Raw genomic sequence first — 121,896 nt, 5'->3', positions numbered from 1 at the left:
ATCAATGCTTTCAATGTGATAAACTAGGGCAACTAAAAGCTCAGTGTTGGGATAGAGACAGAGGAAGAAAACAGGGTGGGAGAAAAAGACCCAATACCCCGTGTTTAAAATACAACAGAGGCTTCAATTGGATCTCAGAATGTAGACTGATTCAGGGAAACGGGATGGGGGGCCCAGCCAAAATGAAAAATACTTGGGGCATGATGGCAGCCAGTGGTACACTCAGAGAACCTTTAGAAATTCAGTACCCAGACATGACCAATCAGCAAGGAGGAAATCTGATTGGAGAAATCAATCAATCAGCCAGGAAGCAACCTCATGGGAGAAAGGGATTACAATTGGGGAGAATAGAGTTGTATGCAGCTGGGACAACTGAGATACCTCCTGGAGAGATGAAATCTGTTCCTCTCCAGCCTATGGATCCCTTGCCTCCAAGAATAGTAGGCTTGACCATTTCACCTCCTGAGTACTCTCAAAAGTACTTACAAAACAGTGTCCATCCATACATTGATGTGGAAAACTGGGAAATGTGTAGATAATATCCCAGTTACTAATACAAGTAGACAATGTGTGACTTATCAACAGGAGAAGTAGTAGCATCAGATTTACTGATACAGAGTCCTAATAAGCAATCTGGTGATAGTTGCCCAGATTCTGACTCGGAGCAACAAAATCCAAGAATATACAGTACAGCAGCTGTGACAGCTGACTGACCTATGCTCATTGTCTATATAAATGGCATATCATTAGAAGGATTGGGACATTGGTACAGATCATACAGTCATTAGAGGTGCCAACTGGCCCAGTCACTAGCCAAAGGTTAAGGCAGACATCTACATGTCTGGCATAGGAGGATTAATAGCAGCTGAGATGGATATTTGAAGATGAAACAGGAGTTTTTACTTCTTTTATAGTTGAAAAATCCCCATCAATCTGTGGGGAAGAGACATTTTACAACAATTAGGATTACAAATGAGTACTTTGGTTTTTTAGGCAGGGCTGCTTTTGAAGGCCTACCAACACTTTCACCTGTTCTTATCCAATGGAAAACTGATTCACCAGTGTGGATAGAACAGTGGCCTTTTCAAAAATAAAATTCAGGCCTTATCAGGTATAGTACAGGAGCAACTTGACCAAGGACACTTACAACCTTCTCTATGTCCTTGGAATTCCCCAGTGTTTGTTGTAAGAAAGAAATCTGGAAAATGGAGGATGCTGACTGATTTAAGAAAGGTAAATGAACAGATGGAAACTATGGCAACTCTTCAACCTGGACTTCCATCTCCTACTCAGTTGTCTAGAAAATGGCCTCTTTGGGTTGTAGACATTAAGGATGGTTTCTATTTTATCCCTCTAGATAAGAAGGATATGAAAAGATTTGCCTGTTCAGTGGCCAGCATTAACTTAGCTGAGCCTTATAAAAGATATGAATGGACACGTTTGCCAGAGGGAGTGAAAAACAGCCCTACTATGTGTCAAATGTATGCTGCTGTTGCTCTTACTCCAGTAAGAAAAGCATTTCCAAAAGACCATGGAAACACTAAGGAACTACAAATTGCACATAACTCTAGAAAAAATTCAAAAACATGCTCCTTTTCAAATATTTAGGATATGAAGTATACCCTAAGGTGGGGTGTAATACAACAACTTTCCTTAAGAACAGAGAAGCTAAAAACCTTAAATGACTTTCAGAAATTGATAGGAGATATCCAATGGATGTGGCCAGTGTTAGGTTTGACTACCTATCAGTTACAACCATTATATGACATTTTAAGGGGAGACAGTGATTTAAACTCACCACGCCAGCTTACAAAAAACGTTCAAGAGGCTTTGAGAGAAGTTGAACTGGCTTTATTCAATGTGGTTGAAAGAGTCACTCATAAACCCTTGGAAATATCAGTTTTTGCTACACAAGAGGCATCCACAGCACTCCTTCATCAAGGAGACAGTGTGTTAGAGTGGGTGAACCTCCCAGCACAACCAGAACAAAGCCTTACTCCTTACCCAGTGCTTGTGGCTACAATTTTATTAAAGGCCATTAAGTGAGCAGTACAATTATCTGGGATAAGACCTGCCAAGATATATACCTTCTATACTAATGCACAAATTAATATATGCTGTGAAACCATCCCAGAGTGGCAAATTTTATTAGTCATGGCTCCAAATTTTACACATGGGTCTCCATTAAAAATAACCAGACTATTACATAATTGGCGATGGATTCTTGAAGAAAAAGTTTCTAAAGTTTCTCTTAAAGGACCAACTATCTTTACAGATGTATCCAAACATAATATTTGCATCATATACTCTCATGACTTAACTATAAAGAAAGTAGTCAGAACTATTCAGCAGAATGAATTATATGCAATCATTCTAGCCCTTACTTATTATCCAGGAGATATAAATATAATATCTGATTCAGCCTATTCGGTAGGTGTGGTACAAAGAATTGCCACAGCCCAAATAAAATTTGTAGCCTGTTATATACATTAGCTCTTTAAGGAACTTCAAGAGCAAATGAGAAAGCACCCAGTTAACATTTATATCTTGCATGACCACTCTCATAGTGGACTTCCAGGTCCTATTTTTGATGGTAATTCAAAGGCAGCCTTCTGACTCTGTAGGACAATACTCCTTTATTTCATGAAGCTCAAGAATCTCATTTCAAATATCATCAGGCTTCTCGAGGTTTACATTTACAATTTGGTATAACAAGAGAGGAAGCGAGGAACATAGTAAAAGCCTGTACAGCTTGCTTTCCTTTCCATGCTCCTACACTCCCTCCAGGGAAGAACCCTCGTGGATTGCGACCTAATGAAATTTGGCAAATGGATGTGACCCATTATAAATCTATTGGTTATCTGTCTTTTATCTATGTTGTGGTAGACACCTTTTCAGGATTCACTTTTTCAATACCAGAAGCAAAAGAGACACCCAAGTGGTCACTGAATTCCTTATATAAGCATTTGCAATTATGGGTGTGCCACAGGCAATAAAAACAGACAATGGACTTCCATATACTTCTAAACATTTTGCACACTTTTGTGCACAGTATAAGATTTTATACACCACTGGCATACCCTTTAATCCCCAAAGACAGGCAATAGTAGAGAGGAGAAACAGAGACATTAAGGCACTCCTCCAAAAACAAAAGAAAGGGGGAGCCACAGGTAACCATAGAGCACTTCTAAATCTAACTCTTTATACTATTAACTTCTTGATTTTTGACAAAGATGCACTGGCTCCAGCAGACAGGTTTTCTAACCTACTGGAAGGGCAGTGTCCAGTGCGAGCAGCTCCACTATCTTTAGGTAATCACCAGGGGATGTGGAGAGACCCAGAAAGTGGTGAATGGAAAGGACCAGATAGCTTAACTGCTTGGGGGAGAGGGTTTGCTTGTATCTCCACAGATGGAGAAGGAATCAGATGGGTGCCAACAAGCAGTATTCACCTTGTTCATCAGAGACAGAGCAGACCCTTGAAATGAAGGAGAAGACCCAAGAAGCATTGGGTACTTCCATTGCTGACTGTGCCCACCACTGAAAGAGCCTGGCAGTTATGGAGTTTGACTCATGGACATCAATAATTGTTGGACTTCAAAACCCTCAGGAATCATTGGCATCCCTGAGACATGAAAAGATTGTTTTAGGACTTGAAAACCTTCAGGAATCATTGGATTCTCTGAGATATGATAAAACTGTTGGAGGACTTCAAAATCTGTAGGAATCATTGGATTTCCTAACACATAAAAAAACTGTTGCAGGACTTCAAAAACTTGCGGGGATCATTGGATTTTCTTACATGTGAAGCAATGGACAATAGATTGGTTTTGGACTATCCCTTGGCTGCTGAAGAAGGTGTATGTGTGACTATTTTTTACATACCCTCCTTCTAGGACTTCTGGAAATCTTTTACAAGACCATGTTGATTTATATTGTTTGTTATATCACATGTACAATTCACGTTTGTTACACCACATTGAGCCTGCATGTACAATTCATGTTTGTTACACCACATTGAGTCATCACTAATATCCTGTGCGTTATTGCCATGTGCATGTGTAATTCCTCCCATGCTGATGGGTTTGTGCATACCTGTTTCTAATAAGATCCTTTAGCCCAGAAACACGCTAGGAATCCCCACTTCCCTTTGGTGCTTTTCATCTTCCTTCCTGAGGTGTCAGGGAGGGAGTGATAATCTCCCATAAAATAAACTCATATAAGTCATCAGCATTCTTATATATCACTAGCAAAATCCAACAGTTAGAGTTGCAAAGAGAAATTCCATTTAAAGTAACTACACATAGTATAAAATATTTGTGAATTCATCTACAAAACACTTTCCAGACAAATAAAGTCACATCTAACCAATTGGAAAAATATTAAGTGCTCTTGAATAGGTTGAGCAAATATAATAAAGATGACAATATTACTAAATGAATCTATTTATTTAGTGCTATACCAATCAGACTCCCAATAAACTATTTTAATGACCCAGAAAAAAATAACAACAAAATTCATCTGGGAGAACAAAAGTTCAAGGCTTTTACGGGAACTAATGAAAAAAAAAAAAAAATCAAATGAAGGTGGCCTAGGTGTACTAGATCTAAAACTATATTATAAAGTAGTGGTTACCAAAACCATTTGGTATTGGCTAAGAAATAGACTAGTTGATCAGTGGAATAGGTTAGTTTCACAAGACAAAATACTCAATAACTATAGCAATCTAGTGTTTGACAAACCCAAAGACCCCAGCTTTTGGGATAAGACTTCACTGTAAATTGCCAGGAAAATTGGAAATTAGTATGGCAGAAATTAGTCATTGACCCACACTTAAAACCATACACAAAGAATGAGATTATAAATAAATTAGAAGAACATAGTAGGATAGTTTACCTCTCAGACCTGTGGAGGAGGAAGGAAAACTAGAGATCATTATTGATCACAAAATAGAAAATTTTGATTATATCAAATTGGAAAGCTTTTGTACAAACAAAACTAATGCCAACAAGATTAGAAGGGAAACAAACTGGGAAAACATTTTTATAGTTATAGGCCTCATTATACATATATATTATACAGATAAAGGCCTCATTTCCAAAATCGAGAATTGACTCAAATTTATAAGAAATCAAGCCATTCTCCAATTGATAAATGGTCAAATGATATGAACAGACAATTTTCAGATGAAGAAATTGAAACTATATCTAGCCTTATTAAAAGATGATCCCAGACATTATTAATCAGAGAAATGCAAATTAAGACAATTCTAAGATACCATTACACACCTGTCAGATTGCCTAGGATGACAGGAAAAGATAATGCTTGAAGGGGATGTAGGAAAATTGGGACACTGATGGATTGTTGGCAGAATTGTAAATATATCCAGCCATTCTGGAGAGCAATTTGGAACTATGCTCAAAAAGTTATCAAACAGTGCATACCCTTTGATCCAGCAGTGTTACTAGTGGGCTTCTGTCCCAAAGAGATCTTATAGCAGGGGAAAGGGACCTGTATGTGCCAAAATGTTTGTGGCAGCCCTCTTTTTAGTGGCTAGAAACTAGAAACTGAGTGGATGCCCATCAATTGGAGAATAGCTAAATAAATTGTGGTATATGAATGTTATGGAATATTTTTTTTCTGTAAGAAATGACCAGCAGGACGATTTCAGAAAGGCTAGAAAGATTACTTGAACTGATGCTGAGTGAAATGAGCAGAACCAGGAGATGGTTGTATACTTCAACAACAATAATATATGATGATCAGTTCTGATGGATGTGGCTCTCTTCAACAATGAGATGAACCAAACCAGTTCCATTTGTTCAATAATGAATAGAACCAGCTACACCCAGTGAAAGAACTCTGGGAATTGAGTAGGAACCACTACATAGCATTTCTAATCCCTCTGTTTTTGTCCGCTTGCATTTTTTATTTCCTTCACGGGTTAGTTGTACATTATTTCAAAGTCCAATCCTTCTTGTGCAGTAAAGTAACTGTATGGATATGTTTACATATATTGGATTTAACATATACTTTAACATATTTAACATGTATTGGTCTAACTGCCATCTGGAGGAGGGGATGGGGGAAGGAAGGGAAAAATTGGAACAAAAGGTTTTTGCAATTGTCAATGCTGAAATATTACCCATGCATATATCTTGTAAATAAAAAGTTATAATTAAAAAAAAGAATCATCCTTCAACTTATTTTTTATGAAGATGTAAACAAACCTCCACCTTTACCTTCTGAGAAGTTCTGTGGCATTTTTTTCTGGAAGGTTTACTGACTTAATGGTCCATCATCCATAACCTGAATTCAAATAAAAAAAAATTAGTTATGATCCCAAGAAATTTTCTCTCCAATAGCTAAATCTCGTGAGAGACTTCATATTGTAAAAAAGATAACAAATCATTGTGTATAACTAAACTATCTTATAGCTGATATGGGGAAAGGAATTCTTGTGCTATGTTTTCTTTTCACATGCATGGCAGAAAGAAAATGAGTTTGCAGAGAGGGGACATTATGTCCCCAGTATTGTGCAGAGGGTGAAAGACCTGCAGGAAACAGCAAAATTAAATGCAGGAAAATTAGAGGCTTTTCTAGCAAAAGAACTAATACAATCAGGAAAAATTTTGTTTAAGGTATCTTAATTGATATACACTAAATAAATGTTAAATAATAACAAAATGATTAACTGATGACAGATGGAAACTACAGGTGAAGTAATAGGTTTTGAAATAACAATTTTCAGAGAACTTATAGTTGACTAAAAATAAAAATGTCTAACAAACTTCTCTTAGAAGTTCCTTACATTACTAAGCAGTAGAACACTTTGATACAGCATTATACAAATGATTTTGCTCAAGGATAAATAACCAGACTTGAGGTGTGAGGCTATCCCTTTAAACAATGGAAGCAATTTAAAAGTGAAGAAATTTCACTTAAACAGCATGGGGCTCAGTGAGGGACTGAGCATGAGTGAATGTTTTTTTTGGTTTTTTTTTTTTTTTTTCACTTCTCCCAAACATCTAAGTGAGGGAAGGACTCTCTTCCCACACCCATTGAAAGAAGGGTAAATTATGCCTTCATATTTCAAGATTTGAAATAAAACCATGATATTATACAAATAATTAGTATGCAGTTTTCTATCCCCAATTTCAGATAACTTCCAAAAATCCTAATAAATTTTTTTCAGAAGTTTTTCTTTCTTGTCCCTTTAAGTAAATCTCTTTGTTTAAGGTAGAAAATAAGACAACCTTAAAATTCAGATCATAGATAATAGCTAAGTAATGGTGGATGAAACTTCACAAAACTTACAGCATATGTCCAGCAGGGCTGACAATTTAAAAACATAGCTCATACCCTTTTATAAATTGCACAATATGTAATTCAGAAAGAAATATTATGCACCAGTTAAAAGTGCTTCTAGTCTCACAAATTAGAACCAGATTTCCAATGTAAACATTTGAAACCTGAGATGGTTCCTGGAAGCAGAGACACAGGCTCCTGGTTTTTCCAGGAGACACCTGGAAGGAAAATGTCAGCAACTCTGATCTCCCCCCCCAAATCATGTGGACAGCTTATATTCTAGAATTTTAGGGTTCTCTTTTCTCTATTTCACTTGTCCATTCACCCCTCTGGCAGTTAAGGATGGAGGGATGGGGTAAAGAAAAAGCGCTAGGTGAGCTGCCTGGATCTCTTCAAGCCCGAAGAACCAAGAGAACATTGTACACAGTAACAAGAAGATTATGTGATGACCTGTCAAACAGGTCAAATGACTTGTCACAAAACTAGTAAGTGTCTGAATCGAATATGAATCTTTTCCTTACTATCAAATTAGTTTTCTATCCCCTGTGCCACCGGGCAACTCTAAAGACTGTTGCTTACAGAAGAAATGAGAACTGCACCTCTCCCATTTCAGAGGAGGAGGACCATGGGTGTGGAACATTTCCTTTCTGTCAGATTCCTTTTCTGTGTCCACCTTTCATTTATGATTACAAAAGTCAAGCAGCATTTATTATCTGGTGTGTATTAGACTTCGTACTAAGCCTAGGTATAAAAATAACTGTCCCTGCTCTTAAATTGTCCTGCTTCCCTTAATTGTTCTGCCTCAATCCTCCTGGTTGCAACACCACTCTTCCCTTCTAGTCATTAGAATTGATATAATTTAGGGCTGGCTATCCTAAGATTATAAACTATAAATGTTGATCCAGACAAGGAAAAAGACCTTCTATCTTAGACATCGTGATCGCAGTCCTTCCCTACTTATCAGAATGTCCAGTGCCTCCCCCATTCTGTCATTTTTCTTCTTGATCCCAATTTATCAGAATGTCAAGAGTGCCTCCCCTTACCCTGTCAGATTGATAGTTCCTTCCTGCTCTCAGTGATCTGATTCCACCCCTGCCTCAGTCTACTTCAGTTGCTTGGAGCCATGTGTGTATATATATTTCATGGGAAACACATATTAGCTGCTGGATTCCTGTGACAAAAGGAGCCTAAAACTGAAGGGGGGGGGGACCCAAAACTTTTTCTTTGAAAACTCCTTCAAGGAGAAAGTCCCAGGGGAGGGAAACACTATAACAGCTTTACTTTGTTATCCTGAGAGAAGGGTAACACCCCCATTGATAATATTTACTACTGATAAAGCTTCCCATTGAGATGGAGATTAGTCCAGAGACACTCATTCAATTCCAAGATTCTCTCTTCTGATTCCAGCTCAAATTGCACCCAGCCTCCATCAAGAGCTGCTAGCCCAGGCTTCTATTATAAAATGAGCCAACTTGGGGCTCAGTCCTTGCAAAGGATCTAATATGTCATGCTATGCCAAGAAACCTCTCTCTCCTGGGCATAAACTGCATCTCTCTGCCCACTGAAATGATATTCTCTTTCAGCATTATCCTCTCTTTATCTTTCTCACCTATTTCCCTAACAAGACTTTAAAATCTCTCTGTTGGAATTTCTCTGCTAGAAATTTTACTTCTCTGTCAGGACCTTGCCACCAAGGAATTCAAGTCTTTCTATTCATGCATAGCTAAGGCTGACTTCCCAATGCCAATATTAAACTTCTTTTATCAGTCTAGCTTTTCGGGTTCGTAAATTCCTTTATGAAGGACTTCTGCGCCATCAGAAGGGGTTTCCACAACTCCCTGCCCTGGCCAAAGCATAGAGGGGAATCTAGGGAAGCCAGACTTCTTCATTTGGTTCCCTGAATCCCAAACCTGCCACTAACCTCATCTTTTGACTCAACCACTGGGAATCGAGCAGAGCTAAACCTTATCACTCGGAAATGATTGTCTCATTCAGCCCTAGGACCAAACCATGGATTCATTTCTTCCCAGCACAATCTCTCTAAAATAAAATATTAAAAATTTTCTAATCTCTATCATGCCTCAGTTTCTCCAGCATTACAGAATGACGAATATGGAAATATATTTAGAAGAATTATATACGTTTAACCTATATCAGATTGCTTGCTGTCATGGGGAGAAGAGAAGGAGGGAGAAAAATTTGGAACAGAGTTTTGCATGGGTGAATGTTGAAAATATGTATGCATATACATGTATTTGGAAAAATAAAATACAATTTTAAAAAAAAGAAAATCTACAAATCTAGTCTTAAAAAAACTAAACTAATTTAAAATTAGCCTTTTAAAAATTTTGATAGAGAAAAAATTTAGAACACAAAGTTTTGCAAGGATAAATGTTGAAAACTATCTTTGCATATATCTTGAAAATAAAAAGCAATTAAAAATAATGCTTATGTAATTTTACTTCAGCTTTCTGGTTTCCCTTGCTTCCTTCAAATTCATAAATTTCTTTCCTATTTTCTGCAAAAAGTCTTTACCAATCCTCTTTAACTTTTTTGCCCTTCCCCTGATATTATCTCCAATTTATTCTGTATTTATCCTGTTTACACATTAGTGTTTACATATTGTCTCTTCCATTTGACTATGAATTGTTTAAGAGCAGGGACAGTTATTTAAGGATTAGCACACATCAGATAATGAATGCTACTTGACTTTTGTAACCATAAATGAAAGGTGGACACAGAAAAGGAATCTGACAGAAAGGAAATGTTCCACACCCATGGTCCTCCTCCTCTGAAATGGGAGAGGTGCAGTTCTCATTTCTTCTGTAACCAGCAGTCTTTAGAGTTGCCCGGTGGCACAGGGGATAGAACACTAATTTGGTAGTAAGGAAAAGGTTCATATTCGATTCAGACACTTACTAGTTTTGTGACAAGTCATTTGACCTGTTTGACATAATTTTCTCTTCTGTAAAATGGGGCTAATAATAGTCACCCACCTCCTAGGGTTGTTGTGAAGGTCGAATGAAATAATAATTGTAAAGCACTCAGCATAGAATAAGTGCTAAATAAGTGCCTGCTATTATTATTATTATTAAACTTTAATTCAATTAAATAAACTCGTGTGCTAAGTGCCAGGCAATATGTTAATCACGGAGGATATAAAAGAAGTCAAAAGGCAGTTCCTGCCTTCAAGGAATTTACAATCTAATGGTGACTAGGCGATTTGGCCAAGACTACACCACTTGTATATGTCAAAGGCAGGCATTTCTTACTACAAGTAGAGTTCTTTATACATAGAATCTTTTACGCGTTTCTTCTCTGAGTGGATCCATCTCAAAACAAACTTTTCTCATCTACCTTTGGTGGAACTGGTAAGTATGTATCAGACTACAGTTTCCTACAGTAAAAGTTCCCGCTCTAATCTTTCCTAGCAAGAGCTGCTAAGCCACCCTTTGGAATTTGTAGTTCTGAGCTTTGGCGCACCAGCCACTACAAGCCCCCTTTCCCAGCCCCCTTTCTGTTGCCATGGAGACGAAGAGACGCTGCACTGAGACCAAGAGTTCTTAACCAATCTATGAAGAGGGGAGGTGGGGAGCGAAAGAACACTGTAATCAGAATCTCACCCTTGACCAGAAACCAGTCATGGGGAGCCCTAGCTGCCGCGGGTACTTGGAACTGGGCCCCACAGACGTCCTGGAGCGCAAAGGTTCCCTAACCATCCGCTCCCACCACATGAAGTACTCGAAGCCGGTCTTAATGCATCGTTGGTAAGGGCCCCCTCTCCTACGCAGGGGATGGGAGAAAAGATCTGTCTCCTCAAGTTCCAGAGGGAGCTGCTCCCCATTCCCACAGTCCCGATGGACACCCCATCTGTAGTTGCCTCGAATCCTCTTCAAGGCGTTTGTAGAATCGCAGAACCTCAAAATTAAAAAGGACCTTTAGGGTCAGTTCAATTCAGTTCCATTCCCTTCTTTTTTTTATTTTCTCCATTTTTTCTTCTTCCTTCCTTATTAAAAGCTTCCCTGTCCTTCAAAGGACAGGTAGAATACAAAAGAGGAAAGAGTTCTGGATTTGGAGTCAAAGAACTTAGTTTTGCTGCACAGGTTCTTCTAATCTCTGGATTTGGGGCAAGTCAATTTCCTTATCCCTTTAATTTGTAACATGAGGGGTAGTGAATTAAATCTACTCTTTATTTAGGTCTTGTCCTAATTGCTTTCAGAAACTTTCAGAGTTGAAGGGAACCTTCATGGATTTCTTCAATGGTTCCATTCAACGAAGTTTATTAAGTTCCGTCACAAATATAATCATAATAATAATAATGATACATTTTATAGCCCTATAAGGTTATAGAACCAATTCTCAGGAGTTCTTTCTTAATGTCCTTGTGTTCCAAGACATATTCCTTAACCTCTCAGTGCTCTAGACAGTTTCTAGTCTCAGACTAATTTTCAAGAAGATGAATTTAGCAGAAGGGGTTTCCTTACCCAAGAATTTTCCTGTATCAGTAAATAACATATTTAGTACCTACCCTCTATTCATTCCTCATAGCAATCTTGTCTAGGCAACTGACTTGAAGAAAAGGTGCTTACTTTTATTAATAAAGGTGTTTCCTCTTGGGAGGGTTTCCTTATCCAGTCCTATGCCCTATTTATTTCTCATGACATGAGTGAAGAAGGGGGTGGTGCTAGTTATGCCTTAGTTTCCCTGCATTAGTTTTCCTGAATTGTTCTGCTTCACTTTCCTTGAATTGTTCTGCTTCAGTTTCCCTAGTGGTAATTAGGACTGAGATAATTAGGGCTGGGAGCCCTAACCATTAGCATTCCAAAGAATCATAAACCTCCAGATGGCTTATCTCAATATTTGGCCTTATCTTCAGATATCCTGGCTACCTTTATCAGAATTTATGATCCTTCTTCATCCGCAACCTGTCAGAACTAAATTTATGGTCCTTTCCTGGAAATTCCTGCTCAACAGTGCTCTACCCCCCCTTTGCCTTTGTTTCCCTAATCGAGGGGGCCCTATAAGAGTCTCTGGAATCCCTTGCTTCTTTCTAAGAAAGACAAGAGTCTGATCCAGCTGTCTGGGGTCAATTAAATAATCCTATTTTTCCCCCAGTCCAAACTTTCGCTCTAATAAAATATTAAAAACTCTCTAATCTCTATCTTGCCTCAATTCCTCCAGCATTACAATGCTAATTTTAATATCTTTGTTTTACTAAAAGAGAAATATGAAATTCATGAAGACTAAGTAATTTGCTTAGGAATATACAGCTAGTAAGTGACATTTCTGAGATTTGAATCCAGGTTTCTTGATGTCCAGTATTATTTTTTTAAAATAAAGCTTTTTATTTTCCAAACACATGCATAGATAGTTTTCAACATTCACCCTTGTAAAACCTTGTGTTCCAATTTTTTTCTCCCTCCCTTCCCCCATCCCCTCCCTTAGAGTAATACAAAAATGTTAAACATGTGCAATTCTTCTGTACATATTTCCACAGTTATCATGCTGCACAAAAATATCAGATCACAAAGGGAAAAAATGAGAAAGAAAACAAAATGCAAATAACAATAACAACAAATGTCAAAATACTATGTTGTGATCCACACTCAGTCCCCATAGTCCACTCTAGGTTCTGATGATTCTCTCCATCACAAGACCATTGAAATTGGCCTGAATTATTTTGCTGTTGAAAAGAGCCACATCCATCAGAATTGATCATTGTATAATCTTGTTTTTTCTGTGAACCATGTTCTCTTGGTTCTATTCACTTCACTTATCCTCAGTTCATGTAAGTCTCTCCAAGACTTTCTGAAATCATCCTGCTGATCATTTCTTATAGAACAATAATATTTTCTAACATTTATATACTATAATACCATAACTTATTCAGCCATTCTCCAACTGATGGACATTCTCTCAGTTTCTAGTTTCTTGTCACTACAAAAAGGTCTGCTACAAATACTTTTGTACATATGGGTCCTTTTCTCTTTTTTATGATCTCTTTGGGATATAGGCCCAATAAAAACACTGCTGGATCAAAGGATATGCAGTTTGATAGCCCTTTGGACATAGTGCCATATTGCTCTCCAGAATGGTTGGATCAGTTCACAACTCCATCAACAATGTATTAGTGTTCCAGTTTTCCCACATCCCTTCCAACATTCATCATTATCTTTTCCTGTCATCTTAAATAATCTGAGAGTTGTGTAGTAGTACCTCAGTTATCTTAATTTGTACTGATCAATAGTGATTTAGAGCATTTTTTCATGACTAGAAATAGTTTCAATTTCTTCATCTGAAAATTGTCTATTCATATACTTTGACTATCAACTGGAGAAAATCTTGTATTCTTATAAATTTGAGTCAATTCTCTCTCTATTTTAGGAATGAGGCTTTTATCAGAACCTTTGGATGTAAAATTTTTCCCAGATTACTGATTGCCTTCTAATCTTTTCTTTTCTTTTTTTTCCCCTGAGGCTGGGGTTAAGTGACTTGCCCAGGGTCACACAGCTAGGAAGTGTTAAGTGTCTGAAACCAGATTTGAACTTGGGTCCTCCTGAATTCAGGGCTGGTGCTCTATCCACTGTGCCACCTAGCTGCCCAATTGCCTTCTAATCTTGTCTGCATTGCTTTTATTTGTACAAAACCTTTTCAAATTAATATAATAAAAATTATCCATTTCGTATTCAATATTGTACTCTAGTTCTTCTTTGGTAACAAATTCCTTCCTTCTCCATAGTTCTGAAAGTTAACTATCCTTTTTTCTCCTAATTTGTTTATAATATCATTCTTTACGTCTAAATCATGAACCCATTTTGACCTTATCTTAGTATAGGTTATTCGGTGTGGGGCAATGCCTACTTTGTCATATTAATTTCCAATTTTCCCAGCAGTTTTTGTCAAATAGTGAGTTCTTATCCCCAAAGCTGAGGTCTTTGGGTTTGTCAAACACTAGATTACTATAGTCATTGACTATTTTGTCCTGTGGACCTAATCTATTTTGCTGATCAACTACTCTCTTTTTTTATCTAGTACCAAATGATTTTGATGTCCAGAACTATTGACATAATTCCTGTTCTGAAGGAGTTTACAGCCTTGGGGTGAGAGTTGGGAGATAAAATATATACACAAAGAAGCATGATAAAAAAAATCAACAGATTGTGATGAGGGCAAAAGAAGTGACCTAAGAAAATCTAAGAAAATAGTGATTTTCAGATGGGGATGGGGAAGAAGCTAGTGTTTCCATAGTATTTTAGGATCTGCAAAAAGCTTTTCATATCTTTTTCATCCTCATGACAATCCCAACAAATAGCTATCATTATTTTCATTTTAAAGACAAGGAAACCAAACCAATATAAAGATTAAATGACTTGTCCAGATCTTACAGTTGGTGTCTGAAGTTGAATTTTAACTCAGGTCTTTCCGAGGTACAGCATTTTCCCTTAATCTTAGTGCCTTACCTGGCTTTCTTCAATATTGAGATAATTCAAACCACTTCCACTTGTGCAGTGATGAAGAGAGCCATCTACACCCAGAGAAAGAACCATGGGAATAGAGTGTGGAACACAACATAGCATTCTCACTCTCTCTGTTATTATTTGCTTGCATTTTGTTTTCTTTCTTGATCTGATTTTTCTTGCACAACGAGATAACTGTTTAAATATGTATACATATATTGGACCTAACATGTATTTCAACATATTTAGCATGTATTGGACTATACCAGCTATGGGAGGAGGTGGGAAGGAGGGGAAAATTTGCAACAAAAGGTTATGCAAGGGTCAGTGCTGGAAAAATTACCCATGCATATGCTTTGTAAATAAAAAGCTTCAATAAAAAATTCTTAGTGCCTTCTCTCTAAGATTATCTCAAATTTATTTTGTACATCTAGTTTGTACATAGTTAACTTGCATGTTTTTTTCTTATATTGTGAGCTGTCTGGCCCATAGTAGGTGATTAATAAATGTTGACTTGACTTGGATGAACTATTTAACAGCAAATGATTAAAAAACAAAGAAGTAGAAAAAAAGTAGTCCAGAAAAATGAACCATCCTCCCAATTGGGTCTGCCTGATGCCAGATTCATCTTTACTGCTGAACCAACTGGCTAGTGCCTGAAGTAATCTTTAGAGGAAGAGAGGATGTCAACAGGCAGAAATCCTGAAGGGATTCCTGTTATGGACATGCCAGAACTGATGTGGGATATTGCTGCATATGTAGTCTAGTTTGTTTGGAATTATGGCATAGATGAAGAATAGGACAGAATGATACTGGAAAGATAGATTAGAAACAGATTATAGTCTTTGTTTTCAGTTTAAGGTCTAAAAAGACATGCACATATAAATATAATGCAAGACAGAGCATTAATTGCAGGAATAAAGACCTTTAGAGTTGGTTGAAATAAGTGATCTCTAAAATCATTGAATTTAACACCTTATTTTGCAGATGAAGAAATTAAAGCCCCTACTGTTTAAATGACTCATGTGTGATTACTCTCAGAAGGAGGTGACTGTTTTCCTGAACCATATATTCTTTTCACAATCACGGGATTTTAATATAGAACAGGTGAGGATAAGATAAATGACAGATGGACACATCTTTGAATGGTTAGGAATCATTTGAAGGACCAGGCAGGTGCTTCAAACATTTTCCATAGAAAACTATGTGTGCTGATCTGCTCTGAGATCATCAGCCTCATTAGAGATCACAATCTAACCTTTTCATTTTTTCTGAAGAGAAAATCAAGAAGACTTGTCTAAGGTTCATCAAAATAGAACTCAAGATCTGAGACTTGAGATTCAATACTCTTTCAACTAAATAACATAATTAGTTATGACATAATCTTCCTACCATCCAGAGGACTTGTCACCCTTCTTCAGTTCTATTCTCCTTCATCCTACTCTTGCTTGCTAGAAGAAAATATAAACTTCTTAGACTAGAGCTACCGTCTGACACCATTCTACCTTTCTAGCTTTGTTACTCTACTCCAATAGAGTTTTATATTCCAGTCAAACTGGATTATTATTTCCAGATCTTGCCTTGCCTCTTCCTGCCTATAGGCGTTCCACTAATCATATCTAAGCACAAAGCCCATGCTAGTTGCTGGGAAGCTTTTGCTGATTCCCCCCCCCCAATTGTTAGGGCTTTCCCCTTCTTCAGGGTATCTTCTGTATTATTTTACCTATGATTTATCTATCTTCCAAGTGAATGTAAACTCTTTTTAAAAAATTATTATTATTATTATTATTATTATTATTATAGCTTTTTATTTACAAAACATATGCATGGCTAATTTTTCAACATTGACCTTTGCATAATCTTCTGTTTCTACTTTTTCCCTCCTTCTCTCCATCCCTTCCCCTAGGCGGCAGGTAGTCCAATACATGTTAAATATGTTAAAGTATATGTTAAATACAATATATGTATACATATTTATACAGTTATTTTGCTGCACAAGAGAAATAGGATCTAGAAAGAAGATAAAAAAACTGAGAAGGAAAATAAAAATGCAAACAAACAATAACAGAAAGAGTGGAAATGCTATGTTGTAGTCCACACTCATTTCATATTGTTCTCTCTCTGGGTGTAGCTGATTCTCTTCATTACTGAACAATTGAAACTGGTTTGAATCATGTTATTGTTGAAGAGAGCCATGTGCATCAGAATTGATCATATAGTATTATTGTTGAAGTACATAATGATCTCCTGGTCCTGCTCATTTCACTTAGCATCAGTTCATGTAACTCTCTCCAGGCCTTTTTGAAATCATTCTGCTGGTCATTTCTTACAGAACAATAATATTCCATAACAGTGAATCCATAAGTTGGGATTTCTAGCATCTTGAGCACTGTCATGCCTGTAGGTTCTATTAAACAAATCTTTATTTAACTAGATATTCCCTCTGCTTCTCCAATATGTGAAGTCCATCTTGTCCTTTAAAATTCAGGTCAGGTATTCACTCCTCCACAAAGCCTTCCCTGATGCTTCAAATGAAAGTGATTTCTCTCATCTACTATTTTCTTAATATATTTTCACTAGATCTTTTTTCTGTCTTTAGGATGATAGGATTTATCATTTAAAATCTTAGAAATTATCTTTGGTTTGTGACCGGGACTTTAGAGATCATTTGGTTTAATCCGTTCAATTTATAGATGAGAAACTGAACAGTGAATTCTGATCTAAAGTCCCCAGAAGTAGTATTTCAATTCAAATCCAGTCATTTTTATTTTGCCTTATGTCATTATTTATGTGTGTATGCACTCATACTTATACAATTCATATATATATAATTTATATACACATATTTATACACTACATATGTAAAATGTTTATATATATTTTATATATGTATACAAATGTAAAAATATTTATATTTATACTTATATTTATTTATAGATATGCTTTTTATTTACATTGTAAGCACCCTGAGTTCAAGGACTGTGCTTTTTTTCTTTGTATTTAGCATTTATCAAAACCCTTGGCAGGTAGTAGGTTTTTGGTATTCTTGAATTCTACCTCTTTTCTCAATACTATCAACCTTCTTTATCCTGTAGGAGATGTACTACTTTTTCTTTCTTATTCTTCTCCCTATGAAAACATAATTCTAAAGATAAGAAAAAAATAAAATATGATCACCATTTTTTGTTTTCCTCCTTGTACTAAAGCAAATTTTAAAGTTTGGGAATTCAAATATCATAAACAGAACTCAGAGACAGTTTATCCCCAACATCTTGGCTTTTTTTCTTTCCCCTGATTCACTTTATATTCATTTTCGAGATGGAGCTTCCTTTCTCCTATCCAAATCTGTACCAATAAAAAGAATGTTTAGATTGATTCACAAGGCTATATATGACAATTTTGTATTACATATGTGTTACATATTTGCATATGTCTAATGTGTCAATGGGGCATTTATGTTTTAATAGGGGACAAATGTAAAATTTAAGACATCAGGAGTTTTGTGGGGTAGGAAGTTTTATTTTTTTGGAGGTAATTTGTTGTTATTCAGTCATTTTCAGGCATATCTGATTCTTCATAACCCCATTTTGTGATTTTCTTTACAAAGATACTAGAGTGATTTGCCACTGGGTTAAGTGACTTGTTTAGGATTACACAGTGTCTGAGTGTCTGAGGCCAGATTTGAACTCAGTTAGATGAGTCTTCTTGAACCTGGGTAGATGTTTACTCACTGGGTAGTTTACTGGTATGTTTACTCACTTTACTGGGTAGCAGTTTACTCACTGTTCTCCTTAGCAATCCTAGTACCTTCAAATTATACTGGGTAAGGTATTGCCTCTGCATAAAATTGACCTTGGCAAGAGATTGGAAATTATTGTTTTTTATTTACAAAACATATACATGTGTAATTTTTCAACATTGACCCTTACAAATTCTTCTGTTCCAAATTTTCCTTTCCTTCCCCCGCTCCCCCATGGCAGTGTTCCAATACATGTTAAAACATATGTTAAATCCAATATAAGTATACATATCCATACAGTTATCTTGCTGCACAAGAAAAATCAGATCTAGAAAGAAAAAAAAAAAACCTGAGGAGGAAAACAAAAATGTAAGCAAACAACAACAGAAAGAGTGAAAATGATATGTTGTGGTCCACACTCAGTTCCCACAATCCTCTCACCTGGTGTAGATGGCTCTCTTTATTACTGAACAATTTAAACATTTAAAAATGTTCATGTTCTGTAATCCTTCTCTGGGAGGAGGTTTCTTTTCTTTAAATCCTTTTATCTGTGAGCAGGTTTCTTGGGAGGCTTCTGGAGCCTCCAGCCAGAGCAAAGATAGAATTTTGAATTTTCTTCTTCCTGAATCCTGACTCTGAATCTCCTCCAGCTTCCCTGAAGTTCTCCTGGGAAGTCTTGTCCTTATCCTTAACCAGACTGCTCTCCAGGCTCAATGTTGCCTCCTTTTATCCTCCCAGAGAATGGGCTTGTGGGTATTCCAGGGGCTCGTGGGAACTACTTACAACCAATGAACTTGCTCTTTTTAAAGGTGTGAGTGAACTAAAGGTGTGAACCCTGAGCTAGAGAATTGTTAAGTAAGAACCTAACAGGAACTGGTCATTTTTGAAGAGAACCACATCCATCAGAATTGATAATCATATGGTCTTGTTATTGCCATGTATAATGACCTCCTGGCTCTGCTTGTGAAACAATCTCTTTTTAAGATTGATTTGGCAATCAAGTCCTTCAGATGAGAGTACTATTTTTTAAGTCACCTCTTAAAGTGTTAGTACCATTAAAGGATGGAGGGTTAGTATTACTATCCAATCTGAGAAAGGTGTGAGTAAAAAGATAAATGAGAAAAACCAACATTGTAGAAAGCCATAGATAGTGGGGGAACTCTGAGTAAGGTATAAGACCAGCCCAGAGGGAAACTGCTGATAATGTCTGGTTTGCCTCTTTACTCCCCTTGGGGGCATCTCATCTTCCTAAGAAGTCAGGGGGTGTAATGACTTGTGTTCTACTTGAAGGAAGGAGGCATTTAAATAATAATAGTAAGATGCTTATGTGGGCCATACACAGCATCCTATAGTTGGTGCATGCCTAGTATAGTTAGCACATGCACAGTGTGCTGTAGTGATGTAATTGTACCAGCATATTTAAGGCTGAGAGAACTTGAAAAAATGGCCTCCATATTTGACCATTCATGTGTCCCGCCTCTTCACTCCTCTCCTAAGATCAAGGACTTGGGATGGTACCGAGATCCTATAGAGAATTAATCCGGACACTACATAACATGAAGCATTAGGTCCCTGGAAAAGAGAAAAAAGGAAAAATAGTGAAGAAAGGGGAGCTAAGAAGGCATAAAGGATCTATTTCATCTACTTTTAATTATTATGTAGTCCTAGGTCTGCTTACCTTTTAAAAATTGATTTAGTTAAAATTTTTCTGAATTTTCTAATTCTATTATTTGTCAAACCACCTCCAAATCCTCATTTCTAGTTTGATAATATAAAATAAGACATTTATGTTTTTATTGTAGGAACACTGCTACCACTTTTAATTGGATTAATCTGCATTACTTAGATTATATCAATAAATGAAAAGTGAAGTAATCTAGTTATCTAGATTATTTGAGCTTTGATCAGTTTTATCATCTGGAAAAAATTAATTGAAAAGCTATTGTTTTATCCAGATTTATCTGAATCACATCGAGAGTATAGAGCTCAGATAAAGACCTGTTTATTCTCTGCCAAATTGGCTCTCCATCAATCTTTATTTTTTTGTCAGCTTTTGGGACCCTTCTTTTTTTTTCTCCTAGAAAGGAGAACTCTCTCTTTTTGCAGGGGGTTTTATATATGGCACATTATTAGCACATAACAGAAACATAAATAGTATTTGTTAATTGAAGCATGACTTGTTTATTGCATCTTTCATATCACTCTGTTGACTTTCTCCAGGGCACTAAGGATCATAGATTTAGAACTGGATTTGTATTGTTGTATTGAAATATAATTTTTCTGTTTACTAAATATTTATATAGCTCTTTGAGATTTATAAAATTTCTTTTTCAGAATAACCTAATGAGTTAAGCATCATATATATTAATGTTCTTATTTAGGAAACTGAGGTACACATAGGTTAAGTAATTTGTACATAATTTCATAGTTGGCAAGTGGCAAAGTCAGGATTCAAATTGTGGACCATGATTCTTGTTCTCTTTTCACTAAATCAGGAACTGTGACATTTCATTTTTCTGTTCTCAATGCCCAATATAGTAAGTACATTGAGCATAGTAAGGATTCATAACTGTTGACTTTAAATATGTTATTTCTCTGCATTCATTAAGCATATTTAAAAAACCCACACGTGAACACACATAACTAATATATATAGAGTGGCTAAGGAGTTGTTATTCCAGGATGACTATTTAGATTGTATTTAAGCAAATGAAAAAACTTTTCTGGAGAGCTGACTGCTTATTAAGCTAGTAAAGAGGTTGCCACTCCATCAGATTTGGTCTATGGATTCTCACACAAATGTACTCTATCTTGTAAAGTTCTTGTGAGAATTAAATGAGATAATATTTGTAAAATGTATTTAATTCAGTGTCATGTATATAGTAAGTACAACATAAATACCTTGTTCTCCTTCCAATATCTGATGACTTTACTAATCATCTTTCTCACAAACTGTTTTTTATGGTAAATGTAATCATCAGCATGGTCTCTGTAGACTTAGTGAGAAAGAACATTTCCTAAAGGCTTTTCTCTTTATTCATTCTGATCATGGAATGATAACATCCAGGAATATTTGAGTTTTCTCTCTTGAAGGATCATATGTTCTTATTTTTCCTGTTCCTTCCCATAGTTAAACCTGTACTTGATTATGTGTGATGATAATTTTAAGTAGAAAGATCTCATTTGAATTTCCATGGAGAGAATTCATACACTAGCCTCCATATTGCCATTCACAAAGACTTATAAACCAAATTTAATTTTATGTATTTCAGATTTCGTATAATTTTGTTTTTCTACCCAAGCTCATGTTCAATATTTTGAGCATCATAATATTTTCTGTAATATATAGGAAATGGAAATATAAAGGGAAAGGAGGAAAAGCTTTGAAATGTTATGATAATTATATCATCTCTTTTACATTTCTTACTTTTTCACATGAAATTTTCCATAAAGTGGAAGTGGATTAGAATAAAAGGAGAAAGGTTACATTTTTTATGTTGCTTCTAGACTTCTGCCATACCTTATTGCAAGTCATACTTATTAGCATTACATTATATTTATAGTGAAATCAAAGATGTATGGAATATATGCAAAATATTGATTCAGATTATTAGGGAATTATTTATTGCTCTGCAGGACCTTGAATTTTTACACATGTAGCATCATGTAGTCTATATTAAGTCAAAGTTTTCTCTAGAGATTATGCTTTTTAGTATTAAATGGAACTATTTAAATTCTTTTAAGTAACAAGATAGATAAAATACTCATTAAGTGCTGATTTAAGTACTCAGATTTAACAATACAAATGCAAGTAAATAAAAAAGTCCTTATCATCAAGGAGGAAACATGGCTGGTGATCTTCCAGGAATTGCCTGAGTCATCAGTCAGGAGAATAGACCTTAAAGGCCATAAGATAGTAATGGAGGAAGAGAGATAGTATATAATATAGTAATATCTGACTTTAGAATTCAGATATCTGTATATAGAATAACCTCAAAAGGCCTTTAAATGATGAAATTTAGTATTATAAAATTTATATACTCATGTACTTTGTACATAGACAAGAACTTTAGAACCTGAGTCTTTTTATGTACACAAACATGGTTCTAAAAAGTTTGGTTATCTGATTTCCATGCCTATAACAGAATAGAAGCAACACAGTAAGGAGGAGTAATGATACACACACACACACACACACACACACACACACACACACACACACAAGAAACAAACAAAAACAGAAAACATAATTGACAGTTAATGAAGTTAATAGTCCCACTGTAAAAGAAGGGATAAAAATTCGTATAAAAAACAGATGCAAGAATCGAAAATCAGAGAAGCCTGGGATGGATCTATATATGACTTAGTATATTCTGAATATATAACATAGGAATGGATTCATTTCAGTTAAAAATTTTTTAAACACCTGCTGAATATAGAGCTCTATATGAGGTTGGGAGAAATACAAACTTCAGATAAGATATAATTCTTGTTTTAAAATAATATAGAGGGTGAGAAGCTAGGCACAATAAGTATGACTCTGAAATCATTAGGAAATGAAAGGAAGAGAGGAAGGAAAGGAAAAAGAAAAGAAGAAATGATAGACTAAAAGAAGGAAGAAAGGAAGGAAGGAAGAAGGAAGAAAAGAAGGAAAGAAGGCAGGAAGGAAGGAAGGAAGGAAAAAGGAAAAAAGGAAGAAATAAGTATTAAATGCCAACTATGTATCAAGTATTTAACACATCTTGTTTACTCTACAACCCTAGAAGGTAGGTGCTTTTTAATCCTTATTTTGTAATAGTGAAGAGAGGCAAAGAAAGCTTAAGATATATCTGATGTCACATATGAACTTAAGTTTTCTATATTCCAGACCTAGCTCTCACTGTGCTACCTGGTTGCTCTTAAAATAGAATCTGGGATTTTCTTCATGGCCATGTTCTCCAGTACAGCACAGCACACTAGTCTATGTTTTGTTTTGGTTTTTTATTCTAATTTTTTTATTCTTCATCATACATAATTTCACAAATGCTGTTAATTGCAGTCATTTTATTTTAAGGCCCTTTAATTTTTCATAAATAAATACAAGAGACTTTATGATCATTCTTCCATGACAATGTTTTCCTCTCCAGATGGTTTTCTTTTAAGATATACACATCAAAAGCTTTTCTGAAAACCAATGACAAAAAGATTCTTTGATCTTTATATGTGAGTTTACTTAATTTAAATGAAATTAGCTGAAGTAAAATTCTCAGATTTATATTTGAGAACTGAAATAATTAAATATGAGAATATATTATAAAAGTCAGTGATTTTCAATCAAATCATACATTCAAATAGATCTTTTTTTCTTCCATCTCTTATTTTTAGAACCTTTTTCCACTTCTGATGTAATTTTTTAATTATGACATAGACTACTACAGGATCCTCTACTGATCCTCTTCTTTAAACTTTCCACCTACCTTTCTGTCGTGAATAGTGTAAATCTTGCCCAAGCTACTTCCCCCATCTCTTTGGTGCCTCCATCAGAGCCACTACCACATTTCTATGTCCCAAGCTCAGTGCACCTTTTGGGTTAGAGACTTATTATAAATAAGCTTTTGTGGCCTTGCATGGGAAGTTAAGCATTCATTCATTCCATAAACTTTTATTAAGTCAGTGAAGTTTTACCAGTTTTCTCAACTTCTCAGGATTAAATGGCCGAGATTGGTGGGGAAACAAAGATATAATTTGTTACTTCTCCTCACAGGTCAGTGTTTTGTGTTCTCTGATCATTATTATTGTTGGAGGACTGAAGGAAAAGGGAAGTGGGAAGAGAACCTTATTCAACCTTATTGCAATTTTATTGGACCAGTTTTTAGAGAAATAAGGAGCAGTTTTCATGACTTTGGCTGGATTCTGTGAAACGATAATCTGTAAAGTCCCCAGAGTCCAGGCTTCTTCACTGTTGGTCATTAGCTTATCATAAACCTCATGGCAAAACAAAAAATAAAAGTGCCATCAAGTTTATTCATGATCTGAATTTCTCTGGAAAAAAATGCACCTCTATTTTCACAAATCTTTATTTGAAGTTTAGCATTTTTCCCATTATTTTAAAACATCATTCTAAAAAGTAGTTCACAAAAAAAGTTAAAATTATGGCTCTCAAGCATGCTGCAGGTGAATTCAATAGGTTAAAATTTATTCAGGACTTTTTGTTAAATCTTCTACATTGTAGGGCTTCTTAAATCTATATATGGGCCAGGAGGGAATTACTAGTGGTGGGGGAAAGAGCTAGAATTGGCCTTAACACAACTAGTAGGAAAAATAATCGAGTAAAATAAAAAATAAAAAATAAAAAACTTTGAAGAGAATAAAAATGAAGCAAAAAAAAATCAAACTAGATAAATGATGCTAAAACTATAAATTAAGAAAAAAGTCAAAATATGACCAATTTGGAGAGTATAGTTAGAGAATCTGAAAGAATAGTCAACTAATAACAGACTTAATATTATACAGAATAGAATTATTAACCAACACAGATTCATTAGAAGAAATATAGATTCAGAAAATGATTATCTCCCAAAATAGAATCCAATAGTGCTTTAGAGAACAGGTCACAACACAACAATTGTAGTGTTGTCCACATCTTCTAAACAGGAAAAAATTAAAATATGAATATAATAACATTCCAGAAAATAAGCCAAGAAAATTTCTCAGACATACATTTGTGATATACAAATAGAAAAAAATCTCCAGATAAGGAGAACAGTGAATACAAAATCAAACACTCTTAAACATATTACAGTTAAATTCCAACATTATAATGATATTAGAAAAGGACCATGACATACAAATACTGGCTGAATGAACTATGGGTGTTTAGCCTGAGGAAGAAAAGATATGGGGTGGTGGCATGATAGTAATATTCACATATTTAAAGAATTATAATAAAGAAGGACTATGAAAAAGGAGGGATTTATAGCTGAAAAGATCTAAGAAAAAGGATGAAAATTGTAGAAAGGTGTAACTGCCAGGAGGGCATGTTACAATCTATTTTGGTTTTACACTTTTAAATTATTTTGGTTTTACATTTTTAAATTCTTTGCATTTACCTTAGCAATGCACTTCGGGCATACACAGAAAGTGCAGCTAAGTGACAGACTGACTAACTTTTGTCTGACTTTTGTTAATCTTTTTGACAACAACTTTGTTTCCACTGTGATGTGGAAAGGCCTGGATGGCATTTGGAAAGGCCCAAATTGGGCCCCGGGGACATTCCTTCCTAGGTGTAGATCCAGCAGCAAAGTTCATCCCCACCAGAGACATTTGTAACCTGGGGATTCAAGAGAAGGACCAGACAACAGCCCAGAGGGACCAGCCAGATGTCAGCAGCCCTCCAAAAGCTGATGGCAGCAATGTCCCTCCTGACCGTGACACCAGAGACAGCAGACAGTTCCAGTGTTGCAGCTGAAATGGACTGTTTTGGGTGATATGCAATATAAAGACTGTAAATGGACAATGGGCCTGCTTACTTCTCCCATAGCTACTTGCCATATGGTGGCCTGGGGAGAGGCTTTGCCCTAGGCTTTCTATTGAAGGATTATGCTTTTAAATTAGTGGGTGAAAAAACCAACACACCCACCTGCCATTGTTATTGAGACAATGTTACTGGACATGACTTTGCTTATGTGCATCTGTGAAACTAGAATTGCTCTAGGATTGTAAAAAGTGCAATAGAGAATTGTGATAAGCTAGAATTAGTTTAGAATTGTGAAAAGTGCAATAGAGAATTGTGAGAAACTAGAATTGGTCTAGAATTGTGATAAATGTAACTAGAATTGAGACAACCTACCTCACTGATATTTAATTGTTAACTAGAATTGTGATGTTTTACCTTGTCGACTTCCCACCTCAATGTTGACATCCTACCTCACTGGCATCCAACCTCTTTGACTTATTATCTCCTTGAGTATGACTTTAATGAATGGGTTGAACACTTGGGCCACTGTTGAGCCTAGTTCTCATTGTCATATTTCTGTTTACTGATCTGCTGCTTTGTACCTCCTTGGGCATAACACTCTGTCATCTCATGGTGTCATAGCTGGTGCTAAAAGTTTAGCTTGATGAGATGTGTGGTTCCCGTAAAACAAGCGAAGGGAATTGTAAGGATGCGGTTCCCGCAAAACAAGAGAAGGGAATTGTAAGGGCCCTTTAAATAGGCAGCGCCACAGTGCAACGGGAGATTGAGGCCCAGAAATATTCTCTGTGGATATTAGGACTTCCCTGTGGGTGGGATCTTGGCCACATTGAGATAGCTTCATAATGGGTGACTCTCTCACTGATTGTCTGTGTGTGTGATCTAACAGCCCTATATAAGCCCACTGCAGACAGCAGTCGCTCTCTTTAACCTGGCACTCTTTAACCTAGCTCCCTGAGCCAAGCAGATGGATAGCCCAGAGAGGTAAGGAGTTTGGTAGTGAACACCTGGGTCTTCTGACCAGGTGTTCACTAGGGAACCAACAAATCAGGGCATCAAGTCAGGGCACTATGTGAGTAGGTATAATAAAGGCTTAAAAGCTGTTATTGAGCATGCTACTGGTTATTAAACTATAGATTCAAGAGATTGTGGCCAGAGACCTTTGAGAAAGGCATACATCAACAGAATATAAGGGAAAAAATCTGAACAATCAGAGGTGTCCGAAAGTGTACTGGTCAGTGGATTTCCTATTTTCAATGGAATTTGAATGGAAAACTGGCTTACTTTAGAGGAGATTCCATGGCTTGGACTAAAAATCTGAGGGTTTTTTTAACTTTGAGATTCTGTGATTTCATTATTCTGTTTGTGGTAAACACTGTATGCATTTATGTCTCAAGGAAAATTATCTTTTCATACGGAATTAATGCAGTGATTTAAGTGGGAATTAAGTGAAAAAGAAAAAAAAGGAAAGTCATATAAATAACCTTTAAAAAGGCAAAGAAATGAGTTAGCATGCTTTGGGAACAGAGATTAAAAGACTTTGGCTAAAATGTGAAATGTAGAGGAGGATAGGCAGGGGAGAAATTTGAGATAAGGCTGAAAAAATAAGGTAAGAGGTTGTTATGATATAGGAGCCACCTATCAGTGGCTCCTGGAGATCTAACTCAGACTTGTAGAATGGTTCTCTTCATGTGAGAGGATGATGATGATACAAGAAGACTGAGAGGCAGGTGCTGTTCTCTGACCTCTTGATTGAGTGGCTGTTGCATTGTCTGATCTCTCTCCTCTTCCCTCTGTCTCCAATTTATTTCATTCCTAGTCCACAAGCAACACCTGTATCAGTAAAGGCTGCTTTGTAACTCCTTCAGATGTTATGATCCACAGTTGTGGAGGTTCTCGGTTAATTGACCTGCCTCTTCACTTAGGTATAGTCCTTAACAAGAGGGTAATATCAGGTTTTGGAAGATCTTGCAAGGAGTTTGAATTTACTTATAGGAAAAAGGAAGCATGAACAACAGTATAACAGTATTTGCTTGGTAGTATAAAAGATGGATTATAGTGGGGAAAGAATATTGATGAGAAGACTAGGAAGCTTTGTCAAGAATACAAGTAAAAGGTAATGAGGCTCTCCTTTAGGGTAATGGCAGTTGGACCAGAGAGGAGGTGATAAAGATATGAGAGATATTGCAGAAATATGTGGTGGCAATGTGAGAGGAGAGAGAAGGACAGATCTGTAATTCTATTGGCTATAGGGGTGATTAGAGATTAAGAATGACACCTGGGTTGCAACCTAGGTGGTTGGGAGGACAGTATTGCCTTTGACAGCAACAGAGAAGTTAAAAAGTGAGGGGAATTCATTCAGTTTTGGATGTGTATGTTTAAAATACCTAAGGGACATCTAGTTCTATATGCCATGCAGGCGGTTGGAGATGCAAGACTAAAGGTCAGAGAGGTCAGGCTGGATAAATATATTTGTGTGAATCATCAACAAAGAGATGATAAAAGAAGTTCCAGGACAGAACCTTATGGAACATCCATATAATCTAGATAGATTCAGCAAAGGAGACTGAGAAAAAATGGTCAGATAAATAGAAGAACTGGAAAACAGTAGTGTCATGAAAACCTAAAAAGAAGAGTCAAGAAGGGGGTGATCCACAGGTTTTAAATGTGGGACACTGGATGAATAGTAGTGCCATAAAAATGCTAAAGTATGATTGAGGGACAGATAAAAAAAGATAATGAGCCTGATTTTATGACATGTTGATTTTGACCTTTGCAAATGCTTGGAAGCGAGAGAATACAGCTAGTAAGGGAAAACTACTAATACATTTTGCCTGGAACACAGAGATTGGGAGTAGCAGAGACAGTGACTAGACCACTATTTTCTGGGAGTTTGGCATTTAAGAAAAGGAGAGATGATACTATTTTGAGAAATGAACAAGAGAATAAGAAGAGTTGTGGTTGTGTTTTTCTTTTCTTTTCAGAGAGGATATATATATATACACACACAGAAATGCCAGAATAGTAATAATAGCAGAAGCATTGCCACCTGTAGCAATAATGATGACAATAACACTACAGTTTAATATTATATTACGCATATAATATATACAGACATATCTCATTTTATTGCAATTTGTTTGTTTTTTTTTATTTTATTTTTATAAATTGAGATAACCCTGCTTTAAATCTCTGTGTCATATTTTGGAAATTCTTTCAATATTCTAAACTTTTTCATAATTATTATATGTTATAGTGATCTATGATCAGTGAAATTTTATGTTGCTGTTGTAATTGTTTTGGGATGCCATGAACAGAACTCATGTAAGACAAGTAACTTAATCAATAAATGTTGTGTGGGTTGTGACTGTTCCACTGATTGGCCTTTCTCCTATCTCTCTCTCTCTTGGATGACCTCCCTATTCCCTGAGACACAACAGTATTGAAGGATATAACATAAACTTAGTTGATAAAGCAGTGGCAAAATTTGAGAGGATTGACTCCAATTTTGAAAGAAATTCTACAGTGAGTAAAATGCTATCAAACACATCACAGGCCATAGAGAAATCTTTCATGAAAGGAAGAGTCAATTGATAAGGCAAACTTTGCTGTTGTCTTATTTTGAGAAATTAATACAACCACTCTAGCTTTCAGCAACTATCACCATAATCAATTAGCAGCTATCAATATTGAGGCAAGACCCTCCACTGGCAAAAGTATTACAACTTATTGAAGGCTCTCATAATGGTTAGCATTTCAAGCAATAAAATATTTTTAATTTATATATGTACATTATCTTTTTAAAAGAATAATACTATTGCACACTTAATAGATTACACTGTAGTATAAGCATAACTTTTATATGTATTGGGAAAATAAAAAAAAATTCATGTGATTCACTTTATTGTGATATTCTCTTCATTGTGATAGTCTGTGAACCCATAATATCTCTGAGTTATGCCTATGCACACACAAATGTACATAAACATATTACTTTAACAGCTGAAAAATGCTTTACTCATTTGAGCCTTACAAAAATCTTTTGGGATAGGGATTACTGATAATGTGAACCCCCATTTTTGTTGTTCAGAACCATATGGGAAATTTTCAGTGTAGGTATTTTTCTATAGACATACATATACAATTTTTCTGCAGCCTATAAGCTTGGAAGACTGCCTGGGTACTGAGTGGTTAAATGACTTAGCTACAAACACAAATTGTATGAAAGAGGAAAGGCTTAAATTTACATCTCCCATACTCAAGTCTGAATTCTATCCACTTTCTCATGCTGCCTTCTCCCTTTCATTTTACTGAAGCTCAACGAATTTAACTGACTTTTCTAAAGTCTCACAAGTGGTATATTTTTGAGTTGGACTTTGAGCTCAAATATTTCTGACTCTAAACCAAAACTTTAATTAGCTATATAATGCTGTAGGAAAGGCATCAAAAGCCAATTACTTTTATATTAGAAAAATCTTGCATTTTGACTGCTGGTAATATAGTTTCTTACCAAAGGAATTTATTACAATACAAAAACTGTTCAAATCAAATATAGAAGAGCAATCATATAGAAAAGAATTGGTCTCAAAACCAGGCAGAACCTCATGAATTAAATTCTATAAAATTCAACCTTAAAGAGATTCAATATGCCAGTTTCAGGTCAAGGTATACATTTGAAAGATCCTTAAATCTTCAAATATTCAAAAACTTAATATTGCATGGTATTTTAGAGTATTATAATTCCCAGTTGATCTAAGGTGTTTGAAAGGCTTGCAATTTTCCCTCTTTCCCTATCAAACATTGCCACCTTTCTCCAAGTTAATTGAATACCTATCTAACATACAGATCTGACTCTTAAATAACAAATATGACTAAATATGTTACCAGCTTGGAGATACATTGTTGGTCTATTAGTGTTTCATATAAATAACAATTATTATTTCTCTACAACTGGTGCTTCTGCCATTAATGTCTTCAAGCTTTCTCTTGCTAAAGCAGTGAAATTTTTATTCTAAGCATTTAATTTATTAATCATCTAGATACTCCATTGCTTCATAGTCTTCATTAGGCTAATGTGATATTGTATTTTCTACCAGTCTTTGAAGTTCATTGCTTTCACAGTGATTTTAGCTTCTTGAGTCAAACTGGTCTTTCCTAATTCTTGAAGATGTGGTTTATAAATGTTTCTCATCTACAAAACTATATTTGTAAATGAAATATTAGTGGATTTAAGCTTCATTGTTTTCGCTATGTGATCAATTATAGAATGTTCTTGCACATTTGTTTTACTTCTTATTGCACTGATAAACTCAAAAAATAGAAGACATTCTTAACTCTGTGCTGAGAAATCTATGGCTATGCAATTTTCTAGTGAAATCTATATGTCTAACACATCAACTCCAACTACACTTGGATTCATAGGATTTGGATATTTATACATATCAGCCATTGTAACTATTTCCTATGGGTATTCAAAAATGTTCTCTGATATCCATAGTGCCAGCAAACAGCATAAAGTTCAAGTGATGCAAAGGGACATTAGGGGAAAAAAGGTACATCACCTGTTACATTGTCAGCAATAGAGTGTGTGGGTGCTGTATGGCTAGAAAAGAGATTAAAGATGAGGTTTGGAGTAAGGTCCTAGAAGACAGAGTGGGAGGGATCAGCAATGCAAGTACAAGGTTAACCTTGGCAAGGAGAAAGGTTGTTTATCCTCTGTTACTGGAAAAAAGAAAGAATGTGTGAAAAGACAGAGAAGTTTTGAGGTGACAAGGAGAAGTGATGAAAGCAGCAGTAATAGTCTCAACTGTTTTGTCTCTTATTTTTTCAAGTGGGTAATTTTCCATAATCATTTCAATTCAGCCCCTTTCTATCTTATGATTTTTCTTAATTTAAAATTTCAGATTTCTAATATATGATTTTTATGTATTTATAAAAGTGGAAAATTGTTTAACCTACCTTACAGGTAATTATGAAATCAATAAAGTTCTACATAAATTAGAGTTATTATAATGCTTTCACAGAATGTTTAAAACCAGTGTGTTAATTGGTTGAATTGAATTTCTCTCAAAATTTTCACTTAAGGTGTGAGAAGTTATTTAGTTATATGCAAAATTGATATGTAATTCAATTTATATGTTAACCTATCTTCATCCTTCATTAAAAGAGATTTTATTTTCAGTTTCTATTCATATAGAAATTTGTGTGTTTTGCTGAAAACAACTTATATGGATTCTGAAAATTACTGATTGCTTAGAAACTGAAGGCCATTTCTTATTTAATGAATACACAGAGGTCATAGAACCAGAAAAGCAAGATTAGAAGAGACCATTAAGCACAAAGTCTTACAAAAATGAAAGTTGAAAACTATCTTTACATGTATTTGGAAAATTAAAAACTATTGAGAAAAAAGCATATATAGATGAAATCATCTGATTTATATTTCACTATTTCTGAGGATCCATAATTGTGAAGAACGAGTTAGCACCCTGGATGCCCCAGAATCAGCCAGAGTCAGGATAAGCAAAAGTTCTTAGTCTTTATTCTTGGTCTTTACAGGTAGAAGGAAATTGGAATGGACACAGGGTCTCCACGAACTTCCTTGTAGTCCTCTATCGACAAAGTGATTCTGGCTTGTCTTACTCCAACCCCTAATCCTTGCCACAATTATCTGTATACAACAAAAGATTGAAACAGTAAAGAATAGTGGGAAGGATCATTTTCCAAGCATATGCTAATAGAGTATTGTCCAATTGGTAATTAGCCTTAAGTGCTTGGTTGTCTGACTTCAATGCATCAACTCAGAATTTTAGCCCTTTACATCTCCTGTTTTCTTTTGTTTTAGAACACAGGTGGTGACGCCATCCCTGACTTCTCAGGAAAGGAGGTGAAAACACTGAAAAAGAGGTGATCATACCCCCCCAACTATTCAGGAAGGGAGGTGAAAGCACTAAAAAGAAGATGATCACACCTTCTCTGACATCTCAGGAAGGGAGATGAAAAGCATCAAAGTGAAGTGGAGATTGCTAGCAGGTTTCAGGACTGGTGGGTCTCATTGGAAAAAGGTGTGCACAAACCCATCAGCATGGGAGGTATTACATAAGCACATAGCAATAACACACAGGCTATTAGTGATGACTCTCCCCACAGCCAGTGTAGGCTCAATGTGGTATAACAAGCATGAATTGTATATCTAGTAGTGTTATAACAAACAATTTAAATCAACATGGTGTTGTGAAAGATTTCCAGAAGTTCTAGAAGGAGGATATGTAAACAACAGTCACACATACACCTTCTTCAGCAGTCAAGAGATAGTCCAAAACCAATCTATTGTCCATTGCTTCATGTGTCAGGGAATCTAATGATCCCTGTAAGTTTTTGAAGTCCTGCAACAGTTTTTTTTATGTGTTAGGGAATCCAATGATTCCTGAGAGTTTTGAAGTCCTACAACAATCTTATCATATTTTAGAGAATCCAATGATCCTGAAGGCCTTGAAGTCCCACAACAATCTTTCATGTCCCAGGGACTCCAATGATTCCTGAGAATTTCCAAGTCCAACAATTTTTGATGTTCATGAGTCAAACACCATAACTGCCAGGCTCTTTCAGTGGTGGGCACAGTCAGCAATGGAACCACCCAATGTTTCCTGGGTCTTCTCCTTCATTTCAAGGGTCTGCTCCATCTCTCTCTGATGGACAAGGCAAATACGGCTCTTTGGCACCCATCTGATTCCTACTCCATCTGTGAAGATATAAGTAAACCCTCTCCCCCAAGCAGTTAACCTATCTGGTCCCTTCCATTCACCAGGGAATTTCTGTGTATGAAATTCCCTTTCTGGGAATTTCTGGGTCTCTCCACATCACCTGGCAATTATCTAAAGATAGTGAAGTTCCTCACACTGGACACTGCCCTTCCAGTGGGTTATAAAATCTGTCTGCCAGAGCCAGTGCATCTTTGTCAAAAATCAAGAAATTAATAATATAGAGAGCTAGATTTAGAGGTTCTCTAGGGTTACCTGTGGCTCCCCCTTTCTTTTGTTTTTGGAGGAGCGTCTTAATGTCTTTGTTTCTCTTCTCTACTATTGCCTGTCCTTGAGGATTAAAAGGTATGCCAGTAGTGTGTAAAATCTTTTACTGTGCACAAAAGTGTACAATATGTTTAGAAGTATATGGAGGTCCATTATATGTTTTTATTGCTTGTGGCACACCCATAATTGCAAATGCTTGTATAAGGAATTCAGTGACCACTTAGGCTGTCTCTCTTGCTGCTGGTATTGCAAAAGTAAATCCTGAAAAGGTATCTACCACAACATGGATAAAAGACAGATGACCAAAACATTTATAATGGGTCACATCCATTTGCCAAATTTCATTAGATCTCAAACCACGAGGGTTCTTCCCTGGAAGGAGTGCAGGAGTGTAGAAAGGAAGGCAAGCTGTTGTAAACATAAAGCTCAAGCAGCCTGATGATATTTAAAATGAGATTTTTGGGCTTCCTGAAATAAAAGAGTATTGGCCAACATGGTTAGAAGACTATCTGCCTTTGAATTTCCATCTAAAATAGGACCTGGAAGTCCACTATGAGAGTGGACATGCAAGATATAAATCTTACCTGGATGTTTTCTCACTTGCTCTTGAAGTTCCTTAAAGAGCTAATATATATTAGAGGCTACAGATTTTATTTGGGCAGTGACAATTCTTTGTACCATACCTACTGAATAGGCTGAATCAGATATTATATTTATATCTCCTGGATAATAAGAGTTAGAATGATTGCATACAATTCATTCTGCTGAGTGGACTGAAAAGGAGTTCTGACTATTCTCTTTATAGTTAAGTCACAAGAGTATCCAGTACAGATATATGTTTGTATGCATCTGTAAAGATAGTTGGTCTTTGACCAACAGGATGATTTCAGAAAGGCGTGGAGAGACTTACTTGAACTGATGCTGAGTGAAATGAGCAGGACCAGGAGATGATTATGCATTTCAACAGCAATACTATATGATAATCATTTCTGATGGACCCGGCCCTCTTCAACAATGAGATGAACCAAATCAGCTCCAGTAGAGCAGTAATGAATTGAATCAGCTACACCCAGTGAAAGAACTCTGGGAGATGACTATGAACCACTACATAGAATTCCCAATCCCTCTACCTTTGTCTGCCTTCATTTTTTGATTTCCTTCACAGGCTAATGGTACACAATTTCCAAGTCCAATTCTTTTTGAACAGCAAAATAACTGTTTGGACATGTATACTAATATTGTATTTAATTTATACTTTAACATATTTAACATGTATTGGTTAACCTGCCATCTGGGGGAGGGGGTGGGGGGAAGAAGAAGAAAAATTGGAACAAAAGGTTTGGCAATTGTCAATGCTGTAAAATTACCCATGCATATAATTTGTAAATAAAAAGCTATAATAAATTTAAAAAAGTAAAAGTAAAAAAAAAAGATAGTTGGTCCTTTAAGAGAAATTTTAAAAACCTTTTCTTCAAGAATCCATCACCAATTATATAATAGTCTGGTTATCTTTAATGGAGACCCATGTGTAAAATTTGGAGCCCTGGCTAATAAAATTTGCCACTCTGGGATGGTTTCACAGAATACATTAATTTGTGCATTAGCATAAAAGGTGTATATCTTGTCAGGTCTTATCCCAGATAATTGTACTGCTAGCTTAATGGCCTTTAATAAAATTCTAGCCACAAACACTGGGTAAGGAATAAGGCTTTTTTTCTGGTTGTGCTGGGAAATTCACCCACTCAATCACACTGTCTCCTTGATGAACAACTGCTGTGGATGGATGCCTCTTGTGTAGCAAAAACTGATATTTCCAAGGGTTTTTGAGTGACTCTTTCAACCACATTGGATAAAGCCAGTTCAACTTCTCTCAAAGCCTCTTGAGCTTCGTTTGTAAGGTGGTGTGGGTGAGTTTAAAGCACTCTCTCCCCTTAAAATGTCATATAATGGTTGTAATTGATAGGTAGTCAAACTTAACACTGGCCACATCCATTGGATATCTCCTATCAATTTCTGAAAGTCATTTAAGGTGTTTAGCTTCTCTGTTCTTAAGGAAAGTTGTTGTATTACACCCCACCTTAGAGTATACTTCATATCCTAAATATTGAAAAGGAGCGTGTCTTTAAATTTTTTTTCTGGAGCTATGTGCAATTTGTAGTTCCTGAGTGTTTCCATTGTCTTTTGTAGGATGCTTCTAACATTTGTTCCTCAGGTGCACATCCCAATATATCATTCATGTAATGTAATAACATTACTTTTGGAAATGCTTTTCTTACTGGAGTAAGAGCATCAGCAACATATCTTTTATAAGGATCAACTAAGTTAATGCTGGACACTGAAAAGGCAAATCTTTTTCATAACCTCCTTATCTAGAGGGATAGAATAAAAACAATTCTTAATGTCTATAACCTAAAGAGGCCATTTTCTAGACAACTGAGTAGGAGATGGAAGTCCAGGTTGAAGAGTTGCCATAGTTTCCATCTGTTCATTTACCTTTCTTAAATCAGTCAATATCCTCCATTTTCCAGATTTCTTTCTTACAACAAATACTGGAGATTTCCAAGGACTTAGAGAAGGTTGTAAGTGTCCTTGGTCAAGTTGCTCCTGTACTATATCTAATAAGGCCTGAATTTTGTCGCTACCTAAGGGCCACTAGTGTATCTACACTAGTGTATCAGTTTTCCATTGGATAGGAACAAGTGAAAGTGTTGGCCACCTTCAACAGCAGCCCTGCCTAAAAAAACCCAAAGGATTCATTTTTAATCCTAATTGTTGTAAGATGTCTCTTCCCCACAGATTGATGGGGAATTTTTCACCTATAAAAGGAGTAAAATCTCCTGTCACCTTCAAAAGTCCATCTCTAAAGGTTAGCACTAATTTCAACTGCTATTGACCCTCCTACACCAGACAATAGGTTTCTGCCTTAATGTTTGGCCAGTGACTGGGCCAGTTGGCACCTCTAGTGACTGTATGATCTGCATCAGAGTCTACCAATCCTTCTAATGGTATGCCATTTTTATAGATAGTAAGCATAGTTCATTCAGCTGTCACAGCTGCTGTCCTGTATATTCCTGGATTTTGTTGCTTGGAGTCAGAATCTGGGTGACTATCACCAGATTGCTTATTAGGAGTCTGTATTAATAAACCCGATGCTGCTACTACTCCTGGTTCATAAGTCACACATTGTCTATCTATATTAGTGACTGGGATATTATCTACACAGTCCCCAGTTTCCTACATCAGTATATGGATGAACATTATTTTGTAATTATACTCAGGAGGTGAAATGGTCAATCCTACTGTTCCTGGAGGCAAGGGATCCATAGGCTGGAGAGGAACAGATTTCACCTCTCCAGGACATATATCAGTTGTCCCAGCTGCATACAACTCTATTCTCCCCAATTGTAATCCCTTTCTCCCATTAGATTGCTTCCTGGCTGATTGATTGTGTCATCCTTTTTTCCCATCAGATTGCTTCCTGGCTGATTGGTCTTGTCTGGGTCCTGAACAACTAGGCATTCTCTGGGTGTAGCATTGGCTGCCATCATGCCCTAAGTATTTTTAGCTTTTGGTCCTTAGGCTGGGCCTCTCATCCTGTTTCCCCAAATCAGTCTACATTCTGATGCCCAATGGAAGCCTCTGTTGCATTTTGGAATGGGGTATTGGGTCTTGTTCTCCTACCCTGTTTTCTCACTCTGTCTCTATGCCAACATTGAGCTCTCAGATGCCCTAATTTAACACATTGAAAGCATTGATGAGTCTCTCTGGGAATCCCTTGCCAAAAGGGACCCTTTCTTCCCATGTTGGGATCTTGGAAGTCTGCATCATAGCCTGACTATAAAAGGTATTTGTGCCCACTGTGACACAGTGTCTTATGATCTGTTCTAAAATAGCATCCTTGCATAGTCCTAGTATAATTCTTCCACAAACCTCATTAGCATTTTCTTTAGAAAGTTTCCTTATCATAATTTCTGTTACTGCATTTTCACCATTAGTTTGTATGATAGCTGTCTTCAAACGTCCCACAAAATCAGCAAAGGGCTCATTTGTCCCTTGTGCAGTTTTTGTGAAGGCCTTTCCATTGTCGTTTTTATTGGGGAGAGAAGCCCATACTTTGATAGCAGCAGCAGCAATTTGCTCATATGCTGCTATGGGGTAATTAATCTGTACTGAAATGTCTGCAGAAGAACCTACACCTATTGGTTAGTCATAGGTGATTGGATGAGTAACTCCACTATGACTATTTTGTTGAGCTTGTATCCTACAGAGCTCACTATATTCAGAAAGCCACAACAAATTTTGTCCAGGTTCTAAGTATTTCCTTGGTATAGATTTCCAGTCCCTAGGGATTAAGATTTCATAAGCCAAATTCTGTAACAACATTTTAACATAAGCTGATGTAGCCCTATGAAGAGTACAAGCCTTTTTCAGGTCTTAGAGGATTTCTATATGAAGAGGAGTGTATCTAATACTTTCTTGACCTGAAGTTGAATCACAGGATACCTTCCTATTTTCAAATCAGCTATATCCTGCCCTTCCTCTGTGGCTTTAAGTAGTGCCTTTTGCAATCTAGTCATAAGAGGGGGTGATTGCTGTGGGGGAAGTGCTGTTGGTATCACTGCCCCTCCCACTCCTCCTCCTCCCTCCATCCTGGAAGGTAGAGTTGATGGGGGCATATCAATGATCTGTTCTGTAGGCGGAGTTGAAGCTGCCTTGTGAAAGCAAGAATCACCATGCCCTTGAACATCACTTCATTCCTCATGCCCTCTGGTGATATCACCATTAATCTGTTCTTTTTCTTCCTCTTTTTCCTCACACTTCCTCATCTGGCTGTTCTTAAAACTTTTCTTTGTTTTATAACTAGCAGGATTCTTTAAGGCCAATTGCATTATGTTGTATATATAGAATGTTTCCTTGAAAATTGAATGAGGACCTTTATCATTGTAGTACTCACATAGTTGATTTCCTACTATTTTCCAATTATTTGGCCGTATATCTTCTTCCTTTAAGAACCAAAAGGAGGTGTGTTCTAATGTACCCAAGAGTCTAGCAATCTGTCCCAAGCTATAATTAAGCCTTGTCCCTTGATCAACATAAGTATGCTTTCTACAGTGCCCCTTTGGGGCAGGGCTGGGGGTGAGGCTGAGAATGGGGGAGAATTAGGGTCTTTGGTCCACATGTTGGGCACCAAATGTGAAGACCTAGTTAGCACCCTGGATGCCCCAGAATCAGCCAGAGCCAGGATAAGTAAAAGTCCTTGGTCTTTATTCTTGGTCTTTACAGGTAAAAGGGAATTGGAATGGATACAGGATCTCTGAGACCTTCCTTTTCCTCCTCTACTGCCAGTGACTTTGGCTTTTCTTACTCCACCCCCTAATCCTTCCCACAATTCTCTGTATACACCAAAAGATTGAACCAGCATAGAATAGTGGGAAGGGACATTTTCCCAGTATATGCTAATAGAGTGTTGTCCAATTGGTAATTAGCCTTAAGTGCTTGGTTGTCCAACCTCATTGCATCAACTCAGAATTTCATCTCATTACACATAATCTAATCAGAATATTCCTCTATTAATTTTTTTAAATTAGTTTTTTAAAAATTTTAAACAAAAATAGGAACAAAGTTTGCCATGTATACAGCAAAGCATGAAAGGATTCAAAAATAAAAAAGCAATAATATAATAAACACTAAACATTGTATTCAGTTGTTCATCCTTGCTTCTTTGTAGATTGTCTTTTGTTCTCTACTGTACACTTTTTACTTTATTTTTTCCCCCTTCTTTGTCTTCTCCTCCCAAGAAGGCTACAATTAAGCGTGGATATCTATATATAACTATCTGTAGTCATACTCAAACATACACACACACACACACACACATTCATATGCCTCCATGAAAAGAACATACAATACTTGTTTGTTCTCTGTTTCTTTGAAGGTAGATAACGTCTTTGTTAGGTTCTTACTAAGTGCTAATGAGATAATGAGATCTTGGGTTTTTACTAAGTGTTAAGTCGGTACTTAACAATTTTCTAGTTCTGGCCTTTCCTGGGAGTTTGACTTGTGAATTCCTGGGGAAGAGCTTGCACGCTTAGGAGGAGCAAGTTCATTGGTTGAAGTGGTTCTTCCCAGAAGCCCTTGCATTATACCATGCCCATTCTCTGGGAGGATAAAGAGGGCAGCACTCCAGAGATAGAGAGTCTCTGCTCTAGACCAGGCTTAACGTGGCTCTCTGCAGGAAGGGAAGTCACTTCTCTGGACGAGAGTTAACGGCAACTATCTGGAGACAACGGTTCTCTACAGGAAGAACAATCTGTCTGAGAGATTTGAGTTGACACAGCAGTTCTCCTCCCAGAGAGCGATCTGCAGCTTCCGGAGACAACAGCACATTACACATCTTCCTTCATAAGTCCAAATAATTCCATATATTTCTAACTCTTCATTTCCTACATTACAGAAATATTGTAATTATTAATTATGTTAAATAGTTTAAAACAATATTGATTAATATGATTGATATGTAGTGTAGTTTTCTTATTTTTTTCTGTTTTGATTAAATCTATTTTAGCTTTCACTTTCTCTGAGATTACTACCCTTGCTTTTTTTTTTTTTAACATAAATTGTACTCCTGATCCTTATTTTATATTTGTGTATATCTTTTATTTCCTACCCTTCCTGATTTCTCTACTTTACTTCTACCCACTACTCCTTCAGTTTTCCCATCTTGCCCTCCTGTTATCTAACCTATATACTTATATATACTTACATACTTACCCTCTCCTCTTCATCTGACCCTATATCTCTTTATCCCATTCTTGTTAATCTTTACACCTTATCACATTCCTGTTAATCTATACACTCTTCTATACCCCTACTTATCCTAGTTCCTTACCCTCTTATTTCTTTATAATTTTAGAATTTTATTCCCTTCTAAATTCATATATTGCTTCCTCTTTAACTCTGATTTGATATGAGTGGTGTTCTCGCTAACAATCCCCCCTAAACCTCTTTCATCCTTCCTATTCCCTTATCCTTTTATTTTTTTCTGATTTTTATACATATATGTATAAGACTTTTATACAAATATGTATAAGTTTATATGTATGTATGCAGACACATACATATATACAAATATATATATATATATATTTGCATGTATGTATATGTTATATATATGATTATAATTTCTTCTTTAACCCATTCCTGATATAAGTAGGATTTCAGAACTACCAGCATTTCTCCCCATCTAATTCTCAGTTTTTCCTCTTGTACCTCATATGTTTAAGATAATTTACCTTTTCCTACAGTTTTTCTTTTTAAAATCACATCATATTCAGCTCTATCCAATCTTTCTTTCAAACTACCTAATTACTAATGACTATCTTAGATGTAATGTTTATATTTCCATGTATAAAACAGTTTATCCTTTTTAAGTCCCTTATAATTATTCTTTGATGTTATGTAGTGTGTATTTTTTTTGGATCTTATATGTCAAATTTTCTATTAAATATTGGTCTCTTTTCAACAAAATTGTGGAAGTCTGGCATTTTGTTGAATGCTCTTTTTTTTTTTTTTTCATTCAGAATATGCTTAACTTTTCTTGGTGTGATATTTTTGGCCATAATCCCGCTCTATGATAAAATTTTGCCTTTTATAACAAGTGTTAATTTAGCTGAGCCTTATAAAAGATATGAATGGACAGTTTTGCCATAGGGAATGAAAAATAGCGCTACTATGTGCTAATTGTATGCAACTGCTGCTCTTACTCCAGTAAGAAAAGCATTTCCAAAAGTTATGTTGTTACATTACATGGATGATATCTTAGGGTGTGCATGCGAGGAGCAAATGTCTACAAAAGACCATAGAAAGATTAAGGAACTACAAATTGCATATAGCTTCAGAAAAAATTCAAAGTCATGTTCCTTTACAATATTTAGGATATGAAGTATATTCTAAGGTGCTTAGGGTAGAAAAACTTTAAGAACAGAGAAATTGAAATCCTTAAATGACTTTCAGAAATTCATAGGAAATATCCAATGGATGCATCCAGTGTTAAAATTAACTCCCCATCAATTGCAACCATTATATGACATTTTAAGAGGAAACAATGCTTTAAACTCACCACACCAGCTTACAAATGAACTGGCTTTATCCAATGTGGTTGAAAGAGTTACTCAAAAACCCTTGAAAATATCAGTTTTTGCTAGAAATAGCAGTCCTTCATCAAGGACACAGTGTCTTAGAGTGGGCGAAGCTCCCAGCACAACTAGAACAAAGCCTTCTCCTTACCCAGGGCTTGTGGCTAGAATTTTATTAAAGGCCATTGAGCAAGCAGTACAATTATGTGGGATGAGACCTGACAAGATAAACACCTTTTATATCAATGCAAAAATTAATGTATGCTGTGAAACCATCCCAGAGTGGCAAATTTTATTGACTACAGTTCTGAATTTTACACATGGCTCCCAAATAAAGATAACCCAACTATTACATAATTGGCAATGGATTTTTGAAGAAAAGGTTTCTAAGATGCATGCAAACAGAACATTTGTACTGTATATTCTCATGACTTATCTATAAACAGAGTAGTCAGAACTCCTTTTCAGTCCACTCAGCAGAGTGAATTTTATGCCATCATTCTAGCTCTTACTTATTATCCAGGAGACATAAAAATAATATCTGATTCGACCTATTCAGTAGGTATGGTACAAAGAATTGCCACAGTCCAAATAAAATTTGTAGCTTCTAATATATATCAGCTCTTTAAGGAACTTCAAAAGCAAGTGAGAAAGCATCCAGATAAGATTTTTATCTTGCATGACCACTCTCATAGTGGACTTCCAAGTCTTATTTTAGATTGAAATTCAAAAGCAGATCACCTTCCAACCATGTTAGCCAATACTCCTTTATTTCAGGCAGCCCAAGAATCTCATTCTGAATATCATCAGGCTGCTGGAGCTTTACATTTGCAATTTGGGATAACAAAAGAGGAAGCTGGGAGCATAGTAAAAGGCTATACAGCTTGTCTTCCTTTCCACACTCCTACACTCCCTCCAGGGAAAAACCCTTGTGGCTTAAGACCCAATGAAATTTGGCAAATGAATGTGACCCATTATAAACCTTTTCGTCATCTGTTTTTTATCCATGTTGTAATAGACACCTTTTCAGGATTTACTTTTGCAATACAAGCAGCAAAAGAGACAGCCCAAGTGGTCATTGAATTCCTTATACAAGCTTTTGCAATTATGGGTGTGCCACAAGCAATAAAAATAGATAATGGACCTGCATATACTTCTAAACATTTTGTCAACTTTTGTGCCCAGTATCAGATTTTACACAGCATTGGCTGTGTATACCTTTTAATCCTCAAGGATAGGCAATAATAGAGAGGAGAAACAGAGACATCAAGACACTCCTCCAAAAATAAAAGAAAGGGGGAGCTACAGGTAACCCTAGAGAACTTCTAAATCTAGCTCTTCATATTAACTTCTTGATTTTTGACAAAGATGCACCCACCAGAAGGTCAGTGTCCAGTGCATGCAGCTCCACTATCTTTAGATAATCACCAGGTGATATGGAAAGACCCAGAAAGTGGTGAATGGAAGGGACCAGATAGGTTAACTGCTTGGGGGACAGAGTTTGCTTGTATCTCTACAGATGGAGAAAGAATCAGATGGGTGCCAAAGAGCCATATTCACCTTGTCCATTGAAGATAGCAGAAAAACCAAAAAAACCTTGAAACAAAGGAGAAGACCTAAGAAGCATCAGACTCTAAAAGAGCATGGCTCTTAATGAGACTGTTTCAGGAAAACCAGCAGAAATCATTGGATTCCCTTACACATGATGAGATTTTTGTAGGACTTCAAAATCTGCAGGAATCTTTGGATTCTGTAAGATGATGAGACTATTTCAGTATTTTGAAACTTGCAGGAATCATTGGATTCCCTAACACATGGAGTAATGGACCATATATTGGTTTTGGACTATTTGCTGCTGAAGGAGGTGTATGTGTGATTGTTATTTATATACCCTCCTTATAGGACTTATGAAAATCTTTTACAATACAATGTTCATTCATATTGTTTGCCACATTACTACTTGCATGTATAATTCATATTTGTCACACCATACTGAGCCTGCGCCAGCTGTGGGAAGAGCCATCACTACTAGCCTGTGTTAATATGTACTTGTGTAATACATTCCATGATGATGGATTTATATATACCTGCTTCAAGTGAGACCCTTCAGAAACCCCCTAAAAAAATCTGGTTTGACTCCACATTTCCCCTTCCTGATATGTCAGGGAGGGCATGATCACTTCCTTTTTGTGTTTTTACCCCCCTTTCTGAGAAGTCAGGGAGGGTGTGACCACCTATATTCTAAAACAAAAGTAGGAGATGTAGAGAGCCAGAACTCTGGAGAAGTATACTTGAAACAAGGTGTTAACTCAGAGGAATTGATGATATAGTGGTTATCTAGTTTACATATATACTTAATACTTAATGTGGTGATGCAATGGTTCTCTAAGTTCACATTTAATCAGTATGTTGTATTGATGTAATTACAATAAGGTATATAAGAGCCAACAAGGACTGGAAGAGAGACATTCTATCTCCCACCATCCTGGTGGCTCTCCTGCCTTTTGTATTCCTCCACTAAGACCAAGGTCCATCTGAAGTTCCCCTAGAAAGCTAGCCTGACCCCAGGTGAAGGAGACTGACTGTGAAGGAGATAATAAAGCCTTTGGATTTTATTCCTGACTATTCTCATGATGATTATTCTGCTGAGACAAAGGCTGGTCCCCCTCCAGAAAGCTAGCCCAAACATCACATATAGTGGCTACATTGCTCTATTGAGTTGGCTAGATGGGTAACCTGTCAGGTCCCAAACCTGTCTGTGAGTTAGGGGGATGTGTACCCCAAGCATGTGAAGTAACTTCTGGTTAATTCATGAGCAGTTCTGCTTGGTTTGACTTCACAGTTCATCATGGTTTCTGGTTTCCCCTTCCAATTCTCCTCTCCTTAGCCCTCACTTTTGCAGCTTCTTTTTGCAGGTGCTGTATTCCCTTTCAAGCTCTTTGAGGACAAAACTATCTTTCTTATTGGTATCTTCAGTGCTTAGTATAGTTATTGACACTTAATAAATGCTTATTGAAATTAGATTGAATTGAATAGCTTTGAAATTGCTACTTGAAAACTTTCAATGAAGAAAATTCACAGCAAACAGAATATTAGGAAAGGACATCCAGTTTTTCAAAAAAAATTTATTAATTTTCAACATTTATTTTTATAATATTTTGATTTCCATTTTTTCTCCCATCTTTCCTCCTTCCCCACCCCAAGATAGCAAGCAACCTGATATAGGTTGTACATGTACAATCATATTTTTTTACAATGAATTTCCATTTCAAGAAAGAATATATAGAAGAGATTATGTAGCCATGAGTATCCTTTTGCTTTCTTATAGTTTCTTCTTTTGTTGGTTGTTGTCCCTTTTTTTATTTTATTCTTTTTTTTTTCTCCTTTCATTTCCCTCCCCACCCTTCCCAAACAGGCTATTGTAAATCCTGTTGTCTCTCAATTGTAATCCTCTGGGAGGAGGTTTCTTTTCTCTGTGAATCCTTTTCTCTGTGTGCAGGTTTCTTGGGAGGCTTCTGGAGCCTCCAGCTAGCTTTTTCTTCTTCTTCTGAATCCTGGCTCTGAATCTTTGCCAGCTCTTGTCCTTCCCCAATCCAGACTGCTCCTCCAGGCTCAATGTTGTCTTCTTTTATCCTCGCAGAGAATGGAATTGTGAGAACTCCCAGGCGCTTGTGGGAACTCCTTCAACCAATGAACTTGCTCCTTTTAAAGGTTGTGTAAACTCCTTTTCAGAACTCCTCTCAAAGGTGCAAACTCCTCCAAATGTGCAATCTCCCCCCCAGAAGTCCAAAGGTGCAAACTCCCAAAGGTTCGAACTCTGAGCCAGAGAACCATTTAGACAACTTGAGTTATCACCTTGTAATCCTAACAGGCTATAGTTAAACAAAGATATATTTAAATAGACACACATACACACACAGAGAACAAAACATACACACATATACATATACATTTATACCTATTCACCTACTCACACACATATACATATATTTATATATACACATATATAGAGCAATATACATAATATGCAAAGTATATTCTCAGACATACACATTTGCCCATATGTAAACATGCATCTAAAACCAATATTAGTATGGCTGATATATATTGTAAATTTCTTTCTTGACTGAATCTTTAAGTTAGACTGTGTCTAAGATCAATGTTTACTAGCTGTGCTTTTTTTTTTCCTAATAAATTCAACTCCTTATTCTTGTTGTAGTGTTTATGTATATCTCTTCTAATTTAATTCTGCTCCTTAACTTGCCTTGCTCCCATTCACCAATGGATCCCTCCCTTATCTTCTTCCCCCATACTTTGCTTCCCCCTCCACCTATATCTCCCTCTTATTTCTTTATGGATTTTGGAAGGTGCTATAACCTTCCTGATATACCCATAACATTCATATACCATAACTTATTCAGCCATTCTCCAACTGATGGGCATCCACTCAGTTTCCAGTTTCTTGCCACTACAAAAAGGGCTGTCACAAAAGTTTTTGCACATGTGGAACCCTTTCCCTCCTTTAAGATCTCTTTGGAATATAATTCAAGTAGAAACACTGCTGGATCAAAGGATGTGCACAGTTTGATAGCTCTTTGGACATAGTTCCAAATTGTTCTCCAGAATGGCTAGATCCATTTACAATTCCACCAACAATGTATTAGTGTCCCAGTTTTCCCATATCCCCTCCAACATTCTGCATTACCTTTTCCTGTCATTCTAGCCAATCTGACAGGTGTGTAGTGGTATCTCAGAGTTGTCTAATTTGCATTTCTCTGATCAGTAGTGATTTTGGAACACTCTTTCATATGAGTGGATATAGTTTCAATTTCATCATCTGAAAATTGTCTGTTCATATCCTTTGACCATTTATCAATTGGAGAATGGCTTGATTTCTTATAAATTAGAGTTAATTTTCTATATATTTTGGAAATGAGGCCTTTATCAGAACCTTTAACTGTAAAAATGTTTTCCCAGTTTGTTGCTTCCCTTCTAATTTTGTTTGCATTACTTTTGTTTGTACAAAGGCTTTTTAAGTATCAGCACCATATTTGTTTCATAAAAGGAATTTGGTAAGAGTCCTTCTTTCCCTATTTTTTTCAAAGAGTTTATATAGTATTGGAATTAATTGTTGTTTAAATGTTTTGTAGAGTTCACATGTAAATGCATCTGACTCTGGAGATTTTTTCTTAGGGAGTTAGTCGATTAATAGCTTTTTTTCTTTCTTTTTCTAAAATAGCACTATTTAAATAATTTATTTCCTCTTCTGTTAACCTGGGAAATCTATATTTTTGTAGATATTCCTCTATTTCAAATTTATCAAATTTATTGACACATAGTTGTGCAAAATAACTCATAATTATTGCTCTCCTCTTCATTGATGAAAAGTTCTCCCTTTTCATTTTTGAGACTATCAATTTGATTTTTTTTCTTTCCTTTTTCTAATGAAATTAACTAAAGGTTTATCTATTTTGTTGTTTTTTTTTCATAAAAGTCAGTTTTATTTATTAATTAATGGTTTTCTTATTTTCAATTTTATTAATTTTTTTATTTTTAGAATTTCAAATTTGGTATTTAATTTGGTTTTTTCCCCTAGCTTTTTTAGTTGTAAGCCCAATTCTTTGATCTTCTCTTTCTCTATTTTGTGCAAGCAAGTATCTAGAGATTTAAAATTTCCCCTAATAACCATTTTGGCTGCATCCCACAAATTTTGGTACGTTGTCTCATTATTGTTCTCTTGGATTAAGTTGTTGATTGTATCTATGATTTGTTGTTTCATCCTTTCATTCTTTAGGATTAGATTATTTAATTTCCAAATCATTTTTGTTCTATTTTCTCCTGGTCTTATGTTACATGTGATTTTTATTGCATCATAATCTGAAAAAAAATCCATTTACTAGTTCTGCCTTTCTAAATTTAATTTTGAGTTTTTTATTCCCTAATACATGGTTAATTTTTGTATAGATTCCTTTTTGTCTCCATTCAACATCTTCTAAAGATCTCTCGTAGATAACTTTTCTAACATTCTGTTTACCTCCTTAACTTTTAAAATTTATTTTGTGATTCAATCAATTCAATATTAATCAATTCAATTAGTTCTGAAAGAACAAGTTTGAGATCCCCCACTAGTATAGTTTTGCTGTCTATTTCTTCTTGCAGTTCTCTTAATTTCTCCTCTAGGAATTTGGATGTTATACCACTTGATAAGTTTAGAATTGATATTGTTTCATTATTTATGTTACATACAAGATATTGTAGGGTTCTAGTTTAATTCTGCTGTCTGCTTCTGTTTTATGGGAAAGTTAATCCTATTCACATTCATAGTTAAAATAACTAATTCTGTATTTCCAGTCATTTTATATACTGTAAATTATGTTTTTTTTTCCCATTCTTCCTTCCTACCCTCCTATATTTTGCTTCTGATCAACACCTCCCTCAAATAACCTTCCCCCTTTAGAGTCCCTCCCCCTTTTTTACACCTTTTCCCTACTACTTCTGTCTTCTTTTTTATTAGCCTTCCCCTTTCTTTTCCTCTTTCCCTTCCTACTTTTCTATATAGTGAGAGAAGTTTCTCTGTGAAACCAGATATGTCTAATATTCTCTCTTTGAGCCAAATCTGATGAGAGTAAGATTCACAAAATACTCATTCCCCTTCCTTCTTTCCCTCAATTATACTAAATCTTCTATGCCTCTTTGTGATGTGTAATTTCTTATTTTAGCTCCTTTTCCCTCTTTTTTCAGTAAAATTTCCACCTCTAGTTTCTTTTTCATATTATCATAATAAAATCAAATTATATCTGCACTCTCTAAGTATATCCATAACAGAAATAGTTCAAGAGTTCTTTCTTTCTTTTTTACCTTTTTATACATCTCTTGAATTCTGTGTTTGGAGATTAATTTTTTTCTCCTTCATTATAGGTGAATAATTCAAATAGGTGAAATTCATCTATAGCTTTGCATGTTTCTTATTTCTAGTAGCTCCAGGGCTCCCCACTTGGTGTTTTTATGGAGCTAGCCTGGATGTGTTTGCATTTCATAGAGGTTAATCCCTGTCCTGGGGGCTTTCTTTGGATTTTCTTGGATTGTACCTAGAGGACTTCTACTCTGCCTCAAATCTTAATCTTTCAACAGTCTGTATTTGTCCTAAGGCATAAATCTATTCTGTTTGTGGGGGAAACCTGAAGAGCTTGAAATTTACTGACTACTCCCCCATCTTTCCAGTATCAGAGTACAATAATATTCATCATCATATTTTCACATTAGTAATGTTGTAAAAGAAGAATCAAAACAAAAAGTAAAAACCACGAGAAAGGAAAAAATAACAACAAAGTGAAAATAGTGGAACATCTGGTTCTTTGTCAGAAAATTTGTGGGAAATTTGTCAGAAATTGGCAAATTTAGGATGCTGATAACACTTATAATATTCTAAGGAAGAAGACAGGACCATGATGGGATGGATCTTGTTAGTAGAATGACATAGATAAGGACGGAGCAAGGAAAGTGACTTAGCTTTGATTAAGTATAAATCTCAAAGGGTAGGGGGAGAAGAGAACAGAGGCTTCAGGTGGCAAAATCTGATCTCTGCTTAGCCTAAGGAGGGTGGGGTGGTCATAAGTAAAATGCAAGGAAAGAACTGAGGGTCATTTTCCCACCCAAGGGGGAGTTAGGGGTTGGGAGGGTCAGAGTTCATAAGGAAGGATTTTTATTAAATCTCAGAAGGCCAAATTTCAACAGTTTTGGCCAGGATTTGGAAGTGTAGGATTCTAGCCCCTGGGTCTCTTATTTCTTCTCTTATAAAATTAGTGGGTTGGACAGAGTCTCTAGGGTCCCTTCCAGTTCCAATAAAGTAGTTGATTAATCTGATATTTGGATCCTGGTAGATGCCATCTCAGTTTAGTGTAAATCTCAGTATGAATCTTACTTTGTGATCTTGGGGATGTCTCTTCTCCACATGGAACTTCATTTTCTGCCTCTGTACATTCAGATGGACTAAACTAACACCAGGTTATCTTTCATCTCTAATATTTTGTTCAAAGATGTTGAAGACCTTTTTTTTTTTTTTTTTTTTTGTGGGGTGGGTAGAAGAATGGATTGACATAATTGGCTTTAAGGCAGTGTTTAGCCTTTTTGCCTGAAACATCTATCAATTTAATATAGGGAGTTATAATCTCCCACACACCCCCAGCTCACCCAAGAAACAAAATACTAAATGCGAGAAACAACTCACAGTAGCATGTAGTTATTAAGGCTAAACAAATTCCCATCTCTCCCTAGGAATAGTTTCCCAAGTAACAACCTCATGGTGTTCTGGGATCTCTGTCTCTTTTCAGGGGATGGTATATGCCCTTCCTACTCCTAATTCATGTAAGCTATATGAAGTGTTCAGGAAGGGCTAGTATATTTTTTAAATTTATTGTGAGGGCTTGCTGAGTTCATTTCAGAGCTGCTCATCCACCTTTGGGGTCTACTTGCCATACAGTTCTCACTTGTGACTTCAAGAAGCTGCAGCATGTGGTACACACTGGTAAAACCTTCTCTGGAGAGGGCTAAATTAAGTTAAAGGTAATTGACAAGTCTCAAACCCATCAGTGAGTTAGGGCATGTAAAAACTTCTGGGGGAAGCAGAGCCAAGATAATGGAGAGGACACATGCTTCATTCTGAGATCCCCTACTACCCTCACTACAAGATTCAGCCTCTGAAATAGTGCTTGACTGGTAGAATCCATGAATATAGGGAGTATAATAAATCACCAGCAGAAGATAATCTGGAAGATTGTCAGAAAAGGTTTGTTTTGATCAGGCAGGAGGAGGCCAGTGCAGACAGGGTGGCAGAACACAGAGACCAGCACATGCTAAGCAGACTGGGGGCGAGGTGCATCCATGGGCTGAGAATTTGCAGGGAGAACTCTACCATAGGTTGGCGGCTCTGCTTTGCTTGCAAAGCAATAGATCAGCAGAGAAGTTACACAAATGCCAAAGATAGAGTGTACCCCAAAATGCCAGAGTTTCACAGGACCTCTCCACACCTACCCAGCACAGGGAGTGACTCAGCACAATCATGGCACAGTCATATTATGATAGCACAGCCGCACTCCACAGCAGCTGCTCTTCCCAGGGCAGCCACTTTCTGCAGCACAGCTGTTCTTCCCAGGGCAGTCACACTTCCACAGCACAGCCACTCTTCTGTAGTACGGCCACTCTTCAAAGCCTGTTTGCAAGACAGCCACTGTCTATGTGTCCCTATTCTGTAGAGGAAGCTGGGAACTTCCTTGCCCTAAAGGCAGACCCCAAGAATTTTTTTTTAATTGAGTAAAAAAGCAAAACAAGCTCTAACTAGATAGCTTCTATACTGAAAGAGAACAGATTTCCAACCCTGAGGAGACAGTCTCAAGACAAAACCCCAAAGGAGAATGTAACCTGGTCCCCACCACACAAGGTTCTCCTAGAAGAAATTTAAAAAGATATTAAAAGAGAGCTAGAAGAAAAATGAAAAAAAAAAAAAAAAAAAAAAAAAAAAAGAGAAGCTCTGCAAGAGAGTATTTTTACCTCTGCAAGAGGCATATAACTCATTAAAAGAAAGATTTGAAAAAGAAAACTCCCTGAAATGTGAAATGAAAAGGTAAAGAACTCCCAAGGAAAGAGAATTTGTGAAATGGAAAAAATAAAGAACTCCCAGGAAAGTAGGATTTGTGAACTGGGAAAAAATAACTCATTAAAAAAAATTTGTGAACTAGAAAAAAATTCCGTAGAACAAAACAACTCATTTAAAAACTCAATTGGACATATACAGAAATAAGTAAAAAAAAGTAAATGAAGAAAATAACTCATTAAAAATCAGAACTGAACAAATGGAAATAAATGATTTGATGAGACATCAAAAATCAGTGAAGCAAAACCAAAATAATAATAATAATAATAAAAAATTTAAAAAAATAGGAAAAAATATTAAGTATCTACTTAGAAAAACAACAGACCTGGAAAATAGATCTAGGAGAGATAATCTAAGGAATATTGGACTCCTTGAAAACCATGAATGAAAAAAAGAGCCTAGACACTATTTTTCAGGAAATCATCAAAGAGAACTGTCCAGATGTAATAGAATCAGAAGGGAAAATAGTTGTTGAAAGAATTCATTGAATACCTTCTAAAAGAGACCCCAAAATAAAACTCTAAGGAATATTGTGGCTAAATTTCAAAACTACCAGACTAAGGAAAAATATTACAAGCAGCCAGAAAAAAAAACAAAAACAAAAACAACAACAACAAAAAACAATTCAAATACCAAGGAGCCACAATAAGGATCACTCAGGATCTAGCAACTTCCACATTAAAGGATCAGAAGTCCTAGAATCTGATGTTCTGAAGGCAAAATAACTTGGATTTCAGCCAAGAATAAACTACCCAGCTAAGCTGAGCATTTTCTTCCAGGGAAAAAGATGGACATTCAATGAAACAGGTGAATTCCATTTATTCCTAATGAAAAAAACCAGAGCTAAACAAACAAAACAAATTTGACCTCCAAATATAGGACTCAAGAGAAGCATAAAAAATAATAACTCTTGAGAACTGTATTTCTGTTATGGGCATACATAAAGAGCACATGTATAATTTTATTTTACTGTTATAATATAAAAAAGGGAATTAGAAGTGGAAAGGGGATTGTATCAGAAAAAGGGAAAAATGGAGGGGAAAAAGAAATTACATCTCACAAAGAGGCAAAAGAAACCTATAATATTTGAGGGAATTAAGGGAGGGGGAGGAAGAGTGTGTGAATCTTATTCTCATCAGATTTGGCTCAAAGAGAAAATATTAGATATAATTTGGTTTACAGAGAAACTTCTCTCACTTTATTAAGAAGTAGGAGAGGAAAAGGGAAAAGGAAAAGAGTAGGCTACATAGAAGGGAATACAGAAAAAATAAGGGAAAGATATAACAAAGTTAGATATTATAGATCTTTTCAGAAAACTGAATGGAGACAGAAAGGAGTATGCTTTCTTCTCAGCAGTTCATGGAACCTTTACAAAATTGATCATATATTAGGATATAAAGAATATATGGTCAATTTTTGTATAGGCTCAAAATTAAATGCAGAAAGGCAGAACTAGAAATTGCATTCTTTTCAGATCATGATGTAATAAAAATTACATTCAACAAAAAGCTAGTGGTAAATAGATCAAAAAGTAATTGGAAACTAAGTAATCTCATCCTAAAGAATGAATGGGTAAAACAGTAAATCATAGACACAATAATTTCACCCAAGAGAATAACAACAATGAGACAACATACCAAAATTTGTGGGATGCAGCCAAAGCGGTAATAAGGGAAAATTTTATATCTCTAGAGGGTTACTTGAATAAAATAGAGAAAGAGAAGATCAATGAATTGTGCTTGCAACTTAAAAAACTAGAAAAAGAGCAAATTAAAACCACCTATACTGAACTTGAAATTCTAAAATTAAAAGGAGAAATTAAAACTTCTCCTGGTGGAATGGGTAGATGAATTAATGTGTTTCAACAACAATGAAGAAGGCTGAAGTAGGTGGGTAGCCCTCTTAGAAGTTGGTCATTCACTTGCATTCCAGAACATCACCAATCATCCTGGCTTTTGTATTTGCTGCTGAATTTTGATGACTCGGGAAGAGAAACTGACATTGATGACTTAGTGCAGCTCTGCCTCACTTAAATTCAGTTCACAGGCAAGTCAAATTATCATCCTGTGATGTCATTGATCCACTTCAGAACAAAAGACAACAACCCTGATTCCTCACTGAAGACACCTTTCATGCAACTTTTCACTGATGGTAGTGTTAGCGATTGCCCCAGATGCAAAAATTCCCCATTATAGTTCTGTTTCCCTGTTGCAATAGATAACATCATTTGACTCAGTGAGATTTATTTTTGCTTTAAAATCATTTGTAAGTCAGATGAATTTTCCTTTTAGTTTGACCTAAGCTGCTTTTATTATTTGAGCACAATTTAGAGTTTTTGATACTGATTTTTCTGGCTTGTTTAGTGATTTCAGTTTATTCATGAACTGTAATTCATATTTATTGCATGGAACACTTAGAAAAATAAGTTTTTTATTTTTAAAAGTTTGAAAATGAGAAGGCATACACTCCCCATATATAGTTTTTATTTATTTATTTTTTTGCAGCAGAGCTTTTGTTTGTTGCCTTGATGAAATAAAAATCTTGATATTTGCTTCATTTGCTTCATTTGTGATATCTTTTAAAGATGATCATCAAAAGTGTATTATGCTTCTTTGGTTCTATTTGTTTTGAGTTTCTAATATGTTAGGGAATTGTTCATTCGCCAGAGTAATTTTTCTGAAGCCTTGGATAGCAGATGCTTACTGGAGCCTGGAAAACATATCATTCTCATCTCATTTGAAGGCAGTTTAAAACAGAAAGTGAAATATAGATGACAAGTCTTAATCTCAGTAATTCTAAAATGTGAAATCATAGCTATTGCAATGTTAGACCATAAATTGCAACACATTTTTTTTTAATTCTTCAGACACCAATATTTATTTAGATAATATAGAAATAATTAATGATGGCTTAAAATTTGTGTAATTTCTTATTTCATTCACTTTACATTTTTATAGGTTTTTAATTTGTTAGCTGAGTTGACAACAGAATTTAGCTCTTAATTTGCAAGAATTATCTAAAGCAAGAAGGGCTACTTTCCCTTCCTGATGACTTAATATCTGGTAAACCTTTCTCTAGCCCTGCCCTCTGCTACTGGCAATCTCCCTAGCTATGGCCCCAGAGTTGTCTGAGGTCTGCATCTATTCTTCTTCTCCAAATATCCAAATAATGTTCCCAATAGGAGGTCAATGCCCCAGGGTTCTTCATGAGTTTTTCCTTATAGGGCCAATATTTGAAACAGTTATCTCTCTATTCAACAGATATTTATTTACAGCCCATATTATTCTTCACCTCATTAATTACAAAGTACATTTGAGGATAGGTTTCATAATTGCAACACATTTAAAAAACCTGCTTAGAAAAACTAGAGATGCTAATGCTCATTTTTTCATTTTTGTAATTTCAAAATTAGACAAAATATCAAAAACTCTGTTTAAAATATTAGTGTTATGCGGAAAGTTTTTCCATTCATCAGGAAGATTTAAATTCCTTTGGAGGAAAAAAAAAAACATTGTATTATAAAGAACTAAGATATAAATATTCATACATTCATCCTTGTTTCTGCCTTCTTTGACAGTGAACAGAATTATTCTTTAAGTTTATAGGTTAAATTTGAAAGCTTCAGTTTTCAGCATTTGAACTGTTATAACATTGGGAAAATAGATACATTTTCAATATGTGAATTGTGAAGACAAGATTAAGACATGTGGCCCGCTGTCTGAGAGAATACCATGACAGTCTTATCATTCACTGTTCCTTAATTGTGGAACTCTCATTTCAGGTCAAATTTAAATCAACAGCTTCTACTATATATAGCAAGGCACTCTAGATGCCAGGATACAAGCCTTTAAAGAACTTATATTGAAGTAGGTATTGTAACGTGTATAAGTAAGTAAATAAATATAAAGTATATTCAGTATAATGCAAAGTAATTTCCAAGGGAGAAAGGACTAAAAAGTTGTGAGGTAGGGGTGATGAGTGGGGGGGTTTGAGGAATCAGAAAGATCTTTATTTAGAAACTAATAGGGAAGGGCTTATGTGGTATTCAGGGAAGACTAGCATTTCAGTGTGAGGGCTTGCCAAGCCTTTTTCAGGGTTGCTTATCCATCTTTGGTGTCTACCGGCCACCCAACTCTTATTTGTAGCTTCAAGAAGCTGTTGCATGTGCAGCAACCAGTAAAACCAACTTGGCAGACAGGCTAAATCAGGTTGAGGATAAATGACCAGCCTCAAACTGATAGGTGTTTGTCCCAAGAATGTAAAGACTTCCCATGGTGAAATGGGCAGATGAGAATAATTTGTTCTAATGGCCATGAAGGTGATTGAAGTAAGTGCTGTAGAGTTCTTAGAGATGCCAAGGTTATCCACTGCATGCTAGGCCATCACCAGTTTTCCTGTTTTTTGTTTTGTTACTGGATTTCAATGACTCTGGAAGAGAAAGTGATGCTAATGACTGTGCAACTCTGACTCCCTTGATTCTAATTCATTTACAAGTCAAGGCTGTTTGGACCTCTTTTCCTTTTTTTAAAAAAAAGATTATATGTATACATTCATTTTTCACATATTACCATATGAGTCATGTTAGGAGAGAAAAAAAAAACAAAAAGGGAAAAGCCACAAGAAAAAAATAGGAAAAAATGAAAATAGTATGTGTTGATCCTTATTCAGTTTCCATAGTTCTCTCTCTCTGGATGTGGATGGCATTTTCCATCTTAAGTTTATTGAAAATCCCTTGCTTCACTAAATTCCCTGAGAAGATGCAATCTGTCATATTTGATCATCATCCAATCTAATTGCTGTGTGTAATGTTTTTCTAATTCTGCTTGCTTTACTTAAGTACAGTTAGTTCATGTAAATCTTTCCAGGTTTTTCTAAAATCAGCCTGTTCAATCTTTTTTATAGTACAACAATATTCCATTATTTCTACATATCATAAGTTATTCAGAAATTCTCCAAATAATGGTATCTACTCATTTTTGGACCTTTTCTTTAAAAAAAGATGAACAGCAATATTATGGAAAAAGTGGAAGTGAAAAAGCATTTGTTAACAATTCATATAACAATATTTATGTACATATATACACAAATGTTTTATAAATATTTTCTCGTGAAAAATTCCCTATTTTTATATATAATGTGTATCTACACATATATACATGTGTGTATATGTATATGATTACATGTATAATTTCTCAATGTATTTGTGTAGCACATGATCATCAAAAAGTATAGCATTAGGTATTACATATATTATATACATGCAAATTGTTTTAAACTAAACATAGAAAATTATATGTGCTGACATTTCACAAATCATATGTACATGTTTTCTCATATATACATATAAGTATATACAATTTGACATATTGTTTATAACTTACTGTTTTATATTCCTATATAGAAAACAGTATATGTAATTTTCTTTACTTTTTATATAATTATATGTATATATTAATATATAATTTTATACAATATTTGAGTGTAAAAAGTGAATGAGAGACATGTAATTTGGCAACTAATTGGACACAGAGGATTGAGGAAGAGAAAAAAGTGAAGAATACTTTTAAGGTTATGAATCTGTATGCATGGGTAATGGAGGTGCTATCAAAATAAAAATAATTTAGAAGAAGAGATGGTTTTTGAGTGAAATATAAAAGTCTCTAGAGTCTCCTTCTCTTGTCATAGGCTCCCCAGAGAATCTACTCAAAATTTATGGAACCCTGTGAATAAGTACACACTCAAAACCTTGTTCAGAGATCCTTACTAATATGTTCGTTTTTATGAATCTACCAAAGGAAACCTTAGTTTGACATAAAATAATCTTTTTTAAATTAATTTTATAATTATACATTTTTGACAATGTATATGCATGAGTAATTTTTTTTATAACATTATCCCTTGTATTCATTTTTCCAGATTTTCTCCTCCTTCCCTCTACTCCCTCCCCTAGATGACAGGCAATCTCATACATTTTACATGTGTTACAGTATAACCTAGATATAATATATGTGTGTAAATCCAATTTTCTTGTTGCACGTTAAGTATTGGATTCCGAAGGTATAAGTAACCTGGGTAGATAGACAGTAGTGTTAATATTTTACATTCAATTCCCAGTGTTCCTTCTCTGGGTGTAGTTCACTGATCAGCTGGAAGTGAGTTGGATCTTCTTTATGTTGAAGATATCCACTTCCATCAGAATACATCTTCATACAGTATTGTTGTTGAAGTGTATAGTGATCTTCTGGTTCTGCTCATTTCACTCAGTATCAGTTCATGCAAGTCTCTCCAAGCCTTTCTGAATTCATCCTGCTGGTCATTTCTTACAGAGCAATAATATTCCATAACCTTCATATACCATAATTTACCCAACCATTCTCCAATTGATGGATATCCATTCATCTTCCAGTTTCTATCCACTACGAAAAGAGCTGCTACAAACATGTTGGCACACATAGGTCCCTTTCCCCTCTTTAGTATTTCTTTGGGATATAAGCCCAGTAGTAGCACTGCTGGATCAAAGGGTATGCACAGTTTGATAACTTTTTGGGCATAGTTCCAAATTGCTCTCCAGAATGGCCAGATTCTTTCACAATTCCACCAACAATGTATTAGTGTCCCAGTTTTCCCACATCCCCTCCAACAGTCATCATTATTTGTTCCTGTCATCTTAGCCAATCTGACAGGTGTGTAGTGGTATCTCAGAGTTGTATTAATTTGCATTTCTCTGATCAGTAGTGATTTGGAACACTCTTTCATATGAGTGGATATAGTTTCAATTTCATCATCTGAGAATTGTCTGTTCATCTCCTTTGACCATTTATCAATTGGAGAATGGTTTGATTTCTTATAAATTAGAATCAATTCTCTATATATTTTGGAAATAAGGCCTTTATCAGAACCTTTGACTATAAAAATATTTTCCCAATTTATTACTTCCCTTCTAATCTTGTTTGCATTAGTATTGTTTGTACAGAAACTTTTTAGCTTGATGTAATCAAAATCTTCTATTTTGTGATCAATAATGATCTCTAGTTCTCCTCTGGTCATAAATTCCTTCCTCCTCCACAGGTCTGAGAAGTAGACTATCCTCTGTTCCTCTAATCTATTTATGATCTCATTCTTTATGCCTAAATCATGGACCCATTTTGATCTTATCTTGGTATATGGTGTTAAGTGTGGGTCCATATCTAATTTCTGGCATACTAATTTCCAGTTTTCCCAACAGTTTTTTCCAAATAATGAATTTTTATCCCTAATGTTGGTATCTTTGGGTTTATCAAACACTAGATTGCTATAGTTGTACCCTTTTTTGTCCTTTGTATCTAATCTGTTCCACTGATCAACTGGTCTATTTCTTAGTCAATACCAAATGGTTTTGGTGACTTCTGCTATATAATATAGGTAGGTATACCTAGACTACCTTCATCTGGCTTTTTTTTCATTAATTCCCTTGAAATTCTCGACCTTTATTCTTTCATATGAACTTTGTTGTTATTTTTTCTAGGTCACTAAAATAGTTTCTTTGATTGGTATAGCACTAAATAAATAGATTAGTTTGGGGAGTATTGTCATCTTTATTATATTGGCTCGGCCTATCCACAAGCACTGAATGTCTTTCCAATTATTTAAATCTGAGTGTATTTTTGTGGCAAGTGTTTCATAATTTTGCTCATATAATTCCTGACTTTTCTTTGGTAGATGGATTCCCAAATATTTTATACTCTCAACATTTGTTTGGAATGGAATTTCTCCTTGTATCTCTTGCTGTTGCATTTTGTTGGTGATGTATAAAAATGCTGAGGATTTATGTGGATTTATTTTGTATGCAGCAACTTTGCTAAAGTTGTGTATTATTTCTAATAAATTTTTATTAGAATCTCTGGGGTTTTCTAAGTATACCATCATATCATCTGCAAATAGTGACAGTTTGATTTCCTCATTACCTACTCTTATTCCTTTAATCTCTTTTTCGACTCTTATTGCCGAGGCTAACATTTCTAATACAATATTGAATAGTAATGGTGATAGTGGGCAACCTTGTTTCACTCCTGATCTTACTAGGAAAGGTTCCAGTTTATCTCCATTGCATATTATGCTTACTGACGGTCATAAATATATGCTCCTGATTATTCTAAGGAATAGTCCATTTATTCCTATACTCTCAAGCATTTTTAGTAGGAATGGATGGTGGATTTTATCAAATGCTTTTTCTGCATCTATTGAGATGATCATATGGTTTTTATTAATTTGATTATTAATCTGGTCAATTATACTAATAGTTTTCCTGATATTAAACCAGTCCTCCATTCCTGGTATAAATCCTACTTGATCATAGTGTATTATCCTGGGGATGATTTTCTGAAGTCTTTTTTGCTAATATCTTATTTAATATTTTAACATCAATATTCATTAAGGAAAGTGGTCTATAGTTTTCTTTCTCAGTTTTCGCTCTACCTGGTTTAGGTATCAGTACCATGTCTGTGTCATAAAAAGAGTTTGGCAGGACTCCTTCATCCCCTATTTTTTCAAATAGTTTATATAACATTGGGGCTAGTTGTTCTTTAAATGTTTGGTAGGATTCACATGTAAATCCATCTGGTCCTGGGGATTTTTTCCTGGGGAGTTGATTAATAGCTTGTTCTATTTCTTCTTCGGAAATGGGACTATTTAAGCAACTTATCTCCTCCTCTGTTAATCTAGGAAGCCTATATTTTTGGAGGAAGTCATCCATTTCACTTGTTATCAAATTTATTGGCATAAAGCTGGGCAAAATAACTCCTTATTATTTCTCTAATTTCCTCTTCATTGGTGGAAAGATCCCCCTTTTCATTTGTAAGACTAACAATTTGATTTTCCTCTTTCCTTTTTCTGATCAGATTTACCAAAGGTTTATCTATTTTATTGGCTTTTTCATAAAACCAACTCTTTGTTTTATTTATTAATTCAATAGTTTTTTTTTACTTTCAATATTATTGATTTCTCCTTTTAATTTTAGTATTTCAAGTTTGATTTTTGGTTGGGGGTTTTTAATTTGGTCTTTTTCTAGCTTTTTAAGTTGCAGGCCCAATTCGTTAATCTTCTCTTTCTCTATTTTGTTCAAATAAGCCTCTAAAGATATAAAATTTCCCCTTATTACCACTTTAGCTGCATCCCACAGATTTTGGTATGATGTCTCATCATTGTCATTATCTTGGGTGAAATTATTAATTGTTTCTATAATTTGTTGTTTCACCCAGTCATTCTTTAAGATGATATTATTCAGTTTCCAATTACTTTTTGGTCTATGAAATAAAATAATCTAACAGTATAATTTATATATGTGTATATATAAAATCATAGTAAGTTACACTCAAATAAAATATTCTTATTTCAGTATTTGAAATCTCTTGCAATCTGGTTTTTGATCCCATCCAACTAAAACTGTTTTCTCCAAGATTGCCAGTTAAATTTAATGACTTCGACTTACTATTAATTTAATTTAACACTATCTGCTCTGGGGCATTTCACTCTCTTTCCCTCCTAGGCATTCTGTTTATTCTTGACTTTACCAACACTGTTTTTTTCTTGATTGTTCTCCTATCTTTTTCCTTTAAATTATTCTTTTATAGATTGATAGATAGATAGATGCACAGATATCCCAGTTTCAGAAGCCATGCATGGTATGTATATATGCATGTTTATGTATATATATATATATATAAATAAAAGCATTATATACATGTGTGTTTATGTTTGTGTGTGCAGCTTTTCTATATATGTTCTGCTTCAGGAGCCAAAAGATTTTTGAAGAGAAGGGGTTAACAAGAGTTTCATTTTAAGATAATCATGGAAGATAATGGAGACAACACCACTTAGAAGGCTACTGCAAATATCCAAATTAGAGGTGATGAGAGATTTCCAAGTGAGTGGGTGTAGACAAAATGGAAGTCTAGAGACCTAGGCATGAAAGGAACCAATAGATGAGGAGAGAAGAGGGAAGATAAAGGGAATGATCACATATACAAATTCTCAGAGGATAAGAAGGGATGGGATCAGAAATACAAGAATGGGATAGTCAGTGTAAAGAGGATGGCCTCTCCATTATTAAAGTAAGTGAGAGCAAAATCTCTCATTATCCCCATTAATTTCTCTTTTGCTTCAGTATCTGATGGAGAAGTTATTTTCCTTCCTGTAACTATGTGTGTGGAAGTCGTTGTGGAGTGCAGGAGAACTCAGAATTCATAATGCCTTCTATTTTCTTTTTTTTTTTTTTAAATAATAACCTTTTATTTTCAAAGTATATGCAAAGATAGTTTTTAACATTCACCCTTGCAAAACTGTGTGTTCCACATTTTCCTCCCTTCCTTCTCCCACCCATATCCTAGACAGAAAATAATCCAATATATGTTAAACATGTGCAATTCTTCTATAAATATTTCCACATTTATCATGCTGCACAAGAAAAATTAGATCAAAAAAGGAAAAAATGAGAAAGACAAAAGCAAGCAAACAATAATAAAAAAGGTGAAAAAACTATGTTGTGATCCATATTCAGCTCCCACAGTCCTCTTTCTGGATGTAGATGACTTTCTCCATCACAAGTCTGTTGTAATTTGTTTGAATCACCTCATTGTTGAAAAGAGCCACATCCATCAGAACTGATCATTACATAATCTTGTTGCCATGTATAATGATCTCCTGGTTCTTCTCATTTCACTTCTCATCAGTTCATATAAATCTCTCCAGGCCTCTCTGAAATCATTCTGCTCTTCATTTTTTGTAGAACAATAAGATTCCATAACATTTATATACCATAACTTATTCAGCCAATTGATGGGTATGCACTCAGTTTCTTGTTCTTTGCCACTATAAAAAGGATTCTTACAAACATAAAAGACACAGTACAAGATAAACCATACTCTATGCCCTCATAGAGATTATAGATGGTAGATTATAGAGATGGAAAATGCAAGCTTTAAAGAATTGCCCACAAAGTGCTATGTACAATTTGAAAGAGAAAAGGTCATTATTGATTGATGGCTATCTGAGAAGACTATCTGGAGCAACTGACAGTTGAGGTGGAATATAAGGCTGAAGAGAAATTCAGTGTCAAAGAATTGAATTGAAGGCATTGACTTGAAGGTAGGGAAAAATAAAAGCTTTAAGGAAAGAGGGTTGTATGTTGCAAAGAATAGACCATATTAGCTGGAGGAAGAGGCAGAGCCAAGGAGGAGAGGGAGGGGAGAGACAGAAGGAAGAATGGTTATGATGGTTATGAGGAGAGAGTGTGTGTGTGTGTGTGTGTGTGTGTGTGTGTGTGTGTGTGTGTGAGAGAGAGAGAGAGAGAGAGAGAGAGAGAGAGAGAGAGAGAGAGAGAGAGAGAGAGAGAGAGAGAGATTGTCTATTAGGAAGGAAACAATGAGATTAGGTTGGAAAGATAGGTTATTATTATATTATAGAAGGCTTTGTATGCTAAAAAGAGGAATAGGTTTTTCACTCAGTAAACAATATTGTTGAGCAGAATAGTGACATGAATCCCATCTATGTACATATGCTTCAGCTCTCTGAAATAATCTAATTGATTTGGATACACTTTCCAGTGTTGCAGATTGGATTCTTTCCATAGTTTCTTATGCTATGTAACTCTTATCTAGCCTTTCTTATAAATCTTACACAGGGGATTTTCCCAAAGGGCCGGGGACTTTTCTTTGGAGTTCTTGAAACTGAATAGAACACATAATACTCTACATTAGTTATTACTATTTTCTGATATCTCTGATAATATCCTTTATGCATTTTTCTTTGTATAATTTTTGTTGATTTTTATGAGCATCTTACCCATAGTCCCCAAACTTTTCCATTTCCCTTTGGATGATCTGAAATTTTAATTCTTTAAAAATAGCATTATTTCATTACTTATAGTTATATTTGAAAAATATAACAACACTATTTGAAAAATATAGAAAGATGAGTCTTTGGTTCTGAGAGAAACTTGATATTTTTTTTAAAAGAACTTGACTAGAACCAGGAAAATAATCTATTAATCACTACAGCTATGTGAATGAAAAGAAAAACAAACAAAATGAAGGCTCTACATTTATAAAAGTTGAGAAATATAGCTCTATAGAAGAATGAACGAAATGCATATCCTTACCTTCTTTGCTGAGGTGGAGGGCTATTGGTGTGGAATATTGCATATGGCCATCAATGTAATTGGTCATTTTCTGCAATGCTTGTTTTCTTTTCAAATTATTATTTTTTTAAATGAAGTCTGACTTTTTTAGTAAGGGCCTTCATGATTCCTGCTGCGAATGACTAATTCCTTTACTTCCAATCACCACCAAAAAGTCAGTTACTGTGCATTATTAGAGTAGCTTTAAAGACACCACCTTTTCTGTATCCACAGCTAGTGGAATGAGGATGCTCCCACCCATGTTGTTGGTCTTCACAGAGCATCTTTGCACCAAAGTAGGTCTCTAACGTATTCGCTAATAGTGCCTCAATTTTAGGCAATCTGGACATGTGCCAAATTCCTGGGTTTTTTTAGCACTAGAAATGACATTTAAAAAAACATTGCCTTTCTGTTTTTGCTGTTACACCTTGCTACCTTTCCATATAATTTAAAACTGAAACATTCCATATGTATTGCCAACCCCATTAGAATGGGAATAATTTAAGAACAAGGACTGTTTTTCCTATTTGTGTATTACACACAGCACAGTGCTTTGCACATAGTTAATGTTTTTAAAATTAATTAATGTTTAATAAAAGCTCTTTTTATTGATTCGTACATACTCACAGAACAGGAACTACTGTTATATCCATTGATACATATGAAACACAGAATTTGACTCACAGAACAGGAACTACTGTTATATCCATTGATACATATGAAAACTGAGACGAAAAGGTTAAATGACTTGTCCACAATTGTGTGGCTGGTAAACAGGTAAGGTGACATTTGAATCCAGTTCTTCCCAACTCCAAGTCCAGCACTGTATTGTGCTTCATTTTAACTCAATTTTCTGTAGTTCCTCCAATGCTACTGTTTCTATTTTTAATTAATGAAACTGTTCCACTGATCTACTTTTATATTTTTATCCAGTACCATATACTGCTTCTCCATGGATTTCATTTATACATGCCTCCATGAGAAATTTTTCAGGAGAGGAGAATGTTTTCATAGAAGTAAGAAGAGAGAATATTTGGTACTCAGCAATATCCAAAAAAAGCTATAGAAAGATCAAGGGTCTTAGATCAAGGAATTAGCAGATCATTGGTAACTCTTAAGGGTAATTTAATGTGTTCTAAGAAATGATTTTAAAAGGATGGTTTCAGGGAAACCTAGAAGACATATAAATAATTCAGAGTGAAGTAAGAAGAATCAGGAAAACAATTTATCAATAATATTATTGTAAAGACAAAGAACTTTGAAAGACTTAAAAACTGTTATGAAATATGATGAAGCCTGCTATTTACATCCTGAAGGAGAGGCGATGGATGTAGAATGCAAATTGAGACATATTTTTTTTTTATATGACCAATGTGGGAATTTGTTTTAGTTGACTATACATATTTGTAACCAGAGTTTTGTTTTTCTTCTTAATAGTAGGGAAGTGGGAAGGATGAATATTCTCTTGGGGAATTTTTTTTTATTTAAGGAGATGGGGAAGAATTTATGAAAACAGAAAAGGAATTTTAGAGGATATGATAAAATGATCTATAAGACTGATTAACCAATTGGTGTAGGGATATTACTATAGGAATGAAACCTGGTGAGGAGATGGTATATACTTATTGGCCAAGAAACATATGATTTGGTTTGGAGATTTGATACAAGAAGAGGTGAATTGGTTTGTCATACTTCATATGCAATGGCAGTTTCTCTATCACAAAATTTGAAATAGAATTTGGTTAGTGTTTTGGAAAGTGTTCTTCTAAAAACTTCTTTGGGGCCCTGATACTGGTTCCCTATCTCATAGCATCTTTTATGTCAGAAGAAGCAGGAAACCTGGATAAATGGCCAATCTCCATGGAAAAGCTGCTCAAAATCACAGCTTTGGGTTTATTTCTCTCTCATCTCTGGCTGTGCCAAATACCTTTCTCTTCCCATTCTTACTCCCTACAGTACAGATACCGAGTAAATCCTTAACAAGAAGCTTGCTGCCTAGGTTGTTGCTCTTCTTTTAATTTATTTATGTCCTTTGAAGGCCCTGGAAGAATAGAATGTAGATTTGTATGATAAATTCACTACATAATTTATATTGGAAGCTAAGAATTGAATCCTGAGAATATTTTGCTTGATTCTGGAATTAATCCAGGTGTTCCTATGTGCTTTAGGTAGTACCTACAAATTTGCTTTATGGAAGCTCATTGGAGCTCTTGAAACAAAGTTAGTTTTATAGGAGTTCTCTTGTAAAGTAGTGACCTAGACCAATGGGATGATGATCATTTCATACCATAACTAGGCCAGAAAAGTAATTAGGAAGAGTAGGAAGTGTTGGTTGACTAATGTTGAATATGACTTAGAAATCTCAAGCATTTTGGAGATTCTGGATGTTGCTAACATACAGATGCTGCTGTCTTAATTTCTGATGATTTTGATCCCTATGTACCTAGCAAGATTTTAAATGGCATCTTTAAAATTCTGGGACTGACTTTGGTAATTTTTTAAAAGAATAATTGAGATAGCTTAACTTATTAAGCTGATTTTTCCTTACTGGGAAAAAAGTAACAACAATAAACAAATTCACTTTCTTTTTAGTATATTATTTCTTGTTACTGTTGAGACTGAGAGATAATGGTTGGGGAAACCTTTGTGGGAATTTTTTAGGACAATCTATCATTTTGATAACTTCATCTTTTTGCTACTAAGGACTTTATTTCTTTCTTTCCTTTCCTTCCTTCCTTTCTTTTTCTTTCTTTCTTTCTTTCTTTTTCTTTTTTTCTTTCTTTCTTTCTTTCTTTCTTTCTTTCTTTCTTTCTTTCTTTCTTTCTTTCTTTCTTTCTTTCTTTCTTTCTTTCTTTCTTTCTTTCTTTCTCTCTCTTTCTTTCTCTCTTTCTTTCTTTCTTTCTTTCTTTCTTTCTTTCTTTCTTTCTTTCTTTCTTTCTTTCTTTCTTTCTTTCTTTCTTTCTTTCTTTCTTTCTTTCTTTCTTTCTTTCTTTCTTTCTTTCTTTCTTTCTTTCTTTCTTTCTTTCTTTCTTTCTTTCTTTCTTTCTTTCTTTCTTTCCATCTATCTATCTCTGATGCATTTCTATCTCTCTGAACTTATTTTGATAGTTGAACTTTACAGAAAAAAGATTTTGTTTGTTTAAATTGTCACTCTCACTTTTTTCTTGCTCATTTGTCTGCTTTCAAAATTCAGTTCCAAAGATCCATTCCAGATTACTAATTAAAATTTCCTTCCAGAAATATTATAATAATAATGGCTTTACTATCATATTGTAGCATCATGGTGTGAAAATAGCACTGGATTTGGAGTTGGGGGGAATAAGTTTAAATGTTCCAATACTACTAATTGTGTGGTTTTGAACAAATCACTGAATCTCTCAGCCTCATTTTCCTCAACTGCAAAATGTATAAAATTAGATTACTACTTTACTACCTATTTCATAGAGCTTTTTCCAGGAAAGTACTTTGTAAATGTTAAAGCATTATATGAATGTGAAGTATTATTTTATTCTTCCTTTACCAAAGTTTTACTCCTCCTCCTTATCATGGCACTGTGATCTTGGATTTTTGCAGGCTATGCTAGAAAAGTAAAAAATGTGGTCGGGTCCTCTATTAAGTAAGATATCTGAATATGTGATTTTCTTCTAAGGATCAGCCTAATTAATTAACTAGGTTGGAATGGAGAATTAAATTTTTTGGCTACAGAAAATTATGAATCAGATCTATTAAGCCATAGAAGCATTGTGATATGTATTGGTAGCAGAAGTACCTTCCATTGATCTTTGAAGTATTTTTAAAAATTATTTAATTCTTATTTAATTCCTTAAAAAAGGAAATAGTATTTTTAGAATTAAAATGATAAAGTGTTAAATACTTTGAGTAATTGTAAAACACTTCAGAAGGGAGAATAATAAACAGAATTTGTCTCTTAACAAATACTTATCCTTTTTTCTAAAGGGACATAGATAGAGAAGGAAATCCTAAAGCTGGCGATCTGGATGAATACCCTGTGGACTCAAAAAATCTGTGTAATTCAAGTTACCGTAGGTTTGGAACAAAGGATGCTATGGTAAATATTTGTATTTTTTTAAAAAAAGTTTTATGTAAATATTTCATTATCAACCTTTTTTAAATTATTTTTTATTTCCATTCCCTTTCATTATTATATCTTTCAGGGCATCTTGAATTATTTTGAGGTATGGATGGCAAATACTTTGTTGGAAGAAAAACTATGAGACAGAATACTATTTCACTGAATCAGATACTTTTTCAAAATCAACAAAACTATTTTTATTTGTTCATTCACTTATTTATTTAGTGTTCCAAATTCTTTCCCCCACCCAACTGAGAAGGCAAAAAATGTGATAACCATTTATTTTATATATATATATTTATTTATATATATATATATATATATATATATATATATATATAATATATATATATATATAATATATATATATACATAGATTAGATTATATATAGATTATATATACATAGATTAGACAGATAGATCAATAGGTATATCTTCTAAATTTTTTCTTTTTTGGACTTTTTTTTTCCCCTGAGGCTAGGGTTAAATGACTAGCCCAGGGTCACACAGCTAGGAAGTGTTAAGTGTCTGAGACCAGATTTGAACTTGGGTCCTCCTGAATTCAAGGCTGGTGCTCTATCCACTGTGCCACCTAGCTGCCCCTTCCAATTTTTTATTTTGCACTGCATATTTCTTAACTTTTTTTCAGTTATTCTATTATTTGCCATATTAATAGCTGTTTTTAGATCTTAGATAGTGTTTTGCAGCTCCTCTAGTTATTGTTTTCCCTTTTATTGTTTTTAAAAACTGCTTTCAACCTTGGGTTTAATTATTTTAATATGCTTATTTTCCAGTTTGATTTCTCCAGTTTGAATGTCTTCCAGCCTCAATTAATGGTTCAATTTGAGTTTTACTACAGATATTCTTTACTGAGTAATAGATTTTCTTGTATTTACTCCTCAATTTTTCTTTTCCGGGGTAGAAGCAATGAAAATGGCCTTGGTGTGAATTAAAGATGTTCTGCCAGGAGGAAACCTTTGTCCAACTTAGAGATGGGTGAGAGAAGCTTTATTCTCCTATGGTCTGGTCAGTAAAGGGAGGAGTGAGCATGGAGGTCTCAGATTTTTTAATTGTTGATTTTTTTGTCTTTTTTGTAATTTCAAATCCCTTTATACTCTAAAGTGAACTTTCCTCTATGTTAAAGAAAAACATTTGAGCAAAAACATCTTAAATGTTTTCTGCATTTGACAAGATAGGCACTATTTTGCTGTAGTAATCTTCCTGCTTTCTGCCATGAGAAAGAAGAGATATATTTGATTTTTGTTCTCTTTATTTGTTTTCCCATACTCAGCATTTGGATTTCTCTTAGTGACTTTTTCATTTACTGTGCTGCATTATGTATATTCTTGGTTCCACTTATTTGGTTTTACAATCATTTCACATATGTCAGCATGTTTTTATGAATTCTTCATATTTGTGATTGCTTGCTGTACCATAATATTTCATTACATTCATAACATGGTAGAAAGACCATTGGCTTTAGGGAGTTAAGGAACTTGACTCTCAAGTTTCTTGCTTATGGTACTTTGAACATATAGCTTAGCCACCTTTAGCTTCAGTTTTTTCATTTGTAAATAGAAAATTTTGAGATCTCTTGCAACTCTAGATCTATCATCTGTTCATCTCTAAATGTATAATAATCTTTAAAGTATTATTCTCAGTTTTTGGGTGTTTGCTACCACAAAGTGCTGCTATGAATATTTTGAGATATATATATATATATATGTATATATATATATATATATATATATATATATATACATATATATATATATATATAGCTATGTATATTTTAGTATATATTCAGTCGTTGTTTCTATCTTTTAATTCTTAGGGGAATAACCATAATAGGACTTCTGAATCAAATAATATGAATGATTCAATCACTTTTGTTACATAATTTCAAAATCCAGAAACGCTGAGCCATTTCACAACTCTTTTATCAATAAATCTCTGTTATTGTTTTACTACAGTACCTCCAATATTATTTATTCATTCTTATGTCTTGTGAGGCAGAACCTCAAATGTGTTTTAATTTGTGTTTCTCTTACAATTAACAATTTGAAGTATGTTTTCATGTGGTCATTTCTAATTTGCAATTCTTTTGAGAATTTAGACTGTATTGGATGATAGCTCTTGACATTTTTTTTTGTCAATGTTTTGATTATTGCTTCTCAGTTTTGAGGGTAAGTAGAAATAATAGCTAATAACTAGCATTTATATATCACTTTAAGAGTTGCAAAATACTTTACAAATATTCATTCTCATTTGGTCCTCACAACAACCCTGGGAGACTACAATAACTCCATTTTATACCTGAAGAAGACAGAGGTTAAGTGGTTTATACAGGGTAACATAACAACTGGTAAGTATCTGAAGCTATATCTGAAATCAGATTCAGTCTAGACTCAATCTGATATTTATTTCTCTACCTATATATTTTTAAAGACTACTGGGGAGTTGTTTGTTTGTTTGTTTTGAGGATGTGGGAATGGACTGGAATGGAACCAAATCAAGGATTGCTTGAGTTCTTTCATATCTTCATGGAATGTTTGGGCCACAAGTTAGGTTTTAGCACTTAGCACTTCTCTTCTCTGGACTGTGGAATAGCTCTTTTTCTCCCCTTTTCTCTTCTGAATTTTCTTTACTATCTTGCTTTTATTTGTTGATCTTTTATTTTCAATTGATTTCAACTCTGTCTCTAGAAATGTCATATATCCTTTATTTTATCTTATTAAGTTGCGCTGAAGAGTCTTGAAAAAGATACATTTTGAATTTAGGGTTTTTTACACTTGCCAAAAAAATAAAGTCAGATTTAAATAATTGGAAAGACATCCAGTGCTTGTGAATAGGCTGAGCCAATATAATAAAGATGACAATACTCCCCAAACTAATCTATTTATTTAGTGCTATACCAATCAGACTCCCAAGAAACTACTTTAGTGACCTAGAAAAAATAACAACAAAATTCATATGGAAGAATAAAAGGTCGAGAATTTCAAGGGAATTAATGAAAAAAAAAGTCAGATGAAGGTGGTCTAGGTGTACCTGATCTAAAACTATATTATATAGCATTGGTATTGGCTAAGAAATAGACCAGTCGATCAGTGGAACAGATTAGGTACAAAAGACAAAAAAGGGTACAACTATAGCAATCTAGTGTTTGATAAACCCAAAGATACCAATATTAGGGATAAAAAATTCATTATTTGAAAAAAAACTGTTGGGAAAACTGGAAATTAGTATGCCAGAAATTAGATATGGACTCACACTTAACACCATATACCAAGATAAGATCAAAATGGGTCCATGATTTAGGCATAAAGAATGAGATCATAAATAGATTAGAGGAACAGAGGATAATCTACCTCTCAGACCTGTGGAGGAGGAAGGAATTTATGACCAGAGGAGAACTAGAGATCATTATTGATCACAAAATAGAAGATTTTGATTACATCAAGCTAAAAAGTTTCTGTACAAACAATACTAATGCAAACAAGATTAGAAGGGAAGTAATAAATTGGGAAAATATTTTTATAGTTAAAGGTTCTGATAAAGGCCTTATTTCCAAAATATATAGAGAATTGATCCTAATTTATAAGAAATCAAACCATTAGGACTTCCGGCCAAGATGGCGGCGTGGAGGCAGACAGCTGCTTGAGCTCCTCGTTTTCTCTCAGAACTTACTTCATGACAAGCCTCTGACTTAATGCTTGACCCAGAAAGAAATCCACAAATTATCACCAAGAGAAGACATCCTTGAAAGTCGCCAGAAAAGGTCTGTGTTTGCTCGGGGGAGGGTCAATCAGACTGGGCGCAGACTGAGGGCAGGCAGCCAGAGCAAGACAGGCAGCTCACACAGCTCAGACCAGAGGGGGAGGGGTGTGATCTCTGCCGTTTCTGTGAAAGGGCTTTTGCCCCAGTGTGGATGCTCCGTCTTGGCAGTAAGCCAGGAGCGGTGGAGAGGGTGTAAACACCAGAGGTGAAGATTAAAACCCCAGAAAACCAGCGTCTCTCAGAGCCCGGCCACCCCCAACCCCCACCTGGACTGACTCGGTGCGTTCTCGGAGCCTCAGAGCACAGACTCAGTACAGTCATTGCTGTTCTGTTAGTGGCTCTCTGCTGCCCTACCCCCAGTCTGTAGAGGAAGCCCATTAATACCATCCAGCCCCATCCCCCGCAAAACAGACCAATTGTTTCTCTTGTCAGTTTGTTTTCTTTGATTCCCACTCTGACAAAATGAACAAAAAATTCAAAAGGGCTCTAACCATTGACAGCTTCTGTGTGGAGAGGGAGCAGACTTCAAATGCTGAGGAGACTAGGAACAGACTGTCCCCAGATGTATCCCCTGGGAGGGATATAAGCTGCTCCTCAATACAAAAGAACCTCATAGAGGAAATCAAAAAGGCTCTCACAAGAGAGCTGGAAGAGAAATGGGAAAAGGAAAGGGAAGCTTGGCAAGAGAGCCTGGAGAAGTCATCCCATGCATTCAAAGACAGAGTGGATAAAGAAATCAAATCATTGAGAAACAAGATTAGTGAGCTGGAAAAGGTAAACAACTCCAAGGAAAACAGGATTAGTGAGCTGGAAAAAGAAAACAACTCTCTAAAAAATAAAATGGATAAAATGGAAAAAAATTCCATAGAAGATAAAAACTCAATTGGACAATTACAAAGAGATATAAAAAAAGTGAGTGAAGAAAATACATCATTGAAAATTAGACTGGAACAAGTAGAAATGAATGACTCAAGGAGAAACCAAGAGGGAGTCAAGCAAAACCAGAGAAATGAAACAATTGAAAAGACTGTCAAGTACCTTACCAGAAAGACAACAGACCTGGAAAACAGATCCAGGAGAGACAATTTGAGAATAATCGGACTCCCTGAAAAATGGGAGGAAAAAAAGAGCATGGACACCATTTTCGAGGAAATTATCAAAGAGAACTGCCCAGACGTTTTGGAAACAGAGGGTAAAATAGACATTGAAAAAATTCATCGATCACCTACTGAAAGGGACCCTAAAATCAAAACGCCAAGAAATATAGTGGCCAAGTTCCAGAACCATCAGACAAAGGAAAAGATATTGGAAGCTGCTAGAAAAAAACAATTCAGATATGGAGGATCCACAATAAGGATAACCCAGGATCTAGCAGCGTACACATTAAAAGAACGCAGGGCCTGGAACATGATATTCTGAAAGGCTAAGGAACTTGGTATGCAGCCAAGAATAACTTACCCAGCAAGAATGAGCATCGTTTTCCAGGGAAGAAGATGGACATTTAATGAAATAAATGAATTCCATCTATTTTTGATGAAAAAACCAGACCTACATAAAAGGTTTGATCTTCAAATACAGAACTCAAGAGATTTCTAAAAAGGTAAAAAGAAATCTTGAGAACTATACTTCTGTCAAAAAAATATGTAAAGAACATATGTACAATTTGTCTTAGAAACTAGAGGTGGAAAGGAGATTATATCATAAAAAAGTATAAAGTGGTGGTACTACATCTCATGAAGAGGCAAAGGTAACCTATTATATCTGAGAGAAAGAAAGGAGGGAGATGAACATAGCATGTATCAATAGACATATTCGATTTATCGTGAAACTTCTTCCACTTCATTGAAAAGTGAAAGGGAAGGAGTAAGCTAAGGGGAAGGGAATACAGTAATTTCAAGGAAAAGGGGTAAAATAAGGGGAGGATCTTTAAGGTGGGGGAGGGATCCTAAAAAGGGAGGGCTGTGAAAAGCAAGTGGTGTTCACCAGTTTAATACTGGATAGGAGGGTAAAAGGGAAGGAAAGGGGAAAAGCATAAGCAGGGGTTAATAGGATGGCAATCAATATAGAATTAGTCCTTCTAACCATAAATGTGAATGGGGCAAACTGCCTCATAAAGAGGAAGCAGTTAGCAGACTGGATTAAAAGTCAGAATCCTACTATATGTTGTTTACAGGAAACAGACCTGAAACAGGATGAGACATTTAAACTAAAAGTAAAAGGGTGGAGCAGAATCTATTATGCTTCAGGCAAAACCAAAAAATCAGGAGTAGCCATCCTCATCTCAGATCAAGCAAAAACAAAAATTGATCTAATTAAAAGAGATAAGGAAGGGCATTATATCCTGCTAAAGGGAAGCATCAATAGTGAAGCAGTATCAATATTAAACATGTATGCACCAAGTGGTGCAGCATCTAAATTCTTAAAAGAGAAATTAAGAGAGCTGCAAGAGGAAATAGATAGCAAAACTATAATAGCGGGAGATCTCAACCTTGCACTCTCAGAATTAGATAAATCAAACCACAAAATAAATAAGAAAGAAGTCAAAGAGGTAAATAGAATACTAGAAAAGTTTGATATGATAGATCTTTGGCGAAAGCTAAATGGAGACAGAAAGGAATATACTTTCTTCTCAGCAGTTCATGGAACCTATACAAAAATTGATCATATACTAGGGCATAAAAACCTCAAAATCAAATGCAGTAAGGCAGAAATAGTAAATGCATCCTTTTCAGACCATAATGCAATCAAAATAACATTTAATAAAAAGCCAGGGGAAAATAGACCAAAAAATAATTGGAAACTAAATAATATTATACTAAAGAATGATTGGGTAAAACAGCAAATCATAGACATAATTAATAACTTCACCCAAGAAAATGACAATAATGAGACATCATACCAAAATGTGTGGGATACAGCCAAAGCAGTAATAAGGGGAAGTTTTATATCTCTACAGGCCTACTTGCATAAAATAGAGAAAGAGAGGGCCAACGAATTGGGCTTACAACTAAAATTGCTAGAAAAGGAACAAATTAAAAACCCCCAGACAAACACAAAACTTGAAATTCAAAAAATAAAAGGTGAGATTAATAAAATTGAAAGTAAAAAAACTATTGAATTAATTAATAAAACTAAGAGTTGGTTTTATGAAAAAACCAACAAAATAGACAAACCCTTAGTAAACCTGATTAAAAAAAGGAAAGAGAAAAAGCAAATTGATAGTCTTGAAAATGAAAAAGGTGAACTCACCACTAATGAAGAGGAAATTAGAACAATAGTTAGGAGCTACTTTGCTCAACTTTATGCTGATAAATTCAATAACTTAAATGAAATGGAAGAATACCTTCAAAAATATAGCTTGCCCAGATTAACAGAGGAAGAAGTAAGTAGTCTAAATAGTCCCATCTCAGAAAAAGAAATAGACCAAGCTATTAACCAACTTCCTAAGAAAAAGTCCCCAGGACCAGATGGATTTACAGGTGAATTCTACCAAACATTTAAAGAACAACTAACTCCAATGCTATGTAAACTATTTGAAAAAATAGGGATTGAAGGAGTCCTACCAAATTCCTTCTATGACACAGACATGGTACTGATACCTAAACCAGGTAGACCGAAAACTGAGAAAGAAAACTATAGACCAATTTCCTTAATGAATATTGATGCTAAAATCTTAAATAAGATATTAGCAAATAGACTTCAGAAAATCATCTCCAGGATAATACACTATGATCAAGTAGGATTTATACCAGGAATGCAGGGCTGGTTTAATATTAGGAAAACTATTAGTATAATTGACCATATTAATAATAAAATTAATAAAAACCATATGATCATCTCAATAGATGCAGAAAAGGCATTTGATAAAATCCAACATCCATTCCTACTAAAAACGCTTGAGAGTATAGGAATAAATGGACTATTCCTTAAAATAATAAGGAGCATATATTTAAAACCTTCAGTAAACATCATATGTAATGGTGATAAACTAGAACCTTTCCCTGTAAAATCAGGAGTGAAACAAGGTTGCCCACTATCACCATTACTATTCAATATAGTACTAGAAACTCTAGCCTTGGCAATAAGAGCCGAGAAAGAGATCCAAGGAATTAGAGTAGGAAATGAAGAAATCAAATTGTCACTTTTCGCAGATGACATGATGGTATACTTAGAGAACCCCAAAGACTCTGCTAAAAAGCTATTAGAAATAATTCAGAATTTTAGCAAAGTCGCAGGATACAAAATAAATCCACATAAATCCTCAGGATTTTTATACATTACCAACATAATCCAAGAGCAAGAGATACAAAGAGAAATTTCATTCAAAATAACAGTCGATAGTATAAAATATTTGGGAATATATCTACCAAAGGAGAGCCAGGAATTATATGAGCAAAATTACAAAACACTTGCCACAAAAATAAAGTCAGATTTAAATAATTGGAAAGACATTCAGTGTTCTTGGATAGGCCGAGCGAATATAATAAAGATGACAATACTCCCCAAACTAATCTATTTATTTAGTGCTATACCAATCAGACTCCCAAGAAACTATTTTAATGACCTAGAAAAAAAAACAACAAAATTCATATGGAAGAATAAAAGATCGAGAATTGCAAGGGAACTAATGAAAAAAAAGTCAGAGGAAGGTGGTCTGTGTACCTGATTTAAAGCTATATTATAAAGCAACAGTCACCAAAACCATTTGGTATTGGCTAAGAAATAGACTAGTTGATCAGTGGCATAGGTTAGGTTCACAGGGCAAGATAGTGAATAAAAATAGCAATATAATCTTTGACAAACCCAAAGATCCCAAATTTTGGGATAAGAATTCATTATTTGACAAAAACTGCTGGGAAAACTGGAAATTAGTATGGCAGAAACTAGGCATGGACCCACATTTAACACCACATACTAAGATTAGATCAAAATGGGTCCAAGATTTAGGCATAAAGAACGAAATCATAAATAAATTGGAGGAACATGGGATGGTTTACCTCTCAGACTTGTGGAGGAGGAAGGAGTTTGTGTCCAAGGGAGAACTAGAGACCATTATTGATCACAAAATAGAACATTTTGATTACACCAAATTAAAAAGTTTCTGCACAAACAAAACTAATGCAAACAAGATTAGAAGGGAAGTAACAAATTGGGAAAACATTTTTACAGTTAAAGGTTCTGATAAAGGCCTCATCTCCAAAATATACAGAGAATTGACTTTAATTTATAAGAAATCAAGCCATTCTCCAATTGATAAATGGTCAAAGGATATGAACAGACACTTTTCAGATGATGAAATTAAAACTATTTCCACTCATATGAAAGAGTGTTCCAAATCACTATTGATCAGAGAAATTCAAATTAAGACAACTCTGAGGTATCATTACACACCTGTCAGATTGGCTAAGATGACAGGAACAAATAACGATGAATGTTGGAGGGGCTGTGGGAAAACTGGGACACTGATGCATTGTTGGTGGAGTTGTGAAAGAATCCAACCATTCTGGAGAGCAATCTGGAATTATGGCCAAAAAGTTATCAAAATGTGCATACCCTTTGACCCAGCCATACTACTACTGGGCTTATACCCCAAGGAACTACTAAAGAAGGGAAAGGGTCCTGTATGTGCCAAAATGTTTGTGGCAGCCCTTTTCATAGTGGCTAGAAGCTGGAAGATGAATGGATGTCCATCAATTGGAGAATGGTTGGGTAAACTATGGTATATGAATGTTATGGAATATTATTGTTCTATAAGAAATGACCAACAGGAGAAATACAGAGAGGCTTGGAGAGACTTACATCAACTGATGCTGAGTGAAACGAGCAGAACCAGAAGATCATTATACACTTCAACAATGGTACTGTACGAGGATGTATGCTGATGGAAGTGGATTTCTTCAACATAGAGAAGAGCTAATCCAATTCCAATTGATTAATGATGGACAGAACCAGCTACATCCAGAAAAGGAATACTGGGAAATGAATGTAAACTGTTATTTTTACCTTCTGAATCCAATTCTTCCTGTGCAACAAAAAATTCGGTTCTACACACATATATTTTATCTAGAATATACTGTAATATCTTTAACATATATAAGACTGCTTGCCATATGGGGGAAGGGGTTGGGGGAAGAAGGGAAAAAATCTGAATAGAAGTAAGTGCAAGGGATAATATTGTAAAAAATTACCCATGCATATGTACTGTCAAAAAAATGTTATAATTATAAAATAAAATAAAAATAAAAAAAAATTAAAAAAAAAATAAAAAGCTATTCTTTAAAAAATAAAATTTAAAAAAAAAAAGAAAAGAAATCAAACCATTCTCCAATTGATAAATGGTCAAAGGAGATTGAACAGACAATTCTCAGATGATGAAATTGAAACTATATCCACTCATATGAAAGAGTGTTCCAAATCACTACTGATCAGAGAAATGCAAATTAAGACAACTCTGAGATACCACTACACACCTGTCAGATTGGCTAAGATGACAGGAACAAATAATGATGACTGTTGGAGGGGATGTGGGAAAACTGGGACACTAATACATTGTTGGTGGAATTGTGAAAGAATCTGGCCATTCTGGAGAGCAATTTGGAACTATGCCCAAAAAGTTATCAAACTGTGCATACCCTTTGATCCAGCAGTGCTACTACTGGGCTTATATCCCAAAGAAATACTAAAGAGGGGAAAGGGACCTATGTGTGCCAACATGTTTGTAGCAGCTCTTTTCGTAGTGGATAGAAACTGGAAGATGAATGGATATCCATCAATTGGAGAATGGTTGGGTAAATTATGGTATATGAAGGTTATGGAATATTATTGCTCTGTAAGAAATGACCAGCAGGATGAATTCAGAAAGGCTTGGAGAGACTTGCATGAACTGATGCTGAGTGAAATGAGCAGAACCAGAAGATCACTATACACTTCAACAACAATACTGTATGAAGATGTATTCTGATGGAAGTGGATATCTTCAACATAAAGAAGATCCAACTCACTTCCAGCTGATCAGTGAACTACACCCAGAGAAGGAACACGGAATTGAATGTAAAATATTAACACTACTGTCTATCTACCCAGGTTACTTATACCTTCGGAATCCAATACTTAACGTGCAACAAGAAAATTGGATTTACACACGTATATTATATCTAGGTTATACTGTAACACATGTAAAATATATGAGATTGCCTGTCATCTAGGGGAGGGAGTAGAGGGAAGGAGGAGAAAATCTGGAAAAATGAATACAAGGGATAATGTTATAAAAAAAATTACTCATGCATATATACTGTCAAAAATTATAATTATAAAAATTAAATAAAAAAAGAATTTAGGGTGTTTTATTCTTTTTGATGACCACACTTTTACAATATAATATGTATTCATTATGTTGGACATTTTTTTTTACTTATTTATTTCTTCAAGTTTACTTACTTTCTCTGAGATAATTTTTCTTGTGAGCATTTTTCAAAAGTAAAATTTGGTTGTACTTTTATTTTGTTTAGAGACATCTAGTTTTCCCTCATTGAAGAGGACTCTTCTAAATAGGAATGGTACTTTTCTGAAATATGATTCCTATGACATCATAAATGCTTCATTGGAAGATAGTAGCAGTCACCAGTGCTTCTATGTGGCTGTGATTGATCAAAATGAAAGCCATCTTATCTGCATTTTATATTTTTATTTTCCCTTTTCAAAGTAACTTGAACAAATATTTTGATAATGTTGAGTATCAATATACACTTAACTTTAATTTGTGGGACAATCTACTATCTGAAAATGCCAGCTGGTAAATTTTTTTCAAGAGGCTGTTTTCTTTTTCTATTTGAGAGCTGAATGAAAAGCCCAATACCATATCCTCTTCTTACTTAATGATTCAGATAGTCAGTGTCTGGACTACAGATGAAAAAGGCTAGAAAAGCTGAGAAGAAGGATCAGAAAACTTGGACTTCAAGAAGTATCAGATCTAAAGGAGCTAAAGCTTAAAGAAAACCTCATAGTTCCAGCCTTTAGAACTGAATACAAAGAACTGAGATATAAGAAAATGTCATAGAACCAAATGACGTCACAGAACTAAGGACAGAATCCAAGAGAATGCCTAAGGCAGGGGAGATTGAACTCCAGTGAAGCCATAAATGCTGAGTGTTGCTTGGCCTCGAGCAAATGAAAGGCTTTTATAATTTTACTGTGATCCCGGGCAAGTAATTTAACTCTCATAGCATTTTTTATTTTTTATTTTTTGAGGCTGGGGTTAAGTGACTTGCCCAAGGTCACACAGCTAGGAAGTGTTAAGTCTGAGACCAGATTTGAACTCCGGTCCTCCTGAATTCAAGGCTGGTGCTCTATCCACTGCACCACTTAGCTGCCCCTTCTCATAGCATTTTTGATAGCAAAAAATATAACTGAATACCTTCCTTTTTTAATCAGAAACATTGACAATAGTGGGCACATGGTGTTCATCCAGTGACTCAGTGCTATATCTAGTTCTTCAGATTTGGGGAAGTGCCCTTGGAGATGGAGGATAGGGTTCTGTATTATATATATATATATATATATATATATATATATATATATATATATACACCTCAGAATTGTGGTTTTCTAGGATCTCTTAGGGGGCCAGTATTGGATTCTAAGGGTCATCTTCTTCAACCTTGCTATTTCATAAAATAGTAAAATGAATGAATGAAATTTAATTTCTTTTTAAGAAAAGAAAAAGAAAATAAAACTGACATAAAACCCATTATTTTTCAGTGTAATTAAAATAATATCTTCTATTGTTATTAACAATAAATTTGTTTTTTTCTTTTCTCAGCCATACATTGGATATAAATTAAATAGTTTCAGAGTTGTCAGAGGATATTTTCTAACTGTGATTAAGAAATAAGTGTAGTGCATACTTTAATAGAAATGTTTAATGACACTGTTGTTAGGTCATTTATTTTTCTTATGTATAACTTCTGTTTTTCCAGCCTTGGAAATCAGAAACACATGAACAAATGGAGCAACGTCATGTAAACAAAGAATTTGTGGAAAGGCGCAGTTTGCTCTTGCTGAATAATGATACATTTGACTCTGGGATTGTTGAACGGTATTTTTAATGTTTGTATTTATTTGCATAGATTATGGATTTTAAAAGTAGGACTTATTCATTCAAGAGGTCAGTAAACCTATGGTCAAGTCTTTTCTTTTGTACACACCTGTGCTTTCAACAATGGAGGAAGATATATAATTCAAAACTATCTTCAAATCATAATGAAACATCAGAAGAGAATTTTTGAGTGGAGATGAAAAGGAAATAATAGAAAAATATATTATGTTTATGGCACACAATATGTAAATATCACACTAATTTGCATGACATCTTAATAACAACAAAAACAGCATTTATCAAATGTCTACCGAGTACAGGGCAGTATGTCTTTGTAGAGAGAAACACATTTAGTTAATATGAGGACTATCCCTCATGGACTTTATAGTTTACTTAAGGAGACAGAGCACATAGGTAACTATGATACATGACAAACATATTAGAAGGGATAAATATGAGAGACATAATGTAGCCAGAATCAAGAGGACTTTGCAAACTTTTTGGGTATGAAACTATTTTCCTCTCTGTTAGTCATTTCAATTATGGTCAATTATTGGTCACTCTTTGTGACCAATTTAGGTTTTTTTTGTTTTTGTTTTTAGGGTTTTGTTTGTTTGTTTGTTTGTTTTATTTTTGGCAAAGATGCTGGAATGATTTGCCATTTTCTTCTCCAGCTCTTTTTACATAGGAGGAATTAAAGGCAAACAGACTAGCCCAGGATCAAACAGCTAGTGTCTGAGGGCAGATTTGAATTCAGATTGTCCTGATTCCATACCCAGTGCTCTATCCACTGCACCACCTAATTGTCTTATTTTCCTCTCTAGGAAGATATAAATTTTCTTTTTTCTCCAAACTAGTTGTTTAAAAAAAGTTTTTGAAATTCTCCTTATATTGAGTTTTTGATGTTTTTGAATTTTAAAAAATGGCAAGCTGACTTATTTTCTGGAAATTGTCATTTTGTGTTTCAGGGATCTTGGATTGCCTAGAAAAGGTTTTGGAGCTCTCTTTCCACGACATCCACAAGATCGCCGTAAAATGTTAGTAATTTACTAAAAATACCACAAATCATAGAAAATGTCATGTAATGAGCAAGGATATTTGATTTTTTGAAGTATGTACAATGGGTCAAAGAATGTAGAAAATTCTCAAGTACTATTTGTATATCTGTTAGTCTTACGTTCTTTAATATAATGTTACTTTACCCATAAATAAATGACACCTAGTCTAATATAGTTAATATTACATGAAATACATTGACTTAATTAATATTTTCTTCCATTTTTAAAGGAAATAAATTGTGAAAATAATGTACCTTTATTGACAAAGGTATTGAGACAATCTAATTTAGTGAGTGTAGTCCAAATGAAGTTTTTTAAAAATCCACAATGAAGGATATGTAGAAGAAAACAAAAGACATCAGAAACTAAGGTACCCAGAGCAGCTTGTGTATTATGAATGACCATCATAAGCATGCATTATTAGGTAAAGTTTTTGCTTTACGGGCAGTAGGGATCTGTGAACTAAACAGGTAGAGTTGATCTGACTGAGATTTTATCTTATATTATTTACTGAGAGATCAATAACAAGGCATTTAACCTCTCATTAGTTTCCATATCTATAAAAAGTAGGTAATAATAACTGTATTATGTAAAGCACTCTTTTTGAGTGAAGCATTATTTAAGTACTTTATGGATTTGTGAGTTATTAAAGAGCAAACTTACTAATAAGTATTTGAGGCTGGATTTGAACTCATGGGGATGAGTTTTCCTGAACCAAAACTGAGTGTTTGATCCATTACACAATCTAGCAGCCCTTTCATAAATATGATACCTATCTTAACATAGTTATATGACAATTATTACATAATGACATGTTGACTAAATTAATATATTTTTTCAAGAACAATTCTGATTGTGCCATTCAGAGTCCAAATAAACCAAACTAAGTCACTAAGAGATAATTCATGATGCCCTCAGATATGAGTCAAAAACCGACCAGTTTTTTTAAATCTCCAATTGATATTCTCACCCTTGGATGTCCTTTAGTCAGATAAGGATTAGCTGAAGGAATTGGGGGTGTTTATTAAGAACAAAAGGAGTCTCATTGGAGACATGATAGCTATCTTCAAATATTTGAAGGTATATAAATAGAAAAGGCTGTTTTCTTTAGCTCCCCTAAATCACAGGATTTTAAGAAGAATTAAAACAACTACTTCTTAGGTATGTTACAGTGAATTAGATAACCTGTGAAGTCCCTTTCTTCTCTGAAATTCTGTGATTCTGTCTATAACTCTAGTGTAAAAATACTTCAGATAATGGCTAAGTGGTGTCATTCATTTTTATATTTGACAAAGCAATTGAAAAAACATAGTTATAAAATTTCTTTCTTATTCCATCTTGTTGGATGAATGTGGAGAATATATGATCCATTAGGAAATAAGACATTAATTTAAATGGTTGGTTAGAACTATTTGTTTGCTTTACTTAATTCATCAATATAAACAAGGTATTAAAAACCTAAACACTCTGTTTTAGTGAGAATACACATTGTATACCATTTTGGAAAATTCACCAAAATATATAATTTAGAATATTTTCTCTTGAATATTAACTATTCTTTTGTGTCTTGTCAGCTGTATAACAGCTAAAACTAAATGTCAATAGGAAAAAGACAATGAATAAAAGTGAATTTGTTTTATGGACTAGAATAATGTGTTTCCAGTTATGCAGGAAAACTGTAATTATGTGACTATAATCCTCACATTAATTCTTCTGGTGAAACAGTATAAATGTATAACTTTGTCATAATGGAGAACTTTATTAGAGAACATTTAATTTAAATTTTAGAATACGTTAAATTAGTTGCAATTACATTTGTTAATTTGTTTCTTTTTCTTACTACAATAACCTTGGGTTTATTTAATTTGGGACCATTTCTTTGAAGACAATTGTTTCTTTTCCTTGTAAAAAAAACTTCAAAACTTCATAAAGGAAAAATGTTTCAATGAAAAAATTTTGTAATCAGAGACCTGGGTTTTTTGGTAGTTTGAGCCATGCATTCATGATTCACCTCAAAGTAGTAATTTTTGTCATTTACATAATAGAATGTAGTTGCTAGTACTTTACGGTTTTACAGAGGACTTTTGTAGATACTTTCAGTCCATTCTGTAGTTGGAAAAATACACCTGGACTGTTATAGTAAATGATGGTTTGGAACCGATCCTTATGTGTATGTATGCCCCTTATCTGGATCACTTTTCTTTGGACAAAGTGCAGTTTGATTGGTAATGTTCTTCCTAAAATGGCAACTGAAAACAATACTTCAAATGAGATTCAAGCAGGACAGAATACTGAGGACAGTTATTATATAGCCTATAAACTATGTAGTGTATGATTATATAATCACTTAAATACTGGTCTGCTGATGACTCATTGAGTTGGCAGTTTAGATCTTTTTCATATAGCCCTAATCCAATTATGTCTATGCCACTCTGTATTGTAAAGGAAATGTTTTGAACCCAAGAATTCTTTGCATTAAATTTCATTCTATTATATTTGGCTCATTTGAACACTGCCTTCTCATCCAGTCATCTAGCTTTGGATAATTTGCATATCTTCCACTTATATCATTTGTGCCTTCCTCCAAATATGCAACTATAATACCTTTACTAAATAATAGAAAAATATAGAACCATTTCCAGAAAGATTTTGTAAACAATGCCATTCTTTTCATTTCAAAGAAATGGATGCCAAGAAATAAAAAATGCCATTAACAGTCAGAAGTATTAACAATATACCTTGTATATTACTAGGATTGGGTTCCTAGTATAGATTGAAATTCAACATTAAAATAAGGAGAGAAAGAAAATGAATTACTTTCCAGCACTTGGTTTAAAACTTCGGGCACTCCATTAGAGACTTACCTCTAAATTTAATATGTATCTATAATTAAGAATAACAATATTTACTCTTTGGATCTGTTCATTCAAATGGTTCTGAAAAGCCCTATTTGTAATATTAACCACCTCCATAAAGAAAACATGAAATCCTGATAAGTGCTTTATTGAAATGTGAGTAGTAATTTGCATGAAGCTATCAATGTTGACCCAATGACTTCTCTAAAAGCTTGTGTATCTTCCCTGTAATAGTATATTCCAGATCTTTGCTAGGATTTGAAGTCAAGCTTTTATTTTTTTCTTTTCTTGAAAACTGAGATGTTTTTCCATTTCCAACTTTCTAGAACCTCGATTACTGACTAGCTCAACAATCACACCCATCAATCAATTACTTTGGTAGCCAAGATTGTAATGCCTCCTGGATTGGTACCTTGAATTTGTCTAGAGCACTTAGAGGCTCTCTTATCACTTCTTCATTTATCCTTTTACAGCTCCCTGACAAACCATTTTTGTTCTGTCTTTTCTAGTCTAGAGTTCATTTTCTTTATTAAAATACCAAAAAAAGCCAAATAAAAGCTGAGTAGTTCTGCCTTCTCACCATAATCTGTTATCATCTATCTATCTAGATTAATGATGATGATGATGATGGGCGATGATGATGATAAAAAAAAATGCCACATAGAACACTTTAAAGTTTTCAAATGGCATTCCTCACATTTTTGTAAAGATAAATAGTATAGGTTTCACTATTTTTATATTACAGATGACTATAGCTAGTAAGTATCTGATGAAGGATTTGTTACATGTCATTAAAGTTTAAGTTGGTCATTGAATTTCTTGTATTTTCATATGAGTCTATTTAGGCAGCTCCCTGTTCTTTTCTTCATTGGTATCTTTGATGTTGTAATACCTAAATACTATTCTTGGGAGCTTCCCATCTCTCATGTATTTTATATCTCACATTTTATATCATCAGAAAGTACTATAATATGCTTATGATACTGAGGAGACTATTTGTGTAAGAATGAGAACTTTCTAGAACTGAAGATTTATATGCCATTACTTTTTCAATATCATATAATATATCTAGTTGGCATTTATAGCTAAAATATCATCAAAGCACCTATACCTCACATCAATCAGTCTTTCTGATAGATTGAAGAGATCATTATCTATGATGTAGTCAGTCTCATTTGGCCAGTATACTGTTGTTTTCTCTTCCCCTATTACTCTACCATGATGACTTCTAAGTATTAGGGGAGCAAAAAGAACACTAGAATTGGACTTGCTGAAATTTCTGTTTAAATTCCAATTCAACCTGTAACTAGCTATGTGGATATAGGCAAATCATAGACTTCTCAAACCTCAGTTTCTTCCTCTCTAAAACGGCACTAATAATATTTGTAATAATTAATTCACAAGGTTATCACAAGGACATGAGATCATATATGGAAAGCACTTTGCAAACCTGAATATGTTCCATAGTTATTAGCTATTGAATATGGACATAAATGCCAGTTTATATTTTCAGAACACTTTAGACTATTCAAAGTTCCTCCATATACATTATATTTTCTCATCCTCACAATGGTGTGAGGGAAATATAGCATGCACTATTTCCTTCATTTTAACATATAAAGAAACTGAGACACAGATTTATATCTATACCAACTCCTCCTACCCAAAAGTATTGAAGTATTACATGAGCACAGATGATTTATTAAACCAATTAACTGGATATTAGAAAGTGGAAGGGTGTGATACAGAATACATAAGTTTTAATAGAGGAAAAGGTGCCAAAACCTTGGAATAGACGGCATTTCAACCTTGGAGGCAGCAAAAGCTTGAATGAGCATGGTATCAGTAATAAAGTGGGTTCTTAGTTAAGTTCCTGCTTTAACTATGATAAGGGCTTCAGTATAGGGGTAGATTTAGTAGATTAAATCTTGCAGTATAGGAGATTCTTATTGGGGAGATAGAAATTAAGATGAATTATTCCTATTTCATAGTTTTATTCATTGCCAGCCCTTGGTACTATTGCTGCTGCTGTTTTTATGGCTGTTGCTGTTGCTGCTATGGTATCATTGGTTTAGGAATTATTGAGAAAATTCAACCATTGCAGATTAGCAATTATTCTTTGCCTTATCAGTCTTGGAGAGCATAATTTATGCAGTCATAGTTTAATGAGCTCATCTCAAAATGACATTAAAAGAAAATAGAAAAAAAATCTATTTTTTTGTGTTTATTGTGTCTTTTCATGAATATTGGTTTATACTTTGCAGGGAATATATGACAACATATCGTGAAGACTATGTTCCTCCCTATGATTACTCGAAAGTTGTAAGTATGAGAGAAAAGAGCTCCATTAAATGGCTATATATATATATAGAGAGAGAGATATAGATATAGATATAGATATAGATATAGATATATGTATATAAATATAGATATATGTATATAAATATAGATATATGTATATAGATATAGATATATGTATATAATATGTATATAGATATAGATATAGATATATGTATATAAATATGTATATATATACATATATGTGTATATATATCTATATATAGATATATCTATATCTATATCTATATATAGATATATATACACATATATGTATATATATATATATATACATATTTATATACATATATAAAATATATTTCCTGTCTAGAACAACTAATCAAGTTTTGAAGGTAAGAAGAATCTGCTAGAAAAATATTTACATAGAGCTATTAGCAACATGTCTATGGAAGTTATTAGTAATGTTACAATTTTTTTTTTTTTTTGATTCTGGGGTTAAGTGACTTGCCCAGGGTCACACAGCTAGGAAGTGTTAAGTGTCTGAGACCAGATTTGAACTTGGGTCCTCCTGAATTCAAGGCTGGTGCTCTATCCACTGCGCCACCTAGCTGCCCCCTAGTAATGTTAAAATTTTAAGTAATTTGTAGATTGCAAGGGGAAAAATCTAATTTTAAATGTACTTTCTTTCTTGTTTACTGCTATTCAGAACTTAACATTTAATGGTACATACTTTTTTTTAAGATTTCTTTTCATCTCTGCTACTACACATTTGTACTACATCAAAAAAGAAAGGTGATATATATAGATATAAATATAGATATATACATATATCTATCTATATATGTATGTATATATTTTGGGCAAATGTGAATTTTAAAGACTATCTTAATGCTTGAACATACTTTTGTATTTTTGAAAATAAATAATATGGAAAGTATTCAGTATTTTTATTTCAACTTACAACAGGAACAATGGTGCTTCTCATTCTCCTGATCTTTAAAGGAAGGGTGTGATACAGGATAGATAAGTTTTAATAGTATTTAAGTAGTATAGATTAAGCTCATTTATCTCCCGGTGTTATAAGCTACCTTGTAATGATTAGGGTAATGGCAAGCTCAGGTGATAAATAGAGATCACACAAGTAGTATGAAGGTCCAAGGCTGGTAGCTTAAAGTTTGATTAGGCAGGTCAGGACTTAGATAATCATGACTGCTTTTAGGACTTAGGCAAAACTTATTCTGATGTGCAAAAAATAAGACATATTACTCAGACAAGAGAGATTTCTACCAGCAATATGTGAACAGCAGAGGGAGCTCCTAGTGAGTTTGTTACTCTAACAGGGCATGAAGACATTTGCTGCTCTTTCATCCCTAGCATTTTATTAAAAACTGATCTCCCTGGAGTTAAACCATTTAGACTGTGAAAGGACCAGATACATAGGGGAGTTGGGTCTAGCCCCTTGGTTGAGAGAAGATATAGAAAGCTTGTACGGAGAAGTTTTGGAAGAATCTCTAGGGAATGGGGTAGAGAATCAATTTGAAGGGGGTAAAAGAATTGTGTTACTATAAATTTACAGCAGTTGGTAATATGATTTCCTGTAGTTTCATTTAGCAGTAAAAGCCATATGATTATGAACTGCTGGAATCTCTGTCTTCTAAAAGAAAGAGCTAATGATTTTGTGTTCTATCTCCTTTTAAAATTCAGTTTTATTTTATTTTGAGTTCCAAATTCTCTCCCTTCCTCACTCCCTCTAGTACTCATTGAGAAAGCAAGAAAAACAAAACCCACTATAAAAATGTATACTCATGCAAAACAACTTTCTGTATTAACTATGTAAAAAAAAACTCAAATCAACCCAAGAAAAAGAAAAGAGAGGAAAAAAAAACAACACACTTTGGTCTGCAAAGAGTTAATCAGTTCTCTATCTGGAGGTGGATAACATGTTTCACCACGAGTCCTTTGGAACTGGCTGCCCAATGCCCAACTTTCAGAGTTGATTATCTTTAAAAGAGTTTTTTAATGTATAAATTGTTCTCCTAGTTCTGCTCTCTTTATTGATTCATTTAAAACTTCTCAGGTTTTTCTGAAACCACCTCCTTCATCATATATCATAACTTACTCAGCCATTCCTCAAATTGATGAGCCTCTCTTCAGTTACTGATTCTTTACCGTTATAAAAAAGAGTTATTATAAGTATTTTTGTACTTAAGGTTCTGTTTACTCTTTCTTGGATCTCTTTAGTATATAGACCCAATAGCATTGTTCATATGTCAAAAGGTAAACAGGGTCATATTTCTAAATTACTTTCCAGAATGGAAAGTTCATAGCTGGTGGCCTATGGAGAAGGCAATAAGAGGACCCCCACTATACTGGATACAATTCTAATCAACAAAGATGGGCTGGAGACTGGGATAAAAATAAGGGGCAGCTTAGGGAAAGTGGCAACTTGATTTCAGAACTTTGAGAGAAGTGAATTAGAAAGAGAGACAGAAAGAGAACTTTAAATTTTACAAAGTACAGGTTTTATATATCAACTTCTTTGAACTTTACATCAATTCTGTGTAGTCACTGCTATTAATATTATCCTCACTTTATAGATGAGGAAACTGGGATTTATAAAAGTTAAATTACTTGCCCAGGGTTATACAATATACAATAATTATCAGATGTAGGATTTAGATCTGGATCCCACTGACTCTTTTTTTAAAAACAAATTTTTAAATTTTGTTTTATTCTGAACTTAGAAATAAAATAGCATCTCCATAGAAAAGTAAAATAGGAGGTGAAAAGGTGATTGTACATGAAACATCAAATCTATTATGTACAACTTACTATTCCTTTTAAATATGCAATAAATTTATTATATATTTTTCCTTCCTCCTTTTACAATGTATAATATATTATATCCTATAATAGCATAATAATGTGTCAGGAGTTCTCAAAATGAACTGAGAATAATAAAGAATTTCAAGGAAAATAATCAAAGAAGTATTTTATGGGTGTTTTCAAAGCAATATTGGGGGGATGGAAATTAGAATAAAAGAAGGATAGTACTAACATTTAAAGTAGATGAAATTAAGAGAATGGATGATGAAGAGGATGATGAACTATTCAACTCTTACCTTAGCTCTGTTTTCTTTGCCAAGTGAATGGGTATTTTTTTCTGGAAAATTTTAGAAAGCATTTTTTCAGATATGTGTTGGACTAAACAACCTCTGAACTTTCCTAATTCACCCCTCTCCCTCATCACTCCTAGTCTGATTTATTGCTTTCAAATTAGTATCTCTGTCTTCAGTCTTTTCCAGTTTTTCTCCTTTTCAGTTTCTTTTCCATGTGATTGTCATATTGGTTTTCTAAAGAACACAGGTCTGACCACATCCCTCTTCTGTTTAAGAAGCTTCAGTAACTTTCAGATGAAATAGCTCAAAAGAAATATAAGATATGCAAATTTCAAGAATCTACCCCAAATATTCACATGGATCATTTGGTCTCATATTGGATTCATTTGGATCCATTTTGGTCTGATCAGTCATAGTCAGACAAGCTATAACTTGATTCTAATGTCATTTTGGTCCTCTTTTAGCATGAAGGACAACAATTAGCTTCCAATTACCTCTAAAATAAAATCTATATTCTTCTGTTTGACATTTAAAGCCTGTCACAATCTGGTTCCAACCTCTCTTTTCAGATTGAATTAATTTTACTCTCTATTACGTGTTAAGCTCCAGCTAAATCAGCTGACTTGCTATTCACTATATACAATATTCCAATTCACACCTCTGGACCTTTACCTCTCATGCTTAAAATGCTGGTCTTTTATGTTGGTCTTTTTCATCTTTGACTCCAAATTTCTATTTCTCTTGAAGTTCCACCTCATGGGGCCTTTTCTGATTCCCCCTCTCCCATTTGTCAATGTTCCTATGTTGTTTCCCCTCAGAATGTAAAATGTGGGAAGTACGTACCATTTCATTTTTCTCTTTGTATTCTCAGCACCTAGGACAGTGTCTGGCTTGTATTAGACACTTAATAAAATGCTCATCAGAATGAAGTTTACTTCTGAGGTAGATGATTTGTGAGACTAGACTTGCTAATTCTTTCTTTAATCCAAATCAACAACTGTAATATAGTAATTTAGAGTGGAACACTAGCTGCATTTGTGAAGATATGAATATATATGAGAAACTGAGTCCATTCTTTCTTTTTACCTATATGACTATTTCAACTCCTAGTGTTATGAGTACACAGATTACTAGAAACCCAAAATCCATAATAGTCTTAGTTGTTAGCAATGAATGTGATAAAAGACCTAAGATGGAAGATTGCACATAAAAGATGTATGTCAAGGGTTTTGTCTATCTCTAGTAGGAGAATAATATTTATGTCTGTTTTATACAAGTTGTGTTTAAATTATTGGGGTACCTTTTCAAGTCATTTCCAGATTGGTAGAGTTATAGTTCAGTTCAGTGTATCAGAGGGCAGAGTGGTAAATAGATGTTGGATAAGTCTCAGAAAAGCTTGTAGCAGCTCAGATGTGATAATCCTGTTTTTTCCTACCAACTCCTTCAGTGATGTTATTGGGCTCTAGCTGCTGTGCCTCCATTGAAGACAGGCAGAAACACTAGAAGAGAATTAATTCTTCTTATTCTGTTCCAACTCCAATGTTTTGTCTTATTTTCATGGTTAAACTTGCTATTGCCAGAGCCAGAGCACAGTGTGCATCAGAGGTACAGTGCAAATATACCCTTCAGGAAGTCTGATTCATCAAACTTGAGCTCAGTCTGTCATCAGAGGCAGTTGTCAACAGAGTAGTAGGCATTTTTATGACAGATTGTTATATCAACTGAGTTAGTCAAGTATGATTTCTGAATGCCACTACCAAACCATCTCTCATAAGAACTATCTTCTCTACCTTGCCAGAGTCACCAACACTATTCAATTCACATCAACAAAGTCATAAAGTACATACTATAGGTCAGTTACTGAGTCAGGTTCTTAGATAGATAACAAGGGAAAAAATGAGATACTCTTCAAAGATTGTCTTCAAGGATCTTATATTCATTAGTCTTTTTTCTCTTTTGTTTCTTTCCACTAGGAAAAGACCAATCAGTAGCATGTTACTGCCACTTTTGAAGGGTTACCCATACCTTTCCTAGCCCTTGCCTGTCTTTTTGGCAAGATGAAAGAGAGTTTAAGGGTCAGTGTCCTTCCTATTACAATCCCTGCTCTGGGGTAAACTGGATTATGGAGGGAAGACCTGTATATGCAAGAATGTTTGTGGTGGACAAAATTAGAGGGATTGGAAATTCTATGTAGTGGTTCATAATCATCTCCTAGAGTTCTTTTGCTGGGTGTAGCTGGTTCAGTTCATTACTGCTCTATTGGAACTGATTTGGTTCCTCTCATTGTTGGAGAGGGCCACATCCATCAGAATTGATCATCATATAATATTGTTGTTGAAGTATACAATGATCTCCTGGTCCTGCTCATTTCACTCAGCATCAGTTCATGTAAGTCTCTCCAGGCCTCTCTGAAATCATCCTGTTGGTCATTTCTTACAGAACAATAATATTCCATAATATTAATATACCACAATTTATTCAGCCATTCTCCAACTGATGGGTATCCACATAGTTTCTAGTTTCTGGCCACCACAAAGAGGGTTGCCACAAACATTCTTGCACAAACAGGTCCCTTTCCCTTCTTTAAGATCTCTTTGGGATACAAACCTAGTAGCAACACTGCTGGGTCAAAGGGTATGCACAGTTTGATAACTTTTTGAGCATAGTTCCAAATCTCTCTCCAGAATGGCTGGATGTATTCACAGTTCCACCAACAATGTGTCAGTGTCCCTGTTTTCCCATATCCCCTTCAACATTCTGCATTACTTTTCCCTGTCATTCCAGCTAATCTGACAGGTGTGTAGTGGTATCTCAGAGTTGTATTAATTTGCATTTCTCTGATTAATAATAATTTGGAGTGTCTTTTCATATGACTACAAATAGTTTCAATTTCTTTATCTGAGAATTGTCTGTTCATATCCTTTGACCATTTTTCAATTGAAGATTGGCTTGATTTCTTATATATTAGAGTCAATTCTCTATATATTTTGGAAATGAGGCCTTTATCTGAACCTTTGACTGTAAAAATGTTTTCCCAGTTTATTGTTTCCCTTCTAATCTTATCTGCATTAGTTTTGTTTGTACAAAAACTTTTCAATTTGATATAATCAAAGTTTTCTACTTTGTGATCAATAATGATCTCTAGTTCTTCTTTGGATATAAATTCATTTCTCTTCCACAGGTCTGAGAGGTAAACTATCCTATGTTCCTCTAATTTATTTATAATCTCATTCTTTATTCCTAGGTCATGAACCCATTTTGACCTTACCTTGGTGTACGGTGTTAAGTGTGGGTCAATGCCTAGTTTCTGCCATATTAATTTCCATTTTTCCCAGCAATTTTTGTCAAACATTGAGTTCTTATCCCAGGCTGGGGTCCTTGGGTTTGTCATACACTAGGTTATTAGAGTTATTGATTATTTTGTCCTTTGGACCCAACCTATTCCATTGATCAACTAGTTTATTTTTTAGCCAATACCAAATGGTATTGGTAACTGTTGCTTTATAATATAATTTTAGATCTGGTATAGCTAGCCCACCTTCATTTGATTTTTTTTTTCATTAATTCCCTTGAAATTATTGACCTTTTGCTTTTCCATATGAACTTTGTTGTTATTTTTTCTAGGTCACTAAAATAGTTTTTTGGGAGTCTGATAGGTATAGCACTAAATTAGTTTAGGTAGTATTGTCATCTTTATTATATTTGCTCACCCTATCTAAGAGCATTTAATATTTTTCCAATTGGTTAGATCAGACTTAATTTGTGTGGAAAGTGTTTTGTAGTTTTATTCGTATAGTTTCTGATTTTCCCTTGGCAGATAGATTCCTAAATATTTTATACTATCAGTAGTTACTTTAAATGGAATTTCTCTCTGTAACTCTAACTGTTGGATTTTGTTAGTGGCATATTCTCTATATTCTTTTATCCAAGCTAGACCCAAACCCCCCAAATGTGACTCTGCCTCATATTTTTCAAACTATAAAAATAAAAAAAAACTCATAGGAGCTCTTCTGATCTTTGAATCTACTATCTACTTTGAATCTACTATTCAAATCTACTGATCTGAATCTACTATCCAGGAAATAAAGAAAAAAAAATCTTTGTTGGAGACTCTGAGAATTTCAAACTGATAACAGTTAACCAACAAATGTTTATTAAACATATCAATGCCTGAAATTAGGCTAAGTTCCAGAGATTCAAAGAAAAAAAAATACTCCCTGCCCTCAAAGAGCATTTATTTCATTAGAAGAGAGTTTTTATGTATATAAAGAGGCATATACAAGATACATACAGATTATTTATATGGCGACCTTAAAGTAGAAAGCCCTTGCAATCTGGAAATACCTCTCTCAAAAGGTGGTTTTGTTTTAAATTATCATTAATGCTAGGTAGAATCCCATTCTAGAATTTTTAGTTCATAAAGTATGTTTTTATGCTATCCAAAGGGGATCAGATCTGGGGTCAACTATGTAGTAAGTTGGTTTCCTCTTAGGGGAAGAAAATATGGCACTACTAATTCTTCAATCATTGCCATTGCTTCTAGGATTCCACTTAGGATTGATTTATTGATCAGATGAATTCCTTAGAACTAGAAAATTAACTTCAATCTATCTTTCATGAGCACTTCCTTAAATCTATGACATTGGGCCCTTCCTGGTGCTGCTTAGATCCTAACCTAAATCTCCCTTTGTATTGATTGACATGATTTTGTCTTCAGACTATCTGGCCCCTTCTTTTTTATTATAGCATTTTATTTACAAGATATATGCATGGGTAATTTTTCAGCATTGACAATTGCAAAACCTTTTGTTCCAGTTTTTCCCCTCCTTCCCCCCACCCTTTCCCCCAGATGGCAGGTTGACCAATACATGTTAAATATGTTAAAGTATAAATTAAATAATATATATATATATATATATATATATATATATATATATATATATATATATATATATACACACACACATGCCCAGTTATTTTGCTGTACAAAAAGAATCGGACTTTAAAATAGTGTACCATTAACCTGTGAAGGACATCAAAAATGCAGGTGGACAAAAATAGAGGGAGTGGAAATTCTATGTAGTGGTTCATAATTATCTCCCAGAGTTCTTTTGCTAGGTGTAGCTGGTTCAATTCATTACTGCTCTATTGGAACTGATTTGGTTCATCTCATTGTTGAAGAGGTCCACGTTCATCAGAATTGATCATCATATAGTATTGTTGTTGACCTATATAATGATCTCCTGGTCCTGATCATTTCACTCAGCATCAGATCATGTAAGTCTCTCCAGGCCTCTCTGTATTCATCCTGCTGGTCATTTCATACAGAACAATAATATTCCATAACATTCATATATCACAATTTACCCAACCAATCTCCAATTGATGGGCATCAATTCATTTTCCAGTTTCTAGCCACTATAAAAAAGGCTGCCCTAAATATTTTGGCACATACAGGTTCCTTTCCCTTTTTTAGTATTTCTTTGGGATATAAGCCCAGTAATAGCACTGCTGGATCAAAGGTTTGCACAGTTTGCTAACTTTTTGGGTATAATTAATTCCAGATTGTTCTCCAGAATGGCTAGATCCATTCACAATTCCACTAACAATGTATTAGTGTCCCAGTTTTCCCACATCCCCTCCAACATTCATCATTATTTTTTCCTGTCATCTTAGAGAATCTGACAGGTGTGTAGTGGTATCTCAGAGTTGTCTTAATTTGCATTTCTCTGATCAATAGTGATTTGGAATATGAGTGGAAATAGTTTCAATTTCATCATCTGAAAATTGTCTGTTCATATCCTTTGACCATTTATCAATGTTCCAAATCATTCTTATCTGGCCCCTTCTTAACTAATTTCTTCCCATAATCCTGGCCTGCTTTGAATTCTATCAACTGCCCAGACTGTTGAATCTACACTTCGTTTAAATATCATCTCTTCCTATAATGCCCTTGTTTTGAATCAGTTAAAGGTGAAGTATATAACTTCAGTTGTATTTTTCTGTCTCCACGTCTAATAGCAGGTTAAAAATAGGACCTGAAAAGCGCAGAACTAAATGAAATTTTTATGGTTAAATTTAAATTTAAAGCATCTATAGCTTTTCACTTAGGATGCCCATCTTGTGAGAATCTCTAGCATTGCTCTCAATTTTTTTAAAAGCAGGTTTCTAGGGGTAGCTAAGAGGCGCAGTGGATAGAGCACCAGCCCTGAAATCAAGAAGACCTGAATTCAAATGTCTGAATTCAAATGTGACCTCAGACACTTAACACTTAACAATTCCTAACTTGCCTTAGCAAAAAAAAAAAAAAAAAAAAAAAAAAAAAGCATGTTTCTTTAGTACTAGTATAGCATTATCAGAGAATTATATATCAATTCTATACCAATGTGCCATTATTTTATTTTTCAAAAGTGGAACACATAAAATTGTTCCAAAATTTTCTTTTGTAATGAAATCTTACAAAGTTGACCATATTTTTTAATTAGAGAGAAATGTATTACACTATATTCTTTGAATTGTACTTAACTAAACAAACACTTAAGACACAGGTTTAAACCTAGATGGGAAAGCAAGTCTAGTATTATATCCCCATTTTATAGATGCAGAATTAATTCCCAGAAATATAATATTATATTGCTAAGGTTACACTGTGCAAGAGCCAGTCTTTAATAGCAGAAGTAGTTATTTGAACTCAGATACTTTGGCTTCAGAGCCAATGAGCTTTCCATCACATATTTAATCTTTTCTTATGCACTTCCTTTTATTAATTTGAATATGAGTATCTGGGAAAAATACTTTTCACTTGACTATATTTTATCTATTATTGGGACAGTTGATAAAAATGCATCCAAAATAAGAATGCATTTCTTATAACTTCTCCTGCTATGTCTATTTTTACATTTCTGATAAACCAATTTAAAATAGGTCTTTGACATGATTGAAAAACTTATTTTATATAAAATTTTGATTGGAAGAATATTTTATGCTTATTGGACATAATCAAAAAGTTATGACAAGAATGTGTATTTATACAATCTTCTTCTATTCTACTTTCCATTCCCATGTGTCATTCTAAAAGTTCATCCACTGCAGCTCAAAAATTTTTCTGGACAGAAGGTATAGAAACTAGTGATAAGTGCCCACCTCACTCATAGAAGAGAAAAAACATTAGTACTTCTAAAGAAAATTGAACATGGAAAATTGAGCAACATCTGACTCTTAACTTATAATTTAGTGGTTTATCTTGATATCATAGGCTCAACCTGGAGCATGCCTTTCTGCTCACTTCTTTTTCCATTGCTTTACCTCCCAGCACCCCCTTCTGGGCTTTTTGTGTTCAGCATTCTATAAGTTAGTCACAAACTCTTGACTTATCACACAATACTTCTGGATCTAAAGTACATGGAACTTTCCAGCTGTGGCCTTCCTTTGTTCCTCAACCAAAGTAGCCTCAACATTCTATCATGGAATTGGTTTGAATTCCATGTATTCAACCTATCATGAGAACTACCCGTAGTCCTGGGAAGCAGCATATTAAAAAAAATTTAGGAAAGCTTACCTTGACTAGATTATTAGGAAGAGAAAACTTGGCTGGAAGCTGGGATACAAATATTAGTGACCTAACATTTGATATATATTGAGGGGTATCCCATAGAGGATTATATTGTTACTGATCATCCAGTCAGCAGACATTTTTAAAATACTTACTGTGTGTCAGATAGACAGAGCAAGGAAAAAAATGGTCTTTGCCCTTAGTGAACTCAGATTCTAATGGAGAGATAACATACAATTAACTATATGATTACAAGATACAGTGTAAATGGAAGGTAATCTTTAAGGGTAAGCACTAGCAAGAAGGGAAAATTGTTCCAAAATCAGATTTGAACTCTGTTGAAAAAATCTAAGACAGGCAAGAGGTGGGAATGAGGAGGGAGAGCTCCCAAGATTGATGGGACAAGCAGTAAAGAATTGGGAAATGGTGTCATGTTCTAGGAATAGCAAGAAGACTTCAATGTCTCTGAATTGCAGTATATTTGTGAAGCAAAGAGTAAGAAGGACAGAAACATAGGAAGGGATCAGGTTGTGAAAGATTTTAAATGTCAAATAGAGGATTTCATATTTTGTCCTGGAGATAATGAGAAACCCCTGGAGTTTATTGATGTGGGCCATGACATGTTCAATTCCGTTTTTAGGAAGATTATTTTGGGCCCTAAATGCAGAACCGTCTAAAGTTGAAAGAGACTTGAGGAAGGGAGGTCACCCAGAAGGATTTCACATTTATTATTATACTCACTTGTTGGCAGCCTTCTTGCTAAGTGCCTAATGTGGCTATGAAATAAAGTGTACTACAGTACACTTGCACACTGTACGGTGTATTCCAGATATATAGTTTAGGATACAGTAAATCAGTTAAGGCCCTTTACTTCATTCAGATATACTCTATTATTTGTTTCTGCCTGTAGAATCTACATTAGCTAAGCTAGGATTAAAGTCAAATATATGACTGACAGAACTCTAGAAACTCTATAGCCCTTGCAGGGAAAACTACCTCAGTTGCTATAATCTGTCTTATTTGTGCTTTCATATATATGTCAACATATGGCTATTACTTTAAAAATACATTAATTTTAACTTTATTTTTTCTCTATTTCAAGTTTAAAAATTTAGCACCTGTTTTTGAAAAAACAAGTTCTCTGCCTCATTCTTTCTTTCCCTCTTTTTAAAAAGGGAAACAATTTGATTTAGATAATACACGTCCAATCAAGCAAAATATATTTCATCATTCCCATGTTGGGAAAAAGAACAAACAAAAAAATCCCACCAAGAATAAGAATTATATATTCAATCTGCATTCATTCTCTATTGGTTCTTTTTCTATAGGTAGATATCATTTTTCATCATGAGTCCTTAGGGATTTTGACTATTTGTTTAGACTTTGACCACTGGTCTTGCTCTGTCCATCAGTGATCTTACTCTCTAGATTTTTTTCTGTAAATTTGGTCTTGACATTTATCTTAGTTTGAACTCTGCTCTTCCTTCTTCCTACTCTGTTTCTAACTATTAAGTAGTACTTGACCCTCTGCATGTCTTTATTCCAGCTTGCCTACCTGTCACTAACTTTCAACTACATGAATGTTTCCATTCTGGTTTGTTATAGAAGTCCAACTTTACTCTGGTTACTTATTACCTAGATGGTGCAATATATCCACTATGCTAGGCCAGAATAAGAAAGAATTTAAAATCTGGCCTCAGATATGTACAAATTGTATGAGCTCAAGTTCCTTAATTCTGTTTCCCTTGCTTTCCTTATCTATAAAATAAGCTATAGACAGAAATGGCAAATCACTCCACTATCTTTGCCAACAATATCTTAAGTGGGATCATGAAGAGTTGGGCATGACTGAAAAAAGACTAAACAACATTATAGACTCACCTGTTCTAAACTATTTCTCTGCCTATTGTATTTTCTATTTTACATTGTCCTTATTCCAAATTTCATAATTCTGACTCCCTATCCTATAATTTGAACTATCACCTACAGTCCTAGTATCTCCAGTATCTTCTCACTTTGTTCATGATTTAATATTAATAAAACATTAGTGGATAGAGTACAGGACTTGGGAAGATCTGGATTCAAATCCTACCTGAGACACTACATAGCCATGGGATCCCTAGGAAAGTTATAACTTCCTTCTGGCCTCCATTTCTTCATGGAGTTAGCCTCCAAGACTCCCTCAAGTTCTCCCTCAAGTTCTAGTTTTGTAATCCTGTGATTTGATCATATCTTATAAATAATAATGATTTTTTTATTTTTACACTGACAACTTCCTTAGTCTAATACTCCACCTTCATTTATTTTTCTAATCTCTTACTTCCAACCAAATTAATTTATTTGTGTCTATATCTATTCTTGCATAGGTCATTCTTACCTCTATTCCTAAACATATATTTCCTATCTTTCTAGAGGTGAATTCAAAGAATCTTTTCCCATGAATTCTTTACTGCCCAATATAATCTGTAATAATTGTGCTTTTCTTATGTCTCTCAGTTGAAATAAACTCATTTATGGAAAGGCTTTGCAAACTTTAAAATGCCACATAAATCAATCAGCAAGGATTTGTTAGGTTCTTATCATGTGCCAGGCATTGTACTAAGATTGAGGGACACAAAAGAAAAGGAAAAAAACCCAGCCAATCCCTATCCTCAAGGTGCTATTATTGTTATTCTTTTAGTCAACACATATGCTAATGCACCAAAATTTTAGCTCAAAGATCAGTGGGATTGTGGTATAAATAAGACACAAAGGGTCAGGTGTGGTACAAATTATGGGGCATTATAATACAAGCCAGTTATCCAATCTGAGGCTAGGACTGGACAGACTTCAAATTCAGTTATAATTTATTTAACTCATAGGCAGCATAAAATTAATATCATTGAGGCAGAAGAACATAATGTGCTAAATAAATTGTGACAGAAATCAAGGAATGGAAGAAGCTATTAGGCAACTGCAGTTCTTCTGAGCTTTCCCTTCTCTGTGTCTAGCAAACTAAAAGCAAATGAAGCTAGCAAATTAAGATAATGATGATGTTGTGATGATAATGATGAAGAAAACCAAATATTTCACATCTAGATGAAGCTTTGAGTCCTCTTGGAGACTAGAACTGACCACAACTCCCATCATCAATTGCTTCCACAACATTGCAAGTTGTGTGTGTAGGGGTGTGTGTGGGTCTGTAGAAGCAGGCAAGAGGGCATGAGAGGGGGAAGAGCATCAGGAGCTCCATACTTTGTTCTACTTAGCTTAATACCACAATGATGGCACAAGAAAATAAGAACCCAAATCCAAAAATAAGAACCATTTTATCCTATGCCTCTTAGCTTCTACTGTCCACTCCTTAAATATTTAACTACATATATTTTCTTATTAGATTTGGGCTGGTTTTTTGCTCACTATAAAATTCATATGTAAAAATGTCTTCCTACCTTCTAAAATCTCTAAATATTCTCATGGAAATGCCAGTGCAGTCAAGCATTCTCTAGAATAGGGGGGAAAAGTATACCTCCCCCGAGTAATACAGATAAATTTTGTACTGGTTTCTCTCTATCACTTTCTCTATATTTTTCTTTGTCTCTCTCTCTCTCTCTCTCTCTCTCTCTCTCTCTCTCTCTCTCTCTCTCTCTCTCTCTCTCTCTGTCTCTCTCTCAGTCTCTCTCTCTCTCTCTCTCTCTCTCTCTCTCTCTCTCTCTCTCTCTCTCTCTCTCTCTCTCTCTCTCGCATATAACTGCGTGTTGTAGATAATAAACTAAGCTAGACCAGATTCTTTAGACAGTTACCTATAGAAAAGGGGTCTAGACTAGATGCTATTTTAAAGCCCTTCTTATACAATCTCAAGAGATTTATTTTGTAAAAGAAAACATAGGTGAACCTCCCAGTCCCTTATTCCCCCAAACCAAAAAAAATAAAGCAAAAAAAGTATGCTTTGATTTTCATTTAGCCTCTATCAGTTCTTTCTCTGGAGGTGGGTAACATTTTTCATCAGAAGTCCTTCAGAATTGTCTTGTATTAATGTGTCCAAGTTTTTCTGAAACCCTTCTTGCTTGTCATTTCTTATAGCACAATAGTATTCCATCACAATCATACACCTCAGTTTGTTCAGCCATTTTCCAATTGGTGAGCATCTTCTTGGTTTTTAATTCTTTGCTACCAAGAAAAGTGCTGCTAGAAATATTTTTGTATATATAGGTCTTTTTAATTTTTCTTTGATCTATATAACATACAGACCTATAACATAGATTGCTGAGTCAAAGAGTATGTACAGTTTTATCCCTCTTTGGGCATAGTTCCAAATTGCTCTCCACAATGGTTGGATGGACAATGCTTTATTGGCCCAATTTTCCATATTTCCTTCAACATTTGTCATTTTCCTTTTCTGTTTTGTTAGCCAATCTGATAAATGTAAATTGGTACCTCAGAGTTGTTTTAATTTTTATTTCTCTAATCAATGGTGTTTTAAAGATACTAATTTTAAAAATATGAGTAGACAGTTTTAATTTCTTTTGAAAACTGCTTATTAATATTTTATTTTATTTTTTCCCCCTGAGGCTGGGGTTAAGTGACTTGCTTAGGGTCACATAGTTAGGAAGTGTTAAATGTCTGAGACCAGATTTGAACTCGGGTCCTCCTGAATTCAAGGCTGGTGCTCCATCCACTGCGCCACTTAGCTGCCCCCAGCTTGTTAATATTTTAAACAATTTGTTTATTGGAAATGACTCACATTTTTATAGATTTAGCTCAGTTCTCTACATATTTAAGAAATCAGATTTTTATCAAAGAAAGTTATAAAAAATTTTTCCCAGTTTTCCATTTTCCTTCTAATCCTTAGTCATATTTTTAAAAAAAATTTACTCTTCCCCAATTACATGTAAAAATTATCTTTTACTTCAAATTTTGAGTTCTAGATTCTCCCTTTTCCTTGACTTCCTCCTCAATGAGAAGACAAACAATTTGAAAAAGATTGTACATGTGCTGTCATGCAAAACACATTTCCACATAAGCCATGTTGTGAAAGAAAACAGACCAAAAAAAACCTTCAAGAAAAATTTAAAAAGTAAAGAAAAAGTATGCTTCAAACTGCATTAACAGGCTCTATCTGTTCTTTCTTCGAAGTAGATAGGATTTTTAAAATCATAAGTCCTTCAGAATTGTTTTATATCATTGTATTGCTAAATTACTATTATTATTATTATCATCATCATCACAATTGACCATCATACATTATTGCTGGGACTGTGTACAATGTTCTCTTCTTGTTGTTTTTTAAAATTTCACTGTGCATAAGTTCATAAAAGTTTTTTCCATGTTTTTTTGAGTTCATCCTGCTTGCCATTGCATAAAAATTTCTTGGGCAAAAAAGAATCAGTAGAAGAAAAATTTAAGAAACTGATAAGGTGGCGATGCTGAAATTGTACCATAGAAGGGAAATAAGTACATGAAGCAGCCTCATATATTGAGGGGCAACCCAAACGTGGCACTTATCTGACACTAGGAGTAATGTGGATTGTAGCAGAGCCAGAAGCTTCAGAGAAGCATATTTTCATTATATTCAGGGAAAAAACTTCATAACATTCATAATTATTTCTAATGACCACATTAAGTAATTGGAGAAGGAATTTTTGTTCAGGTTCAGACTAGATGACATCTGAAATCTCATCCAACTCTGAAATTCTCTGATTCTTTGGAGATTTGTTTGACAAACTATGAAAAATGAAGGGTAATTTTCCTAATGGTCAAGAATAATAGTATCTCATCACAATCATATCCTATAACTTGTTTAGCCATTCCCCAATTGATGGACATCTCAAAAAATTCCAGTTATTTGATTCCAGAAAAGATCTTATGTGTGTGTGTGTATATACATATATATATATATATATATATATATATATATACTTTTTTTTGTACACATAGATCTTTTTTCCTTTTTGTTTTTTATTTCATTGGGATCTAGTAGTGGTATTGCTTGGTCAAAGGTTATGCATAGTTTTATAGTCTTTTGGGCACATTTACAAATTGTTCCACATAATGGTTAAATCAATATATAATTTCACCAGTAATTTTAGCCATAAATTTCAAAGTCATTTTTATGCTAAAATTGTTTAATTATTCCACATGAAAAAATTATCTTTGCATAATATTCATAACTGTGAATGAGATCAGTTTTCCACATTTAAAAGCATTAGTGAATCTACTAGCTAGATTTGTCAGCTAATAATTTTATCCAGAGATAAAATATTTTAATTATTTGGAAATGAACTGTTGTCTGTAACACCAATATCTTAAAGAGTAATAATGTGGCAAATGACCTATGTTCACTTCAAAAATGTTTCTCTTATTCTCATAGCTTCAGCCCCTCCAAGATATTTACTCGACAATTCACAGAAAATGCTGCTCTCAATTCACTGATGTTGAAGGGTATAAAAGAAGAGGTATTCATTCATGGCAGGATGAGAGTGGGATTTATTCCAATGCAAATGTAAAACAAATAATCTTCCCCTCAGTTAATCCTATTCCCCCTATTCTGAAATAATGCCCTTTATCTTCTGTACAAACGTACTTCTTTAGTTCCATTTCTGATGAAAGAGAGACAGTTAATGGTTTATTATATGTTTTAATAAATAGCTTATTCATACATTAGGTTTTTTCTTCTAGTATATGACTTTTAAAATAGATAGATATCAGCAGCAGCATTTCTAGTATATACATTGTAGTTTAAGGTTTGCTAAGAGTTCCACAAATGTGAACTCAAGAGAAATCATTTTACACATTATATGTGTGTGTGTGTGTGTGTTTGTGTGTGTGTGTGTGTGTCACCAAATGTAAAGACTATCTAGTGTGGAGGTTCTTAACCTGGCATGCATGAATGTGTTTTTAAAATATTGTTATAGTTACATTTCAATAGAATTGATTTCTTTTGCAAACTTGAATATTTCATTTTTATAAATTTAAAATATTATTTTAGAAGCTAGTAGGCTTCACCAGAGTGCTGAGAAGGGTACAACTCCTTCAGTTTACATAAGGAAACTAAATCATATAGAGATGAATCAACTTGCCCAGGAACACTTAGGAAGTATAGAGTTGAGCAGATTCTTCAATCCAAGCTTGATATTCTATTTCTTCTGGCATTCAGAGAAGCTCCTCCCCTTTGTTTGGTAAATTCTTTTTCCCTCATGAGAAGAGGATCACAAGAGCACTTACCTAAATACTTCTGTATTTAGAGGGAACACTCATTTGACAAGATGTAAAATCATATACTGAATTATATATGGTACCTAGAAAGGTTTAAAAATTCACTTTGCTCTACAGAAAAGTATGTGCTCTAAGGCAAAGCTTCTTAAACTATGTATCATGACAACACATGGAACTGCATAACTGAATGTGGGGAGTTGTAAAAAATTCAGCTACAGTAAAAGATTTCTGAATGCTTTACATTCTGCAATATCAAATATTCCACCAAGATTTAATTCTTTATGTAAAAACAAGCACATTTATCCCAGTATATAAACTTGCTTTCATTTTTAATAATTGGTAAAATTTTAGATATACCAATTTTGGGTATATTCCTTTATGACTGATTTGTATATTTATTTTATATGTCTATTTACCTGGGGTTGCATAAAAATTTCTCTAGCAAAAAAGAGTCACAAGTAGCAAGATTTTAAGAAACCTTGATAAGAAACTGATAAGGTGGTGATGCTGAAATTATACCATAGAAAGGAAATCAATATATGAAGCAAACATATATGCTAAGGGGCAACTCAAACCTAACACTTCCCTGACATTGGGAGTAATGTGGATTGTAGCAAAGCCAGAAGCTTCAGAGAAGCATATTTTCATTATATTCAGAGGAAAACTTCATAACAATTATAGTTATTTCCAATGATCACATTAAATAATTGGAGAAGGAATTTTTGTTCAGGTTTAATTTAGACTAGATGACCTCTGAAATCTTATCCCACTCTGAAATTCCCTGATTCTCGGGAACACAATTGGGAGATTTGTATGACAAACTGAAAAATGGAGAGTAGTTTTTCTAATGGTCAAGAGGCTTGAGTGTGAGCCATTTTTTTTTTGAAATTAAATGAAATACTTTCAGGGGAGCTGAAAAACCTTTAAGAAGAGAATAAACTGAGTCAACATCAGTTATTACTTAATTTAATTTATGGAGACCTTAATCCAGGAAGACCTTCACAAAAATATACCTGTGTCTATTGTATCAGGAGGTAGGAGCTTCTCATATTTACATATATGAGCATATGTGTGTATATGACATATATTCACAGATAGACTTAGAATTGAATAGGATTTATAAGGAATAAACTATGTTTATTGATCTAAAGCTACTCGTTGCAACAAAAAAACCTCTATTAGCATCTTTCAAGAAATTCTCAAGGAAAACTGTCCTGATATCCTAAACCATAGGATATTGTCATCTCCTGAAAGAGATCCCCAAATGAAAACTCCAAGGGATATTGTTGCCAAATTCCAGAATTACATATTGGGAAGAAAATACTGCAAGCAGCCAGAAACCAAATATTGAGGAGCTACAGTCAGGTTTAGCAGTTCCTACATAAAAGGATTGAAAGTCCTGAAATAAGAAATTCCAGAAGGCAAAGGAGTTTGGATTACAACCAAGAATGAACTGTCCAGCAAAATTGAACATAATCGTTCAGGGGAAAAATGGATATTCAATGAAATAGGGAACTTTTATGACTATAACTAAAAGAATAATTAGATCTTCAAATGTAAGACTAAGAAAAGCAAAAAAAGGCAAACAAAAAGAAGAAAAAATGTTATTGAAAGTTAACTATTTACATTCCTACAATGAAAGATGATACTTCTAACTCTTAAGAACTTTGTCTCTATTGGGGCAGTTAAAAAAGGTATACATAGAGGATTTGGGCCTAAGTTGACTTTGATATCATGATATAAAGAAATTGAGAGATGGAAAAGGGTTGTACTGGGAGAAGAGAAAAGAGGAATAAAATAGGATAAAATATATCACATAGAGAGGCATAAAAGACCTATTACAGTAGGGGAAAGAAGGGAAGGGAAATTAACATTGTTTGAACCTTAATCTCATTTAATTTGGCTCACAAAGGGAATAGCACATACTCATTTGGATAGAGACATTTTTCTTACCGTATAGGTGATGAGATTAGTGGCAAAGAGTTGTGGGAAATCCCCTTTTGGTTGGCACTCAGGTTCAATATGAAAGAATTCACTAACCTGAAGAGTTTGAGGTGGCAAAAATGGAAGTTTAATGTTGGATAGGAAGCCAGCTTTACTAAGAGATTGACTTCTTTAGTGGAAAAGTCCTATTAGGGAAATGGAGGCTGGCACTGAAAAGATAATGCCTTCTCAGCAGACAGGTACTTTGGACATTCTATAAAGAATGAGTTCAGAAACAATTAACCTGTGAAGGAAATAAAAAAATGCAGGTGGACAAAACTAGAGGGATTGGGAATTCTATGTAGTGGTTCATAGTCATCTCCCAGACTTCTTTTTGCTGGATGTAGCTGGTTCAATTCATTACTGCTCTGTTGGAACTGATTTGGTTCATCACATTGTTGAACAGGGCCATATCCATCAGAATTGATCATCATATAGTATTGTTGTTGAAATATATAATGATCTTCTGGTTCTGCACATTTCACTCAGCATCCAATTGGAATTTAAAAAGTTCTGGCATCCCCAAAAGATCAATGGGATGCTTTTTGACCAAGATTTCTAATTGAATAATGACACTTAACTTATCTGGGGAGATATGCTTTCTTGGGAGGGCCTGAGACTCCAAGATCAAAAGGGAACAGTTTCAGAGTGATAATTTTAAAAGGAACAGAGTTTCACTACTACTTCATAGGGAAGTAGGAAGAAAAAAGGAAAGAAAAGGAAAAGGTGGATAGAAGAGAGGGCAGAAGCTGTAGGAAAAAAGGGGAAGAAATGGGAGGAGTGATAAAAGGGAGAGTATATTGAGGGAGGCAATGGACAGAAGCAAAACACTGGTTGGGAGGGAAAGGGTGAAAAGAGAGAAAAAAGTATAAATGCAAGAAAATAAGATGAAGGGAATTACATAATTCATAATGATCATTGTAAAAGTGAATGGGATGAACTCAGAAGCAGATTAAAAAGCAGAATCTTATAACATGTTTACATGAAACATATTTGAAGCAGAAAGATACACTCAAAAAGACAGGAGAAAAATAAAATGAAATGAAAAAATGATTATCGGTAATAAACATATGCACTAAATGGTATAGAATATAAATTCTTAGAGAAGTGAGTTACAGAAGAAACAGAGAGCAAGACTATAGTAGTGGGGACTTCAACTGTTAAATCTAGCTTCAAAAGAAATTAAAGAAGTGCAAAGAATTTCAGAAAAGTTAGATATCATAGACTTCTGGAGAAAAGTGAGGATAGAAAGAAATTTATCTTTTTCTCAGCAGTACATTGCACCTACACAGAAATTGACCATGTATTAGGACACAAAAATTTTACAGTCGAATACAGAAAGAGAGAAATATTAAATACATCCTTTTCAGATTATGATGCATTAAAGGGTCATGGGAAGATAGACTAAAAACTAATTGGAAATTAAAACAATTTTATCCAAAAGAATGAGTGGGTCAAACCATAGAAACAATTTCATCCAAGAGAATGACAAATCAACATACCAAAACTTATGAGAAGAGTTCTTAAGGGCAATTTTCTATATTTTCATGTAAATGCTTACATGAATAAAATAGAGAATAAGGAGATTGTAATATTCTGGATAACTCTCTGGAAGTCCTCTGAATGGACCTTGGTTTCAGCAGAATAATCACAAGAATAGTCAGGAAAAAAAAACCCAAAGTCTTTATTAAATCCTTCACAATCTGTCTCTTTTTGCCAGGGACTGAGCTAGCTTTCTGGGGGACCTTCAGACAGGCTCAGTGGAGAAGGGAAGGAGATAGGACAGCCACCAAGAGGGTTTTTATCTTTGAGTTTGTTCTCAAGTCTGTGTCCAAAAGCTTGAGCTCTAGCCTCCAGTCCTCTGTCTTCTCTATCTCCAAGTCTGTCTTCCCTCCCAGATCTCTTAGCTCTTATATACTCTATTATAAGTACATCATCATAGGTGTCAATCTTGTAGAATAGGTGTCAATGTGTAGAACTATACTAAGTACTAAATACATGTAAACTAGAGAATCATTATTTCAATTCCACTGAGTTAACACCTTGTTGTAAGATTACTTGTTTCAAGTACACTTAGCCCTCTACAGGAGATCAATGAAAAGCTAGAAAAAGAACAAATTTAAAATCTCCAATTTAATACCAAATTAGAAATTCAGAAAATCAAAGGAGATTAATAAAATTATTATTGAACTAATAAAATTAAGATTTGATTTAGAGCCAGATAGATGGTGCAGTGGATAGAGCACCAGCTCTCAAATCAGGAGAACCTGTATTCAAATCTGGATTCAGACACAACACTTCCTAGCTATGTGACTCTGGGCAAGTTACTTAACCCCAATTGCCTCAGGAAAAAAAGATCTGGTTTAATGAAAACCAATAAAATAGATAAATCTGTGGTTAATTTGATTTAAAAGCATAAAGAAGAAAAGCAAATTACTTGTCTCAAAAATTAAAAGGGTGAATTCACCACCAATGAAAAAATTAAAACAATAATCCAGAGATATTTTGCCTATAAATTTTGCCAATATAAGTGAAATAGATGTATTTACAGAATATAAATTTCCCAGATTAAGAGAAAAGAAAAGAAAAATACTTAAATGAGCACCTTTTAGGAAAAAAAATGAACAAGTCATCAATGAACTCCCCAAGAAAAAAACTTCAGAGCTAGATGTTTTTACAAGTGAATTCTACCAAGCATTTAAAGAACAAGTCCAACACTATATAAACTATTTGAAAAAGAAATTGGAGACCTACCAAAATCTTTTTATGACATCAAATGTGCTATTAATAACTAAACCAAGAAGAGTCAAAACAGGGAAATAAAATTATTAACCAATATCTCTAATAAATATTGATGCAAAAATTTAAATAAAATATTAATGAAGAGATTACAACAATCTTATCATCAGGATAATTCACCAAAACTAGTTGAGATTTGTGCCAGGAATGTAGGAATAGTTCAATATTAAGAAAATTATCACTATAATCTAACATGTAAATAAGAAAACCAACAAAAACCATAATATTCTCAATAAATGCAGAAAAAAGCTTTGGACAAAATACAGCACTCATTTCTATGAAAAAACACTAGAGAGCATAGGAATAAGTGAACTTTTTCTTAAAATAAAAAGTAGCATCTATCTCAAGCCACTAGCAAGTATTATATGTAAAGGGAATAAGCTAGAAGCCTTCCCAATAAGATTAAGAATGAAACAAGGATGATGATTATCACCACTATTATTCAATATGATACTAGAAATGTTAGCTTTAGCAATAAAAGGAGAAAAAATTGAATTAGAATTGTTCATGAGAAAGCAAAACTGTCATTTTTTACAACTGATATAATGGTATATTTAGAGAATCCTAGAGAATCAACTAAAAAAAACTGCTGAAAACAATTTTAGTAAGGTGTAGAATATAAAATAAACCCACATAAATCATCAGCTTTACTGCGTTATCAACAAAGCCCAGCAATAAGATAGAAAAAGAAATTTTATTTAAAATTACTGTAGGCAATATAAAATATAAAATATCCTGCCAAGATAAACCCAGGAACAATATAAACACAATTAAAAAACAGTTTTTACTCAAAGAAAGTCAGATCTAAATATTGGAAAAATGTCAATTGCTCATGGATAGGCAGAGCTAATATGATAAAAATGACTTTATATAAATTGTCATATTCAGGACCATATCAAAGTACCAAAAATTATTTTATAGAGTTAGAAAAAATAGTCATAAAATTCATCTGGAAGAACAAAAGGTCAAAAATATCAAGGGAAGTAATGCAGAAAATGCAAAGGAAGATGACCTAGCCAGATCAAATCTAAAATTATTCTATAAAGTGACAATCTTCAAAAATAGTTGATACTGGATAAAAAACAAAGTGGTATAGTGGAAAAATTCAGGTAAACAAGACACAATAGTCAAGGACTGTAGTAATCTACTTTTTGCTAAACCCAAAGACTACAGTTTCTAGGATCAAAACTCACTATTTGACAAAAACTGCTGAGAAAACTAGAAAATAGAATAACAGAAACTAGACATTGGCCAAAATCTTACACCTTATATCAAAATAAAGTCTAAATGGGTACATGATTTAGACAGAAGAACAGTTTACTTGTCAGACGTTTGAAGAAGGGAAAAATTATGACCAAATTAGAGACAGCAAACATTATGAAATGCAAAATGGATTTTATACAAACAAAAGCAATACCAGATGGAAATTAAAATCAAATCTGTCTATAGTCATATGAAAAAATGCTCTAAATCACTAATTGATTAGAGAAATGTAAATTAAAAGAACTTTGAGATACCACCTCACACTTGTCACATTTAAGTTGTAGTACATGGAACACTATTGTTTTCAGGAAAATCTGGAAAGATTTAAATGAACTGATTCTGAATGAAGTGACCAGAACCAAGATTTACTTAGCTCTTCTCAGCAATAAAATGATCTAAAACAATTCCAAAACACTCATGATGGAAAATGCTATTCACATGTAGAGAAAGAAAGAGAAAGTCTGAACACAGATCAAAACATACTATTTTCACATTTTTGGTTTGTTTTCTCTTTCTCATGGTTTTTCCTGTTTGTACTGATTTTTCTTTCATAACATAACTCATATGGAAATATGTTTAATATAATTGTACATATGCAACCAACACAGTGTTAGATGTTATCCACTGATAATCTGAGTGCAGGCTTAAGTATATACTTTTTAAATTTTATTTTTTTATCTTTTTTTTTTTTTCAGGGGGACCAGGTGTTTGTTGTTTTCTTTTACAACATGACTAAAATGGAAATATGTTTTACATGATTGAACATATAACCTATATCAAATTGCTCAGGGAAGGGACAGAATTTGGACGTCAATTTTTTTTTTTTTTTTTTTGGACCTCAAATTTTTTTAAAAAGAATGTTAAACATGTATTGGTCTACCTGCCATCTAGGAGAGGGGGTGGGGGAAAAGAGGGGAAAAATTGGAACAGAAGGTTTTTTGCAAGGGTCAATGCTGAAAAATTACCCATGCATATATCTTATACTTAAAATATATAAAAAAGAATGTTAAAAATTGTTTTTACATGTAATTGGGAAAGATAAAATATTAAAAACAAAACAAAAAAGGATGTGTTGAATTGAATATAGTATTTCCAACATAGTAAAGTTTTGCTCTTTTCTGTGTATTTTTAATGTTTTATTGACACATTTATGCTTTTTCTTTCTTTTAATTTTGTCATTATTTGCATTCTACTCTATTCCATAAATCCCTTTTGATAGTTAAAGACCTCTTTTGTAACAAATTCTATCAATCAAAATAAATCTATAAATTATGACTAAAAATGCATCTCATTTTTCATTTCTAGTCTATCATTTTACTGCTCAGAAATAGAAAACATAAATCATCAATGGTTTTTAAAAGTAGAATAGGTGTTCTGAAGGAGGCCAATTCAGATAAATATGAGGTTTTTCTGAATCCATCTTTCATCATTTAAAAAATTTACTTTTAGCAAAAAATGAGTTCTGAATTCTCTTTCTCCTTTAGTCTCTCCCTGACCAACTGAGAAGCATAAATAAGGAAATATGTTTTGCATGATTTCACATGTATAATTGATATTTTGCCTTTTCAGTGGGTTAGGGAGGGACAGGAAAGAGGAAAAAAATTCAGAAAAACATCAATTCTCTCTGGAGAATTCTGGAGGAGGATGACATTTTCCATCCCAAATCCTTTAGAATTATCTTGGATTATTTCATTGATTGGGATAATGAAATCAATCAGGGAACATATTTGTTATCATGTCCAATATCAGAAATAATTGAAAAATATAAAATACTATTAAGTGGAGAATAAAAACTTGGAAAGATAACTCACACTAAGTAAAGTGAGTGGGTCCCCTAGATGTTTCCTATTTTTGCCTGCCTCACTGCATCAGTTTATATTTCCATCTTGCTTATCATTTCTTTTTTATTACAATCATTTAATACAGCTTGTTCAATCACACTTCAATTGATGAGCATTCCCTCAATTTTCAATTCTTTGCTACTACAAAAAAAAAGTGTTAGAAATATTTTTGTACATATAGATCTTTTCCTTTTTTTGATTTCTTTGGTATACAGACCTAGTAGTGGTATTTCTAGGTCCAAGGGTATGCACAATTTTATACATCTTTGAGCATAGTTGGATCATGGTTGGATCACTTATTGCTTTAACAATGCCAGTTTTTCTAAAAACCCTCCAACATTTATCATTTCCTTTTTCTGCTAAGTTAGTTAATCTGACCCCAGACTTGTTTTAATTAGAATTTCTTTAATCATGATTTAGATCATTTTTATATAATTATTGATAGCTTTGATTTCTTCTGAAAACTGCCTGTTCACATGGGGAATGTGATACCTGTTGAGTTGTCTCACAATAAGACCTGTCCTTCTTTCAGGTCCACTGGATTTTGTGTTGTCTATAACTGTGTTAATATTCCATACTCTCTGATGGTGAGCAGAATCAACTTTGAAGAAGTTTTTGTACATTTTTTTAGTGTTTCAATGAGGATAGGATCCCTGTTTGATGTGACAATCAGGACAGGGTCCGTTAGACTGGCTACATTGTTTGAATGTCAAATGTACATACATGTGCCAAAAAAATTATCAGGAAATCAGGGAAGTGGGGGGGAGACAGAAGATTAAAAAAAATTATTTGCATAGTACTGCATAAGCAAGGATATAAAATATGAAGCAATAAATTTTCATTTCAAGTAAGTATACATAATAAAAACTTTAATGTCTGGAGTTGTCTTTGTGTCTGTGCCTTTTCTGTGTCTGTGGCTGAGAGACTGGTTCCTAGTCCTTCCAGCCCTTAAATACTTAAGTATGATTACATAATTATAGCACCTGAGCATGTGCAACCATTACATCACCATATCACATTAAGTATATGTTTAGAGAACCATTATATCACACTGAAAAGTTGCTTAACTATAAGCATCCTACTGTCTTTGAATCAAGTATACATTTTCAGAGTTCTGGCCCTCTACATTTTTCACTTTCTTTTGTTTTAGAACATAGGTAGTCATGCAGTCCCTGACTTTTCAGGAAGGGAGGTGAAAACACCAAAGGGAATAGGAGTATCAAATCAGATATTGTTAGCAGGTTTCCTCTGGGCTGAAATTGAAACAGGTATACCTAAATCCATCAGCATGGGAGATATTACACAAGTACATAATAATATAACATAAGCTAGTAGTGATTAAGCAAACAACATAAATCAACATAGTGATACAACAAAAAATATGAATGTCCATAAGTCCTAGAAAGAGGGTATATAAATAAAAATCACACATACACCTCCTTTAGCAGCCAAGAGATAGTCCAAAACCAATCTATTGTCCATTACTTCACATCAGGGAATCCAGTGATTCCTTCAAGTTTTGAAGTCCTATAACAGTCTCATCAGTCTCAAGAAATCCAATGATTCCTGCGGGTTTTAAAGTCCTACAACAGTCTCATTAACAATTTTTTATGTTCATGACTCAATTGCCATACACAAAGAGTTAACTCTTTCAGTGGCACACATTGTCAGAGATGGAAACTACCAGATGTTTCTTGGGTCTTCTCCTTCCTTTCAAGGGTCTTTTCTGTCTCTCTCTGATGGACAAGGCAAATATAGCTTATTGACATCCATCTGATTCCTTCTCCATCTGTAGCAAACCCTCTCTCCCAAGCAGTTAACGTATCTGGTCTCTTCCATTCACCACTTTCTGGATCTCTCCACATCTCCTGGTGATTATCTAAAGATAGTGGAGCTGCTTGCACTGGACACTACCCTTCTGGTGGGTTATGAAACCTGTTTGCCAGAGCCAGTGCATCTTTATCAAAAAATCAAAAAATTAATAGTGTAAAGAACTAAATGTAGAAGTTATCTAGGGTTACTTGTGGCTCCCCCTTTATTTTGTTTTTGGAAGAGATTCTGTTTCTCCTCTCTACTCGTGCCTGTCCTTGATGATTAAAAAGTATGCCAATGGTGCATAAAATCTGATACTGTGCACAAAAGTGTGCAATATGTTTAGAACCATATGCAGGCCCATTTTCTGTTTTTATTGGTTGTGGCACACCCAAAATTGCAAAAGGAATTCAATGACCACTTGGGCTGTCTCTTTTGCTGCTTGTATTGCAAAAGTAAATCCTGAAAAGGTGTCTATTACAACATGGATAAAAAACAGATGATGAAAAGGTTTATAATGGGTCACATTCATTTGCCAAATTTCATTGGGTCTCAAACCACAAGGGTTTTTCCCTGGAGGGAGTGTAGGAGTGTGGAAAGGAAGACAAGCTGTATAGCCTTTTACTATGCTCCCTAGCTTCCTCTTTTGTTATCCCAAATTGCAAATGTAAAGCTCAAGCAGCCTGATGATATTTAGAATGAGATTCTTGGGCTGCCTGAAATAAAGAAGTATTGGCTAACATGGTTGGAAGGTGATCTGCCTTTGAATTTCAATCTAAAATAGGACTTGGAAGTCCACTATGAGAGTGGACACGCAAGATAAAAATCTTATCTGGATGCTTTCTCACTTGCTCTTGAAGTTCCTTAAAGAGCTGATATATATTAGAAGCTACAAATTTTATTTGGACTGTGGCAATTCTTTGTACCATACCTACTGAATAGGTCGAATCAGATATTATTTTTATGTCTCCTGGATAATAAGTAAGAGCTAGAATGATGGCATAAAATTCACTCTGCTAAATGGACTGAAAAGGAGTTCTGACTATTCTCTTTAGAGTTAAGTCATGAGAGTATACAGCATAAATGTTATATTTGGATGCATCTATAAAAATAATTGGTCCTTTAAGCAGAACCTTAGAAACCTTTTCTTCAAAAATCCATTGCCAATTATGTAATAGTCAGGTTATCTTTAATGGGGAACCATATGTAAAATGTGGACCTGTGGCCAATAATATTTGCCACCTGGGATGTTTTCACAGCATACATTAATTTGTGTATTGGTATAAAAGATGTATCTTTGTCAGGTCTTATCCCAGATAATTATACTGCTCACTTAATGGCCTTTAATAAAATTCTAGCCACAAGCACTGGGTAAGAAGTAAGGCTTTGTTCTGGCTGTACTGGGAGGTTCACTCACTCTATCACACTGTCTCCTTGATGAAGGACTGCTGTGGATGCCTCTTGTGTAGCAAAAACTTATATTTCCAAGGGTTTTTGAGTGACTCTTTCAACCACATTGGATAAAGCCAGTTCAACTTCTCCCAAAGCCTCTTGAGCTTCTTTTATAAGCTTGTGTCAGCTGTGTTTAAAGCAGTGTTTCCCCTTAAAATGTCATATAATGGTTGTTATTGATGGGTAATTAAGTCTAACACTAGACACATCCATTGGATATCTCCTATCAATTTCTGAAAGTCATTTAAAGTGTTTAGCTTCTCTGTTCTTTTTTTTTTTTTTTTAATTTTTATTTTATTTTATAATTATAACATTTTTTGACAGTACATATGCATGGGTAATTTTTTACAACATTATCCCTTGCACTTACTTCTATTCAGATTTTTTCCCTTCCTTCCCCAACCCCCTCCCCCAGATGGCAAGCAGTCTTATATATGTTAAATATATTACAGTATATTCTAGATACAATATATGTGTGTAGAACCGAAATTTTTGTTGCACAGGAAGAATTGGATTCAGAAGGTAAAAATAACAGTTTACACTCATTTCCCAGTGTTCCTTTTCTGGATGTAGTTGGTTCTGTCCATCATTAATCAGTTGGAATTGGATTAGCTCTTCTCTATGTTGAAGAAATCCACTTCCATCAGCATACATCCTCGTACAATATCATTGTTGAAGTGTATAATGATCTTCTGGTTCTGCTCGTTTCACTCAGCATCAGTTGATGTAAGTCTCTCCAAGCCTCTCTGTATTTCTCCTGTTGGTCATTTCTTATAGAACAATAATATTCCATAACATTCATATACCATAGTTTACCCAACCATTCTCCAATTGATGGACATCCATTCATCTTCCAGCTTCTAGCCACTATGAAAAGGGCTGCCACAAACATTTTGGCACATACAGGTCCCTTTCCCTTGTTTAGTAGTTCCTTGGGGTATAAGCCCAGTAGTACTATGGCTGGGTCAAAGGGTATGCACATTTTGATAACTTTTTTGGGCATAATTCCAGATTGCTCTCCAGAATGGTTGGATTCTTTCACAACTCCACCAACTCCATCAGTGTCCCAGTTTTCCCACAGCCCCTCCAACATTTATTGTTATTTGTTCCTGTCATCTTAGCCAATCTGACAGGTGTGTAATGATACCTCAGAGTTGTCTTAATTTGAATTTCTCTGATCAATAGTGATTTGGAACACTCTTTCATATGAGTGGAAATAGTTTTAATTTCATCATCTGAAAAGTGTCTGTTCATATCCTTTGACCATTTATCAATTGGAGAATGGCTTGATTTCTTATAAATTAAAGTCAATTCTCTGTATATTTTGGAGATGAGGCCTTTATCAGAACCTTTAACTGTAAAAATGTTTTCCCAATTTGTTACTTCCCTTCTAATCTTGTTTGCATTAGTTTTGTTTGTGCAGAAACTTTTTAATTTGGTGTAATCAAAATGTTCTATTTTGTGATCAATAATGGTCTCTAGTTCTCCCTTGGACACAAACTCCTTTCTCCTCCACAAGTCTGAGAGGTAAACCATCCCATGTTCCTCCAATTTATTTATGATTTCGTTCTTTATGCCTAAATTGTGGACCCATTTTGATCTAATCTTAGTATGTGGTGTTAAATGTGGGTCCATGCCTAGTTTCTGCCATACTAATTTCCAGTTTTCCCAGCAGTTTTTGTCAAATAATGAATTCTTATCCCAAAATTTGGGATGTTTGGGTTTGTCAAAGATTAGATTGCTATTTTTATTCACTATCTTGCCCTGTGAACCTAACCTATGCCACTGATCAACTAGTCTATTTCTTAGCCAATACCAAATGGTTTTGGTGACTGTTGCTTTATAATATAGCTTTAAATCAGGTACACTTAGACCACCTTCCTCTGACTTTTTTTTCATTAGTTCCCTTGCAATTCTCGACCTTTTATTCTTCCATATGAATTTTGTTATTTTTTCTAGGTCATTAAAATAGTTTCTTGGGAGTCTGATTGGTATAGCACTAAATAAATAGATTAGTTTGGGAGCTTCTCTGTTCTTAAGGAAAGTTTTTATACTGTAAGCACCTTAGGATATACTCCATATCCTAAATATTGAAAAGGAGTGTGCTTTTGAATTTTTTTCTATAGCTATATGGACTTTGTAGTTCTGTAATATTTCTATGGTCTTTTTTTTCCCCCCTGAGGCCGGGGTTAAGTGACTTGCCCAGGGTCACACAGCTAGGAAGTGTTAAGTGTCTGAGACCAGATTTAAACTTGGGTCCTCCTGAATTCAGGGCTGGTGCCTATGGTCTTTTGTAGATATGCTTCTAACATTTGCTCCCAAGATATCATCTATGTAATATAACAAACAACATAACTTTTGTAAATGCTTTTCTTTCTGGAGTAAGAGCAGCAGCAACATACATTTGACACATAGTAGGGATATTTTTTCATTCCCTGTGGCAAAACTGTCCATTCATATCTTTTGTAAGGCTCAGCTAAATTAAAGCTGGGTACTGAAAAGACAAATCTTTTTATATCCTTCTTATTCACAGGGACAGAATAGAAACAATCCTTAATGTCTACAACCCAAAGAGGACATTCTCTAAGCAACTGAGTAGGAGATGAAAGTCCAGGCTGAAGAGTTTTCCTATAGTTTCCATGTGTTCATTTACTTTAATCAGATCATTCAATATCCTCCATTTTCCAGATTTCTTTTTCTTTTTCTTTTTTTTTTCTTTTTACAACAAATACAGGGGAATTCCAAGATTTAGAGAAGATTGTAAGTGTCCTTCATTAAGTTGCTTCTGTACTATATCTAATTAGACGTGAATTCTATCATTAGCTAAGAGCCACTGATCTATCCACACTGGTGTACAAATTTTCCATTGAATAGGAACAGATGAGAGTTCAGGCAGGCCTTCAACAGTAGCTGGGCCTAAAAAATCCAAAATACTCATTTGTAATCTAACTGTTGCAAGATGTCTCTTCCCCATAGATTGATGGGGATTTTTCCTACTACAAAAAGGGTAAAAACTCCTGTTTTACATTCAAATATACATCTCAAAGGAGTAGCACTAATTTCAGTTGTTATTGATCGTCTTATGGCAGACTAAAGCAGGTGTCTGCCTTAATCTTTGGATAATTACTGGGCTAACTGGCACCTCTAATGACTGTATAATCAGCACCCATGTCTACAACCCTTTCAATGATATGCCATTTACATAGACAATGAGCATAGGACGGTCAATTGTAATGGCTGCAGTCCAGAATATTGCTGGATTCTATTGTTGGGAGTCAAATTTTGGATAAATATCACCAAATTGCCTATCAGGAGTATGTATCAGTAAACCTGATGCTACTACTTCTCCTGGTGATGTCACACATTTTCTACCTCTATTAGTGACTGGGATATTTACTACACATTCTCCAGTTTCCCAAATCATTGTATGGATAGACACTGTTTTGTAAGCACTCTCAGAAGGTGAAATGGTCAAGCCTACTATTCCTGGATGCAAAGGATCTATAGGCCAGATAAGGACAGATTTCACTGCTACAGGAGATATCTCAGTAGTCTCAGCTGCATACAACTCTATTCTCCACAATTGTAATCCCTTTCTCCCATCAAGTTGCTTCTTAGCTGATTGATCATATTGGAGTACTGAGCTTCTAAAGACTCTCTGAGTGTAATATCAGTTTCCATCATGCCCCAAGTATTTCTTGCTTAGGGCCCTGGAGCCCTTAAGCCGAGCTCTGCGTTCTGTTGTTCTGTTTCCCTGAGTCAATCTACATTCTGATGCCCAGTGGAAGCCTCTGTTGCATTTTGGATATAGGGTTTTGGATCTTGTTCCCCCATCCTGTTTTTTCACTCTATATTTATACCAACATCAAGCTTTCTACTTTACTAAACTGAAAGTATTGATGAGTCTCTCTGGAAGTCTCTTGCCAAAAGGAACCCTATCTTCCCATGTTCAGATATTGAAAAGTCTGCATCATAGCCTGGGTATAAAAGGCATTTATGCCCACTGTGGCACATTGTCTTATGATCTCCTCTAAAGGAGCATCCTTGTATAGTCCTAGTATAATTCTTCTACAAATCTCATTAGCATTTTCTTTAGCAAGTTGTCTAATCATAATTTCTGTTGCTGCATTTTCACCAATAGTTTGTATGATAACTGTCTACAGATGTCCCAAGAAATCAGCAAAGAATTCATTTGGATCTTGTGCTCATTTTGTGAAGGCTTCTCCTCTATCTTGTCTTCCTGGAAGGGTGCCCTATCCTTTGATAGCAGCAGAAGCAATTTGGTCATATGCTGCTACAGGGTAATTAATCTGCTATAATTAATCTGCACTAAAGTGTCGGCATAATGACCTACACCTGTTAGTTGGTCACACTTCAGACCATTCCCATTAATCTAAACTTCCTTAGATATCCTCTCCTTGTCCTATTACTTTCCTCTCTTATTTCCAATTTAGAAGACTTTTATATACACATACAAACATACACTTATTTGTATATATGATTCCCTCTTTAACCCATTCCTGATGTTAATAGGATTCAAAAATTACCAGTTCTTTTCCTCCATCCAATTCCTCTGTATCAGTTCTTATTCTTATACCTCAATCTATAACATAATTATTCTTTTTACCTTTTCTTATGATTTTGCTTTTTAGGATCACATCGTACTCGAATTCTACTCCAATCTTACTTTTAAACTACCCAACTACTAAGGACAATCTTAGACATATGATTTATATTTCCACATATAAAATATAAGCAATTGAGTCCTTTGAAATTAATTTTTGATGTTTACCTGATATTTCTCTTGGATCTTATGTGTCAAATTTTCCATTAAGTTCAAGCCTTTTTGCAACAGAATTATGAGTCTGACAATTCATTGAATGTATATTTTTTGCTAGTTGTGATATTTTCAGGTACAACTATACATTTTTTACTCTTTGATAATGTTTCAAGACTTAAGGTCTTTTAATGTAACTGCTACTGATTCTAATTGTTTCTCCAGCATATTTGAATTGTTTTTTTTTTTTTTTTTCTTGTTGCTCATAATATTTTCTCATTGATTTGGGAGTTTCAGAATTTAGCTATGATGTTCCTGTAGAATTTCCTCATAGGATCTCTTTCAGGTGGTGATTAGTGGCTTTTTTTCCCTATTTTTATTTACTTTACCCTCTTTTAACACTTTGGGACAATTTTCTTTTAAGTATTTCTTGTATTATATCAAGATTTTTTTTTTTATTGTAGATATTTTCTTTTCTTGATCTGTTCTTCAGATCAGTTGTTTTTCATAGATGTCTCACATTCTTTTCTATTTTTTCATTCTTTCTATTTTGTTTTATTATGTTTTGTTCTCTTATGACTTCACTGGCTTCCCTTTATACAATTCTATTTTTCATGGGATTTTCCCTTCTAGTCTTGACTGGTTCATGCAAAATCTTTTTTAATAAAACACAATCTGAATTATCTATTTTTCTTCCTGTGATCTCTTCTACCTTTTCTTACTAAATTCTTCCCTTATCCATAATTTGATAGATAAATTTTTCCTTGTTCCACTAATTTGCTTATGATATCACCCTTTATGTCTAAATCATATCTTCATTTGCTCTTATCTTGATATATGATAAAAGATGTTGATCTAAATACATAGTTGTTTTTTTAAACCAAACTGTCATCCCAGAAATTTTTGTCAAGTAATAAGTTTTTGTCCCAAAAGCTTAGGTGTTTGAGTTTATCAAACACAAGATTATTAGGATCATTTATATTGTGTGTCTAATCTATTTCATTGATCCAC

General features: G+C 34.5%; 1 protein-coding gene and 1 pseudogene across 3 annotated transcripts; one reads left to right on the top strand and one right to left on the bottom strand.

The window, feature by feature from the left end:
* The first annotated feature begins 10,833 nt into the window (after positions 1–10,833).
* On the top strand, positions 10,834–104,403 carry CFAP95 (cilia and flagella associated protein 95). Of its 3 annotated transcripts, XM_074280717.1 has the most exons (7): positions 26,881–26,940; positions 32,801–32,842; positions 67,876–67,987; positions 80,764–80,882; positions 81,851–81,919; positions 87,060–87,117; positions 104,114–104,403. In XM_074280717.1, the coding sequence occupies exons 1-7, from the start codon at positions 26,924–26,926 to the stop codon at positions 104,297–104,299; spliced, it is 603 nt and encodes a 200-aa protein (XP_074136818.1). In that variant the 5' UTR covers positions 26,881–26,923; the 3' UTR covers positions 104,300–104,403. The 3 variants fall into 3 exon arrangements, with proteins under 3 accessions (XP_074136817.1, XP_074136818.1, XP_074136819.1); XM_074280716.1 differs by lacking the exons at positions 26,881–26,940; positions 32,801–32,842 and adding an exon at positions 10,834–11,074; XM_074280718.1 differs by lacking the exon at positions 32,801–32,842 and having other exon boundaries at positions 26,891–26,940.
* LOC141552229 (PRELI domain containing protein 3B-like) lies at positions 30,893–31,468 on the bottom strand (annotated as a pseudogene).
* Positions 104,404–121,896: the final 17,493 nt, after the last annotated feature.

This window comes from Sminthopsis crassicaudata, chromosome 1 (genome assembly GCF_048593235.1).
Source record: "Sminthopsis crassicaudata isolate SCR6 chromosome 1, ASM4859323v1, whole genome shotgun sequence".
Classification (NCBI taxonomy): Eukaryota; Metazoa; Chordata; class Mammalia; order Dasyuromorphia; family Dasyuridae; genus Sminthopsis; species Sminthopsis crassicaudata.
The sequence above is the reverse complement of the archived record's forward strand: the minus strand, read 5'-3'. Positions and strand labels throughout refer to the sequence as shown.

Bases quoted from the DNA above. Each gene is read 5' to 3' on its own strand.
- CFAP95 (XM_074280716.1), top strand. From the start codon at position 10,950: ATGGGGAGCCCTAGCTGCCGCGGGTACTTGGAACTGGGCCCCACAGAC. The intron at 80,883-81,850 runs GTATTTTTAATG...TTTGTGTTTCAG, and splicing joins GACTCTGGGATTGTTGAACG to GGATCTTGGATTGCCTAGAA. The intron at 87,118-104,113 runs GTAAGTATGAGA...TTATTCTCATAG, and splicing joins CCTATGATTACTCGAAAGTT to CTTCAGCCCCTCCAAGATAT.